At 38.3% G+C, this 144,179-nt stretch overlaps 1 protein-coding gene and 1 non-coding gene across 2 annotated transcripts; one reads left to right on the top strand and one right to left on the bottom strand.

Annotated features, from left to right (window-relative positions):
• Positions 1–61,609: 61,609 nt before the first annotated feature.
• LOC137719943 (uncharacterized) lies at positions 61,610–124,341 on the bottom strand. The gene is made up of 6 exons (XM_068458920.1): positions 124,174–124,341; positions 123,583–123,657; positions 108,662–109,159; positions 73,986–74,339; positions 62,759–62,852; positions 61,610–62,638 (listed from the first exon to the last, which is right to left on the bottom strand). The coding sequence occupies exons 1-6, from the start codon at positions 124,339–124,341 to the stop codon at positions 61,629–61,631; spliced, it is 2,199 nt and encodes a 732-aa protein (XP_068315021.1). The 3' UTR covers positions 61,610–61,628.
• Positions 75,291–75,401, top strand: LOC137721596 (small nucleolar RNA R71). Its single transcript, XR_011066667.1, has one exon. It is a non-coding gene; the product is annotated as a small nucleolar RNA R71 (small nucleolar RNA).
• Positions 124,342–144,179: the final 19,838 nt, after the last annotated feature.

Genomic DNA, 144,179 nt, shown 5'->3' with positions numbered 1-144,179 from the left:
GAGGGCGAATTAGTGTGTATGATGGACAGAAAATGGAGCCAAATAGAGTGTGTGTGATCCCCCAACATTCAGATTGGATCTACTATTTGTTTAACTCAGATGGCAGTGCATAAGTGATGGAAATGATTGTGTTTCTGAGATGGTAGACTCATGGCCTGGACATGATCTGCAATAACACATGCTCTTGCTGCCACAAGTGAGTGGAACCTGCAAAGGTGACTTGGACCACCAGAAAATGCTTTGTAAAAATCTAATCTGACTTCAATGCTTGTTTTATTTAGAATCACTCAATTTGGCCGAATTTCACCACATTCCTTCATTTGCCTTCCAATTGATCTTATTACACACTTGGCTGCACACTAACACCAAACAAAGTAAAATGCAACTAGTTTAATCCAAAAACAATACAAAAACGCCAAATAAGAAAGCTATACATGCATGCAAAATGTGACTATCAAATACCCCCAAACCTGGTTTTTGCTAGTCCTCGAGCAAACTTAAAACTAAAACACACAAAACTCAAACATCTAACTAAACCACTTTCGCTGGCTAAACGATTGCACTGAGCATGTGCAACAAGCCTTTGAACCCCTAGGTGTCCCTAGTTGGAGGAGTTGTGTCTCCTGAGGGTTTACAGTGATGACACCCACAAACATTTACAAAATCTGCAAACAACTTGGTTAAAACATGCTTTAAACAAACTAATAAGAACCAATGAAGATTTTGTCATTCATTAAACGCAAAAGATTTCCACTTCAAAGAATCGTATCAATTGTAATGTATAAAGATATTTCTCAATGTCTTACAACTTCAAGGTCACCATACCCAAATGCTTAAGAAGGAATTCGCCTCAACTCTACTCCTCACAGAATCCACTCAAGTTTTCACTCAGATCTTATGGTTTAGTCCCTCAACAACATATATGAGTGAAATTATGTCAATGAAATCAAAATTCTCACATATGAAATCTGAAATGGAAGCACAGTTTCTGAGTAGATCTCATGAAATGAATCAAATGCTAAGAATATAGATAACACACACACTTACCATCACCCATGAATACATCCTCAATGATCAGCTAGGTCTTTCTCAAGATTGTAATGTAAGGCTTAGGTTATAGGTTACGAGAGAAGTGATATGAAATACTAGAGCTTGGGGCTTACCAAAGTGTTCTTGAGGATCATGCTCTTCACATGCATTTGTTTTCTTTCTTCTTTGTTTTTGGCATCCAGGCCCTATGTCTTATAATGAGGAGATTTGGAACTTGTATCCATTTTAATTCTCTTCTTTTCTTTTTTTTTTTTTATAACCCCCTTTTTTTTTTAGAAACATCTTCAACATAGGCTCTCGGTACATGCCACAATCTTGTTCTAAGCTCAATTTACTTTTAGTCTTCATCACCTTGGTATTCCCCAAACTATAAGGTATGGCTTGTAATGGGCTAGAATGTGGTGTGGGTGATGAAAGACTTGGGCTAAAGTGTTTGGCTGCAACGAGGGTGAATGGAACACACAAATGGGTAGGATTTAAGCCTTTTAGTAGTTAAACATGCATAGCCTAACATCATCTCATTGAGTTCATTCACGAATGATACTAAACACATGGTATTAGCAAAGAGAGTAATTCTTAGCATCCAATCAAAATAGAAGTAATGAGATCATTTAAAGTGAAATTGAAAGAAAAGAGATAGGAGTAGAAACACTTTAAACCCTCTCAAAGAAGCAAATAGGCTCAAAATAACTCACTAGGGTAGTCTCCACTATTCTTCTTCCAGAATTTGAGTATGGTACCTCTATCATCATAATTTCAAGAGTTATAGCTTTATAAATGACAACAAGATGCAACTCTTTTCCATAGCAACCTAATCGTTTGTTTTCAAACATAGTCCTCATATACATTCGTATTAGCATGCAAAAACACTCTTAACCGAAACTAACACATAAAACAAACACAAAACACAAACCTTCCAACCCACACCCCCAAACCAAATCCTTATCATTGTGTTGGAAGGTACCAAAAGACACAAACACACAAAAACGACTCAAAACACTCTTTTTAGGCTTTTCAAAACATATTTTTCAAATTTTTATATGATTTTCGGATTTATAATAACAAAACATAATAAAACACTCTAAAACATCTTAAAAACACCTTAAAACAGCAAGGAACAACATTTAAAGTTATGGGTGATAAAATCCCACGAATTTGCATTAACATCATTAGTTACCCCCCCACACTTAAATCAAACATTGTCCTCAATGTTTTAAGCATAGATTCACACAAAACATAAGTAAACACACAAAAAGCTACTAAACATACTAAACATGGCAGAATGTAATTAAACAAAGAGAAGAGTTTAGAGACGCAAATCTGGTTATGGAGTGTACATTCCATCTTCTCCTTGGTAATTGCATTGAGGCTTTGATCTTTGTGGTTCCACAGGCTTACTCTTGAACTGCACTGCTCCCATCGTTGATTTTCCTTTGTGCTACTCTTGAACTGGGCAGCAGGCTTCATTTGGTCTCCCCCGAAGGTCTGAGCTTACTCCTTTGGTCTGTTTCTTTGTTCAATCTTTCCAATTCGTATTGAAAAGGGTTGGAGAATAACTCAGCCTACGTTTGTCTCCACATGCTTCAATGTATCATTTTCCTTGCCTTGCTTGCTCCCCTTGCAGAAGTGGTCGAGAGCAACGCTAGGTAAGCAATCAGGAATGGATTCCAGGCAGTCGGTTCCAGAACAGAAGACTGACTCCAAGTGCCTTTGATTGCTTTTGTTTTACTTTGCCATGCGAGTAATAACAAGGACAAAGGAAAGGACAGGGAAAGAGCATGATATGAGATACTTTTGCTTTAGACCTTGATGATATGAGATACCTTTGCTTTTGAAGAAGCGGTGAATGAATCAGCACACTTCAATCCAGTGTTTCCTCCTGGGTCATCTGTACTCCAGGCATCTGGTATCATCTTTGGGGAAGAAGAAGAATTAGAGTATTTCGAAAGGCTTTGTTGGGAGTGCGCCCTCAGAGGTGAGGGAGAGTTGGGCATTTTCTTCAGGTTTTCCTTGCCATAAAAGACGAAGGTCAACATATATAGAGATAATATCAAGTGGTGGTACTCTTCTTTTACCCTTGTCGACAAACGTTTTGATCCCGCAAATCCGGCTTTTTGAAATAGTGGCACCTCCTCGATCTTTGAAGACGTCTCTTCGATTTCTGAGCAGGCGCCCCTTCGATTTCTGAACGACGCCCCCTCTTTTTCTGAATGACACGTGGTAGTGCAGATGCGGCTCCTTTTGACAAAAATGCACGCGTTTTCTGAAAAGCAGAGAAAGCGTCGCCGAACTTTGCGCTTGTCGGTAAAAGTGTAGCTGCGATGATGACCTCCACGTGAACTTTTGACAAAGCTGAACGCGCCTTATGAAAAGCCGAGAAAGCTTTGCTTAAATTACGCCGGAAATTCCGGCTTCTTGAATCGGTGGACGCGTCGCCTTGGCTTTTTATAGGGCTATCGATCTCCGCCAACAAACACACTCTGAAGATTTCCCATTCTTTGAAAATCGACTCCGGCCCTTTGAAATTTAACTCCATCCCTTCTCTTTGAACACTTAAAAAAAATGGCAAACCCATCGAACCTTAGCTTGGAATTGAGCCTTAGCAGTGATACGGGCGCGCCGCGTCAAGGTAACGTATGGCGCCCTTCTTTCTTATCTTCTAACGGTCTTCTTACAGGTGAAGACTCCGTGATGCAGGATGCCACAACAGCTACAATAGTAGCTAGGAACCTCCTCACACCAAAAGATAGCAGGCTGCTGTCAGGACGGTCCGATGAGTTGGCTGTTCAAGAGTCCCTCGCACTTAGTGTTCAGTGTGCGAGTTCTGTGTCCAACATGGGCCAACGCCTGCTTGCCCGCTCCCGTCAGGTGGAATCATTGATGGCAGAGGTGGAAAGTCTCAAGCAGGAAATCAAACTTCTTAAGTACGAGAATAGAAGTTTGCATGTGCTTGCAAACAACTATTCGACGGGCATGAAGAGGAAGCTTGATGAGCTGCAAGAATCCAATGGTCGTATGCAAAGTGACCGTCAAAGTGACCGTCAAAGGCTTGCGGCTTACTTCCAGAGGCATATTTTTCCTGGGTCATCCAGCGCTTGGCCAAGTATTGAGGCCTGGAATGCTCTAGCTCCGATGGCTTCCGCTCCGATGGTTTCCGCTCCGATGCCTCCCACTTCTATGCCTCCCGCTTCTATGCCTCCTGCTTCTAAGCCTTCCGCTCCGACGCCTCGTAGTGGGGCTTCACGTAAACAACCTTTGTGAAGCTCCACTTTTCTCCATGTTTAGTATTTTATTTAATAAATGAATTTTTTTTTTTTTTTTTCAGTGCATTGGGTTGCCTCCCAAGTAGCGCTTTCTTTTATGTCTTGCAGCCGGACGAAGAACCCAATCACTCCAGGATATGTTCACGAATCGGATGAGAACTCCGAGTCATAAACTAGTACCTAGAACAAAAAAACAAAACACAAATCAGAAACTAAAACTAAAATACATAATAAAAACGAACAATCCAAGGAATTAGCAAATTTTCTAATCCCCGGCAACGGCGCCAAAATTTGTTGCGAGAATTATACGCGCATAAATTAAACCCTCTTTTCGTCAAATTGTAGTATATATGTAAGTAGGGATCGTTCTGGACCGGGGATTAGGAGGGATTGTTAATCACTTGGATTCGACTCAAAAACGTAAAAACAAAGTTAAAAAATGTTCACAAAGACTCAAAGGACTCAAATCAAGTTCAAAAGACTCAAAACTGCCTAAAAACACTAACTAAGCAGTTTTTGACCTTAAATCCAATGTTGGACGAATTTAAGATTATGGCTTGATTCAAATGTAAAAACACAATATAAAACACTTAACTAGACTCAAGGAATGCAAAACTAAACACTTAAAACACTAAAACAAACCAAAAGACTCAAACATCACCCAAAACACTCAAAACTGCCTTAAAATCACTTTCTGGGCAGTTTTGAGCACTTTGGTGAATTTGGACGAAATTGGGAAATGAAATGAATCAAAACACTTGAAAGCACAAACTAAAATGATTTCTAACTAAATTGGACATTAAAGTAAAGGGGGATTTATGTTTTGATTAAACTAAATGACAGATTGTAAATTAAAGCATAAGGAAAAGAAGTAAACACAAAATGAATGAATCAACAACTAATGAAATGAAATAACACAAATAGAGATGTAGCTAGAGATTCGATTTCACCATTGCTAAACCAAGTCCATGCTTGTTAAGTCAGATTATACTCATCCCTCTACTTATTTCTTGAGTTTGTTTCACTTAGATATGATCAGCCATATGATGTGTGGATTTGATCAAATGTCCCTAATCATGAACCTAATTGTGATGTGCAACTTTGGTTCCTAATCAAGAATATGTAATGCATAAGAAACTTTCACAAAACCAAAGGGAACACTCGACAGGATGTTTGCAAAACATTCCCTTCATTCATTCACATATCCACCAAGATTATGCATGATGTGTGCTTTAATCTTGGCTAAACAACCTGTGGTTAATTCAAATGATGATCAAGCACTAAAATCAACACACTAAGTCACAATTAAATTGGAGAATGAAACAAGAAATAGATAGATTAAATGAGAATTCTGAATTAACTACATGGCACTCTTGCAAGGTTACATCGAAAGAGAAAGTTCCTCATGGTACAAACAAAAAGAATCAAAGAAACACCTAAACATTCCAACAACTCAAACTTGAATTGTATGAACGTTTAGGCCCTCTTATCTTCCATTCCTCATTCTTACAAACAAAGAGTATTGAAATTAAACCTTGAAATCAAAGAAACACTTAAACATTCCAACAACTCAAACTTGAATTGTATGAACGTTTAGGCACTCTTCTCTTCCTCTTCGTTGTAGCACAAGGTCTAGGGATAGTTTGATGGTGTGAATGGTTTGGGAAGTGGTGGAGGAATGGAAGGATGGTGTTTGGATTTTAAGGGAGAGCACGGCACAAGGGAAGTTTATGGTCTACATTTCTGCAATGGATGAAGTGTATGAATGGAATGGATGGACTTGTGAAAGGCACGGCCCCAAGGGACCAATTTCTGTTGTGGAATGAATTGTGTTGAAATGAGATGAATGAATGAGTATTTATAGGTGAAATGGGGGGGTTATGGGAGTGTAATGGACTGTTTCTGTGAAAGGAAAAGAATGTAGAATGCAATGCAATGGAGAGGGCGAATTAGTGTGTATGATGGACAGAAAATGGAGCCAAATAGAGTGTGTGTGATCCCCCAACATTCAGATTGGATCTACTATTTGTTTAACTCAGATGGCAGTGCATAAGTGATGGAAATGATTGTGTTTCTGAGATGGTAGACTCATGGCCTGGACATGATCTGCAATAACACATGCTCTTGCTGCCACAAGTGAGTGGAACCTGCAAAGGTGACTTGGACCACCAGAAAATGCTTTGTAAAAATCTAATCTGACTTCTGATAGGAGCATATTTATGCGACTTAAATGGCTTGTTCTTGTACATTTACGTTATGTTTCTTTAGTTATTTTAGTACTTTAAGCTATTTTCGTGTGTTTGTAGGTCCAAAGGGCTAAAGGAGCAAAAAGATGCATTTTGGGGACTTTTGGAGCACTTTTGGGCTAAGGACGGATAGCTTATGCTTGAAGCCAAAGTGTTGGACGAAATTGAAGACCTAATTGGAGCCAAAGTGTTGGAACCTTGTTCTCTTTAGTTTTAGGACATTTAAACCTTTCCTAATCCCAATCATGCCATGCATAACACACATCCATTCTAACACATTGTCATTGCACATGCATTTCCTTCATTAGTTAACCCACATGCACTTATCACTTATCATCACCACATATCATATCACTTAATCACTTATCACTTATCATCACCACTTAACCACTTATCATATCATAACCACATATCATATCACTTATCACTTATCACTTAAAATATCATCCACCTATTTCACCTACAACATCCACCTACTTCACCTACAACATCCACTTACTTCACCTACAACATCCACTTCACCTACAACATCCACCTACTTCACCTACAACATCCACTTCACCTACAACATCCACCTACTTCACCTACAACATCCACCTACTTCACCTACAAATGACATAGCCATATGTTCCCTCCACTACTCCTATAAATACCCTTGCATTCATTCATTCATGGACATCTCATTTCATACACAACACACCACAAACACTTCCATTCCTTCTCTTTGCCGTGAGTTCCCTTGTAATCCAAACACCATTTTTCCATTTCCCTATTAATCCAAACACCACTCCCCAAACCATTCACATCATCAAACTATCCTTAGACCTTGTGCTACAACAACGAGGAAGAGAAGAGTGCCTAAACGTTCATACAATTCAAGTTTGAGTTGTTGGAATGTTTAGGTGTTTCTTTGATTTCAATGTTTAAATTCAATTCTCTTTGTTTGTACGTATGAGGAATGGAAGAGAAGAGTGCCTAAACGTTCATACAATTCAAGTTTGAGTTGTTGGAATGTTTAGGTATTTCTTTGATTTCAAAGTTATAATAAACTAAACCCCCTTTAGCTAGGGGGTGATTCGAAATATATGTTTATGCTTGCATTTTGATTTGATTAATTCTAATTGCGTTTCATAAGTTGTGGTTCAATTTGTTTAACCGTTTGATTGATAACTTATTTATGAATGTTTATTAAGAATGCGTGCTTAATTTTCATGCATCAATATGACGCTAGAATATAAGTGAGTTTCACCTAATAGTTACGAACTTATATTCACAAGTAGTGGAGGTTGCTTATAAACAATCGCGTTAAATAAATTCTTGGCATAAGTTTCATGCGTAGTCCATAGTAACGAATGCCTCGTCAACACTTAAAGTTTTCATGATGCTTAATGATCTTTGATTGTATCTTTATTGTGCTTTTCACGTAAAGGACTTTTGGAGAATGTTGTGAATTGCGTTGCGCTAACCCATCCAATTCATTAACTTAAGGAAAACTTGACGGTTAATTTAAGCGGACCTAATTGACCCGGGGTGATGAGATTCATAATTTATTGAAATGTAATTGGAAATCGTTTTATTATGCAAGTATAACATATGTGGAGATGAACCCCGTAGCTAACTTTCCATCCATTTGTTCTTTCTTTTCTTGTTTCTGTTTTCATGTTTAATTTAACTTGTTATTCAATTATGTTAAACATGTGAAACTAATTTCTTTTTAGTTAGAGGCGAATTTGAAGCCATGGACATATGTTGGTCATGATTTGATTTACTCCAGTTATGAATTCATGAACTTTAGATGTGGGTTACTTTTCTGTTTTGATTAAGAACTTGTTTATGTATGTGGGTTGAGGGTCGACACTTAATTTGCATGCCTAAGACTTGATGCTAGGATATAAGGGAATTTCACCTAATCGTTATGAACTTATATTCATGAGTAGTAAAAATCGCTAGTCACGATTGTGTTTAGTAAACCCTAGGCTGGATTAACATGCGTATTCCATAGTTATGAATGCCTAGTCAATGTTTATGATTTCCGTTGAACTTAATGATCTTTGTTGAATGTCTCTATCATGCGTATTCCATGTGAGAGACTTTGATTAGGAATAATTTGGTTGTAATGCGTATCCCATTCAATCCAATGAATCTAGGGAAATCTGAAGGTTAATTTAAGCGGACCTAATTAACTTGGAGCATTGTCATTCATCGTTTGTTGAAGTCATAACTGGGAGTCAAATTATATGCTTATGTTCATGTGTGGATAAGGAACCCTCTAACTAGTTTTTCTTCATTCTATTCCATCAATTTCGTTTGTACAATCTGTTTTGTTTTCAAGTTTCTATTTTAGTTTAATTTCGTCCAAAACCAATCCCCCATTTATTTTAAAGTGTTAGATTAGTTAGAAATACATTTATTTTGTGTTTTTACGTTTTTTTTGAGTCAAATCCAAGTGATTAACAATCCCTCCTAATCCCCGGTCCAGAACGATCCCTACTTATACATATACTACAATTTGACGAAAAGAGGGTTTAATTTGTGTGCGTATAAATCTCGCATCAAAATTTTGGCGCCGTTGCCGGGGATTAGAAAATTTGCTAATCCCTTGGATTGTTTGTTTCTGTATTGTCTTTTAGATTTAGTTTTTATTTGTGTTTTGTTTGTTAAGAACAACATGGCACTTGATAACGCTTCTCTTTTGTCACAGCTCATGGAAAGGTCCCAAATGCAAAGAGTTGATATATCTAATCTTCAATCAAGGAATAACGTGTTTTCCAATACTTACAATTCGGATTGGAGTGATCATTCAAACTCTATGTGGTGGGAACCTCAAAATGCTCAACAAGGAGGATATTGGCAGCCACCACAACCTCATATTCAATATGCCCAACCAAACTCAAGTTCGTCAATAGATTATAATCAAAAGCTTAATGAATTAATTTGTTTGGTGCAGGGCTCACAAAATCAAGACAATGAGGCTCAACAAGAAGGATATTGGCAGCCATATGAGGAGTTCTATTCAACGCCTATGCAGCCACCACAAAGGTTGGACCACTTGGATAAGCAAATTGGGCAGATCGCGGAGTTCGTAGGACAGTTTCGAGACCAAGGCGAACTCCCTAGTTCAACCATTGCAAATCAGAAGGGAGAATTTGAAAACACCAATGCTATCATGTTGAGAAGTGACAAGGAGGTTGGAACGGACCCTCAACCATCAAAATCAAATCACAAGGAAGAGGAATACACCCAACCCACGGAAAGGGTGGAAACACCTTTACCGGAGGCACCTATTGCTCCTATGCCATCTAATACAGGTATGGTTGTTCCAAATTTCATTATTTTTAACCCCGTTCCAACAAGTATCCCTATTCCTTGCAGATTCATGACTTTCAAGGAAGAAGAAGGTGAAAAAGACATCTTGGAAGCCCTTTCAAAGGTGACAAGTAGGGAATGTCATGAATTCATCAAAGAGGACGTTCTTGAAACCACAAAATCCAAAGAAGTTAAATTTGATGACATTGGACAAGTCATAACCATCACTTGCAATCTGGCCAAGTCCAATATCCCTGAAACTTTCAAAGGAGTGGTGTTTGTCATTGAGTTCTTGTCGGACAAAACAAGTAAGTTTTTTTCAAATTCCTTTACATTTTATACTAACTTGCTGTTTTTTATGAATCAGGCACCTACACTAGAATTCAAACCATTGCCGGTTCACTTCAAGTATCACCTTCCATTCAAGGACCAATTCCATGCCGTTTGATTTTATTTATGTTAATAAAAAAAAAAATAATAAAAAAAAAAAAAAAAAAAAAAAGAGAGATAGAAAGATACTAAACATGGAAAAAGGTGGAGCTTCACAAAGGTTGTTTGCGTGAAGCCCCACTACGAGGCGCAGAAGCGGGAGGCATAGAAGCGGGAGGCATCGGAGCGGAAGCCATCGGAGCGGAAGGCATCGGAGCTAGAGCATTCCAGGCCTCAATACTTGGCCAAGCGCTGGATGACCCAGGAAAAAGGTGCCTCTGGAGATAAGACGCAAGCCTTTGACGGTCACTGTGAATTCGACCCTCAGATTCTTGCAGCTCATCAAGCTTCCTCTTCATCCCCGACGAATAGTTATTTGCAAGCACATGCAAACTTCTATTCTCGTACTTAAGCTGCTGGATCTCTTGCTTAAGTCTTTCCACCTCTGCCATCAACGATTCCACTTGGCGGGACCGTGCAAGCAGGCGTTGGCCCATGTTGGACACAGAACTCGCACACTGAACACTAAGTGCGAGGGACTCTTGAACGGCCAACTCATCGGACCGTCCTGACAGCAGCCTACTATCTTTTGGAGTGAGGAGGTTTTTAGCTACTATTGTAGCTGTTGTGGCGTCCTGCATCACAGAGTCTTCACCTGAAAGAGGACCGTTAGAAGATAAAAAAGAAGGGCGCCATACATTACCTTGACGGGGCGCAACTGGATCGCTGCTGAGACTCAAATCTAAGCTAAGGTTCGATGAGTTCGCCATTTTTTTTCAACGATGTTCAAAGAGAAGGGGTGGATGGAGTTAAAATTTCACAAAGGGCTGGAGTCGAGTTTCAGGAATGGGAAATCTTCAGAGTGTGTGTGTAGGGGTGATTGATAGCTCTATAAAAAGCCAAGACGACGCGTCCACCGATTCAAAGAGCCGGATTTTCCGGCGTAATTTAGGCGACGCTCCCTCGGCTTTTCAGAAAACGCGTTCAACTTTGTCAAAAGATTTCTGACAAAGCTGAAAACACGTGGAGGCCATCATCGCATCTACACATCTTTAGCCGACAAGCGCAAAGTTCGGCGACGCTTTCTCTGCTTTTCAGAAGACGCGTGCAGCTTTGTCAAAAGGAGCCGCATCTGCACTACCACGTGTCGTTCAGAAAGCGAAGGGGCGTCGTTCAGAAATCGAAGGGGCGCCTGCTCAGAAATCGAAGAGGCGTATTCAAAGATCGAAGAGGCGCCACTATTTCAAAGAGCCGGATTTGCGGGATCAAAACGTTTGTCGACAAGGGTAAAAAGTACCACCACTTGATATTATCTCTATATATGTCGACCTTCGTCTTTTATGGCAGGGCAAACCTGAAGAAAATGCCCAACTCTCCCTCACCTCTGAGGGCGCACTCCCAGCAAAGCCTTTCAAAATACTCAATTCTTTCTTCTTCCCCAAAGATGATACCAGATGCCTGGAGTACATATGACCCAGGAGGAAACGGCGGATTGAAGCATGTGCTGATTCATTCACCGCTTCTTCAAAGCAAAGGTATCTCATATCATCAAGGTCAAAAGCAAAAGTATCTCATATCATGCTCTTTCCCTGTCTTTTTCTTTGTCCTTGTTCTTACTTGCATGGCAAAGTAAAAGAAGCAATCAGCCGGCACTTGGAGTCAGTCTTCCGATCTGGAGCCAACTGCCTGGAATCTATTCCTGATTGCTTACCTAGCGTTGCTCTCGAGTAGTCATCTTCAACGGTTGTTACACTTCCAGAGAAGGGACCACTCCTCCAAAGATTGAACAAAGAAACAGATAACAGGAGGAAGCTCAGACCTTCGGGGGAAACCAAAAGAACCATCCTGCTGTCCAGTTCAAGAAGTAGCACAAAGGAAAATCAACGATGGGCAGAAACCAGTTCAAGAGTAAGCCTGTGGAATCACAAAGATCAAAGCCTCAATGTAATCACCAAGGAGAAGAGGGAATTTACACTCCATAACCAGATTTGCGTCCCTAAACTCTTCTCTTTGTTAATTACATTATGCCATGTTTAATATGTTTAGTTGCTTTTTGTGTGTTTACTTATGTTTTGTGTGAATCTATGCTTAAAACATTGAGGACAATGTTTGATTTAAGTGTGGGGGGGTAACTAAAGTGTTTTGATGCAAATTCGTAGGGTTTTATCCACCATAACTTCTAATGTTGTTCCTTGCTATTTTAAGGTGTTTTTAAGTTGTTTTAGAGTGTTTTAGTGTGTTTTGTTTTATAATTCGAAAATCCCATAAAAATTTGAAAAATTGTTTTGAAAAACCCAAAAAGAGTTGTTTTAAAGTTGTTTTTGTGTGTGTGTTTGTGTCTTAGGGTACCTTCCAACACAATGATAAGGATTTGGTTTATAATTGCATGACGGTTAGAAAGAGTTATAAACATAGAGAAAAGTTTGATTTACTCTTGGTATATGCTTGGTTATGGTTATAATGTATGACTTCACATGCAATCATAAAAGAAAAAAAAATTCGTTTTTGTAACATGCTTGAAGGAAGGAACTCAAACAAACGCTACAACCCTGAGAGACTTGAGCCTATAACGTTCTTTGGAGAGTATAATCTGTGATTTCTTGTTTTCTAAAGTCGTTGCATGATCTCATTATTCTTTGCTTGGTTACTACTTAGAAGGCGTTTTATCATATAGTTCCAAATGCTAGAACTCATGCCCATTTCATTCAAAGCATGTTATTGATTTGCATAACACATATTCAAGAAGAAGTTATGTAGTGACCACCACCATAGCCAAATAGCCTTACTTCCCATACTTCGTATATGTTGTAAGTTTTAACCCCGTTGAGCCTTGTTTAGCCTTTATTCTTTGTTTACCCACATTTTCCTCACCTAGCCTAGTTTAGGACAATCCCCACCCTTGTTCTTAAAAGATAGTGAGCATGACTTAATTGAATTCCTTTTGAGTTACATTATGAAAGAAAATAAGTGTGGGGGAGAGAATGTTTAAGTGTTGATGTTTTGAGATTCAAAAGAAAAGAAAGAAAAAAGAGAAAAGAAAGAAAGAAAGAAAAAAAAAAAAGAGCTTGAAAAAAAAAAAAAATGAAAGAATAAGTGATTGAAGAAAGGTTCCAAAACACCAATTCTGGGCGTAAATTGTCTAAATCCTCCCTTTTTGTTCAAAAGTTGAGTTTTCATTCAAAAGTGAATTCTAAGTTGATTCAAATGCTTTGCTCACTATTTCTTTAAAAACCTTTGTTTTCCATATCCCTTCTTTGTTATCCACATACCCCAAGCCCCGTTACAACCCTTGACTTCTATCTTAAGTGTTGTGTATTTCAATTTGTGGAGTTTGAACTTGGTATGAGCATATGGTATCACTGGTTCTCGCGTCTAAGTAGTAGCATTCCATTCATGAGATCATATCTAAACATGCTTATTAACTCCAGAAATTGCTTCCTTTGAAATACATATATGTGAGTGTTCGTTTTTATGATTACATCAATCTTCTCACATATAACTAGTTTAGGGTGTGTAGTCAGAAAATCTGTGTGAAAAACGAGAGCATATCTTGTAAGGAATTGAGCAAATTCTCTAAGGCATGTTACTACATTCAAAATATAGTTTTAAATGCTTAATTGTGAATTAGTATGTGGTGACTATGATTAAGAATGTACTTAAGTGTCAAGATGGCTAAAATCTGTGGGAATAATGATTTTTAACTTGTCTTGTGCATTGGAAATCCGTGAGACGATTGTTGGAAGGTGTAGGTTGTGTTTTGTTCTTTTTGTTTTGTTTTTCTGTTTTGCTCGAGGACTAGCAAAAGATAAGTGTGGGGGTATTTGATAGGAGCATATTTATGCGACTTAAATGGCTTGTTCTTGTACATTTACGTTATGTTTCTTTAGTTATTTTAGTACTTTAAGCTATTTTCGTGTGTTTGTAGGTCCAAAGGGCTAAAGGAGCAAAAAGATGCATTTTGGGGACTTTTGGAGCACTTTTGGGCTAAGGACGGATAGCTTATGCTTGAAGCCAAAGTGTTGGACGAAATTGAAGACCTAATTGGAGCCAAAGTGTTGGAACCTTGTTCTCTTTAGTTTTAGGACATTTAAACCTTTCCTAATCCCAATCATGCCATGCATAACACACATCCATTCTAACACATTGTCATTGCACATGCATTTCCTTCATTAGTTAACCCACATGCACTTATCACTTATCATCACCACATATCATATCACTTAATCACTTATCACTTATCATCACCACTTAACCACTTATCATATCATAACCACATATCATATCACTTATCACTTATCACTTAAAATATCATCCACCTATTTCACCTACAACATCCACCTACTTCACCTACAACATCCACTTACTTCACCTACAACATCCACTTCACCTACAACATCCACCTACTTCACCTACAACATCCACTTCACCTACAACATCCACCTACTTCACCTACAACATCCACCTACTTCACCTACAAATGACATAGCCATATGTTCCCTCCACTACTCCTATAAATACCCTTGCATTCATTCATTCATGGACATCTCATTTCATACACAACACACCACAAACACTTCCATTCCTTCTCTTTGCCGTGAGTTCCCTTGTAATCCAAACACCATTTTTCCATTTCCCTATTAATCCAAACACCACTCCCCAAACCATTCACATCATCAAACTATCCTTAGACCTTGTGCTACAACAACGAGGAAGAGAAGAGTGCCTAAACGTTCATACAATTCAAGTTTGAGTTGTTGGAATGTTTAGGTGTTTCTTTGATTTCAATGTTTAAATTCAATTCTCTTTGTTTGTACGTATGAGGAATGGAAGAGAAGAGTGCCTAAACGTTCATACAATTCAAGTTTGAGTTGTTGGAATGTTTAGGTATTTCTTTGATTTCAAAGTTATAATAAACTAAACCCCCTTTAGCTAGGGGGTGATTCGAAATATATGTTTATGCTTGCATTTTGATTTGATTAATTCTAATTGCGTTTCATAAGTTGTGGTTCAATTTGTTTAACCGTTTGATTGATAACTTATTTATGAATGTTTATTAAGAATGCGTGCTTAATTTTCATGCATCAATATGACGCTAGAATATAAGTGAGTTTCACCTAATAGTTACGAACTTATATTCACAAGTAGTGGAGGTTGCTTATAAACAATCGCGTTAAATAAATTCTTGGCATAAGTTTCATGCGTAGTCCATAGTAACGAATGCCTCGTCAACACTTAAAGTTTTCATGATGCTTAATGATCTTTGATTGTATCTTTATTGTGCTTTTCACGTAAAGGACTTTTGGAGAATGTTGTGAATTGCGTTGCGCTAACCCATCCAATTCATTAACTTAAGGAAAACTTGACGGTTAATTTAAGCGGACCTAATTGACCCGGGGCGTTGAGAATTAATGATTTGTTGAAATGCAATTGGAAATCGTTTTATTATGCAAGTATAACATATGTGGAGATGAACCCCGTAGCTAACTTTCCATCCATTTGTTCTTTCTTTTCTTGTTTCTGTTTTCATGTTTAATTTAACTTGTTATTCAATTATGTTAAACATGTGAAACTAATTTCTTTTTAGTTAGAGGCGAATTTGAAGCCATGGACATATGTTGGTCATGATTTGATTTACTCCAGTTATGAATTCATGAACTTTAGATGTGGGTTACTTTTCTGTTTTGATTAAGAACTTGTTTATGTATGTGGGTTGAGGGTCGACACTTAATTTGCATGCCTAAGACTTGATGCTAGGATATAAGGGAATTTCACCTAATCGTTATGAACTTATATTCATGAGTAGTAAAAATCGCTAGTCACGATTGTGTTTAGTAAACCCTAGGCTGGATTAACATGCGTATTCCATAGTTATGAATGCCTAGTCAATGTTTATGATTTCCGTTGAACTTAATGATCTTTGTTGAATGTCTCTATCATGCGTATTCCATGTGAGAGACTTTGATTAGGAATAATTTGGTTGTAATGCGTATCCCATTCAATCCAATGAATCTAGGGAAATCTGAAGGTTAATTTAAGCGGACCTAATTAACTTGGAGCATTGTCATTCATCGTTTGTTGAAGTCATAACTGGGAGTCAAATTATATGCTTATGTTCATGTGTGGATAAGGAACCCTCTAACTAGTTTTTCTTCATTCTATTCCATCAATTTCGTTTGTACAATCTGTTTTGTTTTCAAGTTTCTATTTTAGTTTAATTTCGTCCAAAACCAATCCCCCATTTATTTTAAAGTGTTAGATTAGTTAGAAATACATTTATTTTGTGTTTTTACGTTTTTTTTGAGTCAAATCCAAGTGATTAACAATCCCTCCTAATCCCCGGTCCAGAACGATCCCTACTTATACATATACTACAATTTGACGAAAAGAGGGTTTAATTTGTGTGCGTATAAATCTCGCATCAACTTCAATGCTTGTTTTATTTAGAATCACTCAATTTGGCCGAATTTCACCACATTCCTTCATTTGCCTTCCAATTGATCTTATTACACACTTGGCTGCACACTAACACCAAACAAAGTAAAATGCAACTAGTTTAATCCAAAAACAATACAAAAACGCCAAATAAGAAAGCTATACATGCATGCAAAATGTGACTATCACAATGCGCTAATTCCATTGAAATCAATGACCTAAGGGAAATCTAAGAGTTAATTTAAGCGTACCTAATTAACTTGTTGTGTTGAGGTTCATGATTCATTGAATAAGCAACTGGAGATTGTTTTGTATGCAAGTATGCCATGTGTTGAGAAAGACCTCTTAGCTAAACCATCATCAACTTAATTCCATCAAATTCGTCCAAATCTGCCTAGTTTAAAGTCTTGTTTTGTTTATTTTATTTTCGTCCAAAACCAATCCCCATTTATTCTAGAGTGTCTAAATAGTTAGAATATGTTTTAGATTGTGTTTTCAAGTGTTTTGATGCGAAAATAGTTAAGCACACAAATTAACCCTCTTGTTGTCAAATTGTAGTAAGGATGCAAGTAGGGATCGTTCAAGACCGGGGATTAGGAGGGCTTGCTAAAACCTCTAAACTGACTTAAAAACATAAAAACAAAGTTAAAAACTTCACAAAGACTCAAAGGACTCAAAACAGGTTCAAAAGACTCAAAACTGCCTAAAAACACTAACTAGGCAGTTTCTGACCTTAAACACAATTTTGGACGAATTTAAGATTATGGTTTGACTCAAAACACTTTAAAACACAAACTAAACAGATTCTCAACAATATAGAACAAGAAAATAAAGGGGGGTTTTGATTTGACGAAAATTGAAATAACAAAACAACTTATAAAACTAGGCAGATTGTAAAACGATTTTGTGAAATAAGATGATGGATGGATTAGTTAGAGGTCCATTCTCCACACATGACATATTTGTATATGAATCGATTTTCCAATTGCTTTTCACTAACTATGATGCTCAACACCCCAAGTTAACCGTGATGCACTAATTAACCTTCATATTTCCTTATGTCATTGAATTGGATGATGCATGCGACAATTCAAATTATTCTCCAACGGTCCTCAACATGAATGCATAGAAGAGATACAGTGAGAGATCATTATGCTCTATGAAAATCATAAGTGTTGACGAGGCAATTGTAACTATGAATGCATGATACTCTTGCCAAGAATTCAATTAACGCGGTTGTGACTAGCAACCTTCACTACTCATGTTTATAAACTTGTGACGATTAGGTGAAACTCGTTTATAAACTAGCATCGAGTTCATGCATGAAAACTAAGTATGCATCCTTAATCAACATACAAGAACAAGTTTTTAATAAACAGATAATTGAATTGCAATCACAACTTAACAAATCACAATTGGAAGAAATCAATTCATATTTCAAACATGTTCATGGCTTCAAACTTTCCCCTAACTAATTAGGGGTTTAGCCACTCATGATTACAGCAAACTTAGAAAGTAATAGCAAAGTAAACATTGAAAACAAGAACAAAGTACACCTAAAACACTCCAATCTGCAAGCATGAAACGTTTTAGGCCTCCTTCCTCTCCTAGTTGCTGCGGCACAAGGGATTATGGTGAGCTTTGGGGATTATGGATGATGTAGAATGATGTGTTTAGGATAGGGATGGATGTAGGGGACGGCAAGGGTTGTTTTTGGGCAGAAAGTATGAAGAATGGTGAAGTATGGATGTGTTAGAGGGAAGGGATGAATTTCTGGCGTGAATGGTGAATGAATCCATCTTTTGTGGCTGCAACAAGGAGGTTTATTAATAGGATTTCAGGAATTAAAACCCTAGGTTATTTAGGTAATCAGAAATTAAGTCAAAGACTCTAGAAATAGGAAAGAATCCTCCCCCTTGCACGGCAAGGAAGAGGAAGGGTCAAAGGAAGTGCACGGCAAGGCTTGCATGAAATAAGTAAGTGTTTAATTCCCTAAATCAATTCTAAGAATCAGGAATTAAGTTAAATCCCTTTAGAATAGGTAATTGAAATCAGGAATTAGGGGAAAAAGGCTAAGTCTTGCGGCACAAGGGAGGAAAAGAAGGGGAAAGTGCCAAACTTGCAGATTTTGGGAGAAAAGGAATGTATAGGTTCGGCTAAGGCTTTTAAGAAAGGGATTGTGACATAATCTTGCAGATTTTGGGAGAGAAGTGATGCGAAATATATTAAGCACACAAATTAAACCCTCTTCTGACAATTGTAGCAAAGTATGTAAGTAGGGATCGTTCAAAACCGGGGATTAGGAGGGATTGCTAAACTCTTGAAAACTGACCTAAGAACTCCAAAACAAAGTTAAAAACACTAATTTGGACTCAAAGAATGAAAAACCAAAGTTAAAACACTAAAACAAAACAAAAACTCAAAACAGCAACTAGAAGACTCAAAACTGCCTAAAAACCACTTTCTGGGCAGTTTTGAGCACCTACACTAATTTGGACGAAATTGGTTGAAAACTTGACTCAAAACACTTAAAAACATGAACCAAAACAATTTCTAACTAAATTGAGACTTCAAAGTAAAGGGGGATTTGATTTGGACGAAATTAAAGTTGAGAAAACAGATTGCAAAGTAAAACTGATCTTGAAACGTTTTTGGGGTTTTTAATGGATGATGGACTAGTTAGGGGTTCTTTCTCCACACATGACAAGTATGCAAATGACTCGATTTCCAGTTATTCCTTCATAGAATTATGAATGACAATGCCCCAAATTAACCGTGACATCACTAGTTAATTCTCAAGTTTTCCTTGTGTTATTGAATTGGATGACATCATACGACAACCCAAAGCATTCTTCAAAAGTTCCTTACATGACATCATAATAAAGATACAATCAAAGATCATTACGTTCAATGAAAACTATAAGCATTCACAAAGCACTTGTGACTATGACATCATGACACTTATGCTAGGAATTGAACTTAACGCGATTGTGACTAGCAATCTTCACTACTTGTGAATATAAGTGTGTGACAATTATGTGAAACAAACTTATATTCTAGCATCATATTCATGCAAGCCAATTAAGTGTCGACCCCTAATTAACAAACACAAATACATTATTACTCGCACAGTTAAGCCAATTGCATTCACGATTCAAGAACTCATAACTGGAATTTATCAAATCAACTTGTACACATAGTTATGGCTTCGAAATCACCCCTAACCAATAGGGGTTTAGCCACTCATGTTCATAGCAAAATGAAAGGAAAATAAATTAAACATTGAAATCATAAAACGAATTACACCTAGAATGCACCAACGACGAAGCTTGAGCATCCAAGAGTCCTTCCTTCTTTCTCCTTGCTACGGCACAAAGGTGGATGGGATGGTTAGGATGTGTTTTAGGATCAGGGATTATGGAATTGGATGGAGGATAGATGAATGGACGAAAATTGAATGAATGAGTGATCCCCTTAGTGCCTTGCTGCAAAGCCTTATTTATAGGGCTAGGAAAGGTTTAGAACTTAGTTGAAACCAAACGGTTTTGTACCAGAAATTCTATACATGAAACACTTAAAGGATATATGTGTGTAGCTTGGACAAGGTAGGAGACAAGATAGGACGGCTAGGAGACAAGGTAGCGCTAGGAGACAAGGTAGGACGGCTAGTGACAAGCTAGGACGGCTAGTGACAAGCTAGGAGACAAGGTAGGACAGACAAGGTAGGACGGCTAGTGACAAGCTAGGACGGCTAGTGACAAGCTAGGAGACAAGGTAGGACGGCTAGGAGACAAGCTAGGATGGCTAGGAGACAAGGTAGGACGGCTAGTGACAAGCTAGGACGGCTAGTGACAAGCTAGGACGGCTAGGAGACAAGCTAGGACGGCTAGTGACAAGCTAGGACGGCTAGGAGACAAGCTAGGACGGCTAGGAGACAAGCTAGGACAGCTAGGAGACAAGCTAGAAATTAGGCACCATGTGTGAATAGATAAAGCCTTCTAGAAATAAGGTTTTTTAGGCCCCCTTGCAGCTCCCTAACTGAATTCAAGCCTTCAAATTCGTCCATCCTCATGCCTCCATGCTTGCACTATCCAATCTTGGCCCAAAAATGCTCTAGAATGCTCCAAATTGCTTCTTTTTGCATACTTTGACACTAAAACCTGAAATTGCACGAAAATGACTTTAAACACTTAAACTAACTAAGGAAAAACAACATAAATGCATGAGAACAAGCCAATTAAGTCGCATAAAAATGCTCCTATCAAATTCCCCCACACTTAGCTTTTGCTAGTCCTCGAGCAAAACAAAGAAATAAAACAAGACAAAACAAACAAACATAATCTAAACCTTCCAACGTTTTCCTCAGGGATTTCCAATGGACATGACATGTTAAAGATTATCATTCCCACAGATTTGAGTCAATTTAACACTTAAGCACATGCTTAATCATAGTCACTACTTACTAGTTCACAATTAACCAATTAAAACAATGTTTTGAATGTAGTAACATGCCTTAGAGAATTCCTTCTATCCTTAATAGATTTGCACTCTATTTTCACTCAGATTTTCTAACTACACACCCTATACTAGTTATATGTGAGAGAATTGATGTAGATATAAAAACGAATGCTCACATATATGTATCACAAAGAACGCAATTTCCGGAGTTAATAGGCATGTTTAGATATGATCTCATGAATGGAATGCTACTACTTAGATGCGAGAACCAGTGACACCATATGCTCATACCAAATTCAAACTCAACAAATTGAAACACATAACACTCAAGATAGAAGTTTAAGGGTTGCAACGGGGCTTGGGGTATTGGTTAACAAAGAAAGTATAGGGAAAACAAACGTTACTTCAAGCATTAGTAAGCAAAGTAATGAAATTAAGACTTAGAATTCACTTAGTTTGCAGAAATTAACTTAAAAACACAAGGGGAAGACTTTAAACAACTTCTTGGGGCCGAATTCAACTTTTTGGACCCTTTCTTCAACAAACAACACCTTGGAACTCTTTTTCTCATGTTGTTCAACTCTTTTCATACCTTTTTTTTTTTTTTTTTACGAATTTTTCTTTTCTTTTCTTTCTACTTCCCCCACACTTGGTTTCTGCCATAAAGGAATTCCATTTGAATCATGCTTACTATACTTTAAGAACGAGGGTATGGATAGTCCTAATCTAGGCTAGGTGAGGGTAATGTGGGTTAACAAAGAAAAGGCTAAACAAGGCTCAATGGGGTTAACACCTAAACATATAATGGAGTAGGGCACACGGCTTTTTGGCTAAAGTGGTGGTCACTACACAACTTCATCTTGAATATGTGTTATGCTAATCAATACCATGCTTTGAATGAAATGGGCATGACTTCTAGTGTTTGGAACTAAATGATGAAACGCCTTCTAAGTAGCAACCAAGCAAAGAATAATGAGATCATGCAACGATTTTAGAAAACAAAGAATGCACAGATTTTAACTCTCCAAATAAACGTTTAGGTTCAAGTCTCACAAGGTTGTAGCGTTAATTTGAGTTCCTTCCTTCAAGCATGTTACAAAAACTGATTTTTTTCTTTTATGATTGCATGTGAATTCATAAGTTATAACCACAACCAAGCATAAACATAGAGTAAATCAAACTTTCATCCATGTTAATCACTCTCTTAAACAGCCATGTATTTAAAAACCAAATCCTCATCATTGTGTTGGAAGGTACCCTAAGACACAAACAAACACACAAAAACAACTCTTTTTTGGGTTTTTTAAAACAAATTTTTCAAATTTTTCTTTGATTTTCGGATTTTTACTTCAAAACATACTAAAACACACCAAAACTGCTTAAAAACACTTAAAAACAGCAAGGAACAAGTTTTGAAATAATGGGTGATAAAATCCCACGAATTTGCATGAAAAACACTTAGTTACCCCCCCACACTTAAATCAAACATTGTCCTCAATGTTTTAAGCATAGAATCACACAAAGAAACACACAAACACCAAGTAAAACAACTAAATAGGCAGATTAGAAAGAATCAACAAAGAGAAGGGTTTAGGAACGCAAATCTGGAATTGGAGTGCTTTCTAGGTCTTCCTTTGTTGAATGGCATGGGTTGCCTCCCAAGTAGCGCTTTCTTTAACGTCTTGCAGCCGGACGAAGAACACGTTCAGGCACCATTGGTGCCCACGGCATGGAGTGAGATCTCCGCCACAACCTGCCCCACGGCATTCTCATAGTATGGCTTCAATCTATGTCCGTTGACCTTGAATTCCACCCCATTCCTTAAGCTTTGGACTTGAACTGCACCATGTGGAAAAACATTAGTAACAACAAAAGGTCCAATCCATTTAGAACGTAACTTTCCGGGAAATAAACGTAGACGAGAATTAAAAAGTAAAACTTTCTGCCCAATTGTGAAGGTTTTGCCGCTAATCATCTTGTCATGAAACACCTTCGTCTTTTCCTTGTAAATGCAGGCATTCTCGTAGGCTTCATTCCTTAGTTCCTCAAGCTCATTCAATTGGAGCTTCCGATGCATTCCAGCAGCATCTAAGTCCAAATTGAACGTTTTGATGGCCCAATGTGCCTTATGCTCTAGCTCCACAGGTAAGTGACAAGGTTTTCCATAAACTAGCCGAAATGGAGACATCCCTAGGGGTGTTTTGTAGGCAGTGCGATATGCCCATAGTGCATCGTCTAAACGCATGCTCCAATCCTTCCGGTTAGGTCCCACGGTCTTGTTGAAGTATTATTCCTTTCTAATGCTAGAATATGTTTAATATAATGGCACAAGTAAGGGTGTCGAATCCACAGGGACTAATTGGACCTTTGTAACTACTTGTTTGCAAGAAATCTAAGAAATGAATCAAACTAGTCTAAATAGGCAGATTTGAATCAAACTAATCAAACTATGCAGATTTTGTTGTTTTAACTTGAAAGCATAAGAGAATGAAGTAAACACAAATCAATGAATCAACAACCAATATAATAGGATAGTATCAATGGAAATGAAACTAGGGATTCGATTTCACCATTGCTCAATTAAATCCATGTTTGTCAAGTTAGTTTATACTCATTCATCTACCTATTTCTTGAGTTTGTTTCACTTAGATATGATCAGCCATATGATGTGTGGATTTGATCAAATGTCTCTAATCGTGAACCTAATTGTGATGTGCAACTTTGGTTCATGATTAGAGATTATGTAATGTACAAGAAACTTTCATAAAACCAAAGGGAGTAACTCGGCAGGATGTGTGCTAAACACTCCCTTCATTCATTCACATATCTACCAAGGTTATGCATGATGTGTGCTTTAATCTTGGCTACACAACTTAGTGATTAATTCAAATGATGATCAAACATTAAAATCAATACATTAAGTTACCATTAAAACAGAAAATGAAACAAGAAATAGATGGACAAACTGAGCATTCTAACTTGATTACATGGCAAACTTTGCAAGGCTACATCGAATCCCTATAGATAGATTAGTTACAATTCATGTTTACTGAATGTTTAACATAAAGGTACACAACATGAATGAACATAGAATGAAGTAGAAGGAACCCTTGAAGCAAAACTGATGTTGAATTCCTTGAAGAGTGCCTTCGGTGTTGGAGCTCCCAAATCTGTTTGTAAATGAGGGTGGAGAAACTAATGTCGAATGGTTTCTGTGAGTGGTGCATAAATGGAGAGAAATGGACAGTTTTTGTGAAAGGGAGAGAGTGTCGAATGAAAATGGAATGGAGAGGGAGAATGAGAGTGAATGGTGGGCAGAAAATGGAGCAAAATGGTGTATGTAATTGAATGGATCCGAGAGAGAGATTAGTGAGTGTTATGGACAGAAAATGGAGTGTAATAGGCTGTGTGTGATCCCCCCTGATCTGAGTCCGAAAATCCCTAAGTCTTGGTGCATTTCTGAATGAGTCTAATGATGGAGAGACAATCAGATTGGATCTACCATTGGTTTAACTCAGATGGCAGAGCATATTTCAGTTGGAATGATGGATTTCTGGCATGATACCTGCAAAGCATGGACATAATCTGCAAAGGTGTGGTTTATTTAATCAAGATGCATGTGCAATGTCTGCAAAGAGAAGTGAATAACCAGAAATTGGTTATAAAATTCTGGGAATGGCAGAAAGCTCACGGCATGGGCAAGAAAGGGGATGGAAATGCAAAGGTGATGTGTTTCGGTGGTGGAAGTGCATCAAGGAGCAGGACAAGGTCTGCAAGTATGTGGATATTTAATCCAAGAAACATGTGCAAAGTCTGCCACAAAGGGGGTGGACAATCTGAAACTTGGTTAGAATAATTTGGATATGGGAATGGAAGTGCACGGGTCAGGTTGTGGACATGCATGTGAATGCATGTTTTGATGTTTTAGAAGTGCATAATCTGACTTGCAATCACATGGGAGTGCACGGAATGGACTGATTGAGTTGGAAATGCAAAGGGAGCTCGGCAAAGTGTTTGAACATGCATGTGAATGCATGTTTTGGTGTTAGAACCTCCCAATCTGAATTCAATCTTTTTGCCTTGTTTAGCTTCACTCAAAGTGACTCCAATGCACCACTTCCTGTTTAGAACCATCTAATGTGGTCGAATTACACCCTGGGCTGCACACTAACACAAAACAATGTAAAACGCAACTAGTTTAATCCAAAACAATCACAAAGATGCCAAATAAGGAAGATATAAATGTATGCAAAATGTGACTTAACAAATACCCCCAAACCTGGTTTTTGCTAGTCCTCGAGCAAACTTAAAACTAAAACACACAAAATACAAACATCTAACTAAACCACTTTCGCTGGCCAAACGATTGCACTGAGCATGTGCAACAAGCCTTTGAACCCCTAGGTGTCCCTAGTTGGAGGAGTTGTGTCTCCTGAGGGTTTACAGTGATGACACCCACAAACATTTACCAAAACTGCAAATAACTTGGTTAAAACATGCTTTAAACAAACTAATAAGAACCAATGAAGATTTTGTCATTCATTCAACTCAAAAGTTTGCCACTTCAAAGAATCGCATCAATTGTAACGTATAAAGATATTTCTCCATGTCTTACAACTTCAAGGTCACCATACCCAAATGCTTAAGATAGAATTCGCCTCAACTCTACTCCTCACAGAATCCACTCAAGTTCTTACTCAGACCCTAAGGTTTTAGTCTCACCACAAGCATATATGAGCGAAATTATGTAAAGGGAGTCAAAAGTCTCACATATGAATTTCGAAATGAAAGCACAATTTCTGAGTAGATCTCATGAAATGAATCAAATGCTAAGAATATAGAAATACACACACTTACCATCACCCATGAATACATCCTCAATGATCAGCTAGGTCTTTCTCAAGATTGTAATGTAAGGCTTAGGTTATAGGTTACGAAAGAAGTGATATGAAGTACTAGAGCTTGGGGCATACCAAAGTGTTCTTGAGGATCATGCTCTTGACTTGCATTTGATTTCTTTCTTCTTTGTTTTTGGCAACCAGGCCCTATGTCTTATAATGAGGAGATTTGGAACTTGTATCCATTTTACTTCTCTTCTCTCTTTTTTTTTTTTTTTTTTTTTTTTTTATAACCCTTTTTTTTTTTTAGAAGCATCTTCAACATAGGTGCCCTCGGTACATGCCACAATCTTGTTCTAAGCTCAATTTACCTTTAGCCTTCATCACATTGGTATTCCCCAAACTATAAGGTATGGCTTGGTATGGGCTAGAATGGTAGATTATGGTGTAGGTGATGAAAGAATTAGGCTAAAGTGTTTGGCTGCAACGAGGGTGAATGGAGCACACAAATGGGTAGGATTTAAGCCTTTTAGTAGTTAAACATGCATAGCCTAACATCATCTCATTGAGTTCATTCACGAATGATACTAAACACATGGTATCTGCAAAGAAGAATGATTCTTAGCATCCAAACGAAATAGAAGTAATGAGATCATTTAAAGTGAAAATGAAAGAAAACGATAGGAGTAGAAACAATTTAAACCCTCTCAAAGAAGCAATTAGGCTCAAAATAACTCACTAGGGTAGTCTCCACTATTCTTCTTCCAGAATTTGAGTATGGTACCTCTATCATCATAATTTCAAGAGTTATAGCTTTATAAATGACAACAAGATGCAACTCTTTTCCATAGCAACCTAATAGTTTGTTTTCAAACATAGTCCTCATATACATTCGTATTAGCATGCAAAAACACTCTTAACCGAAACTAACACACAAAACACACTAAAACACTCTAAAACAACTTAAAAACACCTTAAAACAGCAAGGAACAACATTTAAAGTTATGGGTGATAAAATCCCACGAATTTGCATTAACATCATTAGTTACCCCCCCACACTTAAATCAAACATTGTCCTCAATGTTTTAAGCATAGATTCACACAAAACATAAGTAAACACACAAAAAGCAATTAAACATACTAAACATGGCAGAATATAATTAAACAAAGAGAAGAGTTTAGAGACGCAAATCTGATTATAGAGTGTAAATTCCATCTTTCTCCTTGGTAATTGCATTGAGGCTTTGATCTTTGTGATTCCACAGGTTACTGTTGAACTGCGCTGCTCCCATCGTTGATTTTCCTTTGTGCTACTCTTGAACTGGGCAGCAGGCTTCATTTGGTCTCCCCCGAAGGTCTGAGCTTACTCCTTTGGTCTGTTTCTTTGTTCAATCTTTCCAATTCGTATTGAAAAGGGTTGGAGAATAACTCAGCCTACGTTTGTCTCCACATGCTTCAATGTATCATTTTCACTTGCCTTGCTTGCAACCCTTGCAGAAGTGGTCCCTTCTCCGGAAGTGTGTCAACCGTTGAAGATGACTACTCGAGAGCAACTCTAGGTAAGCAATCAGGAATGGATTCCAGGCAGTCGGTTCCAGAACAGAAGACTGACTCCAAGTGCCTCTGATTGCTTTTGTTTACTTTGCCATGCGAGTAATAACAAGGACAAAGAAAAGGACAGGGAAAGAGCATGATATGAGATACTTTTGCTTTAGACCTTGATGATATGAGATACCTTTGCTTTTGAAGAAATGGCGAATGAAGCAGCACATGTATTTGTTGTGGTTGTCTCCACATGCTTCGATCGACCGTTTCCTTCTGCCTCATTTGTACTCCAGGTTTCTGGTATCTTCTTTGGGGGAGAAAAAATTGAGTATTTCAAGAGGCTTCGCTGGGAGTGCGCCCTCAGAGGTGAGGAAAAGTTGGGCATTTTCTTCAGGTTTGCCTTGCCATAAAAGACGAAGGTCGACATATATAGAGATAATATCAAGTGGTGGTGCTCTTCTTTTACCCTTGTCGACAAACGTTTTGATCCCGCAAATCCGGCTTTTTGAAATAGTGGCGCCTCCTCGATCTTTGAAGACGTCTCTTCGATTTCAGAGCAGGCGCCCCTTCGATTTCTGAACGACGCTCTTTTTCTTTCTGAACGACACGTAGTAGTGCGGATGCGGCTCCTTTTGACAAAGCTGCACGCGTTTTCTGAAAAGCAGAGAAAGCGTCGCCGGACTTTGCGCTTGTCGGCAAAAGCGTAGCTGCGATGATGACCTCCACGTGAACTTTTGACAAAGTTGAACGCGCCTTCTGAAAAGCCGAGAAAGCGTCGCCTAAATTACGCCGGAAATTCCGGCTTCTTGAATCGGTGGACGCGTCGCTTTGGCTTCTTATAGATGTATCGATCACCGCAACAAACACACTCTGAAGATTTCCCATTCTTTGAAAATCGACTCCGCCCCTTTGAGAATTAACTCCATCCACCCCATCTCTTTGAACACTTTTGAAAAATGGCAAACCCATCGAACCTTAGCTTAGATTTGAGTCTCAGTAGCGATCCAGTTGCGCCCCGTCAAGGTAATGTATGGCGTCCTTCTTTTTTATCTTCTAACGGTCTTCTTACAGGTGAAGACTCCGTGATGCAGGACGCCACAACAGCTACAATAGTAGCTAGAAACCTCCTTACTCCAAAAGATAGTAGGCTGCTGTCAGGACGGTCCGATGAGTTGGCCGTTCAAGAGTCCCTCGCACTTAGTGTTCAGTGTGCGAGTTCTGTGTCCAACATGGGCCAACGCCTGCTTGCCCGCTCCCGTCAGGTGGAATCATTGATGGCGGAGGTGGAAAGTCTTAAGCAAGAGGTCAAACTGCTTAAGTACGAGAATAGAAGTTTGCATGTGCTTGCAAACAACTATTCGACGGGCATGAAGAGGAAGCTTGATGAGCTGCAAGAATCCAATGGTCGTATGCAAAGTGACCGTCAAAGTGACCGTCAAAGGCTTGCAGCTTACTTCCAGAGGCATATTTTTCCTGGGTCATCCAGCGCTTGGCCAAGTATTGAGGCCTGGAATGCTCTGGCTCCGATGCCTCCCGCTCCGATGCCTTCCACTCCGATGCCTTCCACTCCGATGCCTTCCGCTCCGATGCCTTCCGCTCCAAAGCCTTCCGCTTCGACGCCTCGTAGTGGGGCTTCACGTAAACAACCTTTGTGAAGCTCCACCTTTCTCCATGTTTAGTATCTTTTTTTTTTTTTTTTTTTTTTTTTTTTTTTTGACAAACTGTGTTTATTCAGTGCATTGGGTTGCCTCCCAAGTAGCGCTTTCTTTTACGTCTTGCAGCCGGACGAAGAACCCAATCACTCCAGGATATGTTCACGAATCGGATGAAAACTCCGAGTCATAAACTAGTACCTAAAACAAGAAACAAAACAAGATTAAGAATCTGGAATAAAAAGAACAAACGAAAATAAAACAATTCAAAAACTCTCAAGTTCATCTTGCTTCTGTGGGCAGCAAGATGCATAAAGGTGAATTTGGTATGATTGGTTGAGCAAAGTCCTCCAAAGCTCTAAGTTCATCTTGGTTGCCCGCCATCTCTTCCTCTCTTTCCCAATCAAATTGCTCAGATCCTTTACTTGTTGAACTAGGTGAAGTCCTTTCCTCTTCCTCACGGATTAGGGATGAACTTGATGGCACAAAGTTGTCCAACGTGTGGCCCTTCAACCGTTCAATTCTTTGGCCTAACTCAACAAGTCTATTTGACATAAACTACCTTAAATAAAATAACACAAGTGTGAATGAAAATCTACTAGCAAACAACAATGAAATGAACAAAAATAAACTTAAAAAAAAAACGTTTGAAAGGACTCAAGGGATGTGGAACTAAACGCTTAGAACACTTAAACAATCCTAAAACCCAAAACAGCAACTAGAATACTCAAAATTGCCTAAAAAACACTTTCTGGGCAGTTTTGAGCACCTACACTAATTTGGACGAAATTGGATGGAAACTTGAATCAAAACACTTATAAACACAAATCAAAACACTTTCTAACTAATGTGGACAAAACAAAGACTCAAAGGACTCAAAACAGATTCACAAGACTCAAAACAAGCTAAAAACGCTCAAAACTGCCTAAAAACACAAATTGGGCAGTTTTGACACTAAACTCAATTTTGGACGAAAATTAGGTTTGAGCTTGACTCAAAATGCTTCAAAACACAAGATAAGACAGATTCTAAGCCTAAAACCTAACAAAATATGGGGGAAATTGTATTTGGACGAAATGCATTTAAATGGACAGATTATAACGAAATCAGATTGTAACTCAAATTGATGTAAACCAATGGATAATGGAATGGCTAATGGATTCTTTTCCACACATGAAATGTATGCAACTTAAATCAACTTCCCGTTATCAATTTGACAAGTTATGAACCTTGACACTAATCAAAATAGCAAATAAGCAAACAAGCAATTACAAGGGACTGAAATCAGTCCCCGGCAACGGCGCCATTTTTGTTGAAGTATTATTCCTTTCTAATGCTAGAATATGTTTAATATAATGGCACAAGTAAGGGTGTCGAATCCACAGGGACTAATTGGACCTTTGTAACTACTTGTTTGCAAGAAATCTAAGAAATGAATCAAACTAGTCTAAATAGGCAGATTTGAATCAAACTAATCAAACTATGCAGATTTTGTTGTTTTAACTTGAAAGCATAAGAGAATGAAGTAAACACAAATCAATGAATCAACAACCAATATAATAGGATAGTATCAATGGAAATGAAACTAGGGATTCGATTTCACCATTGCTCAATTAAATCCATGTTTGTCAAGTTAGTTTATACTCATTCATCTACCTATTTCTTGAGTTTGTTTCACTTAGATATGATCAGCCATATGATGTGTGGATTTGATCAAATGTCTCTAATCGTGAACCTAATTGTGATGTGCAACTTTGGTTCATGATTAGAGATTATGTAATGTACAAGAAACTTTCATAAAACCAAAGGGAGTAACTCGGCAGGATGTGTGCTAAACACTCCCTTCATTCATTCACATATCTACCAAGGTTATGCATGATGTGTGCTTTAATCTTGGCTACACAACTTAGTGATTAATTCAAATGATGATCAAACATTAAAATCAATACATTAAGTTACCATTAAAACAGAAAATGAAACAAGAAATAGATGGACAAACTGAGCATTCTAACTTGATTACATGGCAAACTTTGCAAGGCTACATCGAATCCCTATAGATAGATTAGTTACAATTCATGTTTACTGAATGTTTAACATAAAGGTACACAACATGAATGAACATAGAATGAAGTAGAAGGAACCCTTGAAGCAAAACTGATGTTGAATTCCTTGAAGAGTGCCTTCGGTGTTGGAGCTCCCAAATCTGTTTGTAAATGAGGGTGGAGAAACTAATGTCGAATGGTTTCTGTGAGTGGTGCATAAATGGAGAGAAATGGACAGTTTTTGTGAAAGGGAGAGAGTGTCGAATGAAAATGGAATGGAGAGGGAGAATGAGAGTGAATGGTGGGCAGAAAATGGAGCAAAATGGTGTATGTAATTGAATGGATCCGAGAGAGAGATTAGTGAGTGTTATGGACAGAAAATGGAGTGTAATAGGCTGTGTGTGATCCCCCCTGATCTGAGTCCGAAAATCCCTAAGTCTTGGTGCATTTCTGAATGAGTCTAATGATGGAGAGACAATCAGATTGGATCTACCATTTGTTTAACTCAGATGGCAGAGCATATTTCAGTTGGAATGATGGATTTCTGGCATGATACCTGCAAAGCATGGACATAATCTGCAAAGGTGTGGTTTATTTAATCAAGATGCATGTGCAATGTCTGCAAAGAGAAGTGAATAACCAGAAATTGGTTATAAAATTCTGGGAATGGCAGAAAGCTCACGGCATGGGCAAGAAAGGGGATGGAAATGCAAAGGTGATGTGTTTCGGTGGTGGAAGTGCATCAAGGAGCAGGACAAGGTCTGCAAGTATGTGGATATTTAATCCAAGAAACATGTGCAAAGTCTGCCACAAAGGGGGTGGACAATCTGAAACTTGGTTAGAATAATTTGGATATGGAAATGGAAGTGCACGGGTCAGGTTGTGGACATGCATGTGAATGCATGTTTTGATGTTTTAGAAGTGCATAATCTGACTTGCAATCACATGGGAGTGCACGGAATGGACTGATTGAGTTGGAAATGCAAAGGGAGCTCGGCAAAGTGTTTGAACATGCATGTGAATGCATGTTTTGGTGTTAGAACCTCCCAATCTGAATTCAATCTTTTTGCCTTGTTTAGCTTCACTCAAAGTGACTCCAATGCACCACTTCCTGTTTAGAACCATCTAATGTGGTCGAATTACACCCTGGGCTGCACACTAACACAAAACAATGTAAAACGCAACTAGTTTAATCCAAAACAATCACAAAGATGCCAAATAAGGAAGATATAAATGTATGCAAAATGTGACTTAACAGGTCTTCTCCAAGATTTGCTTGACCTCTCTATTTGATACTTCGGCTTGGCCACTTGTTTGTGGGTGATAAGGTGTTGAAACCTTATGCTTGACATTGTACTTCTTGAAGAGTGCCTCAATGGTCCTATTGCAGAAATGTGAACCTCCATCACTTATAAATACCCGCGGCATCCCAAATCTAGAGAAAATGTTAGTCTTGATGAAATCTGAAACCACTCTAGAATCGTTAGTACGGGTAGCTTTTGCTTCTACCCATTTAGAAACATAATCAACCGCAAGCAAAATATAAGTGAAACCAAATGAAGAAGGAAAAGGACCCATGAAATCAATACCCCAAACATCAAAGATTTCAACATTGAAGATGGGTGTTTGCGGCATTTGGTCTTTTGCACCAATAGAACCTGTTCTTTGACATCTATCACATGTTAAGCAAAACATTCTAGCATCTTTGAACAATGTAGGCCAATAAAAACCAGATTCTAACACTTTACGAGCTGTCCTTTGGGTACCAAAATGGCCTCCACATGCATAAGAATGACAAAATGCTAGAAGTGAGTTAAAATCAGAAGTTGGCACACATCTTCTAATAATCTGATCTGGGCAATATTTCCATAGATATGGATCATCCCACACATAAAATCTTGCATCATGTATCAATTTATCACGTTGGACCTTGCTTAGGGTGTTAGGAACTTGCTTAGTCGCCAAGAAATTGACCAAATCGGCATACCAAGGGGTACTTACCTCAATGGACAGAAGTTGTTCATCCGGAAACGTCTCAGAAATGGGGAGGGATTCTTCTTCACGCACCAATCTACTCAAGTGGTCAGCCACCACGTTTTCACAACCTTTCTTGTCCCTAATTTCAATATCGAACTCTTGAAGTAGGAGCATCCAACGAATGAGCCTTGGTTTGGCCTCCTTTTTGGTGAAAAGATACTTCAAGGCTGCATGGTCAGTGAAAACAATTACTTTAGTGCCAATAAGATATGATCTAAACTTATCTAAAGCAAATACAACCGCCAAGAGTTCTTTTTCGGTTGTAGAATAATTCAATTGAGCATCATTTAAAGTGCGGGAAGCATAATAAATAACATGTGACTGTTTATTTTTCCTTTGACCCAAAACAGCCCCAAGTGCATAATCCGAGGCATCACACATCAATTCAAATGGAATGGACCAATCCGGGGGAGTTATGATGGGTGCCGTGGTTAGGAGCTCTTTGAGATGCTTGAATGACTTCTCGCATGCCTCGTTGAACTCAAAAGACACATCTTTTTGGAGGAGGCGGCATAGGGGTTGTGCAATCTTGGAAAAGTCCTTGATAAATCGTCTATAGAATCCTGCATGACCAAGAAAAGAACGAACCTCTCTAACCGAAGTAGGAGAGGGTAAGTAGCGTACAAGATCTACTTTAGACTTATCAACTTCAATTCATTTTTCAGAGATTATATGACCCAAAACAATACCTTGTTTAACCATAAAATGACATTTTTCCCAATTTAAAACAAGGTTTGTTTCAACACAACGTTTCAAGATTAAAGTGAGATTATCCAAGCATTTATCAAAAGAATCACCAAAAACACTAAAGTCATCCATGAATATCTCAATAATCCTTTCAACATAATCAGAAAATATGCTTACCATACACCTTTGAAACGTGGCAGGGGCATTGCACAAACCAAATGGCATGCGTCGATATGCAAATGTTCCAAAGGGACAAGTAAAAGTGGTATTTTCTTGATCATCCGGGGCAATGACAATTTGATTATAACCTGAATATCCATCAAGAAAGCAATAAAAAGAATGACCCGCTAACCTTTCCAACATTTGATCTAGGAACGGCAATGGGAAGTGGTCCTTCCTTGTGGTGGCATTTATCTTCCTATAATCGATGCATACACGCCAACCGGTTTGGATTCTCATGGGTACAAGCTCATTCTCGGCATTCTCCACAACCGTCACTCCGGATTTCTTAGGCACGCATTGGATAGGTGAAACCCAACGACTATCGGAGATAGGATAAATGACTCCACAATCAAGAAGTTTGATTATCTCCTTTTTCACAACTTCCATCATTGGAGGGTTAAGACGGCGTTGAGCCTCTCTAGTTGGTTTGGTCCCCTCCTCAAGAAATATGTGATGCATACAAGTTGTGGGGCTTATACCTTTGATATCGGCCAATGTCCATCCTAGGGCAGATTTGTACTCCTTCAACACATGCATGAGTTTTTCCTCCTCTTGTGCCGTGAGGGATGATGATATGATGGCAGGCAGTTGATGCGAGATTTATACGCACACAAATTAAACCCTCTTTTTGTCAAATTGTAGTATATGTATAAGTAGGGATCGTTCTGGACCGGGGATTAGGAGGGATTGTTAATCACTTGGATTTGACTCAAAAACGTAAAAACAAAGTTAAAAACGTTCACAAAGACTCAAAGGACTCAAAACAAGTTCAAAAGACTCAAAACTGCCTAAAAACACTAACTAGGCAGTTTCTGACCTTAAACCCAATGTTGGACGAATTTAAGATTATAGTTTGATTCAAACGTAAAAACACAATATAAAACACTATACTAGACTCAAAGAATGCAAAACTAAACTTTAAAACACTAAAACAAACCAAAAGACTCAAACAGCACCCAAAACACTCAAAACTGCCTTAAAATCACTTTCTGGGCAGATTTGAGCACTTTGGTTACTTTGGACGAAATTAAGTAATAAATTGACTCAAGACTCTTAAAAACACAAACTAAATTGATTTCTAACTAATTTGACATTAAAGTAAAGGGGGATTTAGGTTTTGAACGAATTGAAATAAATGCACAGATTCTAAACAAAACAGAATGTAAAAATGAAATTGATGAAATGGAATGAATGGATGCTAGCCAAGGGGTTCATCTCCATACATGTTACACTTGCATAATAAAATGATTTCCAATTGCATTTCAATAAACCATGAATTCTCAACACCCCAAGTTAACCGTGATGCACTAATTAACCTTCAAATCTTCCTAACGTTATTGAATTGGATGATGCATGCGACAATTCAAAACATTCCCCACAAGTCCTCAACATGAATGCATAGAAGAGATACAAGCAAGAATCATTACGCTCTATGAAAATTATAAGTGTTGACGAGGCATTCGTTACTATGGATTGCATGAAACTTATGCCAAGAATTCGTTTAACGCGATTGTTTATAAGCAACCTCCACTACTTGTGAATATAAGTTCGTAACTATTAGGTGAAACTCACTTATATTCTAGCGTCATATTCATGCATGAAAATTAAGCGCGCATTCTCAATAAACATACATAAATAAGTTATCAATCAAACGGTTAAACAAATTGAATCCACAACTTATGAAACGCAATTAGAAGTAATCAAATCAAAATGCAAGCATAAACATATATTTTGAATCGCCCCCTAGCTAAAGGGGGGTTTAGTTCCTCATGGTACAAAACAAAGAGTATTGAAATTAAACATTGAAATCAAAGAAACACCTAAACATTCCAACAACTCAAACTTGAATTGTATGAACGTTTAGGCCCTCTTATCTTCCTCTTCGTTGTAGCACAAGGTCTAAGGATAATTTGATGGTGTGAATGGTTTGGGGAGTGGTTGGAGTGGCTGCAATGGAGGAGAAAAGTGTTTTGGTGGCTGCTGCAAGGGTGTGGAGAGGTTTTGACGAATTTCTGGAATATGGAAGAGTGAATGAGAATGAATATGTGTTGTGTGAAGTGTGTATGGTTTTTATAGGGAGATGAATGGATGGGAGAGGGAACATGACAGCTAGGTTAAGTGAATGCATGTGCAAAACAGCTAGGATGGCTGAAATTGTAAGGGGAATGCATGTGCAATGTTGGAAATCTGATGGGAGAAAGGTGGATGCATGTGTTGGCTGATTTAAAGAATGTGAGGGAATGATGAAAGGGGAAACATGACAGCTAGGTTGTGATGATGAGTGCATGTGGCTGATTTATGAAGAGTGAATGCATGTGGCTGCAAGGTGTGAATGATTATGGGTGCATGTGGCTGCAATGGATTAGGAATCCTTCAATTTCGTCCATTCCTTTTGCACCAAACATAAGCTATCCATTCCAAGTCCAATTTTGCTCCAAAATGCTCCAAAATGCAACTTTTTGCTTCCTTAGCCATATGAACCTAAAAACACACGAAAATAGCTTAAAGTACTAAAATAACTAAAGAAACATAACGTAAATGCACGAGAACAAGCCATTTAAGTCGCATGAATATGCTCCTATCAAATACCCCCACACTTATCTTTTGCTAGTCCTCGAGCAAAACAAAACAACAAAAGAACACGAAACTAGACAAAACGAACAAAACACCACCTACACCTTCCAACAATCGTCTTACGGATTTCCAATGCACATGACAAGTTAAAAATCATTATTCCCACAGATTTTAGCCATCTTTACACTTAAATACATTCTTAATCATCGTCACCACATACTAGTTCACAATTAAGCATTTAAAACCATGATTTGAATGTAGTAACATGCTTTAGAGAATTTCCTCAATTCCTTACTAGAATGCACTCTATTTTCACACAGATTTTCTGACTACACACCCTACACTAGTTATATGTGAGAGATTGATGTGAACATGAAAGACTAGTATCTCACATATGTTATAACAAAGAAAGCATTTTCTGGATTTACGATAATGACATGAATATGATCTCATGAATGGAATGCTACTACTTAGAATGAGAACCAGTGATTCCATAAGCTCATACCAAATTCAAACTCCACAAATTGAACACATAACATCAAGATAGAAGTTGAGGGTTGTAACGGGGCTAAGGGTAATGGTTTAACAAAGAAAGGTAAAGTAAAACAAAGGTTCTTAAAGCAATAGTGAGCAAAGTATTGAATTAGGCACTTAGAATTCCCTTTAGAACGCAGAAGTCAACTTTGAACACCCAAGGGGAAGTCACACAAAACTTAGGGCCATATTCAAACTTTTTGGGCCCTTTCTTCAACAATCACACTTGTGAGTCCATTCTCACTTATTTTCACTCTTTTTCTTTCTTTTCTTCTTCTTTTTCTCACATTTTTTTTTTCTTTTTCCCGTGCCTCCTTTAAGACTTAGGCACATACATACACACAAAAATCCATTCCCCCACACTTATTTTCTGCAACATATTAATCAAAAGGAATTCATTTAAGTCATGCTCACTATACTTCAAGAACAAGGGTATAGGAAAGTCCTACTCTAGGCTAGGTAAGGGGTGATGTGGTTAACAAAGAAAATAGGCTGAAAAGGCTCAAAAGGGTTAAAACTTACAACAAATAAGAAATATGAAAAGGGATAGGCTTTTTTGGCTTTGGCTTGACTAACAACTTCATCTTATTGTATGTTATGCAAACAATATCATGCTTTGAATGAAACGGATATAAGTTCTAGCATTTAGTTCTATTATGATACAATTGCATTCTAAGTAGCAACCAAGCAAGGAATAATGAGATCATGCAACAACTTTAGGTATCACAGAAAATAACACTCCAAAGAAGGTAATAGCTCGAGTCTCACAGGGTTGTAACGTTTGTTTGAGTTCCTTCCTTCAAGCATGTTACAAAAACGAATTTTTCTTTTATGATTGCATGTGAAGTCATACATTATAACCATAACCAAGCATATACCAAGAGTAAATCAAACTTTTCTCCATGTTTATAACTCTTTTTAACAGTCATGCAATTACAAACCAAATCCTTATCACTGTGTTGGAAGGTACCCTAAGACACAAACACACAAAAACGACTCAAAACACTCTTTTTAGGCTTTTCAAAACATGTTTTTCAAATTTTTATGTGATTTTCGGAGTTATAAAAACAAAACATAATAAAACACTCTAAAACAACTTAAAAACACCTTAAAACAGCAAGGAACAACATTTGAAGTTATGGGTGATAAAATCCCACGAATTTGCATTAACAACATTAGTTACCCCCCCACACTTAAATCAAACATTGTCCTCAATGTTTTAAGCATAGATTCACACAAAGCATAAGTAAACACACAAAAAGCACTTAAACATATTAAACATGGCAGAATGTAATTAACAAAGAGAAGAGTTTAGGGACGCAAATCTGGTTATGGAGTGTAAATTCCCTCTTCTCCTTGGTGATTGCATTGAGGCTTTGATCTTTGTGATTCCACAGGCTCATTCTTGAACTGGTTTCCTCCCATCGTTGATTTTCCTTTGTGCTACTCTTGAACTGGGCAGCAGGATTCTTTTGGTCTCCCCCGGAGGTCTGAGCTTTCCCCTTTTATCTGTTTCTTTGTTCAATCTTTGCAGGAGTGGTCCCTTCTCTGGAAGTGTATCAACCGTTGAAGCTGACTACTCGAGAGCAACGCTAGGTAAGCAATCAGGAATAAATTCCAGGCAGTCGGATCCAGATCGGAAGACTGACTCCAAGTGCCGGCTGATTGCTTCTTTCACTTTGCCATGCGAGTAAGAACAAGGACAAAGAAAAAGAAAGGGAAAGAGCATGATATGAGATACTTTTTCTTTTGACCTTGATGATATGAGATACCTTTGCTTTTGAAGAAGCGGTGAACGAATCAGCACACTTCAATCCGCCATTTCCTCCTGGGTCATCTGTACTCCAGGCATCTGGTATCATCTTTGGGGAAGAAGAAAGAATTGAGTATTTCGAAAGGCTTTGCTGGGAGTGCACCCTCAGAGGTGAGGGAGAGTTGGGCATTTTCTTCAGGTTTGCCTTGCCATAAAAGACGAAGGTCGACATATATAGAGATAATATCAAGTGGTGGTATTGTTCTTTTACCCGTGTCGACAAACGTCTCTTCGATTTCTGCACGACGCCCCTTCGATTTCTGAACGACTCGTAGTAGTGCGTACGCGGCTCTGTCTGAGCTCTTTTGACAAAGTCGCACGCGTTTTCTGAAAAGCAGAGAAAGCGTCGCCGAAATTTACGCTTGTCGGCAAAAGTGTAGCTGCGATGATGACCTCCACGTGAACTTTTGACAAAGTTGCACACGTCTTCTGAAAAGCCGAGAAAGCGTCGCCAAAATTACGCCGGAAATTCCGGCTTTTTGAATCGGTGGACGCGTCGCCTTGGCTTTTTTATTGAGCTATCGATCACCACAACATACACACTCTGAAGATTTTCCATTCTTGAACATCGTCTCCGGCCCTTTGAAATTAACTCCATCCACCCCTTCTCTTTGAACACTTTTGAAAAATGGCAAACCCATCGAACCTTAGCTTAGAATTGAGTCTCAGCAGTGATACGGGCGCGCCCCGTCAAGGTAATGTATGGCGTCCTTCTTTTTTATCTTCTAACGGTCCTCTCACAGGTGAAGACTCCGTGATGCAGGACGCCACAACAGCTACAATAGTAGCTAGAAACCTCCTTACTCCAAAAGATAGTAGGCTGCTGTCAGGACGGTCCGATGAGTTGGCCGTTCAAGAGTCCCTCGCACTTAGTGTTCAGTGTGCGAGTTCTGTGTCCAACATGGGCCAACGCCTGCTTGCCCGCTCCCGTCAGGTGGAATCATTGATGGCGGAGGTGGAAAGTCTTAAGCAAGAAATCAAACTGCTTAAGTACGAGAATAGAAGTTTGCATGTGCTGGCAAACAACTATTCGACGGGCATGAAGAGGAAGCTTGATGAGCTGCAAGAATCCAATGGTCGTATGCAAAGTGACCGTCAAAGTGACCGTCAAAGGCTTGCGGCTTACTTCCAGAGGCATATTTTTCCTGGGTCATCCAGCGCTTGGCCAAGTATTGAGGCCTGGAATGCTCTAGCTCCGATGCCTTCCGCTCCGATGGCTTCCGCTCCGATGCCTCCCGCTTCGATGCCTTCTGCTTCTATGCCTTCCGCTTCAAGAGTATTGCCACGTAGTGGGGCTTCAAACAAACAACCTCTGTGAAGGCTACATCTGCTTTATTTTTTTTTTCTTTTTCTTTTTCTTTTTTTTTTTTTTTTTTTTTTTTTTTTTTTTTTTTTTTTTCTTTTTCAATCGGCATGGAATTTATCTTTGAATGGGCGGTGATACTTGAAATGATCCGGTAATGGTTTAAATTCAAGATTGGATGCCTGAATCATTAACAACATGTTAGTATAAAAGAAAATTGAAATTGGAGGAGGTGGCTTACTTATGTGCTCCGACATGAACTCAAGGATAAACACATCTTCTTTGAACATTTCAGGAACTTTGCCCTTGGACAGATTTGATGTGAGGATTGGTCCTTGTCTTGTGTCATAAAATTCAACTTCTTTGGGGTTGTTTGCCTCAAGACCGTCCTCTTTGATGAATTCATGATATTCCCTACTTTGCACCTTTGGAAGTGCTTCCAAGATGTCTTTTTCACTTTCTTCTTCCTTGGAATTCATGAACCTGCAAGGAATAGGGATATTAGGTGGAATGGGGTTAGAACTAATTAAATTTGGAACAACCTTACTTGAATTAGATGGCGTAGGAGCAATAGGTGCCTCCGACAAAGGTGTTTCCGCCCTTTCCGTGGGGGTGTATTCCTCTTCCTTGTGATTTGATTTTGATGGTTGAGGGTCCGTTCCAACCTCCTTTTCACTTCTCAACATGAAAGCATTGGTGGTTTCAAATTCTCCCTTCGGATTTGCAATGGTTGAACTAGGAAGTTCGCCTTGGTCGCAAATTTGTTCTACAAACTCCGCTATCTGCCCAATTTGATTTTCCAAGTAGTCCAACCTTTTGTCTTGATTTTCCCTCTCTTTGTTTTGAAGTTGGACTCCCTGCGTCAAAGTAGTAAGTAATTGAAAAATCTTATCATTATCACTTGAATTACCTACATCGCTTTGGGCAGGTTGTGGTGGCTGCATAGGCGTTGAATAGAACTCCTCATATGGCGGCCAATATCCTCCTTGTTGAGCCTCATTGTCTTGATTTTGTGAGCCCTGCACCAAACAAATTAATTCATTAAGCTTTTGATTATAATCTATTGACGAACTTGAGTTTGGTTGGGCATATTGAATATGAGGTTGTGGTGGCTGCATAGGTCTTGAATAGAACTCCTCATATGGCTGCCAATATCCTTCTTGTTGAACATGTTGAGGTTCCCACCACATAGAGTTTGAATGATCACTCCAATCCGAATTGTAAGTATTGGAAAACCCATCATTCCTTGAAAATGTACCAACGCTTTGCATTTGGGACTTTTCCATGAGCTGTGACAAAAGAGAAGCATTATCTAGTGCCATGTTGTGCTTCTCTAGTACTTAAAATCGACAAACAAAATACAAATCAAAAACTAAAACTGAAATACATAACAGAAACTAAAACTAAAACTAATAAGAAAACGAAAATAACAATCCAAAGGATTAGCAAAGTTGCTAATCCCCGGCAACGGCGCCAAAATTTGATGCGAGATTTATACGCACACAAATTAAACCCTCTTTTTGTCAAATTGTAGTATATGTATAAGTAGGGATCGTTCTGGACCGGGGATTAGGAGGGATTGTTAATCACTTGGATTTGACTCAAAAACGTAAAAACAAAGTTAAAAACGTTCACAAAGACTCAAAGGACTCAAAACAAGTTCAAAAGACTCAAAACTGCCTAAAAACACTAACTAGGCAGTTTCTGACCTTAAACCCAATGTTGGACGAATTTAAGATTATAGTTTGATTCAAACGTAAAAACACAATATAAAACACTATACTAGACTCAAAGAATGCAAAACTAAACTTTAAAACACTAAAACAAACCAAAAGACTCAAACAGCACCCAAAACACTCAAAACTGCCTTAAAATCACTTTCTGGGCAGATTTGAGCACTTTGGTTACTTTGGACGAAATTAAGTAATAAATTGACTCAAGACTCTTAAAAACACAAACTAAATTGATTTCTAACTAATTTGACATTAAAGTAAAGGGGGATTTAGGTTTTGAACGAATTGAAATAAATGCACAGATTCTAAACAAAACAGAATGTAAAAATGAAATTGATGAAATGGAATGAATGGATGCTAGCCAAGGGGTTCATCTCCATACATGTTACACTTGCATAATAAAATGATTTCCAATTGCATTTCAATAAACCATGAATTCTCAACACCCCAAGTTAACCGTGATGCACTAATTAACCTTCAAATCTTCCTAACGTTATTGAATTGGATGATGCATGCGACAATTCAAAACATTCCCCACAAGTCCTCAACATGAATGCATAGAAGAGATACAAGCAAGAATCATTACGCTCTATGAAAATTATAAGTGTTGACGAGGCATTCGTTACTATGGATTGCATGAAACTTATGCCAAGAATTCGTTTAACGCGATTGTTTATAAGCAACCTCCACTACTTGTGAATATAAGTTCGTAACTATTAGGTGAAACTCACTTATATTCTAGCGTCATATTCATGCATGAAAATTAAGCGCGCATTCTCAATAAACATACATAAATAAGTTATCAATCAAACGGTTAAACAAATTGAATCCACAACTTATGAAACGCAATTAGAAGTAATCAAATCAAAATGCAAGCATAAACATATATTTTGAATCGCCCCCTAGCTAAAGGGGGGTTTAGTTCCTCATGGTACAAAACAAAGAGTATTGAAATTAAACATTGAAATCAAAGAAACACCTAAACATTCCAACAACTCAAACTTGAATTGTATGAACGTTTAGGCCCTCTTATCTTCCTCTTCGTTGTAGCACAAGGTCTAAGGATAATTTGATGGTGTGAATGGTTTGGGGAGTGGTTGGAGTGGCTGCAATGGAGGAGAAAAGTGTTTTGGTGGCTGCTGCAAGGGTGTGGAGAGGTTTTGACGAATTTCTGGAATATGGAAGAGTGAATGAGAATGAATATGTGTTGTGTGAAGTGTGTATGGTTTTTATAGGGAGATGAATGGATGGGAGAGGGAACATGACAGCTAGGTTAAGTGAATGCATGTGCAAAACAGCTAGGATGGCTGAAATTGTAAGGGGAATGCATGTGCAATGTTGGAAATCTGATGGGAGAAAGGTGGATGCATGTGTTGGCTGATTTAAAGAATGTGAGGGAATGATGAAAGGGGAAACATGACAGCTAGGTTATGATGATGAGTGCATGTGGCTGATTTATGAAGAGTGAATGCATGTGGCTGCAAGGTGTGAATGATTATGGGTGCATGTGGCTGCAATGGATTAGGAATCCTTCAATTTCGTCCATTCCTTTTGCACCAAACATAAGCTATCCATTCCAAGTCCAATTTTGCTCCAAAATGCTCCAAAATGCAACTTTTTGCTTCCTTAGCCATATGAACCTAAAAACACACGAAAATAGCTTAAAGTACTAAAATAACTAAAGAAACATAACGTAAATGCACGAGAACAAGCCATTTAAGTCGCATGAATATGCTCCTATCAGCAGTGTCTCATTTTTTCCCAAGAAAATGTACTTCAAATGGCTTGGCAAAGGTTTGAGTTCAAGGATAGGTGCCTGAATTATGGATGGAAGCAACTTGTTAGTCGAAATGGGAATGGACTCTTTGTTAGGAAACTTACCATCATGTATTGGTGATGACTCAAGGGCAGCAACTACTTCAAGAAAATCCTCACTAGGAGGCACGGCATAGGATAGTGTATTTGTGCCGTGGGGTTGCATGGATGTTGCTCCCTTGGTTTTGACTTCTACACCACTTGTAATGACTTTTTCAAGCATATCATCATTCAAATCTTCAAGGTATCCCTGCGCCAAAGAGTCAACAGTATCAATAGAGAAACATGAATGATCTTCACTAGGATACTTAATAGAATCGGAAAGATTGAAATTAACAACTTCCCCATCAAATTCCATGGACAAAGTTCCATTAAACACGTCAATCTTAGTCCGGGCCGTTTTCATGAATGGCCTTCCAAGTAGAATGGGCAGCGAGGGTGCATGATCCGATTCATCCATCTCAAGGACATAGAAATCCGCCGGAAAGATCAAATGATTAACCTGCACCAAAACATCTTCCAAAACTCCCTTTGGATAGGCATTAGATCTATCGGCCAATTGTATGATAACACCATCCTTTTTCAATGCTCCTAGGTTCATAGATGCATATATGGAATATGGCATAACATTTATAGAAGCACCTAAGTCAAGCATGGCAGATTCAAATCTAGTGTTACCTATGACACAAGGAATGGTGAAACTACCCGGATCTTTGCATTTGGGAGGTAGTTTGCGTTGCAAGATGGCGGACACATTCTCACCTACTTTTACCACTTCCTTGGTCGACATCCTCTTCCTAGTGGTGCACAACTCCTTCAAAAACTTGGCGTATCTAGGGACTTGCTTGATTGCATCCAATAAGGGTATGTTCACTTGAACTTTCCTAAATGTCTCAAGGATGTCCTTTTCAGCTTCTTCCTTCTTTGTTTGCATAAACCTACTAGGAAAAGGAGCATTCGAAGGAAAAGCATTAGTAGAAACCGAATTTGACACATTCTTACCCTTTTTGGCCGAATTAGACAGTTTTGGGGCACTAGGAACTTGCGGCAAAGACTCTCCCACCTTTGCCGTGGGTTTGCTTGATTCTTCCTCTTCAATTTGCAAGTTTTCATCACCTTTGGGACCTGATTGTGATGGTGTAGGATCTGCCCCAATCTCTTCTCCACTTCTCAAGGTTATGGCCTTTGCACTTTCGAAGCTTCCCTTTGGATTTGGAACGGTGGAACTAGGGAGCTTTCCTTGTTCACGAAACTGCCCCATAAACTCGGCAATTTGCCCCATTTGTTTCTCCAATTGATCCACCCTTTTGTCTTGGTTTTGCATAGCCTTAGCTTGATCGTCCTGCCCATTAGACAACTTAGTTAGTATCTTAAGAAGTGCATCATTGTCAAGAGACGTACCTGAGGCACTTGGGCCGGATTGGGCTTGATTTTGGGGTGGGCCGTAGGTTTTGGGAAAGAACCCAGGGGATTGTTGCCTAAAGCCTCCTTGGTTTTGAGATTGTTGGGGCTCCCTCCATTTGAAATTTGGGTGGTCTCTCCAACCGGGATTATATGTGTTGGAATAAGGATCGTTCCTTGGTTGGTTTTGGCCTTGAAACCCAATTGCATTGGCGCTTTCCCATCCACCATTTTCAATCAACTGTGGACATTTTTCAGAGGCATGTCCATGCATAGAACATACGCCACATACAATTGGTCCTTGCATCTTCATGCCCTCGGCCAACTGAGACACAATAGAAGTAAGATTAGCCAATTGTGAATTAATGTCGGAAGTAGAACTTACCTCATGAACATGTTGCCGTGGGGGTCCTCTTTGGCCTACTCCTTCGTATTGTTGATCGTTCAACGCTCGATTAGAAATCAAGGTCTTGGCAGCCATAGGTGTTTTGTCCACTAATGCTCCACCTGCCGAGGCATCGAGCATTTGACGTTCTAATGGTAGGAGGCCCTCGTAGAAGTATTGCAAAAGTAGCTCCTCCTTCATCTGATGCTGTGGACAAGAAGCAACAAGTGATTTAAAACGTTCATAGTATGCAGGAAAAGACTCACCTTCATCTTGTTGAATTCCACTTATTTTTTTACGAAGAAGAATGATGCGAGAAGTTGGGAAAAACTTCTCCAAAAACGCTCTTTTCATACTCTCCCATGAAGTGACAGTGCCAGGAGCCAACTCGTATAACCAATCCTTAGCTTTATCCATTAAAGAGAACGGAAAAGCTTTCATCTTCAAAATACTTCCGTCAACATTGACGGGAGTCATGCTTGAACAAACTACTTCAAACTCTTTAAGATGCTTGTTTGGATCTTCCATGGGAAGCCCATGGTATTTAGGAATGTGGTGCAACAAGCTTGACTTCAACTCGAATTCATCGGTCTTGCCTTGGGCAGCCGCGGGGTATTGAATGCATAATGGTGCGGCATTGGCCAACCCTGAGGCCGAAAGCTCTTTAATGGTCCGATTGTCCGCTGCCATAACTTCGGGATGCCTCCTCTTTCTTCTCAAATCACGTTCAAAATCGTCGTTAAAGTCTAAGATATGTGCATGCACAGTTTGAGAACTCCGCGTCATGCACTAGTACCTAAAACAAACAAGAAACAAAAATAGGTCAGAAACTACAACAAAATCAGAAACAAAGTGAAATAAATGAAACAAAAACAATCCAAGGGATTTAGCAAAGTTGCTAATCCCCGGCAACGGCGCCAAAAATTTGATGCGAAATATATTAAGCACACAAATTAAACCCTCTTCTGACAATTGTAGCAAAGTATGTAAGTAGGGATCGTTCAAAACCGGGGATTAGGAGGGACTGCTAAACTCTTGAAAACTGACCTAAGAACTCCAAAACAAAGTTAAAAACACTAATTTGGACTCAAAGAATGAAAAACCAAAGTTAAAACACTAAAACAAAACAAAAACTCAAAACAGCAACTAGAAGACTCAAAACTGCCTAAAAACCACTTTCTGGGCAGTTTTGAGCACCTACACTAATTTGGACGAAATTGGTTGAAAACTTGACTCAAAACACTTAAAAACATGAACCAAAACAATTTCTAACTAAATTGAGACTTCAAAGTAAAGGGGGATTTGATTTGGACGAAATTAAAGTTGAGAAAACAGATTGCAAAGTAAAACTGATCTTGAAACGTTTTTGGGGTTTTTAATGGATGATGGACTAGTTAGGGGTTCTTTCTCCACACATGACAAGTATGCAAATGACTCGATTTCCAGTTATTCCTTCATAGAATTATGAATGACAATGCCCCAAATTAACCGTGACATCACTAGTTAATTCTCAAGTTTTCCTTGTGTTATTGAATTGGATGACATCATACGACAACCCAAAGCATTCTTCAAAAGTTCCTTACATGACATCATAATAAAGATACAATCAAAGATCATTACGTTCAATGAAAACTATAAGCATTCACAAAGCACTTGTGACTATGACATCATGACACTTATGCTAGGAATTGAACTTAACGCGATTGTGACTAGCAATCTTCACTACTTGTGAATATAAGTGTGTGACAATTATGTGAAACAAACTTATATTCTAGCATCATATTCATGCAAGCCAATTAAGTGTCGACCCCTAATTAACAAACACAAATACGTTATTACTCGCACAGTTAAGCCAATTGCATTCACGATTCAAGAACTCATAACTGGAATTTATCAAATCAACTTGCACACATAGTTATGGCTTCGAAATCACCCCTAACCAATAGGGGTTTAGCCACTCATGTTCATAGCAAAATGAAAGGAAAATAAATTAAACATTGAAATCATAAAACGAATTACACCTAGAATGCACCAACGACGAAGCTTGAGCATCCAAGAGTCCTTCCTTCTTTCTCCTTGCTACGGCACAAAGGTGGATGGGATGGTTAGGATGTGTTTTAGGATCAGGGATTATGGAATTGGATGGAGGATAGATGAATGGACGAAAATTGAATGAATGAGTGATCCCCTTAGTGCCTTGCTGCAAAGCCTTATTTATAGGGCTAGGAAAGGTTTAGAACTTAGTTGAAACCAAAAGGTTTTGTACCAGAAATTCTATACATGAAACACTTAAAGGATATATGTGTGTAGCTTGGACAAGGTAGGAGACAAGATAGGACGGCTAGGAGACAAGGTAGCGCTAGGAGACAAGCTAGGACGGCTAGGAGACAAGGTAGGACGGCTAGTGACAAGCTAGGACGGCTAGTGACAAGCTAGGAGACAAGGTAGGACGGCTAGTGACAAGCTAGGACGGCTAGTGACAAGCTAGGAGACAAGGTAGGACGGCTAGGAGACAAGCTAGGATGGCTAGGAGACAAGGTAGGACGGCTAGTGACAAGCTAGGACGGCTAGTGACAAGCTAGGACGGCTAGTGACAAGCTAGGACGGCTAGGAGACAAGCTAGGACGGCTAGTGACAAGCAAGGCCGGCTAGGAGACAAGCTAGGTGATGCGAGAATTATAGGCGCATAAATTAAACCCTCTTTTTGTCAATTGTAGTATAAGTATAAGTAGGGATCGTTCTGGACCGGGGATTAGGAGGGATTGTTAATCACTTGGATTTGACTCAAAAACGTAAAAACAAAGTTAAAAACGTTCACAAAGACTCAAAGGACTCAAAACAAGTTCAAAAGACTCAAAACTGCCTAAAAACACTAACTAGGCAGTTTCTGACCTTAAACCCAATGTTGGACGAATTTAAGATTATGGTTTGATTCAAACGTAAAAACACAATATAAAACACTATACTAGACTCAAAGAATGCAAAACTAAACTTTAAAACACTAAAACAAACCAAAAGACTCAAACATCACCCAAAACACTCAAAACTGCCTTAAAATCACTTTCTGGGCAGTTTTGAGCACTTTGGTGAATTTGGACGAATTTGTGTAACAAATTGAATCAAAACTCTTATAAACACAAACTAAGACACTTTCTAACTAAATTAGACAATAAAGTAAAGGGGGATTGAGTTTTGGACGAAATTAAATTAAATGTACAGATTCAAATTAAAACAGATAGTAAAGATGAATTTGATGGAATTGAATGGATGGGAAGCTAGCTAAGGGGTTCATCTCCACACATGTTATACTTGCATAATAAAATGATTTCCAATTGCGTTTCAATAAACCATGAATTCTCAACACCCCAAGTTAGCCGTGATGCACTAATTAACCTTCAAATCTTCCTAACGTTATTGAATTGGATGATGCATGCGACAATTCAAAACATTCCCCACAAGTCCTCAACATGAATGCATAGAAGAGATACAAGCAAGAATCATTAAGCTCTATGAAAATTATAAGTGTTGACGAGGCATTCGTTACTATGGATTGCATGAAACTTATGCCAAGAATTCGTTTAACGCGATTGTTTATAAGCAACCTCCACTACTTGTGAATATAAGTTCGTAACTATTAGGTGAAACTCACTTATATTCTAGCGTTATATTCATGCATGAAAATTAAGCGTGCACTCTCAATTAAACATACATAAATAAGTTATCAATCAAACAGTTAAACAAATTGAAACCACAACTTATGAAACGCAATTAGAAGTAATCAAATCAAAATGCAAGCATAAATATATATTTCGAATCACCCCCTAACAAAGGGGGGTTTAGTTCCTCATAACTTTGAAATCAAAGAAACACCTAAACATTCCAACAACTCAAACTTGAATTGTATGAACGTTTAGGCACTCTTCTCCTCCATTCCTCATACGTACAAAACAAAGAGAATTGAATTTAAACATTGAAATCAAAGAAACACCTAAACATTCCAACAACTCAAACTTGAATTGTATGAACGTTTAGGCACTCTTCTCTTCCTCGTTGTTGTAGCACAAGGTCTAAGATGAGGTTTGGTGGTGTGAATGGTTTGGGGAATGGTGTTTGGATTAATAGGGAAGAGAAAAGTGTTTTGGTGGCTGCTGCAAGGGTGTGGAGAGGTTTTGACGAATTTCTGGAATATGGAAGAGTGAATGAGAATGAATGAATGTTGTGTGAAGTGTGTATGGTTTTTATAGGGAGATGAATGGATGGGAGAGGGAACATGACAGCTAGGTTAAGTGAATGCATGTGCAAAACAGCTAGGATGGCTGAAATTGTAAGGGGAATGCATGTGCAATGTTGGAAATCTGATGGGAGAAAGGTGGATGCATGTGTTGGCTGATTTAAAGAATGTGAGGGAATGATGAAAGGGGAAACATGACAGCTAGGTTATGATGATGAGTGCATGTGGCTGATTTATGAAGAGTGAATGCATGTGGCTGCAAGGTGTGAATGATTATGGGTGCATGTGGCTGCAATGGATTAGGAATCCTTCAATTTCGTCCATTCCTTTTGCACCAAACATAAGCTATCCATTCCAAGTCCAATTTTGCTCCAAAATGCTCCAAAATGCATCTTTTTGCTTCCTTAGCCATATGAACCTAAAAACACACGAAAATAGCTTAAAGTACTAAAATAACTAAAGAAACATAACGTAAATGCACGAGAACAAGCCATTTAAGTCGCATGAATATGCTCCTATCACTAGGACGGCTAGGAGACAAGCTAGGACAGCTAAGAGACAAGCTAGAAATTAGGCACCATGTGTGAATAGATAAAGCCTTCTAGAAATAAGGTTTTTTAGGCCCCCTTGCAGCTCCCTAACTGAATTCAAGCCTTCAAATTCGTCCATCCTCATGCCTCCATGCTTGCACTATCCAATCTTGGCCCAAAAATGCTCTAGAATGCTCCAAATTGCTTCTTTTTGCATACTTTGACACTAAAACCTGAAATTGCACGAAAATGACTTTAAACACTTAAACTAACTAAGGAAAAACAACATAAATGCATGAGAACAAGCCAATTAAGTCGCATAAAAATGCTCCTATCAAGAAGAGGAAGGTAAGGTGCGGCACATGTCTAGGGCTTCTAGAACATGTGATTTAGGCAACCACATTATTTGGAAACTTGCATAATTGGAAACTAGTTTCCAATTCTTGATTCCTCCTTCTTCCTTCGATTCTAGGCTCACTTGATCTTCAATTTCGTCCAACACTTTGGCTCCAAGCTTAAGCTATCCATCCTTAGTCCAAAAGTGCTCCAAAAGGCTCCAAAATGCACTTCTTTGCTCCTTTAGCCCTTAGAGCCTGAAAACACACAAAAGAAGCATAAAGGACTAAAATAACTAAGGAAACACAACGTAAATGCACGAGAACAAGCCAATTAAGTCGCATAAATATGCTCCTATCAAATTCCCCCACACTTAGCTTTTGCTAGTCCTCGAGCAAAACAAACAAACTAAACAAAATGAAACGAAACAAAACGAACAAAAGACAATCTAAACCTTCCAACGTTGCCTCAGGGATTTCCAATGCACATGACATGTTAAAATTCATTGTCCCCACAGATTTTGGTCCTCTTTACACTTGAGCACATTCTTAATCATAGTCACCACATACTAGTTCACAATTAAGCATTTAAAACCATGTTTTGAGTGTAGTAACATGCCTTAGAGAATTTGCTCAATTCCTCACAAGATATGCGCTGAATTTTCACTCAAATTTTCTAACTACACACCCTAATCTAGTTATATGTGAGAAGATTGATGTAAACATGAAAATGAACACTCACGTATATGTATCACAAAGAAAGCAATTTCTGGAGTTAATAAGCATGTCTAGATATGATCTCATGAATGGAATGCTACTACTTAGATGCGAGAACCAGTGACACCATATGCTCATACCAAGTTCAAACTCCACAAATTGAAACACATAACACTCAAGATTGAAGTCACGGGTTGTAATGGGGCTTGGGGTGTTTGGCTAACAAAGAAGTGATATGGAAAACAAAGGTTCTTAAAGAAATAGTGAGCAAAGCATTTGAATCAGCTTAGAATTCACTTTTGAAAGCAAACTCAACTTTTGAACAAAAGGGAAGAATGTAGACAATTTAGGGCCAGATTTGGTGTTTTGGACCCTTTCTTCAACATTCAACACTTAATCACTCATTCTTTCATCTTTTCAAGCTCTTTTTCCTTTCTTTCTTTCTTTTCTTTTCTGTTTTTCTTTTTCATACGTTTTTCACAACTTTTCCTTTTCTTTTGAATCTCAAAACATACATATATACTTAAGAACACACATTCTCTCCCCCACACATTCTCAAAAGGAATTTATTTAAGTCATGCTCACTATCTTTTAAGAACAAGGGTGTAGACTGTCCTAAGCTAGGCTAGGTGAGGATAATGTGGGTTAACAAAGAATAAAGGCTAAACAAGGCTCAACGGGGTTAACTTAAACATACAATGAAGTAGGATACACGGCAATTTGGCTTTGGTGGTGGTCACTACACAACTTCTTCTTGAATATGTGTTATGTAAATCAATAACTTGCTTCGAATGAAATGGGCATGAGTTCTAGCATTTGGAACTATATGATGAAACGCCTTCTAAGCAGTAACCAAGCAAAGAATAATGAGATCATGCAACGACTCTAGAAAACGATAATGCACAGATTTTAACTCTCCAAATAACGTTTAGGCTCAAGTCTCACAAGGTTGTAGCGTTTGTTTGAGTTCCTTCCTTCAAGCATGTTACAAAAACGAATTTTCCTTTTATGATTGCATGTGAAGTCATACATTATAACCATAACCAAGCATATACCAAGAGTAAATCAAACTTTTCTCCATGTTTATAACTCTTTTTAACAGTCATGCAATTACAAACCAAATCCTCATCATTGTGTTGGAAGGTACCCTAAGACACAAACACACAAAAACGACTCAAAACACTCTTTTTAGATTTTTCAAAACATGTTTTTCAAATTTTTATGTGATTTTCGGAGTTATAAAACAAAACGCAGTAAAACACTCCAAAACAGCTTAAAAACACTTTAAAACAGCAAGGAACAACACTTGAAGTTATGGGTGATAAAATCCCACGAATTTGCATCAAATATACTTAGTTACCCCCCCACACTTAAATCAAACATTGTCCTCAATGTTTTAAACATAAATTTACACAAAACACAAGTAAATATGCAAACAGCAACTAAACAACATAACATGGCAGATTAGAAACAACAACAAAGAGAAGGGTTTTAGGAACGCAAATCTGGAATTTGGGGGATTCCTAGGGCTTCCTTTGTTGAATGGATGGGTTGCCTCCCATATAGCGCTTGCTTTAACGTCGTGCAGTGATGCGCGATTTATACGCGCATAAATTAAACCCTCTTTTTGACAATTGTAGTATAAGTATAAGTAGGGATCGTTCTGGACCGGGGATTAGGAGGGATTGTTAATCCCTTGGATTTGACTCAAAAACGTAAAAACACAATATAAAACACTATACTAGACTCAAAGAATGCAAAACTAAACTTTAAAACATTAAAACAAACCAAAAGACTCAAACATCACCCAAAACACTCAAAACTGCCTTAAAATCACTTTCTGGGCAGATTTGAGCACTTTGGTTACTTTGGACGAAATTGGGTAATAAATTGACTCAAGACTCTTAAAAACACAAACTAAATTGATTTCTAACTAATTTGACATTAAAGTAAAGGGGGATTTAGGTTTTGAACGAATTGAAATAAATGCACAGATTCTAAACAAAACAGAATGTAAAAATGAAATTGATGAAATGGAATGAATGGATGCTAGCCAAGGGGTTCATCTCCATACATGTTACACTTGCATAATAAAATGATTTCCAATTGCATTTCAATAAACCATGAATGCTCAACACCCCAAGTTAACCGTGATGCACTAATTAACCTTCAAATCTTCCTAACGTTATTGAATTGGATGGGTTAGCGCATACGACAATTCAAAACATTCCCCACAAGTCCTCAACATGAATGCATAGAAGAGATACAAGCAAGAATCATTACGCTCTATGAAAATTATAAGTGTTGAAGAGGCATTCGTTACTATGGATTGCATGAAACTTATGCCAAGAATTCGTTTAACGCGATTGTTTATAAGCAACCTCCACTACTTGTGAATATAAGTTCGTAACTATTAGGTGAAACTCACTTATATTCTAGCGTCATATTCATGCATGAAAATTAAGCGCGCATTGATAGGAGCATATTCATGCGACTTAAATGGCTTGTTCTCGTGCATTTACGTTATGTTTCTTTAGTTATTTTAGTACTTTAAGCTATTTTCGTGTGTTTGTAGGTCAAAGGGCTAAAGGAGCAAAAAGATGCATTTTGGAGACTTTTGGAGCACTTTTGGGCTAAGGATGGATAGCCTGTGCTTGGAGCCAAAGTGTTGGACGAAATTGAAGACCTAATTGAAGACCAAAGTGTTGGAACCTTGTTCTCTTTAGTTCTAGGACATTTAAACCTTTTCTTTATCCATTGCACATGCATCTCCATAAACTATACATTTTCATCCTTAAATCTGCCCAAAAGCCGTGCATCACACATGCATTTCCAGCTCCCCCTCTTGCATTCCCATCACATTGCACATGCACTTCCACCTTTCCTCCACCATTCATACACTTTCCAGCCATCTTCCACACTCTTTAATCATTCAAACATACACCCATTCACCACCAGAAATCCTCTCAAAACCGTGCATTTCATGTTCATTCCAACTTTTAATCCACATGCACCCCCTTTAAATAATCAACCTACATGCACATTCAACATTCCAGAAAACACCACAAACAAGTCACATGCATTCATCAACATATCTAGCTGTCATTCACATGCATTTCATTCATCATTTCCACCCCCACATGTCCCTTTGATCCACATTGATAGGAGCATATTCATGCGACTTAAATGGCTTGTTCTCGTGCATTTACGTTATGTTTCTTTAGTTATTTTAGTACTTTAAGCTATTTTCGTGTGTTTTTAGGTTCATATGGCTAAGGAAGCAAAAAGATGCATTTTGGAGCATTTTGGAGCAAAATTGGACTTGGAATGGATAGCTTATGTTTGGTGCAAAAGGAATGGACGAAATTGAAGGATTCCTAATCCATTGCAGCCACATGCACCCATAATCATTCACACCTTGCAGCCACATGCATTCACTCTTCATAAATCAGCCACATGCACTCATCATCATAACCTAGCTGTCATGTTTCCCCTTTCATCATTCCCTCACATTCTTTAAATCAGCCAACACATGCATCCACCTTTCTCCCATCAGATTTCCAACATTGCACATGCATTCCCCTTACAATTTCAGCCATCCTAGCTGTTTTGCACATGCATTCACTTAACCTAGCTGTCATGTTCCCTCTCCCATCCATTCATCTCCCTATAAAAACCATACACACTTCACACAACAGTCAATTCATTCTCATTCACTCTTCCATATTCCAGAAATTCGTCAAAACCTCTCCACACCCTTGCAGCAGCCACCAAAACACTTTTCTCCTCCATTGCAGCCACTCCAACCACTCCCCAAACCATTCACACCATCAAACTATCCTTAGACCTTGTGCCACAACGAAGAGAAAGAGAAGAGTGCCTAAACGTTCATACAATTCAAGTTTGAGTTGTTGGAATGTTTAGGTGTTTCTTTGATTTCAATGTTTAAATTCAATTCTCTTTGTTTTGTAATCATGAGGAACTAAACCCCCTTTACCTAGGGGGTGATTCGAAATATATATTTATGCTTGCATTTTGATTTGATTACTTCTAATTGCGTTTCATAAGTTGTGGATTCAATTTGTTTAACTGTTTGATTGATAACTTATTTATGTATGTTTATTGAGAGTGCACACTTAATTTTCATGCATGAATATGACGCTAGAATATAAGTGAGTTTCACCTAATAGTTACGAACTTATATTCACAAGTAGTGGAGGTTGCTTATAAACAATCGCGTTAAATGAATTCTTGGCATAAGTTTCATGCAATCCATAGTAACGAATGCCTCGTCAACACTTATAATTTTCATAGAGCTTAATGATTCTTGCTTGTATCTCTTCTATGCATTCATGTTGAGGACTTGCGGGGAATGTTTTGAATTGTCGCATGCATCATCCAATTCAATAACGTTAGGAAGATTTGAAGGTTAATTAGTGCATCACGGTTAACTTGGGGTGTTGAGAATTCATGGTTTATTGAAATGCAATTGGAAATCATTTTATTATGCAAGTGTAACATGTATGGAGATGAACCCCTTAGCTAGGTTCCCATCCATTCAATTCCATCACATTCATCTTTACTTTCTGTTTTTATTTACAATCTGTTCATTTTATTTAATTTCGTCAAAACCAATCCCCCATTTATTTTAAAGTGTTAGATTAGTTAGAAATACATTTAGTTTATGTTTTAAAGTGTTTTGATTCAATTTATTTCACAAATTCGTCCAAATTCATCAAAGTGCTCAAAACTGCCCAGAAAGTGATTTTAAGGCAGTTTTGAGTGTTTTGGGTGATGTTTGAGTCTTTTGGTTTGTCTTAGTGTTTTAAAGTGTTAGATTAGTTAGAAATACATTTAGTTTGTGTTTTTATGTGTTTTGATTCAATTTATTTCACAAATTCGTCCAAATTCATCAAAGTGCTCAAAACTGCCCAGAAAGTGATTTAAGGCAGTTTTGAGTGTTTTGGGTGATGTTTGAGTCTTTTGGTTTGTTTTAGTGTTTTAATGTTTAGCTTTGCATTCTTTGAGTCTTGTATAGTGTTTCATATTGTTATTTTACGTTTTTGAGTCAAATCCAAGGGATTAACAATCCCTCCTAATCCCCGGTTAAGAACGATCCCTACTTACATACTTACTACAATCGATAAAAAGAGGGTTTAATTTGTGCGCGTGGAACTCTCGCATCAAATTTTGGCGCCGTTGCCGGGGATTAGCAACTTTGCTAATCCTTTGGATTGTTATTTTCGTTTTCTTATTAGTTTTAGTTTTCGTCTCTGTTATATATATTTTAGTTTTAGTTTGTGAATTGTGTTTTGTTTATTGAATTCAAGTACTAGAAAAGCATAACATGGCACTTGATAATGCTTCTCTTTTGTCACAGCTCATGGAAAGGTCCCAAATGCAAAGCGTTTGTGCATTTGATCTTCAATCAAGGAATAACATGTTTTCCAATACTTACAATTCAGATTGGAGTGATCATTCAAACTCTATGTGGTGGGAACCTCAAAATGTTCAAGAAGAAGGATATTGGCAGCCATATGATGAATTCTATTCAACGCCTATGCAGCCACCACAACCTGCCCAAAGCAATGTAGGTAATTCAAGTGATAATGATAAGATTGTTCAATTACTTACTACTTTGACGCAGGGACTCCAACTTCAAAACAAAGAGAGGGAAAATCAAGACAAAAGGTTGGACTACTTGGAAAAGCAAATTGGGCAGATAGCGGAGTTTGTAGAACAAATTTGCGACCAAGGCGAACTCCCTAGTTCAACCATTGCAAATCCGAAGGAAGAATTTGAAACTGCCAAGGAAATCATGTTGAGATTTGACAAGGAGGTTGGAACGGACCCTCAACCATCAAAATCAAATTACAAGGAAGAGGAATACACCCAACCCACGGCAAGGGTGGAAACACCTTTACCGGAGGCACCTATTGCTCCTATGCCATCTAATTCAGGTATGGTTGTTCCAAATTTCATTATTTTTAACCCCGTTCCAACAAGTATCCCTATTCCTTGCAGATTCATGACTTCCAAGGAAGAAGAAGGTGAAAAAGACCTTCCAAAGGTGAAAAGTAGGGAATGTCATGAATTCATCAAAGAGGACGTTCTTGAAACCACAAAACCCAAAGAAGTTGAATTTGATGACATTGGACAAGTCATAACCATCACATGCAATCTGGCCAAGTCCAATATCCCTGAAACTTTCAAAGGAGTGGTGTTTGTCATTGAGTTCTTGTCGGACAAAACAAGTAAGTCATCTTTTCCAAATTCCATTACATTTTATACTAACTTGCTGTTGTTTATGAATCAGGCACCTACACTAGAATTCAAACCAATGCCGGTTCACTTCAATTATCACCTTCCATTCAAGGACCAATTCCATGCCGTTTGATTCGTTTTTTAAAAAAAAAAAAAAAAAAAAAAAAAAAAGATACTAAACATGGAGAAAGGTAGAGCTTCACAAAGGTTGTTTACGTGAAGCCCCACTACGAGGCATCGGAGCGGAAGGCATCGGAGCGGAAGGCATCGGAGCGGAAGGCATCGGAGCAGAAGGCATCGGAGCGGGAGGCTGTTGATGTATATTTCCTTCCTAATGCAAGAATATATTTAGTATAATGGCATAAGCAAGGGTGTCGAATCCACAGGGACTAATTGGACCTATGTAACTACTTGTTTGCAAGAAATCTAAGAAATGAATCAAACTAGTCTAAATAGGCAGATTTGAATCAAACTAATCAAACTATGCATATTTGTTGTTTTAACTTGAAAGCCTAAGAGAATGAAGTAAACACAAATCAATGAATCAACAACCAATATAATGAGATAGTATCAATGGAAATGAAACTAGGGATTCGATTTCACCATTGCTCAATTAAATCCATGTTTGTTAAGTTGGTTTATACTCATTCATCTACAAATTTCTTGGGTTTGTTTCACTTGGATATGATCAACCATATGATGTGTGGATTTGATCAAATGTCTATAATCTTGAACCTAATTGTGATGTGCAACTTTGGTTCATAATCTAGAGTATGTAATGCACAAGAAACATTCAATAAACCAAAGGGAGCACTTGGCAGGATGTTTGCCAAGCTTTCCCTTCATTCATTCACAAATCCACCAATATTAGACATGATGTATGTTTTAATCTTGGCTAAATAACTTGTGGTTAACTCAAATGGAGATCAAGCATACAAATCAACCCACAAATTCACAATTATAACAGAGAATGAATCAAGAACTAGGTAGACAAACTGAGCATTCTAACTTAATTACATAGCAAACTTTGCAAGGTTACATCGAATCCCTAGAGGAAGCTTAGTTACAATTCATGTTTACAAAAGATTTGACATAAAAGTATAAAACATGAATGAACATAGAATTGATAAGAATGAACCCTTGAAGCAAAACTGATGTTGAAGTCCTTGAAGAGTTCCTTGGTGTTGCTTCTCCAAATGTGGTGCGGATGAAGTAGATTGGTTTGGTTTGGATGGTTTCTGCCCTTAGGACAGAAATGGACAGAGAATGGAGTGAAATGGGAGAGGTTTTAGAGTGTGTAATGGACTGAAATGAAGAGGAAAACTTGCGGATGGGAGAGGGAGAGAATAATGGACAGTTTCTGTGAAAGGAAAAGAATGTAGAGTGCTATGCAATGGAGAGGGCGAATTGGAGTGAATGATGGACAGAAAATGGAGTCAAATAGGGTGTGTGTGATCCCCCAACATTCAGATTGGATCTAGCCTTTGTTTACTCAGATGGCAGAGCATAATTCAGATGGAATGATGGGTTTCTGAGTGTAGTGGACGCATGGCTTGGACAATTCTGCAAGTATGTGTTTTGTTTAATCAAAATGCATGTGTAAAGTCTGCCACAAGGGAGTGGAACCTGCAAAGGTCAATTGGAGCACCAGAAAATGTTTATACAAGTCTGAAAATGGGAAGAACACATGGCATGGACAAAGGAATGGGTTGGATTTCTGAAATGATGGCATGAAATGGAATTTCTGGAATAAAGGATGCAAGGAATGGACATAATCTGCAGGTATGTGGATATTTAATCCAAGAAACATGTGCAAAGTGTTTGAACATGCATGTGAATGCATGTTTTGGTGTTGAAACCACCTAATCTGACTTCAATGCTTGTTTTATTTAGAATCACTCAATTTGGCCGAATTTCACCACATTCCTTCATTTGCCTTCCAATTGATCTTATTACACACTTGGCTGCACACTAACACCAAACAAAGTAAAATGCAACTAGTTTAATCCAAAAACAATACAAAAACGCCAAATAAGAAAGCTATACATGCATGCAAAATGTGACTATCAAATACCCCCAAACCTGGTTTTTGCTAGTCCTCGAGCAAACTTAAAACTAAAACACACAAAACTTAAACATCTAACTAAACCACTTTCGCTGGCTAAACGATTGCACTGAGCATGTGCAACAAGCCTTTGAACCCCTAGGTGTCCCTAGTTGGAGGAGTTGTGTCTCCTGAGGGTTTACAGTGATGACACCCACAAACATTTACAAAATCTGCAAACAACTTGGTTAAAACATGCTTTAAACAAACTAATAAGAACCAATGAAGATTCTGTCATTCATTCAACTCAAAAGATTGCCACTTCAAAGAATCGTATCAATTGTAACGTATAAAGATATTTCTCCATGTCTTACGACTTCAAGGTCACCATACCCAAATGCTTCAGATAGAATTCGCCTCAACTCTACTCCTCACAGAATCCACTCAAGTTTTCACTCAGATCTTAAGGTTTAGTCTCTCAACAACATATATGAGTGAAATTATGTAAAGGAAATCAAAATTCTCACATATGAAATCTGAAATGGAAGCACAGTTTCTGAGTAGATCTCATGAAATGAATCAGATGCTAAGAATATAGATAACACACACACTTACCATCACCCATGAATACATCCTCAATGATCAGCTAGGTCTTTCTCAAGGTTGTAATGCAAGGCTTAGGGTATAGGTTATGAAAGACTTGATATGAAATACTAGAGCTTGGGGCATACCAAAGTGTTCTTGAGGATCATGCTCTTCACTTGCATTTGTTTTCTTTCTTCTTTGTTTTTGGCATCCAGGCCCTATGTCTTATAATGAGGAGATTTGGAACTTGTATCCATTTTAATTCTCTTCTTTTTTTTTTTATAACCCCCTTTTTTTTTTTTAGAAGCATCTTCAACATAGGCGCCCTCGGTACATGCCACAATCTTGTTCTAAGCTCAATTTACCTTTAGTCTTCATCACCTTGGTATTCCCCAAACTATAAGGTATGGCTTGTAATGGGCTAGAATGGGTAGATTATGGTGTGGGTGATGAAAGAATTGGGCTAAAGTGTTTGGCTGCAACGAGGGTGAATGGAGCACACAAATGGGTAGGATTTAAGCCTTTTAGTAGTTAAACATGCATAGCCTAACATCATCTCATTGAGTTCATTCATGAATGATACTAAATACATGGTATCTGCAAAGGAAAATGATTCTTAGCATCCAAACGAAATAGAAATAATGAGATCATTTAAAGTGAAAATGAAAGAAAAAGATAGGAGTAGAAACACTTTAAACCCTCTCAAATAAGCAATTAGGCTCAAAATAACTCACTAGGGTAGTCTCCACTATTCTTCTTCCAGAATTTGAGTATGGTACCTCTATCATCATAATTTCAAGAGTTATAGCTTTATAAATGACAACAAGATGCAACTCTTTTCCATAGCAACCCAATTGTTTGTTTTCAAACATAGTCCTCATATACATTCGTATTAGCATGCAAAAACACTTTTAACCAAAACTAACACCTCAAATAGGCACAAACACAAAACAACAAACACAAAACAAAACTTCCAAACCACCCCCAAACCTAATCTAAACATTGTCCTCGATGTTTAAACTTGTATGCAATGTAAGTAGGCAAAGAAAATAGAATGGTAACAAAATAAACACAACATAAAGAAAGAACACAAACCACACTAGGTTGCCTCCTAGCAAGCGCTTTATTTAATGTCTAGGCAAGACATGGTAGCTTGTTCATGGTGTTGAAAATTCAAGAACATCCACGACTTGATACACTTGCTCTTCATCCACTTTATCCAAGTATGGTTTCAATCGCTGCCCGTTGACTTTAAAAGAAGTGCCATTCTTCATGTTCTCTATCTCCACAGCTCCATGGGGAAATGTTTGCAAGACTTTGAATGGTCCCACCCACCTAGACTTCAGTTTTCCTGGAAAAAGTCTCAAACGTGAGTCATACAAAAGTACTTTCATACCTTGGTGAAACTCCTTCCTTAGGATGGCCTTGTCATGATAGAGCTTAGTCCGTTCCTTGTAGATTTTGGCATTCTCATATGCCTCATTTCTAAGCTCTTCCAACTCATTAAGTTGGAGCTTCCTTGCTACTCCAGCATCCTTGTAATCAAAGTTGAACTTCTTGATGGCCCAATATGCACGGTGTTCAAGCTCCATTGGCAAATGACAAGCTTTCCCAAACACAAGGCGATAAGGACTCATGCCAATGGGGGTCTTGTATGCTGTTCTATATGCCCATAGTGCATCATTTAACCTCAATGACCAATCCTTCCTTGTAGGGCTCACAGTCTTCATCAAAATGTTCTTGATCTCCCTATTGCTAATCTCCACTTGCCCTGAAGTTTGAGGATGGTACGGGGTTGCCACTTTGTGATTGATGTTGTACTTCTTCATCAAGGATTCAAAAGGTTTGTTGCAGAAATGGCTGCCACCATCACTAATAATAGCTCTTGGGGTTCCAAACCTACAAAAAATCACATCTTTAAGAAAATTCAACACAACCTTATGATCATTAGTTCTTGTAGCAATGGCTTCAACCCATTTGGATACGTAATCCACTGCCACCAATATGTATAAGTAGCCAAAAGAGGATGGAAATGGTCCCATGAAATCGATTCCCCAAACATCAAAGAGTTCCACCACCAAAATGTTGTTCAATGGCATTTCATTTCTTCGACTAATGTTCCCCATCTTCTGGCACCTATCACACTTAGAGCAAAAATCAAACGCATCTTTGAATAAAGTAGGCCAAAAGAAACCAGATTGTAAAACCTTTAGAGATGTCTTTTTGGCACCAAAATGGCCTCCACATGCCAATGTGTGGCTAAATGTTAGGATGCTTTGTTGCTCACTCTCTGGGACACATCTCCTAATGATTTGATCAGGGCAATATTTAAACAAATATGGTTCGTCCCAAACGTAGTGCTTTACCATGGCAAGGAACTTCTTTCTTTTCTGAAAAGAAAGGTCATTTCTCATTATATCACAAGCAAGATAATTAACAAAATCTGCATACCATGGTTCTTTTTCTTGAACAACAAAGAGTTGCTCATCTGGAAATGATTCATTTAGGGGCAAGGGTTGTCCCACTCCATGGTTTTCATTAAGCCTTGACAAATGGTCAGCCACAACATTATCACTGCCCTTCTTATCTCGAATTTCCAAGTCAAACTCTTGTAGTAAGAGTATCCATCTAATCAAGCGTGGTTTAGCATCTTTCTTTGTCATCAAATACCTAATGGCTGCATGATCAGAAAACACAATAACTTTAGATCCCACAAGATATGACCTAAACTTTTCTAAGGCAAAAACAACAGCAAGCAACTCCTTTTCAGTTGTGGAATAGTTAAGTTGAGCATCATGCAGAGTCCGGCTTGCATAGTAGATCACATGTGGAAGCTTGTTCACCCTTTGCCCTAAAACTGCACCAATAGCATAGTCAGAGGCATCACACATCAATTCAAAAGGTAAAGACCAATCTGGTGCCATAATAATAGGAGCCGAGGTTAGTTCATTTTTCAAAGTATTGAATGCATCCATACAAGCCTTATCAAAATGAAATGCAACATCTTTAGCTAACAGATTGCATAATGGACGAGTGATCATTGAAAAGTTCTTAATGAAACGACGATAAAAACCCGCATGGCCCAAAAAACTTCTTACTCCCTTCACAGTGGTGGGGGCTACCATATTGGTGATGACGTCAATTTTGGCTTTGTCCACCTCCATTCCTTTGCTAGAGATTACATGGCCCAACACAATTCCTTGTTTCACCATAAATTGGCACTTTTCCCAATTGAGAACCAAATTTGTTTCCTGACATCTTTGAAGTACTAACGATAGATGGTTAAGACATTCATCAAAAGAGGAACCAAACACTGAGAAGTCATCCATAAATACCTCAATGAACCTTTCTACCATGTCAGAGAAGATGGCCAACATACATCTTTGGAATGTTGCTGGAGCATTGCAAAGTCCAAAAGGCATTCTCCTGTATGCAAATGTGCCAAAGGGGCAAGTAAAGGTTGTTTTCTCTTGATCCTCCGGAGCGATTGCAATTTGATTGTAACCTGAGTAACCATCAAGAAAACAATAGTGTGAGTAACCCGCCAATCTCTCAAGCATTTGATCTATGAAAGGCATAGGAAAGTAATCTTTTCTAGTGCTAGAATTCAACTTCCTGTAATCGGTGCAAACACGCCAACTGGCCGTGGGCTTGGTGATAGGAGCATATTTATGCGACTTAAATGGTTTGTTCTCGTACATTTACGTTATGTTTCTTTAGTTATTTTAGTACTTTAAGCTATTTTCGTGTGTTTGTAGGTCCAAAGGGCTAAAGGAGCAAAAAGATGCATTTTGGAGACTTTTGGAGCACTTTTGGGCTAAGGACGGATAGCTTATGCTTGAAGCCAAAGTGTTGGACGAAATTGAAGACCTAATTGGAGCCAAAGTGTTGGAACCTTGTTCTCTTTAGTTTTAGGACATTTAAACCTTTCCTAATCCCAATCATGCCATGCATAACACACATCCATTCTAACACATTGTCATTGCACATGCATTTCCTTCATTAGTTAACCCACATGCACTTATCACTTATCATCACCACATATCATATCACTTAATCACTTATCACTTATCATCACCACTTAACCACTTATCATATCATAACCACATATCATATCACTTATCACTTATCACTTAACATAACATCCACCTACTTCACCTACAACATCCACTTCACCTACAACATCCACCTACTTCACCTACAACATCCACCCACTTCACCTACAACATCCACCTACTTCACCTACAACATCCACCTACTTCACCTACAACATCCACCTACTTCACCTACAAATGACATAGCCATATGTTCCCTCCACTACTCCTATAAATACCCTTGCATTCATTCATTCAAAAACATCTCATTTCATACACAACACACCATTTTTCCATTTCCCTTGTAATCCAAACACCATTTTTCCATTTCCCTATTAATCCAAACACCACTCCCCAAACCATTCACACCATCAAACTATCCTTAGACCTTGTGCTACAACAACGAGGAAGAGAAGAGTGCCTAAACGTTCATACAATTCAAGTTTGAGTTGTTGGAATGTTTAGGTGTTTCTTTGATTTCAATGTTTAAATTCAATTCTCTTTGTTTGTACGTATGAGGAATGGAAGAGAAGAGTGCCTAAACGTTCATACAATTCAAGTTTGAGTTGTTGGAATGTTTAGGTATTTCTTTGATTTCAAAGTTATAATAAACTAAACCCCCTTTAGCTAGGGGGTGATTCGAAATATATGTTTATGCTTGCATTTTGATTTGATTACTTCTAATTGCATTTCATAAGTTGTTGATTCAATTTGTTTAACCGTTTGATTGATAACTTATTTATGTATGTTTATTAAGAATGCGCGCTTAATTTTCATGCATGAATATGACGCTAGAATATAAGTGATTTTCACCTAATCGTTATGAACTTATATTCACAAGTAGTGGAGGTTGCTTATAAACAATCGCGTTAAATGAAATATTGGCACGAGTTTCATGCTCATCATAGTAACGAATGCCTCGTCAACACTTATAGTTTTCATAATGCTTAATGATCTTTGATTGTATCTTTATTGTGCTGTTCACGTAAAGGACTTTTGGAGAATGTTGTGAATTGCGTTGCGCTAACCCATCCAATTCATTAACTTAAGGAAAACTTGACGGTTAATTTAAGCGGACCTAATTAACCCGGGGTGATGAGTTTCATAATTTATTGAAATGTAATTGGAAATCTTTTTATTATGCAAGTGTAACATATGTGGAGATGACCCCCTTAGCTAGCATTCATCCATTCTATTTCATCAATTTCATATTTACATTCTGTCTAGTTTATTAACTTGTTTCGTTATTTCAAATTTCGTAAAACCTCAATCCCCCTTTTGCTTTAATGTTCATTTTAGTTAGAATTCAATTTAGTTTGTGTTTTTAAAGCATTTTGAGTTTTTGGTTTGTCTTAGTGTTTTAAACTTTAATTTTGTATTCTTTGAGTCTAGTTTAGTGTTTTAAACTGTGTTTTTACGTTTTTGAGTCAGTTTCCAAGAGATTTGCAATCCCTCCTAATCCCCGGTCCAGAACGATCCCTACTTGCATACTTACTACAATTTGACAAAAAGAGGGTTTAATTTGTGTGCGTATAATTCTCGCATCAAATTTTGGCGCCGTTGCCGGGGATTAGAAAATTTGCTAATCCCTTGGATTGTTTGTTTCTGTATTGTCTTTTAGATTTAGTTTTTATTTGTGTTTTGTTTGTTAAGAACAACATGGCACTTGATAACGCTTCTCTTTTGTCACAGCTTATGGAAAGGTCCCAAATGCAAAGAGTTGATATATCTAATCTTCAATCAAGGAATAACGTGTTTTCCAATACTTACAATTCGGATTGGAGTGATCATTCAAACTCTATGTGGTGGGAACCTCAAAATGCTCAACAAGGAGGATATTGGCAGCCACCACAACCTCATATTCAATATGCCCAACCAAACTCAAGTTCGTCAATAGATTATAATCAAAAGCTTAATGAATTAATTTGTTTGGTGCAGGGCTCACAAAATCAAGACAATGAGGCTCAACAAGAAGGATATTGGCAGCCATATGAGGAGTTCTATTCAACGCCTATGCAGCCACCACAAAGGTTGGACCACTTGGATAAGCAAATTGGGCAGATCGCGGAGTTCGTAGGACAGTTTCGAGACCAAGGCGAACTCCCTAGTTCAACCATTGCAAATCAGAAGGGAGAATTTGAAAACACCAATGCTATCATGTTGAGAAGTGACAAGGAGGTTGGAACGGACCCTCAACCATCAAAATCAAATCACAAGGAAGAGGAATACACCCAACCCACGGAAAGGGTGGAAACACCTTTACCGGAGGCACCTATTGCTCCTATGCCATCTAATACAGGTATGGTTGTTCCAAATTTCATTATTTTTAACCCCGTTCCAACAAGTATCCCTATTCCTTGCAGATTCATGACTTCCAAGGAAGAAGAAGGTGAAAAAGACATCTTGGAAGCCCTTTCAAAGGTGACAAGTAGGGAATGTCATGAATTCATCAAAGAGGACGTTCTTGAAACCACAAAATCCAAAGAAGTTAAATTTGATGACATTGGACAAGTCATAACCATCACTTGCAATCTGGCCAAGTCCAATATCCCTGAAACTTTCAAAGGAGTGGTGTTTGTCATTGAGTTCTTGTTGGACAAAACAAGTAAGTTTTTTTCAAATTCCTTTACATTTTATACTAACTTGATGTTTTTTATGAATCAGGCACCTACACTAGAATTCAAACCATTGCCGGTTCACTTCAAGTATCACCTTCCATTCAAGGACCAATTCCATGCCGTTTGATTTTATTTATGTTAATAAAAAAAAAAAAAAAAAAAAAAAAAAAAAGAGAGAAAGAAAGATACTAAACATGGAGAAAGGTGGAGCTTCACAAAGGTTGTTTGCGTGAAGCCCCACTACGAGGCGCAGAAGTGGAAGGCATAGAAGCGGGAGGCATAGAAGCGGGAGGCATCGGAGCGGGAGGCATCGGAGCTAGAGCATTCCAGGCCTCAATACTTGGCCAAGCGCTGGATGACCCAGGAAAAAGGTGCCTTTGGAGGAAAGACGAAAACCTTTGACGGTCACTTTGAATCCGACCTTCAGACTCTTGCAGTTCATCAAGCTTCCTCTTCATGCCCGTCAAATAGTTGTTGGCAAGCACGTGCAAACTTCTATTCTCATGCTTAAGCAGTTTGATCTCCTGCTTAAGACTTTCCACCTCTGCCATCAATGATTCCACCTGACGGGAGCGGGCAAGCAGGCGTTGGCCCATGTTGGACACAGAACTCGCACACTGAACACTAAGTGCGAGGGACTCTTGAACGGCCAACTCATCGGACCGTCCTGACAGCAGCCTACTATCTTTTGGAGTGAGGAGGTTTTTAGCTACTATTGTAGCTGTTGTGGCGTCCTGCATCACAGAGTCTTCACCTGAAAGAGGACCGTTAGAAGATAAAAAAGAAGGGCGCCATACATTACCTTGACGGGGCGCAACCGGATCGCTGCTGAGACTCAAATCTAAGCTAAGGTTCGATGAGTTTGCCATTTTTTTCAAAAGTGTTCAAAGAGAAGGGGTGGATGGAGTTAAAATTTCACAAAGGGCCGGAGTCGAGTTTCAGGAATGGGAAATCTTCAGAGTGTGTGTGTTGGGGTGATTGATAGCTCTATAAAAAGCCAAGACGACGCGTCCACCGATTCAAAGAGCCGGATTTTCTAGCGTAATTTAGGCGACGCTCCCTCGGCTTTTCAGAAAACGCGTTCAACTTTGTCAAAAGATTTCTGACAAAGCTGAAAACACGTGGAGGCCATCATCGCATCTACACATCTTTAGCCGACAAGCGCAAAGTTCGGCGACGCTTTCTCTGCTTTTCAGAAGACGCGTGCAGCTTTGTCAAAAGGAGCCGCATCTGCACTACCACGTGTCGTTCAGAAAGCGAAGGGGCGTCGTTCAGAAATCGAAGGGGCGTCTGCTCAGAAATCGAAGAGGCGTATTCAAAGATCGAAGAGGCGCCACTATTTCAAAGAGCCGGATTTGCGGGATCAAAACGTTTGTCGACAAGGGTAAAAAGTACCACCACTTGATATTATCTCTATATATGTCGACCTTCGTCTTTTATGGCAGGGCAAACCTGAAGAAAATGCCCAACTCTCCCTCACCTCTGAGGGCGCACTCCCAGCAAAGCCTTTCAAAATACTCAATTCTTTCTTCTTCCCCAAAGATGATACCAGATGCCTGGAGTACATATGACCCAGGAGGAAACGGCGGATTGAAGCATGTGCTGATTCATTCACCGCTTCTTCAAAGCAAAGGTATCTCATATCATCAAGGTCAAAAGCAAAAGTATCTCATATCATGCTCTTTCCCTGTCTTTTTCTTTGTCCTTGTTCTTACTTGCATGGCAAAGTAAAAGAAGCAATCAGCCGGCACTTGGAGTCAGTCTTCCGATCTGGAGCCAACTGCCTGGAATCTATTCGTGATTGCTTACCTAGCGTTGCTCTCGAGTAGTCATCTTCAACGGTTGTTACACTTCCAGAGAAGGGACCACTCCTGCAAAGATTGAACAAAGAAACAGATAACAGGAGGAAGCTCAGACCTTCGGGGGAAACCAAAAGAACCATCCTGCTGCCCAGATCAAGAGTAGCACAAAGGAAAATCAATGATGGGCGGAAACCAGTTCAAGAGTAAGCCTGTGGAGTCACTATGATCAAAGCCTCAATGCAATTACCAAGGAGAAGATGGAATTTACACTCCATAACCAGATTTGCGTCCCTAAACTCTTCTCTTTGTTAATTACATTCTGCCATGTTTAGTATGTTTAAATTGCTTTTTGTGTGTTTACTTATGTTTTGTGTGAACCATATGCTTAAAACATTGAGGACAATGTTTGATTTAAGTGTGGGGGGGTAACTAAGTTTATTTAATGCAAATTCGTGGGATTTTTTCACCCATAACTTCAAATGTTGTTCCTTGCTGTTTTAAGGTGTTTTTAAGTTGTTTTAGAGTGTTTTAGTGTGTTTTGTTTTATAACTCCGAAAATCACATAAAAATTTGAAAAACTTGTTTTAAAAACCCTAAAAAGAGTGTTTTGAGTCGTTTTTGTGTGTTTGTGTCTTAGGGTACCTTCCAACACAATGATAAGGATTTGGTTTATAATTGCATGACGGTTAGAAAGAGTTATAAACATAGAGAAAAGTTTGATTTACTCTTGGTATATGCTTGGTTATGGTTATAATGTATGACTTCACATGCAATCATAAAAGAAAAATTCGTTTTTGTAACATGCTTGAAGGAAGGAACTCAAACAAACGCTACAACCCTGAGAGACTTGAGCCTATAACGTTCGTTGGAGAGTATAATCTGTGATTTCTTGTTTTCTAAAGTCGTTGCATGATCTCATTATTCTTTGCTTGGTTACTACTTAGAAGGCGTTTTATCATATAGTTCCAAATGCTAGAACTCATGCCCATTTCATTCAAAGCATGTTATTGATTTGCATAACACATATTCAAGAAGAAGTTGTGTAGTGACCACCACCATAGCCAAATAGCCTTACTTCCCATACTTCGTATATGTTGTAAGTTTTAACCCCGTTGAGCCTTGTTTAGCCTTTATTCTTTGTTTACCCACATTTTCCTCACCTAGCCTAGTTTAGGACAATCCCCACCCTTGTTCTTAAAAGATAGTGAGCATGACTTAATTGAATTCCTTTTGAGTTACATTATGAAAGAAAATAAGTGTGGGGGAGAGAATGTTTAAGTGTTGATGTTTTGAGATTCAAAAGAAAAGAAAAAAAAAAAAAAAAAAAAAAAAAAAAGAGAAAAGAAAAAAATGAAAGAATAAGTGATTGAAGAAAGGGTCCAAAAAGTTGAATATGGCCCTAAGTTTTGTGTGATTTTCCCTTGGGTGTTCAAAGTTGACTTCTGCGTTCTTAAGGGAATTCTAAGTGCCTAATTCAATACTTTGCTCACTATTGCTTTAAGAATGTTTGTTTATCCTTCACCTTTCATTGTTAGCCAATACCCTAGCCCCGTTACTACCCTTTGACTTCTATATTGAGTGTTATGTATTTCAATTGTGGAGTTTGAACTTGGTATGAGCTTATGGTGTCACTGGTTCTCGCGTCTAAGTAGTAGCATTCCATTCATGAGATCATATCTAAACATGCTTATTAACTCCAGAAAATGCTTTCCTTATTATAACATATGTGAGTGTTCGTCTACATGTTTACATCAATCTTCTCACATATACCTAGTGTAGGGTGTGTAGTCAGAAAATCTGTGTGAAAAACGAGAGTACATCTAGTAAGAAATTGAGGGAATTCTCTAAAGGCATGTTACTACATTTGAAATGTGTTTTAATTGCTTAATTGTGAACTAGTATGTGGTGACTATGATTAAGAATGTACTTAAGTGTAAAGATGGCTCAAATCTGTGAGAATAATGATTTTTAACTTGTCATGTGCATTGGAAGTCCCTGATACGATTGTTGGAAGGTGTAGGTTGTGTTTTGTTCTTTTTGTTTTGTTTTTCTGTTTTGCTCGAGGACTAGCAAAAGCTAAGTGTGGGGGTATTTGATAGGAGCATATTTATGCGACTTAAATGGTTTGTTCTCGTACATTTACGTTATGTTTCTTTAGTTATTTTAGTACTTTAAGCTATTTTCGTGTGTTTGTAGGTCCAAAGGGCTAAAGGAGCAAAAAGATGCATTTTGGAGACTTTTGGAGCACTTTTGGGCTAAGGACGGATAGCTTATGCTTGAAGCCAAAGTGTTGGACGAAATTGAAGACCTAATTGGAGCCAAAGTGTTGGAACCTTGTTCTCTTTAGTTTTAGGACATTTAAACCTTTCCTAATCCCAATCATGCCATGCATAACACACATCCATTCTAACACATTGTCATTGCACATGCATTTCCTTCATTAGTTAACCCACATGCACTTATCACTTATCATCACCACATATCATATCACTTAATCACTTATCACTTATCATCACCACTTAACCACTTATCATATCATAACCACATATCATATCACTTATCACTTATCACTTAACATAACATCCACCTACTTCACCTACAACATCCACTTCACCTACAACATCCACCTACTTCACCTACAACATCCACCCACTTCACCTACAACATCCACCTACTTCACCTACAACATCCACCTACTTCACCTACAACATCCACCTACTTCACCTACAAATGACATAGCCATATGTTCCCTCCACTACTCCTATAAATACCCTTGCATTCATTCATTCAAAAACATCTCATTTCATACACAACACACCATTTTTCCATTTCCCTTGTAATCCAAACACCATTTTTCCATTTCCCTATTAATCCAAACACCACTCCCCAAACCATTCACACCATCAAACTATCCTTAGACCTTGTGCTACAACAACGAGGAAGAGAAGAGTGCCTAAACGTTCATACAATTCAAGTTTGAGTTGTTGGAATGTTTAGGTGTTTCTTTGATTTCAATGTTTAAATTCAATTCTCTTTGTTTGTACGTATGAGGAATGGAAGAGAAGAGTGCCTAAACGTTCATACAATTCAAGTTTGAGTTGTTGGAATGTTTAGGTATTTCTTTGATTTCAAAGTTATAATAAACTAAACCCCCTTTAGCTAGGGGGTGATTCGAAATATATGTTTATGCTTGCATTTTGATTTGATTACTTCTAATTGCATTTCATAAGTTGTTGATTCAATTTGTTTAACCGTTTGATTGATAACTTATTTATGTATGTTTATTAAGAATGCGCGCTTAATTTTCATGCATGAATATGACGCTAGAATATAAGTGATTTTCACCTAATCGTTATGAACTTATATTCACAAGTAGTGGAGGTTGCTTATAAACAATCGCGTTAAATGAAATATTGGCACGAGTTTCATGCTCATCATAGTAACGAATGCCTCGTCAACACTTATAGTTTTCATAATGCTTAATGATCTTTGATTGTATCTTTATTGTGCTGTTCACGTAAAGGACTTTTGGAGAATGTTGTGAATTGCGTTGCGCTAACCCATCCAATTCATTAACTTAAGGAAAACTTGACGGTTAATTTAAGCGGACCTAATTAACCCGGGGTGATGAGTTTCATAATTTATTGAAATGTAATTGGAAATCTTTTTATTATGCAAGTGTAACATATGTGGAGATGACCCCCTTAGCTAGCATTCATCCATTCTATTTCATCAATTTCATATTTACATTCTGTCTAGTTTATTAACTTGTTTCGTTATTTCAAATTTCGTAAAACCTCAATCCCCCTTTTGCTTTAATGTTCATTTTAGTTAGAATTCAATTTAGTTTGTGTTTTTAAAGCATTTTGAGTTTTTGGTTTGTCTTAGTGTTTTAAACTTTAATTTTGTATTCTTTGAGTCTAGTTTAGTGTTTTAAACTGTGTTTTTACGTTTTTGAGTCAGTTTCCAAGAGATTTGCAATCCCTCCTAATCCCCGGTCCAGAACGATCCCTACTTGCATACTTACTACAATTTGACAAAAAGAGGGTTTAATTTGTGTGCGTATAATTCTCGCATCACTTGGTGGTCACAAGCTCATTGTTTTCATTCCTCATCACAGTGATTCCCACCTTCTTAGGCACCACCTGAATAGCACTCACCCATTTGCTATCAGAAATGGGATATATGATCCCCACATCTAACAATTTTAACACCTCATTCCTAACAACTTCCTTCATGTGTGGATTGAGCCTTCTTTGTGGCTCACGGCTTGTTTTTGCTCCTTCCTCCAAAAGGATCCTATGCATGCACATGGTAGGGCTTATTCCCTTGATATCTGCAATAGACCAACCAAAAACAGATTTGAACTCTTTTAACACCCTAATTAGTTTATCTTCTTCATTTGGGGTGAGATCAGAAGCTATGATAATTGGAAGAGTTTCAAATTCTGCTAGATATGCATATTTTAGATGTGGTGGAAGTGGCTTAAGTTCAAGTTTTGGTGCCTTAACAGTGGAAGGAGTTAGATGTGATATTGATGATTCTAAAGGCTCAAAACGAGGTGAAACATTCAAAGGATACAATGCCAATGCTTCCAAGGCAGCTACTTCTTCCATGAGTGCATCTTCTTCATCAAACTCATCTTGAGATTGACTCAAAACAGTTTGCAATGGTTCATCCGATTGTGCCTGCAAGAACTTAGAGAAAACAATTGAATCAAGCACATCAATGGCATAACAATCAAGAGATGAAGAAGGATGAGTAAGAGATTCAAACACTTTGAATTAAACTGTCTCTCCTAACACTGTCATAGTGAGGAGTCCATTTTGCACATCGATGATGGTCTTGGCTGTGGCCATGAAGGGTCTCCCAAGCAATATTGGCAACTCACGATCATGTATAGGAGCTTCTTCCATGTCCAACACTACAAAATCTGCAGGCAAGATTAGTTTATCAACTTGAACTAGAATATCTTCTACTATACCTCTTGGATATTTAACTGATCTGTCTGCAAGTTGTAATGAAATGGTGGTGGCTTTCAAATCTCCCAAACCTAGTTGAAGGTACACTGAATAAGGCATTAAGTTGATGCTAGCACCCAAATCAAGCATTGCCTTCTCTACTTTCTTGTCCCCTATGGTGATGTTGATAGAGAAACTGCCTGGATCTTTGAGCTTTGGTGGAAGTTTTCTTTGCAAAACTGCACTCACATTCTCAGACACCACAACCTTCTCATGTGGTCCATACTTCCTTTTGTAGCTGTTTAACTCCTTGAAGAACTTCCCATATGCCGGCATGTTCCTAATGACATCAAGCAAAGGTAAGTTAACATTCACTTTGCTCAGTATATCAAAAATTTCTTTGAATGACTTATCCTGCTTGCTCTTGGCAAGTCTTCCAGGGAATGGTATTGGTGGAGTGTATGGTTTCTCGGCCTTGTGAAGATTTGGTGCTTCCAGGGAGGAAGTGGCATGGCTTGGTTCCTCAATTGATTTCTCATTGTCTCCTTGAGTGACACCTGCATTCACATGATCATATTCATTAGTAACTTCATTGCCAACTCTATTATCAATAACCTTACCACTTCTAAGTGTAGTGATTGCTTTGGCTTGCTCTTGGTTCCTTTGGAGTATCACAGGTTGGCTTGGAAACTTCCCAACCTCTCTTTGGTTCAAGGCATCTGCAATCTGCCCCAATTGTGTCTCCATTTTGGTTAGGGCTGCTGAATGTTGTTGGAGAGCGCTATTTGTGGAATGTTGGAATTGCAAAGTGTTTTGGGCTAACAATTTAACCGTGTCCTCAAGGCTAGTGGCAGGTTTTGGTTGGAAATTTTGGATTGGATTGTTGTTCTTCCATGAAAAATTGGGATGATCTCTCCAACTCGGGTTATATGTATTGGAATACATATCATTCCTTGGCCTTTGGTTGTAAGAATTCATGAGGTTCACTTGTTCTTGAACATACTCGGGGTAAGCTTCCCTAGATGGACATTGGTGAGTAGGATGGCTTGGTATGTTGCAAATGGCACACACTTCATTTGCTTTTGGCACCATGTTGAGCACGGATTCAAGCTTCCTTTCTAGGTTAGCTACCTGCAACAAAAGCTCATGATTAGCACTTGTTTCATAGACTCCAACTTTCTTACCCCTTAAATCTTTGTGTTGAGCATTAGACCCCAACATCTCATAAATGTTATATGACTCTTGAGCATTCTTTTTCTTCAATGCTCCACCTGCTGCATTATCAACAGTTGATTGACAATTTTGGGTTAGTCCATCATAGAAAATTTGCATTTGTGAAAAGGTAACCCATGGTGTGGACATTGTATCAAGAGGCCTTTAAAACGCTCCCAACACTCATTGAAAGGTTCACCATCATCTTGTTTGAAGTTGAAGATTTGTCCCCTTAATGTGGCTGTCTTTTGAGTGGAAAAGAACTTCTCCAAGAACTTCTTAGCCACGGCATCCCATGTGGTGAGGGAACCTGGTGTTAGAGTCATCAACCAACTCTTGGCCCTATCTTTCAAGGTGTAAGGAAACACTCTCAACCTCAAATTTGCTTCACTTACTCCCTGCAAAGGTAAACCACTCACAACATTGTAAAACTCTTTAATATGAGCTAAAGGGTCTTCATTAGGTAAGCCATAAAATGAAGGAAACATATGAAAATGTGAAGATTTGAGATCATAGTTTCTAGCTTCTGTGGGCAGCAAGATGCATGAAGGTGAATTTGGTATGATTGGTTGAGCAAAGTCCTCCAAAGCTCTAAGCTCATCTAGGTTGCCCGCCATCTCTTCTTCTCTTTCCCAATCAAATTGCTCAGATCCTTTACTTGTTGAACTAGGTGAAGTCCTTTCCTCTTCCTCACGGATTAGGGATGAACTTGATGGCACAAAGTTGTCCAAAGTGTGGCCCTTCAACCGTTCAATTCTTTGGCCTAACTCAACAAGTCTATTTGACATATACTACCTGAAACAAAGTAACACAAGTGTGAATGAAAATCAAGAAGCAAACAACAATGAAAAGAACAAAAATAAACTTAAAAAAACGTTTGAAGAGACTCAAGGGATGTGGAACTAAACACTTAGAACACTAAAACAATCCTAAAACCCAAAACAGCAACTAGAAGACTCAAAATTGCCTAAAAAACACTTTCTGGGCAGTTTTGAGCACCTACACTAATTTGGACGAAATTGGATGGAAACTTGAATCAAAACACTTATAAACACAATTCAAAACACTTTCTAACAAATTTGGACAAAACAAAGTCTCAAAGGACTCAAAACAGATTCACAAGACTCAAAACTGCCTAAAAACACAAACTGTGCAGTTTTGACACTAACTCAATTTTGGACGAAAATTAGGTTTGAGCTTGACTCAAAATGCTTCAAAACACAAGATAAGACAGATTCTAAGCCTAAAACTTAACAAAATAAGGGGAGAAATTGTATTTGGACGAAATGCATTTAAATGGACAGATTATAACAAAAGCAGATTATAACTCAAATTGATGTAAACCAATGGATAATGGAATGGCTAATGGATTCTTTTCCACACATGAAATGTATGCAACTTAAATCAACTTCCAGTTATCAATTTGACAAGTTATGAACCTTGACACTAATCAAAATAGCAAATAAGCAAACAAGCAATTACAAGGGACTGAAATCAGTCCCCGGCAACGGCGCCATTTTTGTTGATGTATATTTCCTTCCTAATGCAAGAATATATTTAGTATAATGGCATAAGCAAGGGTGTCGAATCCACAGGGACTAATTGGACCTATGTAACTACTTGTTTGCAAGAAATCTAAGAAATGAATCAAACTAGTCTAAATAGGCAGATTTGAATCAAACTAATCAAACTATGCATATTTGTTGTTTTAACTTGAAAGCCTAAGAGAATGAAGTAAACACAAATCAATGAATCAACAACCAATATAATGAGATAGTATCAATGGAAATGAAACTAGGGATTCGATTTCACCATTGCTCAATTAAATCCATGTTTGTTAAGTTGGTTTATACTCATTCATCTACAAATTTCTTGGGTTTGTTTCACTTGGATATGATCAACCATATGATGTGTGGATTTGATCAAATGTCTATAATCTTGAACCTAATTGTGATGTGCAACTTTGGTTCATAATCTAGAGTATGTAATGCACAAGAAACATTCAATAAACCAAAGGGAGCACTTGGCAGGATGTTTGCCAAGCTTTCCCTTCATTCATTCACAAATCCACCAATATTAGACATGATGTATGTTTTAATCTTGGCTAAATAACTTGTGGTTAACTCAAATGGAGATCAAGCATACAAATCAACCCACAAATTCACAATTATAACAGAGAATGAATCAAGAACTAGGTAGACAAACTGAGCATTCTAACTTAATTACATAGCAAACTTTGCAAGGTTACATCGAATCCCTAGAGGAAGCTTAGTTACAATTCATGTTTACAAAAGATTTGACATAAAAGTATAAAACATGAATGAACATAGAATTGATAAGAATGAACCCTTGAAGCAAAACTGATGTTGAAGTCCTTGAAGAGTTCCTTGGTGTTGCTTCTCCAAATGTGGTGCGGATGAAGTAGATTGGTTTGGTTTGGATGGTTTCTGCCCTTAGGACAGAAATGGACAGAGAATGGAGTGAAATGGGAGAGGTTTTAGAGTGTGTAATGGACTGAAATGAAGAGGAAAACTTGCGGATGGGAGAGGGAGAGAATAATGGACAGTTTCTGTGAAAGGAAAAGAATGTAGAGTGCTATGCAATGGAGAGGGCGAATTGGAGTGAATGATGGACAGAAAATGGAGTCAAATAGGGTGTGTGTGATCCCCCAACATTCAGATTGGATCTAGCCTTTGTTTACTCAGATGGCAGAGCATAATTCAGATGGAATGATGGGTTTCTGAGTGTAGTGGACGCATGGCTTGGACAATTCTGCAAGTATGTGTTTTGTTTAATCAAAATGCATGTGTAAAGTCTGCCACAAGGGAGTGGAACCTGCAAAGGTCAATTGGAGCACCAGAAAATGTTTATACAAGTCTGAAAATGGGAAGAACACATGGCATGGACAAAGGAATGGGTTGGATTTCTGAAATGATGGCATGAAATGGAATTTCTGGAATAAAGGATGCAAGGAATGGACATAATCTGCAGGTATGTGGATATTTAATCCAAGAAACATGTGCAAAGTGTTTGAACATGCATGTGAATGCATGTTTTGGTGTTGAAACCACCTAATCTGACTTCAATGCTTGTTTTATTTAGAATCACTCAATTTGGCCGAATTTCACCACATTCCTTCATTTGCCTTCCAATTGATCTTATTACACACTTGGCTGCACACTAACACCAAACAAAGTAAAATGCAACTAGTTTAATCCAAAAACAATACAAAAACGCCAAATAAGAAAGCTATACATGCATGCAAAATGTGACTATCAGAGGCATCGAAGAAGAGGCCTCAATACTTGGTGGAACGCTAGATGAGCCAGGAAAAATATGCCTCTGGAAGAAAGCCGCAAGCCTTTGACGGTCACTTTGCATTCGACCATTGGATTCTTGCAGCTCATCAAGCTTCCTCTTCATGCCCGATGAATAGTTATTTGCAAGCACATGCAAACTTCTATTCTCGTACTTAAGCAGTTTGATCTCTTGCTTAAGACTTTCCACCTCCGCCATCAATGATTTCACCTGACGGGAGCGGGCAAGCAGGCGTTGGCCCATGTTGGACACAGAACTCGCACACTGAACACTAAGTGCGAGGGACTCTTGAACGGCCAACTCATCGGACCGTCCTGACAGCAGCCTACTATCTTTTGGAGTGAGGAGGTTCCTAGCTACTATTGTAGCTGTTGTGGCGTCCTGCATCACAGAGTCTTCACCTGTAAGAGGACCGTTAGAAGATAAGAAAGAAGGGCGCCATACGTTACCTTGACGCGGCGCGCCCGTATCACTGCTGAGACTCAATTCTAAGCTAAGGTTCGATGGGTTTGCCATTTTTTTCAAAAGTGTTCAAAAGAGAAGGGATGGATGGAGTTAAAATTTCAAAGGGCCGGAGACGATGTTCAAGAATGGGAAATCTTCAGAGTGTGTTTGTTGGCGATGATCGATACCTCTATAAGAAGCCAAGGCGACGCATCCACCGATTCAAAACGCCGGAATTTCCGGCGGAAGTTCGGCGACGCTTTCTCTGCTTTTCAGAAAACGCGTTCAACTTTGTCAAAAGTTCACGTGGAGGTCATCATCGCAGCTACACTTTTGCCGACAAGCGTAAATTTCGGTGACGCTTTCTCTGCTTTTCAGAAAACGCGTGCGACTTTGTCAAAGCCGCATCTGCACTACCACGTGTCGTTCAGAAAGCGAAGGGGCGCCTGTGCAGAAATCGAAGGGGCGTCCGTTCAGAGATCGAAGAGCCGTTTGCTCAGAAATTGAAGAGACGTTTGTCGACAAGGGTAAAAGAACAGTACCACCACTTGATATTATCTCTATATATGTCGACCTTCGTCTTTTATGGCAAGGCAAACCTGAAGAAAATGTCCAACTCTTCCGCACCTCTGAGGGCGCTCTCCCAGCAACGCCTTTTGAAATACTCAATTTTTTCTCCCCCAAAGAAGATACCAGAAACCTGGAGTACAAATAAGGCAGAAGGAAACGGTCGATCGAAGCATGTGGAGACAACCACAACAAATACATGTGCTGCTTCATTCGCCGTTTCTTCAAAAGCAAAGGTATCTCATATCATCAAGGTCTAAAGCAAAAGTATCTCATATCATGCTCTTTCCCTGTCCTTTCCTTTGTCCTTGTTATTACTCGCATGGCAAAGTAAACGAAAGCAATCAGAGGCACTTGGAGTCAGTCTTCTGTTCTGGAACCAACTGCCTGGAATCCATTCCTGATTGCTTACCTAGCGTTGCTCTCGAGTAGTCATCTTCAACGGTTGACACACTTCCAGAGAAGGGACCACTTCTGCAAGGGGAGCAAGCAAGGCAAAGGAAAATGATACATTGAAGCATGTGGAGACAAACATAGGCTGAGTTATCCTCCAACCCTTTTCAATACGAATTGGAAAGATTGAACAAAGAAACAGACCAAAGGAGTAAGCTCAGACCTTCGGGGGAGACCAAAAGAATCCTGCTGCCCAGTTCAAGAGTAGCACAAAGGAAAATCAACGATGGGAGGTGATAGGAGCATATTTACGCACCTTAGTTTAGCTTGTTCTTGTGCATTTATAGTGTTTTTCCTTAGTAAAGTAGTCTTTTAAGCTAGTTTTATGTATTTTCAGGTTTTAAGGGCAAAGTATGCAAAAGGATGCATTTTGGAGCCTTTTGGAGCAAATTAGAGCTTGGAATGGACATCATATGCTTGGAGCCAAGAGGATGGACGAAATTGAAGACTTGAAGATGATGATTCCTACTTGAGCAAGGGTTCCTAGTTGAAGTAGGAAAGTCCCTAATGGAAGATGGTTTCCTAGTTGAATTAGGATTCCTAGTTAAAATGGGTTTCCTAGTTGAATTAGGATTCCTAGAAGAACAAAGTTGCCTACTCAAACAAGGTTTCCTACTTGAAGTAGGAAAGGCAAAGTCCAAATGGTCTCAAGTGAAGCAACAAAGAAGTTTTCCAAGTCCAAGAAGGAAAAGGAGTCCAAGATGAAGAAGGAATGATGAAGACAAGGTTTCCTAATCCTAATAGGCAAAGTTTCCAAGTGCAATGAGGAGTCCTTATCCATTTAGGACACCTTATCCTAATCCTATAGGGATGCCATGCACTTTACCTTATCTTGGAGGGTTTCTAGAAGCCTTAGATGCCCTATCCTATCTTTGCCGTGGGTTTTATCCAAATCCCCTTAGTTTTTAGGCTTTCTAGAAGCCCTAACATTATCCCTACAAAGGTGCCGCACCCTTATCTCTTTTTCCCTACAAATTTGGCCCTTTAAACATGATTCTAGGAACCTTATCTTATCTCCTACAAAAGTGGCGCCCCAAATCCTTCTAGAAGTGCCAATTTCTGCCACAAAACACTTTGTTTCTAGAACCCTAAAAATCTGGCGCCTCTATTCCTTTTCCTTTGGGGTTTCCTACCTTCTAGATGGCCTATTTCCTTGTGGATTTGGGTTATTCAAGTCCATATCTGATTACCCTAGGGTTTTAAGTGCCTATATATACTCATATTAACCCCTAGATCAGATCACCACCTCTCATACACATTCATTAATTCCAGAAATTCGTCCAACCTTCTCCACACCCTTGCCGCAGCCACCAAACACCTTTCTCCTTAGTTTTAAGCTTTGCCGCACCATCCCCTTCCCCTAAACACTACTACATCCCTCCATGACCATGCATCCATACACCTAAGGCCCTAAATTTGTCCCTAGACCTTTGCTGCACCAAGGAGGAGGAGAAGGAAGCTCGGGAGTTCATGCAATTCGAGTTCGCGTCGCTGGAATTTCTAGGTGTTTCTTTTCCTTTGAATTCAATGTTTAATTTCAATTCTCTTTGTTTTGTGCATATGAGGAACTAAACCCCCCCCCTTGGCTAGGGGGGGATTCGAAATACATGTTTATGCTTGCTATATGATTTGATTACCTCTAATTGCGTTTCATAAGTTGTGAATTCAATTTACTTATCTACTTGAATTAAACTGAATTGTGTGTGTTGGTTGAGAGTGCACGCTTAATTATCATGCATAAATCTAATGCTAGGATATAAGGAAGTTTCACCTAATCGTTATGGAATTATATTCACAAGTAGTAAAAGTTGATGATCTCAATTGCGTTAAGTAAATTCTTGGCATAAGTTTCATGCAATTCATAGTAACGAGTGCTTCGTCAATGCTTATGGTTTTCAAAGAACTTAATGATTCTTGCTTGTATCTCTATCATGCAATTCATGCAGGGAACTTGTGGGGAATGCTTTGGGTTGTCGTATGCAATCATCCAATTCAATAACGTTAGGAAAATCTGAGGGTTAATTAGTGCAATTCACGGTTAATCTGGGGCGTTGAGAATTCATGGGTTATTGAAAAGCAATTGGAAATCGTTTTATATGCAAGTATAACATGTGTGGAGATGAACCCCTTAGCTAGCTTCCCATCCATTCAATTCCATCAAATTCGTTTTTACAATCTGTTCTAATTTAAAAAGTTTGTTTTGTTTTTAATTTCGTCCAAAACCAATCCCCCTTTACTTTGTTGAGTCATAATAGTTAGAAATCACTTTAGTTTGTGTTTTTAAGTGTCTTAGGTCAAGTTAAAACCAATTTTCGTCCAAGTTGTGTCTAGTGCTCAAAACTGCCCAGATTGTGTTTTTAAGGCAGTTTTGAGTGTTTTGGTGCTGTTTTGAGTCTTTTGGTTTGTTTTGGTGTTTTAAAGTTTAGTTTTGCATTCTTTGAGTCTAGTATAGTGTTTTATTTTGTGTTTTTACGTTTTTAAGTCAAATCCAAGTGATTAACAATCCCTCCTAATCCCCGGTCCAGAACGATCCCTACTTACATTCTTCACTACAATTGATAAAAAGAGGGTTTAATTTGTGTGCGTATAATTCTCGCATCAGGAGGAACCCCTGTGGAATCAACAACATCAAGCCTCAATGCAATCACCAAGGAGAAGATGGAATTTACATTCCACAACCAGATTTGCGTCTCTAAACTCTTCTCTTTGTTAATTACATTCTGCCATGTTTAGTATGTTTAAGTGCTTTTTGTGTGTTTACTTATGCTTTGTATGAATCTATGCTTAAAACATTGAGGACAATGTTTGATTTAAGTGTGGGGGGGTAACTAATGTTGTTAATGCAAATTCGTGGGATTTTATCACCCATAACTTCAAATGTTGTTCCTTGCTGTTTTAAGGTGTTTTTAAGTTGTTTTAGAGTGTTTTAGTATGTTTTGTTTTTATAACTCCGAAAATGACATAAAAATTTGAAAAATATGTTTTGAAAAGCCTAAAAAGAGTGTTTTGAGTCATTTTTGTGTGTTTGTATCTTAGGGTACCTTCCAACACAATGATAAGGATTTGGTTTGTAATTGCATGACTGTTAAAAAGAGTTATAAACATAGAGAAAAGATTGATTTACTCTTGGTATATGCTTGGTTATGGTTATAATATATGACTTCACATGCAATCATAAAAGAAAAATTCGTTTTTGTAACATGCTTGAAGGAAGGAACTCAAACAAACGCTACAACCCTGTGAGACTCGAGCCATTACTTTCTTTGGAGAGTTATTCTCTGTGATTTCTTGTTTTCTAAAGTCGTTGCATGATATCATCATTCTTTGCTTGGTTGCTACTTGGAATGCATTTCATTATAGTTCCAAATACTAGAACTCATGCCCAATTCATTCAAAGCATGATATTGTTTGCATAACATACAATAAGATGAAGTTGTTAGTCAAGCCAAAGCCAAAAAGCCTATCCCTTTTCATATTTCTTATTTGTTGTAAGTTTTAACCCTTTTGAGCCTTTTCTTTGTTAACCCCTTGTTCTTAAAGGATAGTGAAGCATGACTTAGAATGAACTCCTTTTGATCAATATACTGCAGAAAATAAGTGTGGGGGAAGATAATAGGGCACGGCCAAAGAATGAAATAAAGAAAAAAATTGTTGAAAAGAAAGAAAAAAGAGTTGAAAAATATGTGAGAATGATCTCACAAGCATTGGTTATTGAAGGAAGGGTCCAAAAGAGTGAATTTGACCCTAGTTGTTGCATGAATCTTCCCTTGTGTTTAAAAGTTGATTTCTGCCATTAAAAATGAGTTTAAGTGTCAATTTCATTACTTCGCTTCCTATTACTTTAAGAACCTTTGTTTTACTTTACCTTTCTTTGTTAAACCATTACCCTTAGCCCCGTTACAACCCTCAACTTCTATCTTGATGTTATGTGTTCAATTTGTGGAGTTTGAATTTGGTATGAGCATATGGAATCACTGGTTCTCATTCTAAGTAGTAGCATTCCATTCATGAGATCATATTCATGTCATTATCGTAAATCCAGAAAATGCTTTCTTTGTTATAACATATGTGAGATACTAGTCTTTCATGTTCACATCAATCTCTCACATATAACTAGTGTAGGGTGTGTAGTCAGAAAATCTGTGTGAAAATAGAGTGCATTCTAGTAAGGAATTGAGGAAATTCTCTAAGGCATGTTACTACATTCAAATCATGGTTTTAAATGCTTAATTGTGAACTAGTATGTGGTGACTATGATTAAGAATGTATAAAAGTGTAAAGATGGCTAAAATCTGTGGGAATAATGATTTTTAACTTGTCATGTGCATTGGAAATCCGTAAGACGATTGTTGGAAGGTGTAGGTGGTGTTTTGTTCGTTTTGTCTAGTTTCGTGTTCTTTTGTTGTTTTGTTTTGCTCGAGGACTAGCAAAAGATAAGTGTGGGGGTATTTGATAGGAGCATATTCATGCGACTTAAATGGCTTGTTCTCGTGCATTTACGTTATGTTTCTTTAGTTATTTTAGTACTTTAAGCTATTTTCGTGTGTTTTTAGGTTCATATGGCTAAGGAAGCAAAAAGATGCATTTTGGAGCATTTTGGAGCAAAATTGGACTTGGAATGGATAGCTTATGTTTGGTGCAAAAGGAATGGACGAAATTGAAGGATTCCTAATCCATTGCAGCCACATGCACCCATAATCATTCACACCTTGCAGCCACATGCATTCACTCTTCATAAATCAGCCACATGCACTCATCATCATAACCTAGCTGTCATGTTTCCCCTTTCATCATTCCCTCACATTCTTTAAATCAGCCAACACATGCATCCACCTTTCTCCCATCAGATTTCCAACATTGCACATGCATTCCCCTTACAATTTCAGCCATCCTAGCTGTTTTGCACATGCATTCACTTAACCTAGCTGTCATGTTCCCTCTCCCATCCATTCATCTCCCTATAAAAACCATACACACTTCACACAACAGTCAATTCATTCTCATTCACTCTTCCATATTCCAGAAATTCGTCAAAACCTCTCCACACCCTTGCAGCAGCCACCAAAACACTTTTCTCCTCCATTGCAGCCACTCCAACCACTCCCCAAACCATTCACACCATCAAACTATCCTTAGACCTTGTGCCACAACGAAGAGAAAGAGAAGAGTGCCTAAACGTTCATACAATTCAAGTTTGAGTTGTTGGAATGTTTAGGTGTTTCTTTGATTTCAATGTTTAAATTCAATTCTCTTTGTTTTGTAATCATGAGGAACTAAACCCCCTTTACCTAGGGGGTGATTCGAAATATATATTTATGCTTGCATTTTGATTTGATTACTTCTAATTGCGTTTCATAAGTTGTGGATTCAATTTGTTTAACTGTTTGATTGATAACTTATTTATGTATGTTTATTGAGAGTGCACACTTAATTTTCATGCATGAATATGACGCTAGAATATAAGTGAGTTTCACCTAATAGTTACGAACTTATATTCACAAGTAGTGGAGGTTGCTTATAAACAATCGCGTTAAACGAATTCTTGGCATAAGTTTCATGCAATCCATAGTAACGAATGCCTCGTCAACACTTATAATTTTCATAGAGCTTAATGATTCTTGCTTGTATCTCTTCTATGCATTCATGTTGAGGACTTGCGGGGAATGTTTTGAATTGTCGCATGCATCATCCAATTCAATAACGTTAGGAAGATTTGAAGGTTAATTAGTGCATCACGGTTAACTTGGGGTGTTGAGAATTCATGGTTTATTGAAATGCAATTGGAAATCATTTTATTATGCAAGTGTAACATGTATGGAGATGAACCCCTTAGCTAGGTTCCCATCCATTCAATTCCATCACATTCATCTTTACTTTCTGTTTTTATTTACAATCTGTTCATTTTATTTAATTTCGTCAAAACCAATCCCCCATTTATTTTAAAGTGTTAGATTAGTTAGAAATACATTTAGTTTATGTTTTAAAGTGTTTTGATTCAATTTATTTCACAAATTCGTCCAAATTCATCAAAGTGCTCAAAACTGCCCAGAAAGTGATTTTAAGGCAGTTTTGAGTGTTTTGGGTGATGTTTGAGTCTTTTGGTTTGTCTTAGTGTTTTAAAGTGTTAGATTAGTTAGAAATACATTTAGTTTGTGCTTTTATGTGTTTTGATTCAATTTATTTCACAAATTCGTCCAAATTCATCAAAGTGCTCAAAACTGCCCAGAAAGTGATTTTAAGGCAGTTTTGAGTGTTTTGGGTGATGTTTGAGTCTTTTGGTTTGTTTTAGTGTTTTAATGTTTAGTTTTGCATTCTTTGAGTCTTGTATAGTGTTTCATATTGTTATTTTACGTTTTTGAGTCAAATCCAAGGGATTAACAATCCCTCCTAATCCCCGGTTAAGAACGATCCCTACTTACATACTTACTACAATCGATAAAAAGAGGGTTTAATTTGTGCGCGTGGAACTCTCGCATCACACATGCATTTCCACCTAGCTTTCCACCTCACAACCACCAGAAATCAACCAAAACCGTGCATATCATTCCCCTCACTCTTTGTTTATTTCAGCCACATATCCAACTCACATGCAATCCCTTTAATTAATCCCACCTAGCTTTAATTCACATGCATTTTGGCAGATTTCACATGCACACACATGCATTTTCAGCACCAACAACACTCATTGCCATGCAAATTCACTCACCATACCATTCCAACATTTGCACATGCAACCTAGCTGTCATGTTCCCCCCATTCCTCCTATAAAAACCCTTGCATTCTCATTCATTCATACACATTCATTTCACAACAGAAATTGGTCCCTTGGGGCCGTGCCCTTCACAAAGTTCATCCATTCCATTCAATCACTCATCCATTTGCAGAAATGTAGACCATAAACCACCCTTGCCGTGGCTCTCCCTTACAATCCAAACTCCATCCTTCCATTTCCATCACTCCTCATCCATTTCCATAATTCCCCAATCCATTCAACACGCCAACAACATCCCTTAGACCTTGTGCTACAACAACGAGGAAGAGAAGAGTGCCTAAACGTTCATACAATTCAAGTTTGAGTTGTTGGAATGTTTAGATGTTTCTTTGATTTCAGAGTTTAAATTCAATTCTCTTTGTTTGTACGTATGAGGGATGGAAGAGAAGAGTGCCTAAACGTTCATACAATTCAAGTTTGAGTTGTTGGAATGTTTAGGTGTTTCTTTGATTTCAGAATAGGGTCCCTTATTAATTCTATGTTCATTCATGTTTTATATTAGCCTTGCAAAGTTTGTCATGTAATCAAGTTAGAATGCTCATTTAATCTATCTATTTCCTGTTTCATTCTCCAATTTAATTGTGACTTAGTGTGTTGATTTTAGTGCTTGATCATCATTTGAATTAACCACAGGTTGTTTAGCCAAGATTAAAGCACACATCATGCATAATCTTGGTGGATATGTGAATGAATGAAGGGAATGTTTTGCAAACATCCTGCCGAGTGTTCCCTTTGGTTTTGTGAAAGTTTCTTATGCATTACATATTCTTGATTAGGAACCAAAGTTGCACATCACAATTAGGTTCATGATTAGGGACATTTGATCAAGTCCACACATCATATGGCTGATCATATCTAAGTGAAACAAACTCAAGAAATAAGTAGAGGGATGAGTATAAACTAACTTGACAAACATGGATTTAATTGAGCAATGGTGAAATCGAATCCCTAGTTTCATGTCCATTGATACTATCCTATTACATTAATTGTTGATTCATTCATCTTGTGTTTACTTTATTTCCTTATGCTTTAATTTACAATCTGTCATTTTAGTTAATTTCGTCCAAAACTAAATCCCCCTTTACTTTATTGTCCAATTTAGTTAGAAAGTGTCTTAGTTTATGTTTCTAAGTGTTTTAATTCATTTTGTTACACAAATTCGTCCAAATTTGTGTTTGTGCTCAAATCTGCCCAGAAAGTGGTTTTTAGGCAGATTTGAGTGTGTTTGTGTTGTTTTGAGTCTTTTGGTTTGGTTTAGTGTTTTAAAGTTTAGTTTTGCATTCTTCGAGTCTAGTATAGTGTTTCATATTGTGTTTTTACGTTTGAATCAAGCCATTCGTCCAACATTGAGTTTAAGGTCAGAAACTGCCTAGTTTGTGTTTTTAGGCAGTTTTGAGTCTATTGAACTTGTTTTGAGTCCTTTGAGTCTTTGTGAACGTTTTTAACTTTGTTTTTACGTTGTTGAGTCAAATCCAAGTGATTAACAATCCCTCCTAATCCCCGGTCCAGAACGATCCCTACTTATACATATACTACAATTTGACGAAAAGAGGGTTTAATTTGTGTGCGTATAGAACTCGCACCAAATTTTGGCGCCGTTGCCGGGGATTAGAAAATTTTCTAATCCCTTGGATTGTTTTATTTTCGTTTGTTTTTATTTTATTCCAGATTCTTAATCTTGTTTTGTTTTTTGTTTTAGGTACTAGTTCATGACTCGGAGTTCTCATCCGATTCGTGAACATATCCTGGGGTGATTGGGTTCGTCGTCCGGCTGCAAGACGTAAAAGAAAGCGCTACTTGGGAGGTAACCCAATGCACTGAATAAAAACAAAGCATGTTCAGTAAAAAAAAAAAAAAAAAAAAAAAAAAAAAAAAAAAAAAAAAAAAAAAAAAAAAAAAGAAAAAAGAGTTTATACTAAACATGGAGAAAGATGGAGCCTTCACAGAGGTTGTTTGCTTGAAGCCCCACTACTGGGCAAAACTCTAGAAGCGGAAGGCATAGATGCGGGAGGCATAGAAGCGGGAGGCATCGGAGCAGGAGGCATCGGAGCTAGAGCATTCCAGGCCTCAATACTTGGCCAAACGCTGGACGAGCCAGGAAAAATGTGCCTCTGGAAGTAAGCCGCAAGCCTTTGACGGTCACTTTCACGGTCACTTTGCATCCGACCATTGGATTCTTGCAGCTCATCAAGCTTCCTCTTCATACCCGTCGAATAGTTGTTGGCAAGCACGAGCAAACTTCTATTCTCGTGCTTAAGAAGTTTGATTTCCTGCTTGAGACTTTCCACCTCTGCCATCAATGATTCCACCTGACGGGAGCGGGCAAGCAGGCGTTGGCCCATGTTGGACACAGAACTCGCACACTGAACACTAAGTGCGAGGGACTCTTGAACGGCCAACTCATCGGACCGTCCTGACAGCAGCCTACTATCTTTTGGAGTGAGGAGGTTCCTAGCTACTATTGTAGCTGTTGTGGCGTCCTGCATCACGGAGTCTTCACCTGTAAGAAGGCCGTTAGAAGATAAGAAAGAAGGGCGCCATACGTTACCTTGACGCGGCGCGCCCGTATCACTGCTAAGGCTCAATTCCAAGCTAAGGTTCGATGAGTTTGCCATTTTTCAAAGTGTTCAAAGAGAAGGGATGGAGTTAAATTTCAAAGGGCCGGAGTCGATTTTCAAGAATGGGAAATCTTCAGAGTATGTTTGTTGTGGTGATCGATAGCTCTATAAAAAGCCAAAGCGACGCGTCCACCGATTCAAGAAGCCGGAATTTCCGGCGTAATTTAGGCGACGCTTTCTCGGCTTTTCAGAAGGCGCGTTCAACTTTGTCAAAAGTTCACGTGGAGGTCATCATCGCAGCTACACTTTTGCCGACAAGCGTAAATTTCGGCGACGCTTTCTCTGCTTTTCAGAAAACGCGTGCGACTTTGTCAAAAGAGCTCTGACAGAGCCACATCCGCACTACCACGTGTCGTTCAGAAAGCGAAAGGGCGCCTGTGCAGAAATCGAAGGGGCGTCCGTTCAGAAATCGAAGAGCCATTTTGCTCAGAAATTGAAGAGACGTTTGTCGACACGGGTAAAAGAACAATACCACCACTTGATATTATCTCTATATATGTCGACCTTCGTTTCTTATGGCAAGGCAAACCTGAAGAAAATGTCCAACTCTTCCGCACCTCTGAGGGCGCACTCCCAGCAACGCCTTTTGAAATACTCAATTTTTTCTCCCCCAAAGAAGATACCAGAAACCTGGAGTACAAATAAGGCAGAAGGAAACGGTCGATCGAAGCATGTGGAGACAACCACAACAAATACATGTGCTGCTTCATTCACCGTTTCTTCAAAAGCAAAGGTATCTCATATCATCAAGGTCTAAAGCAAAAGTATCTCATATCATGCTCTTTCCCTGTCCTTTCCTTTGTCCTTGTTATTACTCGCATGGCAAAGTAAAACGAAAGCAATCAGAAGCACTTGGAGTCAGTCTTCTGTTCTGGAACCGACTGCCTGGAATCCATTCCTGATTGCTTACCTAGCGTTGCTCTCGACCACTTCTGCAAGGGGAGCAAGCAAGGCAAGGAAAATGATACATTGAAGCATGTGGAGACAAACATAGGCTGAGTTATCCTCCAACCCTTTTCAATACGAATTGGAAAGATTGAACAAAGAAACAGACCAAAGGAGTAAGCTCAGACCTTCGGGGGAGACCAAAAGAATCCTGCTGCCCAGTTCAAGAGTAGCACAAAGGAAAATCAACGACGGGAGGAACCCCTGTGGAATCACCAACATCAAGCCTCAATGCAATCAACAAGGAGAAGATGGAATTTACATTCCACAACCAGATTTGCGTCTCTAACCTCTTCTCCTTGTTAATTACATTTTGCCATGTTTAGTATGTTTAAGTGCTTTTTGTGTGTTTACTTATGTTTTGTGTGAATCTATGCTTAAAACATTGAGGACAATGTTTGATTTAAGTATGGGGGGGTAACTAATGTTGTTAATGCAAATTCGTGGGATTTTATCACCCATAACTTCAAATGTTGTTCCTTGCTGTTTTAAGGTGTTTTTAAATTGTTTTAGAGTGTTTTAGTGTGTTTTGTTTTATAACTCCGAAAATCACATAAAAATTTGAAGAAAATGTTTTGAAAAGCCTAAAAAGAGTGTTTTGAGTCGTTTTTGTGTGTTTGTGTCTTAGGGTACCTTCCAACACAATGATAAGGATTTGGTTTGTAAAGTGCATGACTGTTAAAAAGAGTTATAAACATAGAGAAAAGTTTGATTTACTCTTGGTATATGATTGGTTATGGTTATAATGTATGACTTCACATGCAATCATAAAAGAAAAATTCGTTTTTGTAACATGCTTGAAGGAAGGAACTTAGAATAACATTACAACCCTGAGAGACTTGAGCTTTAAACATTCTTTGGAGAGTATTAATCTGTGATTCTTGTTTTCAAACTCGTTGCATGATCTCATTATTCTTGCTTGGTTGCTAATTAGAAGGCGTTTCATCACTTAGTTCCAAATGCTAGAACTTGCATCCATTCCATTCAAAGCATGATATTGTGTGCATAATATATATCAAGATGAAGTGTGTAGTGAAGCCATCAACCAAACAGCCAACCCATGCACTATATATTGTACGTCATAACCCCCATTGAGCCATTGTTAGCCTTTGTTATTTGTTTATCCATATCATCCCTACCTAGATTAGGACCACCCATACCCTTGTTCTTGAAGCATAGTAAGCATGATTTAGAGGGAATCCTTTCGATTATGCAAAACAACAAGTGTGGGGGAATTTGTGTGTGTGTGTTGATATGCCATAAAAAAAAAAGAAATAAGGCATGAGTGAGAATAAAAAGAAACAAAAAATTTCGTGGAAAAAGAAAAAGAAAAGAAAAAGTTGTGAAAAGAAAGAAAAAGAGTATGAAATAAGTGAAAATAAGCTCACATGTTTGTGGTAGTTGAAGAAAGGGTCCAAAACGTTGAATATGGCCCTAAGAGTTGTGTGAATTTTCCCCTTGTGTGTCTAAGTGAGTTTCTGCAATCAAGAGTGATTCTAAGTGTCAAATTTCATTACTTTGCTTGTTATTGCCTAAAGAACGTTTGTTATCCTTACCTTTTATTGTTAGCCAATCACCCTTAACCCGTTACAACCCTTATGCTTCTATCTTGATCATTATGTTTTCAATAATGTGGAGTTTGGAATTGATGTAAGCATATGGTGTCCCTGGTTCTCGCATCTAATTAGTAGCATTCCTTTCATGAGATCATATTCGTATACATTCCAGAAAAGTGCTTTCCTTGTTATAAATATATGTGAGTGTTTAGTTTCATATTTACATCAATCTTCTCACATATACTTAGTGTAGGGTGTGTAATCAGAAATTCTGTGTGAAAATAAGAGAGTATCTGGTAAGGAATTAAGTGAATTCTCTAAGGCATGTTACTACATTCAAAGGTTGTTTTAAATTGATTAAATGAGAACTAGTATGTGGTAACTATGAGTAAGAATGTACGTAAGTGTAAAGATGGCTAAAATCTGTGGGACTAATGATTTTTAACTTGTCATGTGCATTGGAAATCCGTGAGACGATTGTTGGAAGGTGTAGGTTGTGTTTTGTTCGTTTTGTCTAGTTTCGTGTTCTTTTGTTGTTTTGTTTTGCTCGAGGACTAGCAAAAGATAAGTGTGGGGGTATTTGATAGGAGCATATTCATGCGACTTAAATGGCTTGTTCTCGTGCATTTACGTTATGTTTCTTTAGTTATTTTAGTACTTTAAGCTATTTTCGTGTGTTTGTAGGTCCAAAGGGCTAAAGGAGCAAAAAGATGCATTTTGGAGACTTTTGGAGCACTTTTGGGCTAAGGATGGATAGCCTGTGCTTGGAGCCAAAGTGTTGGACGAAATTGAAGACCTAATTGAAGACCAAAGTGTTGGAACCTTGTTCTCTTTAGTTCTAGGACATTTAAACCTTTTCTTTATCCATTGCACATGCATCTCCATAAACTATACATTTTCATCCTTAAATCTGCCCAAAAGCCGTGCATCACACATGCATTTCCAGCTCCCCCTCTTGCATTCCCATCACATTGCACATGCACTTCCACCTTTCCTCCACCATTCATACACTTTCCAGCCATCTTCCACACTCTTTAATCATTCAAACATACACCCATTCACCACCAGAAATCCTCTCAAAACCGTGCATTTCATGTTCATTCCAACTTTTAATCCACATGCACCCCCTTTAAATAATCAACCTACATGCACATTCAACATTCCAGAAAACACCACAAACAAGTGATGCGAGATTTATACGCACACAAATTAAACCCTCTTTTTGTCAATTGTAGTATAAGTATAAGTAGGGATCGTTCTGGACCGGGGATTAGGAGGGATTGTTAATCACTTGGATTTGACTCAAAAACGTAAAAACAAAGTTAAAAACGTTCACAAAGACTCAAAGGACTCAAAACAAGTTCAAAAGACTCAAAACTGCCTAAAAACACTAACTAGGCAGTTTCTGACCTTAAATCCAATGTTGGACGAATTTAAGATTATGGCTTGATTCAAATGTAAAAACACAATATAAAACACTAAACTAGACTCAAAGAATGTAAAACTAAACACTTAAAACACTAAAACAAACCAAAAGACTCAAAACAGCACCAAAACACTCAAAACTGCCTTAAAAACACAATCTGGGCAGTTTTGAGCATTTTGACTACTTTGGACGAATTTGGGAAATAAAATGAATCAAAACACTTAGAAACATAAACTAAGACACTTTCTAACTAAATTGGACAATAAAGTAAAGGGGGATTTAGGTTTATACGAAAATTAAATTAAATGAACAAATTGCAACTAAAACAGAATGTAAATATGAAATTGATGGAATTGAATGGATGGGAACCTAGTTAAGGGGTTCATCTCCATACATGTTATACTTGCATAATAAAATGATTTCCAATTGTATTTCAATAAACCATGAATTCTCAACACCCCAAGTTAACCGTGATGCACTAATTAACCTTCAAATCTTCCTAACATTATTGAATTGGATGATGCATGCGACAATTCAAAACATTCCCCACAAGTCCTCAACATGAATGCATAGAAGAGGTACAAGCAAGAATCATTACGCTCTATGAAAATTATAAGTGTTGACGAGGCATTCGTTACTATGGATTGCATGAAACTTATGCCAAGAATTCGTTTAATGCGATTGTTTATAAGCAACCTCCACTACTTGTGAATATAAGTTCGTAACTATTAGGTGAAACTCACTTATATTCTAGCGTCATATTCATGCATGAAAATTAAGCGTGCACTCTCAATAAACATACATAAATAAGTTATCAATCAAACGGTTAAACAAATTGAAATCACAACTTATGAAACGCAATTAGAAGTAATCAAATCAAAATGCAAGCATAAACATATATTTCGAATCACCCCCTAACCAAGGGGGGTTTATTTCCTCATAACTTTGAAATCAAAGAAACACCTAAACATTCCAACAACTCAAACTTGAATTGTATGAACGTTTAGGCACTCTTCTCTTCCATTCCTCATACGTACAAAACAAAGAGAATTGAATTTAAACTTTGAAATCAAAGAAACACCTAAACATTCCAACAACTCAAACTTGAATTGTATGAACGTTTAGGCACTCTTCTCTTCCTCGTTGTTGTAGCACAAGGTCTAAGGTGAGGTTTGGTGGTGTGAATGGTTTGGGGAGTGGTGTTTGGATTAATAGGGAAGCTCACGGCACAAAGGGGGAAGTGTTGGTGGTATGTACAATGGAATGGAAGTGTTTGTGGACTGGGTGAATTTCTGGCACAAAGGCCTTATTTCTGTGGTGAATGGATGTGAATGAGAATGAATGCAATGGATGCTTATTTATAGGTGAAATGGGGGGAACATGACAGCTAGGTTATGATGATGAATGCATGTGCAAAGTTGGTTGAATGATTATGAGTGCATGTGGCTGAAATAGCATGTGGACTGGCTGGAAATGCAAGGAGAATGCATGTGCACGGTTTTGGGAGAGAATGGGAGTGCAAGTGGCTGAAATGTTAGAGGAACAAGTGCATGTGGCTGCATTGTGGTGCAATGATGGAGGAACAATCTGAAAATGCAAGGTATGGCTGGAATGATTGTGTTTGTTTGAATGTGCATGTGATTAAATTAAAGGATGCAAAGTAAATAAATAATGAATGCATGTGTTGAATTATGAAGATGCATGTGCAATGAAGTGGAATGACAATCTGAAATGGGATAGGTACCCACGGCAATGATGATTTCTGGTGGTGTTTGGGTGTATGTTTGAATGGTGCATGTGGGTGAAGGTGTGGCTGCATGTTTGAATGATTAAAGGGACATGTGGGGGTGGAAATGATGAATGAAATGCATGTGAATGACAGCTAGATATGTTGATGAATGCATGTGACTTGTTTGTGGTGAGTGAAAATGCAATCTGAAATGGGAGAGCATGTGGATTAAAGGGGGAATGGTGGCTGCAAAGTGAATGAATAATGAAATGGGAAAGCATGTGCAAGGTTTTGGTGTGAATGATTGAATGTGCATGTGGCTGCAATGGATTAGGAATCCTTCAATTTCGTCCATCCTCTTGGCTCCAAGCATATGATATCCATTCCAATCTCTAATTTGCTCCAAAAGGCTCCAAAAGGCATCCTTTTGCATACTTTGCCCTTAGAACCTACAAACACACGAAAATAGCTTAAAGTACTAAAATAACTAAAGAAACATATCGTAAATGCACGAGAACAAGCCATTTAAGTCGCATGAATATGCTCCTATCAAATACCCCCACACTTATCTTTTGCTAGTCCTCGAGCAAAACAAAACAAAAGAAACCAAAAACAAAACAAAACACAATCTAAACCTTCCAACATGAATCTCAGGAATTTCAAATGAACATGACACAATATAGAACATCATTCCCACAACATTTAGCTTTCTTTACACTTCAACAAACACTTAATCATAGTCACCATTCACAAGTTCGCATTTAATCAATTAAAACACATTTGGATTGTAGTAACATGCCTTAGAGAATTTCCTCAATTCCTCACTAGAATGCACTCTATTTTCACACAGATTCTCTAACTTCACACCCTACACTAGGTATATGTGAGAAGATTGATGTAAATATGAATTCTAACACTCACATATGTTATATCAAAGAAAGCATTTTCTGGATTTACGACAATGACATGAATATGATCTCATGAATGGAAAGCTACTACTTAGAACGAGAACCAGTGATTCCATAAGCTCATACCAAATTCAAACTCTACATATTGAATACATAACATCAAGATAGAAGTTGAGGGTTGTAACGGGGCTAAGGGTAATGGTTTAACAAAGAAAGGTAAAGTAAAACAAAGGTTCTTAAAGTAATAGGAAGCGAAGTGATGAAATTGACACTTAAACTCACTTTTAATGGCAGAAATCAACTTTTAAACACAAGGGAAGATTCATGCAACAACTAGGGTCAAATTCACTCTTTTGGACCCTTCCTTCAATAACCAATGCTTGTGAGATCATTCTCACTTATTTTTTTCAACTCTTTTTTTCTTTCTTTTCAACAATTTTTTCTTTATTTCATTCTTTGGCCGTGCCCTATTATCTTCCCCCACACTTATTTTCTGCAGTATATTGATCAAAAGGAGTTCATTCTAAGTCATGCTTCACTATCCTTTAAGAACAAGGGGTTAACAAAGAAAATAAGCTTGAAAAGGCTCAAAAGGGTTAAAACTTACAACAAATAAGAAATATGAAAAGGGATAGGCTTTTTGGCTTTGGCTTGACTAACAACTTCATCTTATTGTATGTTATGCAAACAATATCATGCTTTGAATGAATTGGGCATGAGTTCTAGTATTTGGAACTATAATGAAATGCATTCCAAGTAGCAACCAAGCAAAGAATGATGAGATCATGCAACGACTTTAGAAAACAGGAAATCACAGATTTATACTCTCCAAAGAACGTTATAGGCTCAAGTCTCACAAGGATGTAGCTTTTGTTTGAGTTCCTTCCTTCAAGCATGTTACAAAAACAGATTTTCTCTTTGTAATTACATGCGAATTCATAAGCTATAACCATAACCAAGCATAAACCAAAGCATAAATCATCTTCCAGTCATGTTTACAACATTCTATAATAGTCATGTAATTTAAAACTAAATCCTCATCATTGTGTTGGAAGGTACCCTAAGACACAAACACACAAAAACGACTCAAAACACTCTTTTTAGGCTTTTCAAAACATATTTTTCAAATTTTTATGTGATTTTCGGAGTTATAAAAACAAAACATAATAAAACACTCTAAAACAACTTAAAAACACCTTAAAACAGTAAGGAACAACATTTGAAGTTATGGGTGATTAAATCTCATGAATTTGTATCAACAACATTAGTTACCCCCCCACACTTAAATCAAACATTGTCCTCAATGTTTTAAGCATAGATTCACACAAAACATAAGTAAACACACAAAAAGCATTTAAACATACTAAACATGGCAGAATGTAATTAACAAAGAGAAGAGTTTAGAGACGCAAATCTGGTTGTGGAATGTAAATTCCATCTTCTCCTTGTTGATTGTATTGAGGCTTTGATCATGGTGATTCCACAGGCTTACTCTTGAACTGCACTGCTCCCATCGTTGATTTTCCTTTGTGCTACTCTTGAACTGGGCAGCAGGCTTCTTTTGGTCTCCCCCGAAGGTCTGAGCTTACTCCTTTGGTCTGTTTCTTTGTTCAATCTTTCCAATTCGTATTGAAAAGGGTTGGAGGATAACTCAGCCTACGTTTGTCTCCACATGCTTCAATGTATCATTTTCACTTGCCTTGCTTGCTCCCCTTGCAGAAGTGGTCCCTTCTCCGGAAGTGTGTCAACCGTTGAAGATGACTACTCGAGAGCAACTCTAGGTAAGCAATCAGGAATGGATTCCAGGCAGTCGGTTCCAGAACAGAAGACTGGCTCCAAGTGCCTGTGATTGCTTTTGTTTACTTTGCCATGCGAGTAATAACAAGGACAAAGAAAAGGACAGGGAAAGAGCATGATATGAGATACTTTTGCTTTAGACCTTGATGATATGAGATACCTTTGCTTTTGAAGAAACGGCGAATGAAGCAGCACATGTATTTGTTGTGGTTGTCTCCACATGCTTCGATCGACCGTTTCCTTCTGCCTCATTTGTACTCCAGGTTTCTGGTATCTTCTTTGGGGGAGAAAAAATTGAGTATTTCAAATGGCTTCGCTGGGAGTGCGCCCTCAGAGGTGAGGAAGAGTTGGGCATTTTCTTCAGGTTTGCCTTGCCATAAAAGACGAAGGTCGACATATATAGAGATAATATCAAGTGGTGGTATTGTTCTTTTACCCGTGTCGACAAACGTCTCTTCGATTTCTGAACGGACGCCTCTTCGATTTCTGCACGACGCGCCTTCGATTTCTGAATGACACGTAGTAGTGCGTACGCGGCTCTGTCAGAGCTCTTTTGACAAAGTCGCACGCGTTTTCTGAAAAGCAGAGAAAGCGTCGCCGAAATTTACGCTTGTCGGCAAAAGTGTAGCTGCGATGATGACATCCACGTGAACTTTTGACAAAGTTGAACACGTTTCTGAAAAGCCGAGAACGCGTCGCTTAACTTACGCCGGAAATTCCGGCTTTTTGAATCGGTGGACGCGTCGCCTTGGCTTCTTATAGATGCATTGATCACCGCAACAAACACTCTGAAGAATTCCCATTCTTTGAAAATCGACTCCGGCCCTTTGAGAATTCTCTCCATCCACCCCATCTCTTTGAACACTTTTGAAAAATGGCAAACCCATCGATACTTAGCTTAGATTTGAGTCTCAGCAGCGATCCAGTTGCGCCCCGTCAAGGTAATGTATGGCGTCCTTCTTTTTTATCTTCTAACGGTCTTCTTACAGGTGAAGACTCCGTGATGCAGGACGCCACAACAGCTACAATAGTAGCTAGAAACCTCCTTACTCCAAAAGATAGTAGGCTGCTGTCAGGACGGTCTGATGCAAGAATTATACGCACACAAATTAAACCCTCTTTTTGTCAAATTGTAGTATAAGTATAAGTAGGGATCGTTCTTAACCGGGGATTAGGAGGGATTGCAAATCACTTGGAAACTGACTCAAAAACGTAAAATAAAGTTTAAAACACTAAACTAAACTCAAAGAATGTAAAACTAAACACTTAAAACACTAAAACAAACCAAAAGACTCAAAACAGCACCAAAACACTCAAAACTGCCTTAAAAACACAATCTGGGCAGTTTTGAGCACTTTGACTACTTTGGACGAAATTGGGTAATAAATTGATTCAAAACACTTATAAACATAAACTAAGACACTTTCTAACTAAATTGGACAATAAAGTAAAGGGGGATTGAGTTTTGGACGAAATTAAGCTAAATGCACAGATTGCAATTTAAAACATAATGTAAATATGAAATTGATGGAATTTAATGGATGGGAACCTAGCTAAGGGGTTCATCTCCATACATGTTATACTTGCATAATAAAATGATTTCCAATTGCATTTCAATAAACTATGATGCTCAACACCCCAAGTTAACCGTGATGCACTAATTAACCTTCAAATCTTCCTAACGTTATTGAATTGGATGATGCATGCGACAATTCAAAACATTCCCCACAAGTCCTCAACATGAATGCATAGAAGAGGTACAAGCAAGAATCATTACGCTCTATGAAAATTATAAGTGTTGACGAGGCATTCGTTACTATGATTGCATGAAACTTATGCCAAGAATTCGTTTAACGCGATTGTTTATAAGCAACCTCCACTACTTGTGAATATAAGTTCGTAACTATTAGGTGAAACTCACTTATATTCTAGCGTCATATTCATGCATGAAAATTAAGCGTGCACTCTCAATAAACATACATAAATAAGTTATCAATCAAACGGTTAAACAAATTGAATCCACAACTTATGAAACGCAATTAGAAGTAATCAAATCAAAATGCAAGCATAAACATATATTTCGAATCACCCCCTAACCAAGGGGGGTTTAGTTCCTCATAACTTTGAAATCAAAGAAACACCTAAACATTCCAACAACTCAAACTTGAATTGTATGAACGTTTAGGCACTCTTCTCTTCCATTCCTCATACGTACAAAACAAAGAGAATTGAATTTAAACATTGAAATCAAAGAAACACCTAAACATTCCAACAACTCAAACTTGAATTGTATGAACGTTTAGGCACTCTTCTCTTCCTCGTTGTTGTAGCACAAGGTCTAAGGTGAGGTTTGGTGGTGTGAATGGTTTGGGGAGTGGTTGGAGTGGTGTTTGGATTAGTAGGGATACACACGGCACAAGGGGATGATTTCTGGTGGTGTTTTGGATGATTTTCTGAATATGGACGAATTGAATGAATTGAGGTGTAATGCATGCTTATTTATAGGTGAAATGGGGGGAACATGACAGCTAGGAGGGAATGTGGCTGCATGTTTGAATGATTAAAGGATGCATGTGGGTTGGAAATGCATGTGTAAGCATGTGTTGGCTGAATTAAAGAATGTGATGGAATGATGAAAGGGGAAACATGACAGCTAGGTTGGTTGAATGATTATGAGTGCATGTGGCTGATTTATGAAGGGAATGCATGTGATTTAAAGGGTGGGAGTGCATGTGATTTGGTTGGAATGATTGGAATGCAATCTGAAATGGGAGATGGAATGGCTGAATGTGGTGCAATGATAATGTCTTGTGGCTGAATGGATTAAAGAATGGGAGTGCATGTGGGTGGAAATGCATGTGGGTTAAAGAGTGAATGCATGTGCAATGACAGCTAGGTTGAATTAATTAAAGGGATTGCATGTGCAAGGTTTTGGTGTGAATGATTGAATGTGCATGTGGCTGATTTATGAAGAGTGAATGCATGTGGCTGCAAGGTGTGAATGATTATGGGTGCATGTGGCTGCAATGGATTAGGAATCCTTCAATTTCGTCCATTCATTTTGCTCCAAACATAAGCTATCCATTCCAAGTCCAATTTTGCTCCAAAATGCTCCAAAATGCATCTTTTTGCTTCCTTAGCCATATGAACCTAAAAACACACGAAAATGGCTTAAACTACTAAAACAACTATGAATTAACAATATAAATGCACGAAAACAAGCTAAGTAAGTCGCCTAAATATGCTCCTATCACGGTCCGATGAGTTGGCCGTTCAAGAGTCCCTCGCACTTAGTGTTCAGTGTGCGAGTTCTGTGTCCAACATGGGCCAACGCCTGCTTGCCCGCTCCCGTCAGGTGGAATCATTGATGGCAGAGGTGGAAAGTCTTAAGCAAGAGATCAAACTGCTTAAGTACGAGAATAGAAGTTTGCATGTGCTTGCAAACAACTATTCGACGGGCATGAAGAGGAAGCTGGATGAGCTGCAAGAATCCAATGGTCGTATGCAAAGTGACCGTCAAAGTGACCGTCAAAGGCTTGCGGCTTACTTCCAGAGGCACATTTTTCCTGGCTCGTCCAGCGCTTGGCCAAGTATTGAGGCCTGGAATGCTCTAGCTCCGATGTCTTCCGCTCCGATGGCTTCCGCTCCGATGCCTCCCGCTTCTATGCCTCCCGCTTCTTTGCCTTCCGCTCCGACGCCTCGTAGTGGGGCTTCACGTAAACAACCTTTGTGAAGCTCCATCTTTCTCCATGTTTAATATTTTTTTATTTTTTTTTATTTTTTATTTTTTATTTTTTTTTTATATGAACATGCTTTGTTTTATTTAGTGCATTGGGTTGCCTCCCAAGTAGCGCTTTCTTTTACGTCTTGCAGCCGGACGAAGAACCCAATCACTCCAGGATATGTTCACGAATCGGACGAGAACTCCGAGTCATAAACTAGTACCTAGAACAAGAAACAAAACACAGATCAGAAACTAAAACTAAAATACATAATAAAAACGAACAATCCAAGGAATTAGCAAATTTTCTAATCCCCGGCAACGGCGCCAAAATTTGATGCGAGATTTATACGCACACAAATTAAACCCTCTTTTTGTCAATTGTAGTATAAGTATAAGTAGGGATCGTTCTGGACCGGGGATTAGGAGGGATTGTTAATCACTTGGATTTGACTCAAAAACGTAAAAACAAAGTTAAAAACGTTCACAAAGACTCAAAGGACTCAAAACAAGTTCAAAAGACTCAAAACTGCCTAAAAACACTAACTAGGCAGTTTCTGACCTTAAATCCAATGTTGGACGAATTTAAGATTATGGCTTGATTCAAATGTAAAAACACAATATAAAACACTAAACTAGACTCAAAGAATGTAAAACTAAACACTTAAAACACTAAAACAAACCAAAAGACTCAAAACAGCACCAAAACACTCAAAACTGCCTTAAAAACACAATCTGGGCAGTTTTGAGCATTTTGACTACTTTGGACGAATTTGGGAAATAAAATGAATCAAAACACTTAGAAACATAAACTAAGACACTTTCTAACTAAATTGGACAATAAAGTAAAGGGGGATTTAGGTTTATACGAAAATTAAATTAAATGAACAAATTGCAACTAAAACAGAATGTAAATATGAAATTGATGGAATTGAATGGATGGGAACCTAGTTAAGGGGTTCATCTCCATACATGTTATACTTGCATAATAAAATGATTTCCAATTGTATTTCAATAAACCATGAATTCTCAACACCCCAAGTTAACCGTGATGCACTAATTAACCTTCAAATCTTCCTAACATTATTGAATTGGATGATGCATGCGACAATTCAAAACATTCCCCACAAGTCCTCAACATGAATGCATAGAAGAGGTACAAGCAAGAATCATTACGCTCTATGAAAATTATAAGTGTTGACGAGGCATTCGTTACTATGGATTGCATGAAACTTATGCCAAGAATTCGTTTAATGCGATTGTTTATAAGCAACCTCCACTACTTGTGAATATAAGTTCGTAACTATTAGGTGAAACTCACTTATATTCTAGCGTCATATTCATGCATGAAAATTAAGCGTGCACTCTCAATAAACATACATAAATAAGTTATCAATCAAACGGTTAAACAAATTGAAATCACAACTTATGAAACGCAATTAGAAGTAATCAAATCAAAATGCAAGCATAAACATATATTTCGAATCACCCCCTAACCAAGGGGGGTTTATTTCCTCATAACTTTGAAATCAAAGAAACACCTAAACATTCCAACAACTCAAACTTGAATTGTATGAACGTTTAGGCACTCTTCTCTTCCATTCCTCATACGTACAAAACAAAGAGAATTGAATTTAAACTTTGAAATCAAAGAAACACCTAAACATTCCAACAACTCAAACTTGAATTGTATGAACGTTTAGGCACTCTTCTCTTCCTCGTTGTTGTAGCACAAGGTCTAAGGTGAGGTTTGGTGGTGTGAATGGTTTGGGGAGTGGTGTTTGGATTAATAGGGAAGCTCACGGCACAAAGGGGGAAGTGTTGGTGGTATGTACAATGGAATGGAAGTGTTTGTGGACTGGGTGAATTTCTGGCACAAAGGCCTTATTTCTGTGGTGAATGGATGTGAATGAGAATGAATGCAATGGATGCTTATTTATAGGTGAAATGGGGGGAACATGACAGCTAGGTTATGATGATGAATGCATGTGCAAAGTTGGTTGAATGATTATGAGTGCATGTGGCTGAAATAGCATGTGGACTGGCTGGAAATGCAAGGAGAATGCATGTGCACGGTTTTGGGAGAGAATGGGAGTGCAAGTGGCTGAAATGTTAGAGGAACAAGTGCATGTGGCTGCATTGTGGTGCAATGATGGAGGAACAATCTGAAAATGCAAGGTATGGCTGGAATGATTGTGTTTGTTTGAATGTGCATGTGATTAAATTAAAGGATGCAAAGTAAATAAATAATGAATGCATGTGTTGAATTATGAAGATGCATGTGCAATGAAGTGGAATGACAATCTGAAATGGGATAGGTACCCACGGCAATGATGATTTCTGGTGGTGTTTGGGTGTATGTTTGAATGGTGCATGTGGGTGAAGGTGTGGCTGCATGTTTGAATGATTAAAGGGACATGTGGGGGTGGAAATGATGAATGAAATGCATGTGAATGACAGCTAGATATGTTGATGAATGCATGTGACTTGTTTGTGGTGAGTGAAAATGCAATCTGAAATGGGAGAGCATGTGGATTAAAGGGGGAATGGTGGCTGCAAAGTGAATGAATAATGAAATGGGAAAGCATGTGCAAGGTTTTGGTGTGAATGATTGAATGTGCATGTGGCTGCAATGGATTAGGAATCCTTCAATTTCGTCCATCCTCTTGGCTCCAAGCATATGATATCCATTCCAATCTCTAATTTGCTCCAAAAGGCTCCAAAAGGCATCCTTTTGCATACTTTGCCCTTAGAACCTACAAACACACGAAAATAGCTTAAAGTACTAAAATAACTAAAGAAACATATCGTAAATGCACGAGAACAAGCCATTTAAGTCGCATGAATATGCTCCTATCAACAAGTCACATGCATTCATCAACATATCTAGCTGTCATTCACATGCATTTCATTCATCATTTCCACCCCCACATGTCCCTTTGATCCACATGCATTTCCACCTAGCTTTCCACCTCACAACCACCAGAAATCAACCAAAACCGTGCATATCATTCCCCTCACTCTTTGTTTATTTCAGCCACATATCCAACTCACATGCAATCCCTTTAATTAATCCAACCTAGCTTTAATTCACATGCATTTTGGCAGATTTCACATGCACACACATGCATTTTCAGCACCAACAACACTCATTGCCATGCAAATTCACTCACCATACCATTCCAACATTTGCACATGCAACCTAGCTGTCATGTTCCCCCCATTCCTCCTATAAAAACCCTTGCATTCTCATTCATTCATACACATTCATTTCACAACAGAAATTGGTCCCTTGGGGCCGTGCCCTTCACAAAGTTCATCCATTCCATTCAATCACTCATCCATTTGCAGAAATGTAGACCATAAACCACCCTTGCCGTGGCTCTCCCTTACAATCCAAACTCCATCCTTCCATTTCCATCACTCCTCATCCATTTCCATAATTCCCCAATCCATTCAACACGCCAACAACATCCCTTAGACCTTGTGCTACAACAACGAGGAAGAGAAGAGTGCCTAAACGTTCATACAATTCAAGTTTGAGTTGTTGGAATGTTTAGATGTTTCTTTGATTTCAGAGTTTAAATTCAATTCTCTTTGTTTGTACGTATGAGGGATGGAAGAGAAGAGTGCCTAAACGTTCATACAATTCAAGTTTGAGTTGTTGGAATGTTTAGGTGTTTCTTTGATTTCAGAATAGGGTCCCTTATTAATTCTATGTTCATTCATGTTTTATATTAGCCTTGCAAAGTTTGTCATGTAATCAAGTTAGAATGCTCATTTAATCTATCTATTTCCTGTTTCATTCTCCAATTTAATTGTGACTTAGTGTGTTGATTTTAGTGCTTGATCATCATTTGAATTAACCACAGGTTGTTTAGCCAAGATTAAAGCACACATCATGCATAATCTTGGTGGATATGTGAATGAATGAAGGGAATGTTTTGCAAACATCCTGCCGAGTGTTCCCTTTGGTTTTGTGAAAGTTTCTTATGCATTACATATTCTTGATTAGGAACCAAAGTTGCACATCACAATTAGGTTCATGATTAGGGACATTTGATCAAGTCCACACATCATATGGCTGATCATATCTAAGTGAAACAAACTCAAGAAATAAGTAGAGGGATGAGTATAAACTAACTTGACAAACATGGATTTAATTGAGCAATGGTGAAATCGAATCCCTAGTTTCATTTCCATTGATACTATCCTATTACATTAATTGTTGATTCATTCATCTTGTGTTTACTTTATTTCCTTATGCTTTAATTTACAATCTGTCATTTTAGTTAATTTCGTCCAAAACTAAATCCCCCTTTACTTTATTGTCCAATTTAGTTAGAAAGTGTCTTAGTTTATGTTTCTAAGTGTTTTAATTCATTTTGTTACACAAATTCGTCCAAATTTGTGTTTGTGCTCAAATCTGCCCAGAAAGTGGTTTTTAGGCAGATTTGAGTGTGTTTGTGTTGTTTTGAGTCTTTTGGTTTGGTTTAGTGTTTTAAAGTTTAGTTTTGCATTCTTCGAGTCTAGTATAGTGTTTCATATTGTGTTTTTACGTTTGAATCAAGCCATTCGTCCAACATTGAGTTTAAGGTCAGAAACTGCCTAGTTTGTGTTTTTAGGCAGTTTTGAGTCTATTGAACTTGTTTTGAGTCCTTTGAGTCTTTGTGAACGTTTTTAACTTTGTTTTTACGTTGTTGAGTCAAATCCAAGTGATTAACAATCCCTCCTAATCCCCGGTCCAGAACGATCCCTACTTATACATATACTACAATTTGACGAAAAGAGGGTTTAATTTGTGTGCGTATAGAACTCGCACCACGCATTCTCAATAAACATACATAAATAAGTTATCAATCAAACGGTTAAACAAATTGAATCCACAACTTATGAAACGCAATTAGAAGTAATCAAGTCAAAATGCAAGCATAAACATATATTTCGAATCACCCCCTAGCTAAAGGGGGGTTTAGTTCCTCATGGTACAAAACAAAGAGAATTGAAATTAAACATTGAAATCAAAGAAACACCTAAACATTCCAACAACTCAAAATTGAATTGTATGAACGTTTAGGCACTCTTATCTTCCTCTTCGTTGTAGCACAAGGTCTAAGGATAGTTTGATGGTGTGAATGGTTTGGGGAGTGATGAAAATGGAGGGATGGTGGTGTTTGGATTGTAAGGGAAACTCACGGCCAAGGATTGGTGTTTTTGGTGAATTTCTGAATATGGAGGAATGAATTAGAATGAATGAATGTTGTGTGAAGTGTGTATGGTTTTTATAGGGAGATGAATGGATGGGAGAGGGAACATGACAGCTAGGTTAAATGAATGCATGTGCAAAACAGCTAGGATGGCTGAAATTGTAAGGGGAATGCATGTGCAATGTTGGAAATCTGATGGGAGAAAGGTGGATGCATGTGTTGGCTGATTTAAAGAATGTGAGAGAATGATGAAAGGGGAAACATGACAGCTAGGTTATGATGATGAGTGCATGTGCAATGTTTTAAAGGATGGAATGCATGTGAATATGCTAGAAATCTGATGGGAACTCATGGCAAGGTTATGTGATGGTGTGATTTGATTTATGGAAGATGCATGTAGATTAAAGGTGAGTGAATGCATGTGAAATGAATGAAATGCAATCTGATGGCATGTGCATGGCAATGAGTGGTGGATGGGAGTGCATGTGGATTAAAGCTAGGTTGAATTAATATGTGAGTTGGATATGTGGCTGTAATAAACAAAGAGTGAGGGGAATGATATGCACGGTTTTGGGAGAAAGGTGAATGATTGTGAGTGCATGTGGGTGAATTAAAGGATGGGAATGCAAGAGGGGGGAGCTGGAAATGCATGTGTGATGCACGGCTTTTGGGCAGATTGTTGGTGAAAATGTGTTGATGGTTTATGGAGATGCATGTGCAATGGATAAAGAAAAGGTTTAAATGTCCTAGAACTAAAGGGACAAGGTTCCAACACTTTGGTCTTCAATTAGGTCTTCAATTTCGTCCAACACTTTGGCTCCAAGCATAAGCTATCCATCCTTAGCCCAAAAGTGCTCCAAAAGTCTCCAAAATGCATCTTTTTGCTCCTTTAGCCCTTTGGACCTACAAACACACGAAAATAGCTTAAAGTACTAAAATAACTAAAGAAACATAACGTAAATGCACGAGAACAAGCTATTTAAGTCGCATGAATATGCTCCTATCATGCAGCCGGACGAACACCTCCATCAAGCATCAGGGGAAGCCACGACATGGAGGGGTGTTTCCTCCTTCTTCCTTTCAACACTTTCATAATATGGCTCAATGAATGGGAGGGGATAGTGATCCTCCCGAATGGTGGTGTTTTGGTTTCGAAAGTCCATGTAAATGTTCCCACCACCTTTAAATCGGTTGGGCACCTGCACCAAAGAAGGTAACAACCTATTAATTGAAATGGGAATTGAAATTGGGATTGGAGACTTACAAACATGTTGTGGTGAAGGCTCAAAATCAGCAGCCCTATCAACAATGTCACCATGGCTATTTTCGGCCATATTGGGTGGTTGTAGGGCAATCACTCCAAGTTCTTCTCCAATGATGGTTCTTGATACATCATTTGTGATAAGTGTGGATCCTCTCGGCCCTATGCCCTTATGCACATCTATGACAAAACAAGAATGACTATCGTTAGGATTCTTAATAGAGTCATAAACATTGAATTTAATTATATCACCACCAAAGTCCATTGTTAGTGCTCCCTTGGCCACATCAATCTTTGTTTGGGCTGTTTTCATGAACGGACGGCCTAGCAAGATTGGCAATGATGGAGCATGGCTCGAATCCTCCATTTCTAAGACATAAAAATCTGCAGGAAAGATGAGATGATTGACCTGCACTAAAACATCCTCAAGGACTCCCTTGGGATAAACATTAGATCTATCGGCCAATTGTATAATAACACCATCGTTTTTTAATGCTCCAAGATCCATAAATGCATAAATTGAATATGGCATGACGTTTATTGATGCACCTAAATCTAACATGGCAGATTCAAAACGAGTGTTACCAATGACACATGGAATTGTAAAACTACCCGGATCCTTGCATTTAGGGGGCAGTTTTCTTTGCAAGATGGCTGAGACGTTTTCACCCACTTTTACAACCTCCTTGGTCGAAATCTTCTTCTTATTAGTGCAAAGTTCCTTCAATAACTTGGCGTACCTCAGGACTTGCTTAATTGCATCCAAAAGAGGGATATTGACTTGAACTTTCCGAAACGTCTCGAGAATGTCCTTTTCTGCTTCCTCTTTCTTTGTTTGCATGAACCTGCTAGGGAAAGGCACATTCGGAGGAAAAACATTAGTGGGAACTGAACTTGACACGTTTTTACCTTTAATGGACCGATTTGAGGTCTTAGAACCATTCAAGGCCGGCGGCAAAGGTGTTTCCACCTTTTCCGTGGGTAGGCTTTGTTCCTCTTCTTCGATTCTCAACTCTTCCTCCTCATTGGAACGTGGTTTGGATGGTCCGTGGTCAGATCCAACTTGCTTCCCACTTCGCAAACTTATGGCTTTTACAGATTCGAATCCACCTTTCGGATTCACCTGCGTTGAACTTGGTAACCTACCTTGTTCTCTACTAAATTGCCCCATGAATTCAGCCATTTGTCCCACTTGTCTCTTCAAATCCGTCACTTCTCGAGCTTGATTTTGTACCTCATTGGCGTAATTTTGCATGTCCTTGGCTTGTTTTTCTTGCCCCTGCGCCAATGTAGTTAGTAATTGAATAACTTGAGAATTATCAAAAGACGAACCTGAGTTGTTTTGGGACGATGGTGGTTGGTTAGATTGGTATGGCCGTGGGAACCCAGGGGGGTTTTGTTGAAATCCCCTTTGTGGTGCAGATTGTTGGGGCTCTCTCCACTTGAAATTATGGTGATCTCTCCATCCGGGGTTGTAGGTGTTGGAGTATGGATCATGTTTGGGTTGGTTTTGGCCTTGAAAACCAATGGAATTGGCAGATTCCCATCCTCCATTCTCTATCAACTGAGGGCATGTCTCGGATGGATGCCCTTGCATTGAACACACGCCACACACTTGGTTTTCTTGTGGTTTTGACCCCTTGACAACCTGAGACACAAGAGAAGTAAGATTAGCCAATTGTGATTGAATGTCGGAAATTGCACTTACCTCATTTACACTTTGTTGCCGTGGCCCTTTTCTTTGTCCAACACCTTCATATTGTTGAGCGTTGTGTGCTCGGTTGACAATTAGAGCTTTGGCATCCAACAGAGTCTTGTCCACTAATGCACCACCCGCCGAGGCATCTAGCATTTGACGTTCCATGGGAAGGAGTCCCTCGTAGAAATATTGAATGAGCAGCTCCTCCTTCATTTGATGTTGTGGACATGAAGCAACAAGTGATTTAAAACGTTCATAATAAGATGGAAACGACTCACCTTGATTTTGTTGGATGCCACTAATTCGTTTCCTTAAGAGAATGATCTTGGCAGTGGGAAAGAATTTCTCTAAGAATGCACGTTTCATACTTTCCCAAGAATTTACAGTTCCAGGGGACAATTCAAACAACCAATCTTTGGCCTTGTCCACAAGGGAGAATGGAAAAGCCTTCATCTTCATAATACTCCCATCCACGTTGATGGGTGTCATACTTGAGCAAACTACTTCAAATTCCTTAAGATGTTTGTTAGGATCTTCCATGGACAGCCCATGGAATTTAGGAATATGATGTAATAAACTAGACTTAAGTTCAAATTCGTCCGTCTTACCTTGAGCGGCCGTGGGGTATTGTATGCATAAAGGAACGACATTATCCATACCTGAGGCAGAGAGCTCTTTAATGGTTCGATTGTCCATGGCCATGGTTTGTACTTCCTCCACAAACTGTGCCGTGGCCTCTCCTTCCTCACCTCCTTCGTCAAACTCGTATGTAGAGCTAGAAGATGGTGGGTTAGGGTTTTGTTGATTCTTTTGCTTCCTCAAGGTCCGCTCAAAATCGTCGTCAAAGTCCAAAATATTCTTATGAACAGGTTGGGAACTTCGAGTCATACACTAGTACCAGAAAACAACGAAACAAAAAAAATCAGTAACTAAAATAGAAAACAAACGAAAAATAAATAAAAAGAAATAACGAGGGATTAGCAAAGTTGCTAATCCCCGGCAACGGCGCCAAAATTTGATGCGAAAATAGTTAAGCACACAAATTAACCCTCTTGTTGTCAAATTGTAGTAAGGATGCAAGTAGGGATCGTTCTAGACCGGAGATTAGGAGGGCTTGCTAAAACCCCTAAACTGACTTAAAAACATAAAAACAAAGTTAAAAACTTCACAAAGACTCAAAGGACTCAAAACAGGTTCAAAAGACTCAAAACTGCCTAAAAACACTAACTAGGCAGTTTCTGACCTTAAACACAATTTTGGACGAATTTAAGATTATGGTTTGACTCAAAACACTTTAAAACACAAACTAAACAGATTCTAAACAATATAGAACAAGAAAATAAAGGGGGGTTTCGATTTGACGAAAATTGAAATAACAAAACAACTTATAAAACTAGGCAGATTGTAAAACGATTTTGTGAAATAAGATGATTGATGCGAGATTTATACGCGCACAAATTAAACCCTCTTTTTGTCGATTTGTAGTATAAGTATAAGTAGGGATCGTTCTGGACCGGGGATTAGGAGGGATTGCAAATCTCTTGGAAACTGACTCAAAAACGTAAAATAAAGTTTAAAACACTAAACTAGACTCAAAGAATGCAAAATTAAAGTTTAAAACACTAAGACAAACCAAAAAACAAAAAAATACTTTAAAAACACAAACTAAATTGAATTCTAACTAAAATGAACATTAAAGCAAAAGGGGGATTGAGGTTTTTACGAAAATTGAAATAACGAAACAAGTTAATAAACTAGACAGAATGTAAATATGAAATTTATGGATGAATGCTAGCTAAGGGGTTCATCTCCATACATGTTACACTTGCATAATAAAATGATTTCTAATTGTATTTCAATAAACCATGAATTCTCAACACCCCGGGTTAATTAGGTCCGCTTAAATTAACCGTCAAGTTTTCCTTAAGTTAATGAATTGGATGATTGCATACGACAACCCAAAGCATTCCTCACAAGTTCCCTACATGAATTGCATAATAGAGATACAAGCAAGAATCATTAAGCATCATGAAAACTATAAGTGTTGACGAGGCATTCGTTACTATGATTGCATGAAACTTATGCCAAGAATTTGTTTAACGCGATTGTTTATAAGCAACCTCCACTACTTGTGAATATAAGTTCATAACTATTACGTGAAACTCACTTATATTCTAGCGTCAAATTCATGCATGAAAATTAAGCGTTCATTCTTAATAAACATACATAAATAGGTTATCAATCAAACAGTTAAACAAATTGAATTCACAATTTATGAAACGTAATTAAAAGTAATCAAATCATATTACAAACATAAACATAATTTCGAATCACCCCCAAGCTAAAGGGGGGTTTAGTTCCTCATACAAAACAAAGAGAATTGAAATTAAACATTGAAATCAAAGAAACGCCTAAACATTCCAACAACTCAAACTTGAATTGTATGAACGTTTAGGCCCTCTTCTCTTCCTCTTTATTGTAGCATAAGGTCTAGGGATAATTGGTTTGGGGGATGGAAGTGTGGAATGGAAAAATGGTGTTTGGATTATAAGGGGAGAGATGGGAAGCTCACGGCTAGGGAAGGGAGAATGTGTTTGTAATGTGTTGTGTATGAAAATGAGATGTCCATGAATGAATGAATGCAAGGGTATTTATAGGAGTAGTGGAGGGAACATATGGCTATGTCATTTGTAGGTGAAGTAGGTGGATGTTGTAGGTGAAGTAGGTGGATGTTGTAGGTGAAGTGGATGTTGTAGGTGAAGTAGGTGGATGTTGTAGGTGAAGTAGGTGGATGTTGTAGGTGAAGTGGATGTTGTAGGTGAAGTAGGTGGATGTTGTAGGTGAAGTGGGTGGATGTTGTAGGTGAAGTAGGTGGATGTTGTATTAAGTGATAAGTGATAAGTGATATGATATGTGGTTATGATATGATAAGTGGTTAAGTGGTGATGATAAGTGATAAGTGATTAAGTGATATGATATGTGGTGATGATAAGTGATAAGTGCATGTGGGTTAACTAATGAAAGAAATGCATGTGCAATGACAATGTGTTAGAATGGATGTGTGTTATGCATGGCATGATTGGGATTAGGAAAGGTTTAAATGTCCTAAAACTAAAGAGAACAAGGTTCCAACACTTTGGCTCCAATTAGGTCTTCAATTTCGTCCAACACTTTGGCTTCAAGCATAAGCTATCCGTCCTTAGCCCAAAAGTGCTCCAAAAATCTCCAAAATGCATCTTTTTGCTCCTTTAGCCCTTTGGACCTACAAACACACGAAAATAGCTTAAAGTACTAAAATAACTAAAGAAACATAACGTAAATGTACGAGAACAAGCCATTTAAGTCGCATAAATATGCTCCTATCAATGATGGATGGATTAGTTAGAGGTCCATTCTCCACACATGACATATTTGTATATGAATCGATTTTCCAATTGCTTTTCACTAACTATGATGCTCAACACCCCAAGTTAACCGTGATGCACTAATTAACCTTCAGATTTCCTTATGTCATTGAATTGGATGATGCATGCGACAATCTGCAAGCATGAAACATTTTAAGCCTCCTTCCTCTCCTATTTGCTGCGGCACAAGGGATTATGGTGAGTTTTGGGGATTATGGATGATGTAGAATGATGTGTTTAGGATAGGGATGGATGTAGGGGACGACAAGGGTTGTTTTTGGGCAGAAAGTATGAAGAATGGTGAAGTATGGATGTGTTAGAGGGAGGGGATGAATTTCTGGCGTGAATGGTGAAGGAATCCATTTTTGTGGCTGCACCAAGGAGGTTTATTAATAGGATTTCAGGAATTAAAACCCTAGGTTATTTAGGTAATCAGAAATTAAGTCAAAGACTCTAGAAATAGGAAAGAATCCTCCCCCTTGCACGGCAAGGAAGAGGAAGGGTCAAAGGAAGTGCACGGCAAGGCTTGCATGAAATAAGTAAGTGTTTAATTCCCTAAATCAATTCTAAGAATCAGGAATTAAGTTAAATCCCTTTAGAATAGGTAATTGAAATCAGGAATTAGGGGAAAAAGGCTAAGTCTTGCGGCACAAGGGAGGAAAAGAAGGGGAAAGTGCCAAACTTGCAGATTTTGGGAGAAAAGGAATGTATAGGTTCGGCTAAGGCTTTTAAGAAAGGGATTGTGACATAATTGATAGGAGCATATTCATGCGACTTAAATGGCTTGTTCTCGTGCATTTACGTTATGTTTCTTTAGTTATTTTAGTACTTTAAGCTATTTTCGTGTGTTTGTAGGTCCAAAGGGCTAAAGGAGCAAAAAGATGCATTTTGGAGACTTTTGGAGCACTTTTGGGCTAAGGATGGATAGCTTATGCTTGGAGTCAAAGTGTTGGACGAAATTGAAGACCTAATTGAAAACCAAAGTGTTGAAACCTTGTTCCCTTTAGTTTTAGGACATTTAAAACCATTCATATTCTCCCATAGCCGTGACTTCCCCTTCTTTCCAACATAGTTCACATGCATTTCAGATTGCATTCCCATTCTTTAATTCAACCAACACAACCATGCACTCCACATGCATTTCCACCCTTACAAGACCCTAATCATTCATCCACACAATCTGCCATCATTCACACAAACACCATCATTGCCATGCATTCTCATACACACTTCCATTTCAGAAATTCATCCATTGCAGAAATGTAGACATCAAACTCCCTTGTGCCGTGCTCTCCCTTACAATCCAAACACCATCCTTCCATTTCCACCACTCCCCAAACCATTCACACCATCAAACTATCCCTAGACCTTGTGCTACAACGAAGAGGAAGAGAAGAGTGCCTAAACGTTCATACAATTCAAGTTTGAGTTGTTGGAATGTTTAGGTGTTTCTTTGATTTCAAGGTTTAATGTCAATACTCTTTGTTTTGTACGAATGAGGAATGGAAGATAAGAGGGCCTAAACGTTCATACAATTCAAGTTTGAGTTGTTGGAATGTTTAGGTGTTTCTTTGATTCTCTTTGTTTTGTACCATGAGGAACTAAACCCCCCTTGGTTAGGGGGGAATTCGAAATATATGTTTATGCTTGCATTTTGATTTGATTACTTCTAATTGCGTTTCATAAGTTGTGGATTCAATTCGTTTAACTGTTTGATTGATAACTTATTTATGTATGTTCATTGAGAGTGCACACTTAATTTTCATGCATGAATATGACGCTAGAATATAAGTGAGTTTCACCTAATTGTTATGAACTTATATTCACAAGTAGTGGAGGTTGCTTATAAACAATCGCGTTAAATGAATTCTTGGCATAAGTTTCATGCAAATCCATAGTAACGAATGCCTCGTCAACACTTATAATTTTCATAGAGCGTAATGATTCTTGCTTGTATCTCTTCTATGCATTCATGTTGAGGACTTGTGGGGAATGTTTTGAATTGTTGTATGTGCTAACCCATCCAATTCAATAACGTTAGGAAGATTTGAAGGTTAATTAGTGCATCACGGTTAACCCGGGGTGTTGAGTTTCATGGTTTATTGAAATGCAATTAAAAATCATTTTATTATGCAAGTATAACATGTATGGAGATGAACGCCTTAGCCATTATGTCATCCATTCATTCCATTCCATCAAATTCGTTTTACAATCTGTTTAGTTTATTAACTTGTTTTGTTATTTCAATTTTCGTATAAATCTAAATCCGCCTTTACTTTAATGTCCAATTTAGTTAGAAATCAATTTAGTTTGTGCTTTTAAGTGTTTTGATTCATTTTATTTCCCAATTTCGTCCAAATTCACCAAAGTGCTCAAAACTGCCCAGAAAGTGATTTTAAGGCAGTTTTGAGTGTTTTGGGTGATGTTTGAGTCTTTTGGTTTGTTTTAATGTTTTAAAGTTTAGTTTTGCATTCTTTGAGTCTAGTATAGTGTTTCATATTGTTATTTTACGTTTTTGAGTCAAATCCAAGTGATTAACAATCCCTCCTAATCCCCGGTCCAGAACGATCCCTACTTATACTTATACTACAATTGACAAAAAGAGGGTTTAATTTGTGTGCGTATAAATCACGCATCAATAATCTTGCAGATTTTGGGAGAGAAGAGGAAGGTAAGGTGCGGCACATGTCTAGGGCTTCTAGAACATGTGATTTAGGCAACCACATTATTTGGAAACTTGCATAATTGGAAACCTTTCAAGAATAGAAACTCCCCATAATGGAAACTAGTTTCCAATTCTTGATTCCTCCTTCTTCCTTCGATTCTAGGCTCACTTGATCTTCAATTTCGTCCAACACTTTGGCTCCAAGCTTAAGCTATCCATCCTTAGTCCAAAAGTGCTCCAAAAGGCTCCAAAATGCACTTCTTTGCTCCTTTAGCCCTTAGAGCTTGAAAACACACAAAAGAAGCATAAAGGGCTAAAATAACTAAGGAAACACAACGTAAATGCACGAGAACAAGCCAATTAAGTCGCATAAATATGCTCCTATCATGTTTCGAGTCAAGTTAGAACCAATTTTCGTCCTGTTTTGTGTTTAGAGTCAAATCTGCCCAGTTTGTGTTTTTTAGGCAGTTTTGAGTGTTTTCAGCTCATTGTGAGTCTTGTGAACTTGTTTTGCGTCTGTGAAGTTGAGTTAAGTGTTTAGCAATCCCTCCTAATCCCCAGTTTAAGAACGATCCCTACTTACTTATATGCTACAATTGTCAAAAGAGGGTTAATTTGTGTGTTAAGTTAATTTTCACATGAAATATTGGCGCCGTTGCGGGGGATTAGCAAATTTGCTAATCCCTTGTTATTTCTTTTTGGTTATTTTCGTGTGTTATTGGTTTTAGTTTCTGACCTTTGATGCGAAAATAGTTAAGCACACAAATTAACCCTCTTGTTGTCAAATTGTAGTAAAGATGCAAGTAGGGATCGTTCAGGACCGGGGATTAGGAGGGCTTGCTAAAACCTCTAAACTGACTTAAAAACACAAAAACAAAGTTAAAAACGTTCACGAAGACTCAAAGGACTCAAAACAAGTTCAAAAGACTCAAAACTGCCTAAAAACACTAACTAGGCAGTTTCTGACCTTAAACACAATTTTGGACGAATTTAAGGTTATGGTTTGACTCAAAACACTTTAAAACACAAACTAAACAGATTCTAAACACTCTAGAACAAGAAAGTAAAGGGGGGTTTTGATTTGACGAAAATTGAAATAACAAAACAAGTTATAAAACTAAGCAGATTGTAAAACGAATTTTGAAAACAAGATGATGGATGAATTAGTTAGAGGTCCATTCTCCACACATGACATATTTGTATATGAATCGACTTTCCAATTGCTTTTCATTAACTATGATGCTCAACACCCCAAGTTAACCGTGATGCACTAATTAACCTTCAGATTTCCTTATGTCATTGAATTGGATGATGCATGCGACAATTCAAATTATTCTCCAACGGTCCTCAACATGAATGCGTAGAAGAGATACAGTGAGAGATCATTATGCTCTATGAAAATCATAAGTGTTGACGAGGCAATTGTAACTATGAATGCATGATACTCTTGCCAAGAATTTAATTAACGCGGTTGTGACTAGCAACCTTCACTACTCATGTTTATAAACTTGTGACGATTAGGTAAAACTCGTTTATAAACTAGCATCAAGTTCATGCATGAAAACTAAGTATGCATCCTTAATCAACATACAAAAACAAGTTTTTAATAAACAGATAATTGAATTGCAATCACAACTTAACAAATCACAATTGGAAGAAATCAATTCATATTTCAAACATGTTCATGGCTTCAAACTTTCCCCTAACTAATTAGGGGTTTAGCCACTCATGATTACAGCAAACTCAGAGATTAATAACAAAATAAACATTGAAAACAAGAACGAAGTACACCTAAGAACGCTCCAATTTGCGAGCATGAAACGTTCAAGGCCTCCTTCCTCTCCTAATTGCTGCGGCACAAGTGTTTTTGGTGAGTTTTGGGGGTTATGGATGATGTAGAATGATGGATTTAGGTTTGGGATGGATGTCGGGGACGGCAAGGGTTGGTTTTGGGCAGAAAATATGGAGAATGGTGAAGTATGGATGTGTTAGAGGGAAGGGATGAATTTCTGGCGTGAATGGTGAATGAATGAATCCTTTGTGGCTGCAACAAGGAGGTTTATTAATAGGATTAAAGGAATTAAAACCCTAGGTTATTTAGGTAATCAGAAATTAAGTCAAAAGCTTTTAGAAATAGGAAATCAAATCATAAAAGTGAAGGAAACTACCTAAAAGTTGCAGCAAAGGAATTAAACACAAGAGGAATGTGTTTAGATGCAATGAAATAAGAAAGAATCATCTCCCTTGCACGGCAAGGAAGAGGAAGGGTTAATGGAGGTGCACGGCAAGGCTTTTAAGAAATAGGTAAGTGTTTAATTCCCTAAATCAATTCTAAGAATCAGGAATTAAGTTAAATCCCTTTAGAATAGGTAATTGAAATCAGGAATTAGGGGAAAAAGGCTAAGTCTTGCGGCACAAGGGAGGAGAAGAAAGGGAAAGTGCAAAACTTGCAGATTTTGAGAGAGAAAAGGAAGGTGAGGTGCGACACAATTTAGGACATGTCTAGGGCTTCTAGAACATGTGATTTAGGCAACCAATATTATTTGGAAACTTGCACAATTGGAAACCTTTCAAGAATAGAAACTCCCCATAATGGAAACTGGTTTCCAATTCTTGATTCCTCCTTCTTCCTTCGATTCTAGGCTCACTTGATCTTCAATTTCGTCCAACACTTTGGCTCCAAGCATAAGCTATCCATCCTTAGCCCAAAAGTGCTCCAAAAGGCTCCAAAATGCACTTCTTTGCTCCTTTAACCCTTAGAACCTGAAAACACACAAAAGAAGCATAAAGGACTAAAATAACTAAGGAAACACAACGTAAATGCACGAGAACAAGCCAATTAAGTCGCATAAATATGCTCCTATCAAATTCCCCCACACTTAGCTTTTGCTAGTCCTCGAGCAAAACAAACAAACTAAACACAACGAAACGAAGCAAAACAAACAAACGACAATCTAAACCTTCCAACGTTGCCTCAGGGATTTCCAATGCACATGACATGTTAAAATTCATTATCCCCACAGATTTTGGTCCTCTTTACACTTGAGCACATTCTTAAACATAGTCACCACATACTAGTTCACAATTAAGCATTTAAAACCATGTTTTGAATGTAGTAACATGCCTTAGAGAATTTGCTCAATTCCTTACAAGATATGCACTCAATTTTCACTCAGATTTTCTAACTACACACCCTAATCTAGTTATATGTGAGAAGATTGATGTAAACATGAAAACGAACACTCACATATATGTATCACAAAGAAAGCAATTTCTGGAGTTAATAAGCATGTTTAGATATGATCTCATGAATGGAATGCTACTACTTAGATGCGAGAACCAATGACACCATATGCTCATACCAAGTTCAAACTCCACAAATTGAAACACATAACACTCAAGATTGAAGCCAAGGGTTGTAATGGGGCTTGGGGTGTTTGGCTAACAAAGAAGGGATATGGAAAACAAAGGTTCTTAAAGAAATAGTGAGCAAAGCATTTGAATCAACTTAGAATTCACTTTTGAATGAAAACTCAATGTTTGAACAAAAAGGGAGAATTTAGACAATTTAGGGCCAGATTTGGTGTTTTGGACCCTTTCTTCAACATTCAACACTTAATCACTCATTCTTTCATCTTTTCAAGCTCTTTTTCCTTTCTTTCTTTCTTTTCTTTTCTGTTTTTCTTTTTCATACGTTTTTCACAACTTTTTCTTGTCTTTTGAATCTCAAAACATACATATAACTTTAAGAACAAACATTCCCTCCCCCACACTCATTTTCTTGCATAATGTAACTCAAAAGGAATTCATTTAAGTCATGCTCACTATCTTTTAAGAACAAAGGTGTGGACTGTCCTAAACTAGGCTAGGTGAGGATAATGTGGGTTAACAAAGAATAAAGGCTAAACAAGGCTCAACGGGGTTAACTTAAACAGAAAATGAGATCGGATACACGGCAATCTGGCTTTGGTGGTGGTCACTACACAACTTCTTCTTGAATATGTGTTATGCACATCAATAACATGCTTTGAATGAAATGGGCATGAGTTCTAGCATTTGGAACTATATGATGAAACGCCTTCTAAGTAGTAACCAAGCAAAGAATAATGAGATCATGCAACGACTCTAGAAAACGATAATGCACAGATTTTAACTCTCCAAATAACGTTTAGGCTCAAGTCTCATAAGGTTGTAGCGTTTGTTTGAGTTCCTTCCTTCAAGCATGTTACAAAAACGAATTTTTCTTTTATGATTGCATGTGAAGTCATATATTATAACCATAACCAAGCATATACCAAGAGTAAATCAAACTTTTCTCCATGTTTATAACTCTTTTTAACAGTCATGCAATTACAAACCAAATCCTCATCATTGTGTTGGAAGGTACCCTAAGACACAAACACACAAAAACGACTCAAAACACTCTTTTTAGGCTTTTCAAAACATGTTTTTCAAATTTTTTTTTGTGATTTTCGGAGTTATAAAACAAAACACACTAAAACACTCCAAAACAGCTTAAAAACACTTTAAAACAGCAAGGAACAATACTTGAAGTTATGGGTGATAAAATCCCACGAATTTGCATCCAATAAACTTAGTTACCCCCCCACACTTAAATCAAACATGGTCCTCAATTTTTTAAACATAAATTCACACAAAACACAAGTAAACACACAAACAGCAACTAAACAACATAACATGGCAGATTAGACACAACAACAAAGAGAAGGGTTTTAGGAACGCAAATCTGGAATTTGGGGGATTCCTAGGGCTTCCTTTGTTGAATGGATGGGTTGCCTCCCACATAGCGCTTGCTTTAACGTCGTACAGCCGGACGAACACCTCCATCAAGCATCAGGGGAAGCCACGACATGGAGGGGTGTTTCCTCCACGACATGCTCCTCAAATAGAGTGTAGTAAGGCTTCAATCTATGCCCATTTACCTTGAACTCGTGGCCACTTTTTAAGCTTTAGACTTGGACTGCACCATGAGGAAAAACATTAGTAACAACAAGAGGTCCAATCCATTTGGAACGTAACTTACCGGGGAATAACCGAAGTCTTGAATCAAAAAGCAACACTTTCTGCCCCTTGGAGAACGTTTTGGTACGAAGCATCTTATCATGATAAGCCTTCGTCTTGTCTTTGTAGATGCGAGCATTCTCGTAAGCCTCGTTCCTAATCTCCTCAAGTTCATTTAATTGGAGCTTCCTATGAACTCCAGCAGCGTCTAAGTCCATATTGAAGGTTTTCACAGCCCAATGTGCCTTGTGCTCTAACTCAACGGGCAAATGACATGGCTTACCATAGATAAGCCGAAAAGGTGACATGCCAAGGGGAGTTTTGTAAGCCGTACGATAGGCCCACAATGCATCGTCCAAGCGCAAACTCCAATCTCTTCTTGAAGGTCCCACGGTTTTCTCTAGGACTTGTTTGATCTCCCTATTTGAAACCTCCGTTTGCCCATTAGTTTGAGGGTGATAAGGTGTTGAAACCTTATGCGTAACGTTGTACTTCTTGAGCAATGCTTCAATGGTGCGGTTACAAAAGTGAGAACCCCCATCACTGATTAAGACTCGGGGCATCCCAAACCTAGCAAAAATATTAGATTTCACAACATCTGCAACAACCTTAGAATCGTTAGTACGGGTGGCTTTGGCTTCCACCCATTTGGAAACATAATCGACAGCTAGCAAGATGTAAGTGAAACCAAAAGATGGAGGAAAGGGGCCCATGAAATCGATACCCCAAACATCAAAAATTTCCACAAAGGAAAGAGATTGCTGCGGCATTTGGTCCTTAGGCCCTATGTTACCTGTTCTTTGACACTTATCACAAGCTAAACAAAAGGTTCTTGCATCTTTAAACAAAGTAGGCCAATAAAAACCACACTCAAGAACTTTTAAAGCTGTCCTTTGGGTGCCAAAATGACCCCCACTAGCATATGTGTGACAAAAACTTAAAATTGAATGAAAATCTGATTCATGCACACATCTCCTTATAATCTGATCTGGGCAATGTTTCCACAAGTATGGGTCATCCCAAACATAAAATCTAGCATCCTTTTTGAGTTTATCACGTTGGAATTTGTTTAGGGTGCTAGGAACTTGTCTAGATACCAAATAATTGACCAAATCGGCATACCAAGGGGTACTAACCTGAATGGACAGAAGTTGCTCATCCGGAAATGTTTCTAAAATGGGGATAGGCTCTTCCTCACGCACCATTCTACTTAGGTGGTTAGCCACCACGTTTTCACACCCTTTCTTGTCTCGAATTTCAAGATCGAACTCTTGAAGTAGGAGCATCCAACGAATGAGTCTTGGCTTGGCCTCCTTTTTGGTGAGAAGATACTTCAAGGCTACATGGTCAGTGAAAACAATTACTTTAGTGCCAATTAGATATGATCTAAACTTATCTAATGCAAATACAACCGCCAAAAGTTCTTTTTCAGCTGTAGAATAATTCAATTGAGCATCATTTAAAGTGCGTGAAGCATAATAAATAACATGTGGCTGCTTGTTTTTCCTTTGGCCCAAAACAGCGCCAAGTGCATAATCCGATGCATCACACATTAGTTCGAAGGGAATGGACCAATCTGGTGGAGTTATAATTGGTGCCGTGGTGAGGAGTTCTTTGAGATGGTTGAATGCTTTCTCACACGCCTCGTTGAACTCGAAAGGCACTTCCTTTTGGAGGAGACGGCATAGGGGCTGTGCAATCTTGGAAAAGTCCTTGATAAATCGTCGATAGAATCCTGCATGACCAAGAAAAGAACGAACCTCTCTCACCGAAGTAGGAGAGGGTAAGTAGCGTACAAGATCTATTTTAGACTTATCAACTTCAATTCCTTTTTCAGAGATTATATGACCCAAAACAATACCTTGTTTAACCATAAAATGGCATTTCTCCCAATTTAACACAAGGTTTGTTTCAACGCAACGTTTCAAGATTAAAGTGAGATTATCCAAGCAATTATCAAATGAACCACCAAATACACTAAAATCATCCATGAATATTTCAATAATCCTTTCAACATAATCAGAAAAGATGCTAACCATACACCTTTGAAACGTTGCTGGAGCATTGCACAAACCGAATGGCATGCGCCGATATGCAAACGTTCCAAAGGGACAAGTAAAAGTAGTCTTTTCTTGATCATCCGGGGCAATAACAATTTGATTATAACCAGAGTATCCATCAAGAAAACAATAAAAGGAATAACCGGCTAACCTTTCAAGCATTTGGTCCAAGAACGGCAAAGGGAAGTGATCCTTCCTTGTGGTGGCATTTATCTTCCTATAATCAATGCATACTCTCCAACCGGTTTGAATGCGAGTAGGTACAAGCTCATTCTCGGCATTTTCCACAACCGTCACACAGGATTTCTTAGGCACACATTGGATAGGTGAAACCCACTTACTATCCGAGATTGGATAGATGACTCCACAATCTAGAAGTTTGATTATCTCCTTTTTCACAACTTCCATCATCGGAGGGTTAAGACGGCGTTGAGCCTCTCTAGTTGGTTTGGCCCCCTCCACAAGAAATATGTGATGCATGCACGTTGTAGGACTTATACCTTTGATATCGGCCAATGTCCATCCTACGGCAGATTTGTATTCTTTCAACACGTGGACTAGCTTCTCCTCCTCTTGGGCCGTGAGGGATGAGGAGATAATGGCAGGTAGGGTCTCATTTTCTCCCAAGAAAATGTACTTCAAATGGCTAGGTAATGGTTTTAGTTTGAGGACGGGTGCCTGAATGATGGACGGAAGCAACTTGTTAGTCGAAATAGGAATTGACTCACGATTAGGAAACTTACCATCATGCTTGGGCAACAACTCAAGGGCAGCAACCATCTCCCTAACTTCCTCACTAGGGGGCACGGCATAGTGTAATCTAGGTGTGACGTGGGTTAACCTAGGTGTTACCTCCTCGTTGTTGCGTTCCATGCCTCTTGTAATGGCTTTTTCAAGCGCATCGTCATTCAAATCGTCAAGATATCCCTGCACCAAAGAATCAATTATATCAATAGAGAAACATGAATGGTCCTCACTAGGGTACTTAATAGAATCAGAAAGATTGAAATTAATAACTTCCCCATCAAATTCCATGGACAAAGTTCCGTTAAACACGTCAATCTTGGTCCGGGCCGTTTTCATGAATGGCCTTCCAAGGAGGATGGGTAATGAAGTGGCATGATCCGATTCATCCATTTCAAGAACATAGAAATCCACCGGGAAGATTAAATGATTAACCTGCACTAAAACATCTTCCAAAACTCCCTTTGGATAGGCGTTAGATCTATCGGCCAATTGTATGATTACACCATCATTTTTTAACGCTCCTAAATTCATAGATGCATAAATTGAATATGGCATAACATTTATAGAGGTACCTAAGTCTAGCATGGCAGATTCAAAGCGAATATTACCAATGACACAAGGAATTGTAAAACTACATGGATCTTTGCATTTTGGGGGTAGTTTTCGTTGCAAGATGGCGGAGACATTTTCACTTACCTTGACAACCTCCTTGGTCGAAATCCTCTTCCTAGTGGTGCACAACTCCTTCAAAAACTTGGCATAGCGTGGAACTTGCTTGATTGCATCCAAAAGGGGTATGTTAACTTGGACTTTCCTAAATGTCTCAAGAATGTCTTTTTCAGCTTCCTCCTTCTTCGTTTGCATAAACCTACTAGGAAAAGGAACATTCGAAGGGAAAACATTAGTAGAAACTGAATTTGACACATTCTTACCTTTATTGGACAGATTGGATGGTTTAGGGTCACTAGAAAGTGGCGGCAAAGGGAGTTCCACCCTTGCCGTGGGTTTGGTTGCTTCCCCCTCTTCGAAGTGCAGTTTTTCATCCTCTTTGTGACCTGTTTTTTATGAAGAATCTGCCCCAACTTCTTTTCCACTTCTCAACACTATGGCTTTTGCACTTTTGAACCCTCCTTTTGGATTTGGAATGGTAGAACTAGGGAGTTGGCCTTGGTCTCGAAATTTCCCTACAAAATCTGCAATCTGCCCAATTTGCTTCTCCAAATGATCCACCCTTTTGTCATTGTTTTGCATTGCCTTGGCTTGATTTTCTTGTCCCTGAGACAAGTTAGTTAGTAATTTAAGAAGTGTATCATTGTCTAAAGTGTTACCTGAACTTGTTTGGGCAAATTGTGAAGGTGCTTGTGTGGGTGCGTATGGCTTGTTGTAGAAGCCCGGAGGTTGTTGCCTAAAGCCTCCTTGTGATTGGGGTTGTTGTGGCTCCCTCCACTTGAAGTTGGGGTGATCTCTCCAACCGGGATTGTAGGTGTTGGAATATGGATCGTTCCTTGGTTGATTTTGGCTTTGAAATCCAATTGCATTCGCGGCCTCCCATCCACCATTCTCAATAAGTTGAGGACACTTGTCAGAAACATGTCCTTGAATAGAACATACTCCACACACCATTGGTCCTTGGATTCTCATACCTTCGGCCATCTGAGAAACAATGGAAGTAAGATTAGCTAATTGAGATTGAATATCGGATGAAGAACTTACCTAATTGAGATTGAATATTGTTGTGCATTCATGATAGGAGCATATTCATGCGACTTAATTAGCTTGTTCTCGTGCATTTATGTTGTGTTTACTTAGTTATTTTAGTGTTTAAGGCCACTTTTGTGTATTTTCAGATTATAAGGCCAAAGTGTGCAAGAAGATGCAAATTGGAGTCTTTTGGAGCGAAAGAGGAATGAATGAGTTGAAGACTTGAATAAACGACGAATTCCTACTCCAACGATGAATTCCTACCAAAACGAGGAATCCTACTTAAACAAGGTTTCCTATTTGAAGTAGGAAAGTTAACCCTAGGTTTCCCGTTTTGGTAACCTTTCCTAAACTTAAACGTCCATATTTTCTAGCCACTTTGAAGGTCTTGTGGGCACTTTAGGACACAAAACAAGGCCCTAGCCCAATTACACAACCTTGCCGTGGGCTTATCTCTTCTCCCCTTCCCTTGCCGTGCAAGGGAGGGCATTTTGGGCTAATTTTATGCACTTAAACCCTAGCCCTTTTTCCTTGCAGCCACTCTCCCTTTTATTTCTGAAACTTAAACTTATTTCCCTCTCAAATCAACCCTAGCCGCACCTTTTAGTGAACTTCCTTTTAAATTTCTGATTTAATTTCAGAATTTTGTGAGCCTTTGATTTAATAAGCTAGGGTTTTATTTTTTATAACCCTATACAAAAACCATCTCAGCCGCACCTTTTTCCTAACCCTAAGCTACGAGCCGTCACTTCTCCTCTCATTGATATTATTCTCTCATTGCATATTCATTGAGCCACCACCCTAATTCCCTCTTGATAGGAGCATATTTATACGACTTAGTTAGCTTGTTTTCTTGCATTTAATTAGCTAAACTATGTTAATTATAGTATTTAAAGTTATTTTCGTGCAATTTCAGGTTTTATTGTCAAAGTATGCATAAAGAAGCAATTTGGAGCATTCTAGAGCATTTTTGGGCCAAGATTGGATAGTGCAAGCATGGAGGCATGAGGATGGACGAATTTGAAAGGCTTGAATTCAGTTAGGGAGCTGCAAAGGGGGCCTAAAAACCTGATTTCTAGAAGGCTACATTGCAGCCACATGCACTCCCATCCTTTAATCCATTGCAGCCACATGCACTCCCATTCTTTAATCCAATTCAGCCACATGCACTTCCCCCTTTACCATTGCAGCCACATGCACTTCCCCCTTTACCATTGCAGCCACATGCACTTCCCATTCTTTAATCCATTTCAGCCACATGCACTTCCCCCTTTACCATTGCAGCCACATGCACTTCCCCCTTTACCATTGCAGCCACATGCACTCCCATTAATTAATTCAAGTCCATATCTGATTACCCTAGGGTTTTAAGTGCCTATATATACTCATATTAACCCCTAGATCAGATCACCATCTCTCATACACATTCATTCACGCCAGAAATTCATTCCCTCTCTCTAACACTGCCATACTTCACCATTCTTCATATTTTCTGCCCAAAAACACTCCTTGCCTTCCCCTACATCCATCCCTACCCTAAACACATCATTCTACATCATCCATAACCCCCAAAACTCACCAAAACCCCTTGTGCTGCAGCAACTAGAGGAGAAGAGGCCTAAACGTTCATACAATTCAAGATTGAGTTGTTGGAATTTTTAGGTGTTCTTCGTTCTTGTTTTCAATGTTTACTTTGTTATTACTCTCTAAGTTTGTTGTAATCATGAGTGGCTAAACCCCTAATTAGTTAGGGGAAAGTTTGAAGCCATGAACATGTTTGAAATATGAATTGATTTCTTCCAATTGTGATTTGTTAAGTTGTGATTGCAATTCAATTATCATGTTTATTAAAAACTTGTTTTTGTATGTTGATTAGGGATGCATACTTAGTCTTCATGCATAAACTCGATGCTAGTTTATAAACAGGTTTCACCTAATCGTCACAAGTTTATAAACATGAGTAGTGAAGGTTGTTAGTCACAACCGCGTTAATTGAATTCTTGGCAAGAGTATCATGCATTCATAGTTACAATTGCCTCGTCAACACTTATAATTTTCATAGAGCATAATGATCTCTCATTGTATCTCTTCTATGCATTCATGTTGAGAACCATTGGAGAATGATTTGAATTGTAGCATGCATCATCCAATTCAATAACATAAGGAAAATTTGAGAGTTAATTAGTGCTTCACGGTTAACTTGGGGTGTTGAGCATCATAGTTAATGAAAAGCAATTGGAGAATCGATTCATATATAAATGTGTCATGTGTGGAGAATGGACCTCTAACTAATCCATCCATTATCTTGTTTTCAAGGAATTCGTTTTACAATCTGCCTAGTTTATTAACTTGTTTTGTTATTTCAATTTTCGTCAAAATCTCAATCCCCCTTTACTTTAGTTTCCAATTTAGTTAGAAAGTGTCTTAGTTTGTGTTTATAAGTGTTTTGATTCAATTTGTTACACAAATTCACCAAAGTGCTCAAAACTGCCCAGAAAGTGTTTTTAAGGCAGTTTTGAGTGTTTTGGGTGCTGTTTGAGTCTTTTGGTTTGTTTTAGTGTTTTAAGTGTTTAGTTTTGCATTCTTTGAGTCTAGTTTAGTGTTTTAAACTTTATTTTACGTTTTTGAGTCAGTTTCCAAGTGATTTTGCAATCCCTCCTAATCCCCGGTTAAGAACGATCCCTACTTATATCTATACTACAATTGTCAAAAAGAGGGTTTAATTTGTGTGCGTATAATTCTCGCATCAAATTTTGGCGCCGTTGCCGGGGATTAGCAACTTTGCTAATCCTTTGGATTGTTATTTTCGTTTTCTTATTAGATCAGATTCTTATGTTATTTTGTTTCTTGTTTTAGGTACTAGTTTATGACTCGGAATTCTCATCCGATTCGTGAACATATCTTGGACTTTGACGACGATTTCGAGCGAGAGTTGAGACGAAAGAGAAAGAACCCAGAACCTAGCGAATCAAGTGAAAGTTCCGAGTCCGTTTCTGAATTTGAAGAAGAAGAACCCACGGCAAGAGTGGGTGAAGAAGACATGGCAGAGGACAACCGAACAATCAAGGAGCTTTCCGCTTCGGGATTGGCCAATGCCGCACCCTTGTGCATCCAATACCCAAGGGCGGCCCTTGGCAAGACCGATGAGTTCGAATTGAAGTCAAGCTTGCTGCATCATATTCCCAAGTACCATGGGCTGTCCATGGAAGATCCAAACAAGCATTTGAAGGAGTTTGAAGTTGTATGCTCAAGCATGACACCCATTAACGTTGATGGGAATATTATGAAGATGAAAGCTTTTCCATTCTCTCTTGTGGAAAAGGCTAAGGATTGGCTTTATGAATTGGCACCCGGGACCGTTACTTCTTGGGAGAGCATGAAGAGAGCGTTCTTGGAGAAGTTCTTCCCTACTTCAAGAGTCATTCTCTTGAGGAAGAAAATTAGCGGAATCCAACAAAGTCAAGGAGAATCTTTTCCGGCATACTACGAGCGTTTTAAAGCCCTTGTTGCATCATGTCCTCAACATCAAATGAAGGAGGAGCTTCTCTTTCAATATTTCTATGAGGGCCTTCTTCCCATTGAAAGGCAAATGCTCGATGCTTCGGCGGGAGGTGCATTGGTGGACAAAACTCCTATGGCAGCCAAGACCCTAATTGCAAACCGTGCTCTAAATGCACAACAATATGAAGGACTTGGGCAAAGGGACCCCCACGGCAACAAGTGAATGAGGTAAGTTCTCAATCCGACCTTCAAACTCAATTAGCTAATCTTACTTCTCTTGTGTCTCAGATGGCCGAAGGAATGAAGATCCATAGTCCAATTGTATGTGGCGTATGTTCTATTCAAGGTCATCCTTCGGAAAAGTGCCCTCAATTGATTGAGAATGGTGGGTGGGAGAGTGCAAACGCCATTGGATTTCCAAGCCAAAATCAACCAAGGAATGATCCATATTCCAATACATACAATCCAGGTTGGAGAGACCATCCAAACTTCAAGTGGAGGGAGCCTCAACAACCTTACCAACAAGGAGGCTTTAGGCAGCAACCCCCGGGGTTTTACACCAAAACCCACGGCCAAGACCAAACCCAATCCCAATCCGCCCAAAACCATCAAGGTACGTCTTTAGATAATGCTACTATTCTTAAGTTGCTTACTAGTTTGTCTCAGGGGCAAGAAAATCAAAACAAAGCATTGCAAAACCAAGACAAAAGGGTGGACCACTTAGAGAAGCAAATAGGGCAGATTGCGGAGTTTGTGGGACAATTCCGAGACAAAGGCAAGCTCCCAAGTTCAACCATTGTCAATCCAAAGGGAGGGTTCGAATCTGCCAAAGCAATTACTTTGAGGAGTGGAAAAGAAGTTGGCACTACATCCACACCATCCAAAACAAGTCCTAACGAAGAAGAAACATTGCAACATGAAGAAAAGGCTGAAGAGAAGCCCACGGCAAGGACACAACTTCCATTGCCGCAAGCCCAAAAGGACCAAAACTCATCCATGCCATACCATTCGGCCACCAAAGGTAAGTTGGGTTCAAATTTGATTAATTCTAACCCCGTTCCACCCAATGTTCCTTTTCCTCACAGATTTTTGCAAACAAAGAAGGAGGAGCATGAGAAGGACATTCTTGAGACGTTTAGGAAAGTTCAAGTCAATATCCCGCTCCTAGATGCCATAAAGCAAGTGCCCAAATACGCTAAGTTCTTGAAGGAATTGTGCACTACAAGGAAGAGGGCGTCACATAAAGAGGTAGTAAGGGTAAGTGAGAACGTTTCCGCTGTTTTACAAAGAAAGTTACCACCAAAGTGCAAAGATCCAGGTAGCTTTACAATCCCTTGTATTATTGGTCAAACTAAGTTCGAACATGCTATGTTAGACTTAGGAGCTTCAATTAACGTCATGCCATACTCTATTTATGCTTCAATGAACCTTGGTGAATTGAAAAATGATGGTGTGATTATTCAGTTGGCCGATAGATCTAATGCCTATCCAAAGGGCGTATTGGAAGATGTCTTAATGCAGGTGAATGATTTGATCTTCCCGGCGGATTTCTATGTCCTTGAAATGGAGGAAACCACCCATGCTCTATCCTTGCCGATTCTTCTTGGGAGGCCATTCATGAAGACGGCCCGAACTAAGATAGACGTGTTTAAAGGCACTTTAACAATGGAATTCGATGGGGAAGTGATTGATTTTAATATTTCTGAAACTATGAGATTTCCTAATGATGATCACTCATGTTTCTCTATTGATATTCTTGATTCTTTGGCGCAGGCACACTTTGATCAATTACATGGCGATGCACTTGAAACGGTCATTACAAATGGCATAGAAATGAAGGATCACATGGATGTCACCATAACAAACCACGGCACACAATTGAACACCCATGCCGTGGCCTTTGATGAAGATGTAATTGAGACCGTGGCAGCCCTAGAGTCATTGCCACGACTCCAAGGTAAGTCCCCTAGTCCAATTTCAATTCCAATTTCAACTAATAAGTTGCTTCCTTCTATAGAACAACCACCTACACTTGAGCTCAAACCGTTGCCAAATCACTTGAAGTATGTGTTTTTGGGCGAGCAAGACACATTGCCCGTCATTATAGCTTCATCACTCACGGCACAAGAGGAGGAGAAGTTGGTGAGGGTTCTCAAAGAGCACAAGACGGCCATAGGGTGGACTTTGGCCGACATCAAGGGTATAAGTCCTACCACGTGCATGCATCGAATTCTCATGGAAGAAGGCGCCAAACCATCAAGGGAAGCCCAACGTCGACTCAACCCACCAATGATGGAAGTAGTGAAGAAGGAAATCATCAAATTGCTTGATTGTGGCGTCATCTATCCCATCTCGGATAGTTGTTGGGTTTCACCGGTCCAAGTGGTTCCCAAGAAGTCCGGAGTCACGGTGGTGAAAAATGAAGAAGATGAACTTGTGCCTACACGCATTCAAACCGGTTGGAGGGTGTGCATTGACTATAGGAAGCTAAATGCGGCAACAAGGAAAGATCACTTCCCTTTGCCATTCATCGATCAAATGCTTGAAAGGTTAGCCGGTCATTCTTTTTATTGCTTTCTTGATGGTTATTCGGGATATAATCAAATTGTCATAGCGCCGGATGATCAAGAAAAGACCACCTTTACTTGTCCATTTGGTACTTTTGCATATCGTCGTATGCCGTTTGGTTGATGCAACGCACCGGCCACTTTCCAACGATGCATGGTAAGTATATTCTCCGATTATGTTGAAAAGATAATTGAAGTATTTATGGACGATTTTAGTGTTTTTGGGGACTCATTTGATGATTGCTTGCATAATCTTACTTTAATCTTGAAAAGATGCATGGAAACTAGCCTTGTTTTGAATTGGGAAAAATGTCATTTTATGGTTAAACAAGGCATAGTTTTAGGTCATATAGTCTCTGAAAACGGTATTGAGGTTGATAAGTCGAAAATAGATCTTGTACGTCACTTACCCTCTCCAACTTCGGTTAGAGAGGTTCGTTCTTTTCTTGGCCATGCAGGATTCTATCGTAGGTTTATCAAGGATTTCTCGAAGGTTGCACAACCTCTTTGCCGTCTCCTACAAAAAGATGTGAAGTTTGAATTCACCAAGGAGTGCATGGCATCATTCAACCTACTTAAGGAGTTGTTGACCACGGCACCCATCATTGTTCCGCCGGATTGGAGCCTACCTTTCGAGCTCATGTGTGATGCGTCCGACTATGCTTTAGGAGCAGTTGTAGGACAAAGAAAGGACAAGAGGCCGCATGTCATCTACTACGCCTCACGGACGTTGAATGATGCTCAACTTAATTATTCCACAACCGAAAAAGAACTCTTGGCTATTGTATTTGCATTAGATAAGTTTAGATCATATCTTCTTGGTACTAAAGTAATTGTTTTCACTGACCATGCAGCCTTGAAGTATCTTCTCACCAAAAAGGAGGCTAAGCCAAGACTCATTCGTTGGATGCTCCTACTTCAAGAGTTCGATCTTGAAATCCGAGACAAGAAAGGGTGTGAAAACGTGGTGGCTGACCACCTAAGTAGAATGGTGCGTGAGGAAGAGTCCACCCCCATTTTAGAAACGTTTCCGGATGAGCAACTTCTGTCCGTTGAGGTAAGAACCCCTTGGTATGCCGATTTGGTCAATTTCTTGGTGTCTAAGCAAGTTCCTAGTACCCTAAACAAGTTCCAACGTGATAAACTTGTTCATGATGCACGTTTTTATGTTTGGGATGATCCATATTTATGGAAATTCTGCCCAGATCAGATTGTGCGTAGATGTGTGCCCGAATCTGAATTTAATTCCATTCTTACATTTGATGCGAGAATTATACGCACACAAATTAAACCCTCTTTTCGTCAAATTGTAGTATATGTATAAGTAGGGATCGTTCTGGACCGGGGATTAGGAGGGATTGTTAATCACTTGGATTTGACTCAAAAACGTAAAAACAAAGTTAAAAACGTTCACAAAGACTCAAAGGACTCAAAACAAGTTCAATAAACTCAAAACTGCCTAAAAACACAAACTAGGCAGTTTCTGACCTTAAACTCAATGTTGGACGAATGGCTTGATTCAAACGTAAAAACACAATATGAAACACTATACTAGACTCAAAGAATGCAAAACTAAACTTTAAAACACTAAACCAAACCAAAAGACTCAAAACAACACAAACACACTCAAATCTGCCTAAAAACCACTTTCTGGGCAGATTTGAGCACAAACACAAATTTGGACGAATTTGTGTAACAAAATGAATCAAAACACTTAGAAACATAAACTAAGACACTTTCTAACTAAATTGGACAATAAAGTAAAGGGGAATTTAGTTTTGGACGAAATTAACTAAAATGACAGATTGTAAATTAAAGCATAAGGAAATAAAGTAAACACAAGATGAATGAATCAACAACTAATGAAATGAGATAGCACAAATAGAGATGTAGCTAGAGATTCGATTTCACCATTGCTAAGCCAAGTCCATGCTTGTTAAGTCAGTTTATACTCATCCCTCTACTTATTTCTTGGGTTTGTTTCACTTAGATATGATCAGCCATATGATGTGTGGATTTGATCAAATGTCCCTAATCATGAACCTAATTGTGATGTGCAACTTTGGTTCCTAATCAAGAATATGTAGTGCATAAGAAACTTTCACAAAACCAAAGGGAACACTCGGCAGGATGTTTGCAAAACATTCCCTTCATTCATTCACATATCTACCAAGATTATGCATGATGTGTGCTTTAATCTTGGCTAAACAACCTGTGGTTAATTCAAATGATGATCAAGCATTAAAATCAACACACTAAGTCACAATTAAATCGGAGAATGAAGCAAGAAATAGATAGATTAAATGAGAATTCCGAATTAACTACATGGCAAACTTTGCAAAGCTACATCGAATTCCTAGAGGAGGATTAGTTACAATTCATGTTTGCAAAGGATTTAACATAAAAATATAAAACATGAATGAACATAGAATTACTAAGAAGAAAGAACCCTTGAAGCAAAACTGATGTAGAATCAAAGAAACACCTAAACATTCCAACAACTCAAACTTGAATTGTATGAACGTTTAGGTCCTCTTATCTTCCTCTTCGTCGTAGCACAAGGTCTAAGGGATGTTGTTGGTGTGTTGAATGGATTGGGGAATTATGGAAATGGATGGATGGTGTTTGGATTATAAGGGAGAGTCACGGCACAAAGGGGGGTTTATGGTCTACATTTCTGCAATGGATGAAGTGTATGAATGGAATGGATGGACTTTTGTGAAGGGCATGGCCCCAAGGGACCAATTTCTGTTGTGAAATGAATTGTGTTTGAATGAGAATGAATGAATGAGTATTTATAGGTGAAATGGGGGGAACATGACAGCTAGGTTGCATGTGCTAATGTTTGTGTGTGCATGTGAAATCTGGAATTGCATGTGTGTTGAATGTGAAAGCATGTGCAATGAATGTGTGGTGCAATGATGAAGGAATAATCTGAAAATTAAGGTGAATGTGCATGAGTGCATGTGAAATCTGCCAAGATGCATGTGTTATGAAGTGGATTTTCTGATTGCATGTGGAATGAATGATTTCTTGGTGAGGGGATGCATGTGTTGATTAAAGGGGAAATGACAATCTGAAATGGGATAGCATGTGGGTGGAAATGCATGTGGGTGAATGTTTAAAGTGCATGTGCAATGCTTTAAAGGATGGAATGATGGAGGAACAAGTGCATGTGAATGCATGGTGATAGCATGTGCACGGTTTTGGTTGTAATGATGGCAGATTGTGAAAACATGTGAATGCATGTGTTTGATGAATGATAAGTGATATGATATGTGATGAATGATAAGTGATATGATATGTGATGAATGATAAGTGATATGATATGTGAGAGAGGTGGAGATGCACGGCATAAGGGAATTGGAAAGGTTTAAATGTCCTAAAACTAAAGGGAACAAAGTTCCAACACTTTGGTCTTCAATTTCGTCCAACATTTTGGCGCCAAGCATAAGCTATCCATCCTTAGCCCAAAAGTGCTCCAAAAGTCTCCAAAATGCATCTTTTTGCTCCTTTAGCCCTTTGGACCTACAAACACACGAAAATAGCTTAAAGGACTAAAATAACTAAAGAAACATAACGTAAATGCACGAGAACAAGCCATTTAAGTCGCATGAATATGCTCCTATCAACATTCTGCCATACTTATGCATGTGGGGGACATTTTGGCACCCAAAGGACAGCCCTAAAGGTGTTACAATCTGGATTTTATTGGCCTAATCTCTTTAAAGATGCTAAAATGTTTTGTTTAACATGCGATAAGTGTCAAAGAACAGGTAACATAGGGCCTAAGGACCAAATGCCGCAACAATCTCTCTCCTTTGTGGAAATTTTTGATGTTTGGGGTATTGATTTCATGGGCCCCTTCCCTCCATCTTTTGGTTTCACTTATATCTTGCTAGCTGTCGATTATGTTTCCGAATGGGTGGAAGCCAAAGCCACCCGTACTAACGATTCTAAGGTTGTTGCAGATTTTGTGAAATCTAATATTTTTGCTAGGTTTGGGATGCCACGAGTTTTAATTAGTGATGGGGGTTCTCACTTTCGTAACCGCACCATTGAAGCTTTGCTCAAGAAGTACAACGTTACTCATAAGGTTTCCACACCTTATCACCCTCAAACCAATGGGCAAGCGGAGGTTTCAAATAGGGAGATCAAACAAGTCCTAGAGAAAACCGTGGGACCCTCAAGAAGAGATTGGAGTTTGCGCTTGGACGATGCATTGTGGGCCTATCGTACGGCTTACAAAACTCCCCTTGGCATGTCACCTTTTCGGCTTATATATGGTAAGCCATGTCATTTGCCCGTTGAGTTAGAGCACAAGGCACATTGGGCTGTGAAAACCTTCAATTTGGACATCGACGCTGCTGGAGTTCATAGGAAGCTCCAATTAGATGAACTTGAGGAGATTAGGAACGAGGCTTACGAGAATGCGCGCATCTACAAGGACAAGACGAAGGCTTATCATGATAAGATGCTTCGTACCAAAACGTTCTCCAAGGGGCAGAAAGTGTTGCTTTTTGATTCAAGACTTCGGTTATTCCCTGGTAAGTTACGTTCTAAATGGATTGGACCTCTTGTTGTTACTAATGTTTTTCCTCATGGTGCAGTCCAAGTCCAAAGCTTAAAAAGTGGCCACGAGTTCAAGGTGAACGGACATAGATTGAAGCCATACTATGAGAACTTTGTGGAGCATGTTGTGGAAGAGCTTCCCTTGGGTGCCGTGGGCTCCAATCTGGAGTGATTGGGTTCTTCGTCCGGCTGTACGACGTTAAAGCAAGCGCTACTTGGGAGGCAACCCATGCATTCGACAAAGGAAGACCTAGAAAGCACTCCAATTCCAGATTTGCGTTCCTAAACTCTTTTCTTTGTTGCTATTTCGTTTCTGCCATGTTAGGTTGTTTAGTTGTTGTTTTGTTTGTTTGTTTGTTAATTATGTGAGTCTATGCTTGAAACATTGAGGACAATGTTTGATTTAAGTGTGGGGGGGTAACTAAAGTGTTTTGATGCAAATTCGTAGGGTTTTATCCACCATAACTTCTAATGTTGTTTCTTGCTGTTTTTAAAGTGTTTTTAAACTGTTTTAGTGTGTTTTGACTTAAAAATTCGAAAATCCCATAAAAATTTGAAAAAATTGTTTCAAAAAAAAAAACCCAAAAAGAGTTGTTTTTGTGTCTTAGGGTACCTTCCAACACAATGATGAGGATTTGGTTTTAATTGCATGACTATTATAGAATGTTGTAAACATGGCGGAAAGTTGATTTGTGCTTTGGTTTATGCTTGGTTATGGTTATAGCTTATGAATTCACATGTAATCACAAAAAGAGAAAATCAGTTTTTGTAACATGCTTTAAGGAAGAAACTCAAACTAAAGCTACATCCTTGTGAGACTTGAGCCTATAACGTTCTTTGGAGAGTATAAATCTGTGATTTCTTGTTTTCTAAAGTCGTTGCATGATCTCATCATTCTTTGCTTGGTTGCTACTTGGAATGCATTTCATTATAGTTCCAAATACTAGAACTCATGCCCATTTCATTCAAAGCATGATATTGATTGCATAACATACAATAAGATGAAGTTGTTAGTCAAGCCAAAGCCAAAAAGCCTATCCCTTTTCACATGTATTGTAGGATTACCCCTTTTTGAGCCTTTTCAAGCTTATTTTCTTTGTTAGCCACATTATCCTTACCTAGCCTAGATTAGGACTTCCCATACCCTTGTTCTTAAAGGATAGTGAAGCATGATTTAGAATGAACTCCTTTTGATCAATATATTGCAGAAAATGAGTGTGGGGGAAGATAATAGGGCACAGCCAAAAATGAAATAAAAAAAAAAAAAATTCGTGGAAAAATAAAAAGAAAATAGAAAAGTGTTGAAAAGAAAGAAAAAGAGTTGAAAAATAAGTGAGAATGATCTCACAAGCATTGGTTATTGAAGGAAGGGTCCAAAAGAGTGAATTTGACCCTAATTGTGCATGAATCTTCCCTTGTGTTTAAAAGTTGATTTCTGCCATTAAAAGTGAGTTTAAGTGTCAATTTCATTACTTTGCTTCCTATTGCTTTAAGAACCTTTGTTTGTCCTTTGCTTTTCCTTGTTAGCTATTACCCTTAGCCCCGTTACAACCCTCAACTTCTATCTTGATGTTATGTATTCAATATGTGGAGTTTGAATTTGGTATGAGCATATGGAATCACTGGTTCTCGTTCTAAGTAGTAGCATTCCATTCATGAGATCATATTCATGTCATTGTCGTAAATCCAGAAAATGCTTTCTTTGATATAACATATGTGAGTGTTAGAATTCATATTTACATCAATCTTCTCACATATACCTAGTGTAGGGTGTAAAGTTAGAAAATCTGTGTGAAAATAGAATGCATTCTAGTGAGGAATTGAGGAAATTCTCTAAGGCATGTTACTACATTCCAAATGTGTTTTAATTGATTAAATGCGAACTAGTGAATGGTAACTATGATTAAGTGTTTGTTGAAGTATAAAGAAAGCTAAAGGTTGTGGGAATGATGTTCTATATTATGTCATGTTCGTTTGAAATCCCTGAGATACATGTTGGAAGGTTTAGATTGTGTTTTGTTTTGTTTTGCTCGAGGACTAGCAAAAGCTAAGTGTGGGGGAAATTGATAGGAGCATATTTATACGACTTAGTTAGCTTGTTTTCTTGCATTTAATTAGCTAAACTATGTTAATTATAGTATTTAAAGTTATTTTCGTGCAATTTCAGGTTTTATTGTCAAAGTATGCATAAAGAAGCAATTTGGAGCATTCTAGAGCATTTTTGGGCCAAGATTGGATAGTGCAAGCATGGAGGCATGAGGATGGACGAATTTGAAAGGCTTGAATTCAGTTAGGGAGCTGCAAAGGGGGCCTAAAAACCTGATTTCTAGAAGGCTACATTGCAGCCACATGCACTCCCTGATGCGAGAATTATACGCGCATAAATTAAACCCTCTTTTTGACAATTGTAGTATAGGTGCAAGTAGGGATCGTTCTGGACCGGGGATTAGGAGGGATTGTTAATCACTTGGATTTGACTCAAAAACGTAAAAACAAAGTTAAAAACGTTCACAAAGACTCAAAGGACTCAAAACAAGTTCAATAGACTCAAAACTGCCTAAAAACACAAACTAGGCAGTTTCTGACCTTAAACTCAATGTTGGACGAATGGCTTGATTCAAACGTAAAAACACAATATGAAACACTATACTAGACTCAAAGAATGCAAAACTAAACTTTAAAACACTAAACCAAACCAAATGACTCAAAACAACACAAACACACTCAAATCTGCCAAAAAACCACTTTCTGGGCAGATTTGAGCACAAACACAAATTCGGACGAATTTGTGTAACAAAATGAATCAAAACACTTAGAAACATAAACTAAGACACTTTCTAACTAAATTGGACAATAAAGTAAAGGGGGATTTAGTTTTGGACGAAATTAACTAAAATGACAGATTGTAAATTAAAGCATAAGGAAATAAAGTAAACACAAGATGAATGAATCAACAATTAATAAAATAAGATAGTACTAATGAAGATGAAGCTAGAGATTCGATTTCACCATTGCTAAGCCAAGTCCATGCTTGTTAAGTCAGATTATACTCATCCCTCTACTTATTTCTTGGGTTTGTTTCACTTAGATATGATCAGCCATATGATGTGTGGATTTGATCAAATGTCTCTAATTATGAGCCTAATTGTGATGTGCAACTTTGGTTCCTAATCAAGACTATGTAGTGTACAAGAAACTTTCACAAAACCAAAGGGAACACTCGGCAGGATGTTTGCAAAACATCCCCTTCATTCATTCACATATCTACCAAGATTATGCATGATGTGTGCTTTAATCTTGGCTAAACAACCTGTGGTTAATTCAAATGATGATCAAGCATTAAAATCAACACACTAAGTCACAATTAAATCGGAGAATGAAGCAAGAAATAGATAGATTAAATGAGAATTCCGAATTAACTACATGGCAAACTTTGCAAGGCTACATCTAATCCCTAGAGGAGGATTAGTTACAATTCATGTTTGCAAAGGATTTAACATAAAAATATAAAACATGAATGAACATAGAATTAATAAGAAGAAAGAACCCTTGAAGCAAAACTGATGTAGAATCAAAGAAACACCTAAACATTCCAACAACTCAAACTTGAATTGTATGAACGTTTAGGTCCTCTTATCTTCCTCTTCGTCGTAGCACAAGGTCTAAGGGATGTTGTTGGTGTGTTGAATGGATTGGGGAATTATGGAAATGGAAGGATGATGTTTGGATTGTAAGGGAGAGTCACGGCACAAAGGGGGGTTTATGGTCTACATTTCTGCAATGGATGAAGTGTATGAATGGAATGGATGGACTTTTGTGAAGGGCATGGCCCCAAGGGACCAATTTCTGTTGTGAAATGAATTGTGAATGAATGAGAATGAATGAATGAGTATTTATAGGTGAAATGGGGGGAACATGACAGCTAGGTTGCATGTGCTAATGCTTGTGTGTGCTGAAAATGCATGTGATGAAATAATTAGAGAGTGAGGGGATTGATATGCACGGTTTTGGGAGATTTCTGGTGGTTGTGAGATGGAAAGCTAGGTGGAAATGCATGTGGATTAAAGCTATGTGAATGATTAGGGTGAATGTGCATGTGAAATCTGCCAAGATGCATGTGAAAGGAATGCTTTGAAATCTGGAGGAGGAGCCACGGCACAAAGGGGAAATATGAATGCATGTGACTTGTTTGTTGAAGATGCATGTGCAATGAAGTGGATTTTCTGCAAATGCAAGGTGAATGTGCATGTGATGGAATGATTATGTTTGTTTGAATGCATGTGACTTGTTTGTGGTGAGTGAATGCATGTGTTGATTAAAGGGGGAATGCAAAGGAAAAGCTGGAAATGGGATGGGACTCACGGCATTGAGTGATGTTTGTTTGAATGTTTGCAATGATGAAATGGATGTGAGTGGTTTGATGAATGAGTGGATGGAATGATGAAAGAATAAAAGGGTGCATGTGGGTGAAGGTGTTTGCATGTGCACGGTTTTAGGAAGAGAGGTGGATGAATGTGCATGTGAATTAGGTTGTGAAAACATGTGAATGCATGTGTTTGATGAATGATAAGTGGTGAATGATATGATAAGTGATAAGTGGTGAATGATAAGTGATATGATATGTGGTTAATGATATGATAAGTGATAAGTGGTGAATGATAAGTGATATGATATGTGGTTATGATAAGTGATAAGTGGTGAATGATAAGTAATGGGAGCATGTGAGGGAATGAATAATGAATGCATGTGTATGGTTTTGGGAGAAAGGTGGAGATGCACGGCATAAGGGAATTGGAAAGGTTTAAATGTCCTAAAACTAAAGGGAACAAAGTTCCAACACTTTGGTCTTCAATTTCGTCCAACATTTTGGCGCCAAGCATAAGCTATCCATCCTTAGCCCAAAAGTGCTCCAAAAGTCTCCAAAATGCATCTTTTTGCTCCTTTAGCCCTTTGGACCTACAAACACACGAAAATAGCTTAAAGGACTAAAATAACTAAAGAAACATAACGTAAATGCACGAGAACAAGCCATTTAAGTCGCATGAATATGCTCCTATCACTCCCATCCTTTAATCCATTGCAGCCACATGCACTCCCATTCTTTAATCCATTGCAGCCACATGCACTCCCATCCTTTAATCCATTGCAGCCACATGCACTCCCATTCTTTAATCCATTGCAGCCACATGCACTCCCACCCTTTAATCATTCACCCTAGCTGTCACTCCCATGCTCTCCCATTAATTAATTCAAGTCCATATCTGAGTACCCTAGGGTTTTAAGTGCCTATATATACTCATATTAACCCCTAGATCAGATCACCATCTCTCATACACATTCATTCACGCCAGAAATTCATTCCCTCTCTCTAACACTGCCATACTTCACCATTCTTCATATTTTCTGCCCAAAAACACTCCTTGCCTTCCCCTACATCCATCCCTACCCTAAACACATCATTCTACATCATCCATAACCCCCAAAACTCACCAAAACCCCTTGTGCTGCAGCAACTAGAGGAGAAGAGGCCTAAACGTTCATACAATTCAAGATTGAGTTGTTGGAATTTTTAGGTGTTCTTCGTTCTTGTTTTCAATGTTTACTTTGTTATTACTCTCTAAGTTTGTTGTAATCATGAGTGGCTAAACCCCTAATTAGTTAGGGGAAAGTTTGAAGCCATGAACATGTTTGAAATATGAATTGATTTCTTCCAATTGTGATTTGTTAAGTTGTGATTGCAATTCAATTATCATGTTTATTAAAAACTTGTTTTTGTATGTTGATTAGGGATGCATACTTTGTCTTCATGCATAAGCTCGATGCTAGTTTATAAACAGGTTTCACCTAATCGTCACAAGTTTATAAACATGAGTAGTGAAGGTTGTTAGTCACAACCGCGTTAATTGAATTCTTGGCAAGAGTATCATGCATTCATAGTTACAATTGCCTCGTCAACACTTATAATTTTCATAGAGCATAATGATCTCTCATTGTATCTCTTCTATGCATTCATGTTGAGAACCATTGGAGAATGATTTGAATTGTAGCATGCATCATCCAATTCAATAACATAAGGAAAATTTGAGAGTTAATTAGTGCATCACGGTTAACTTGCGGTGTTGAGCATCATAGTTAATGAAAAGCAATTGGAGAATCGATTCATATATAAATGTGTCATGTGTGGAGAATGGACCTCTAACTAATCCATCCATTATCTTGTTTTCAAGGAATTCGTTTTACAATCTGCCTAGTTTATTAACTTGTTTTGTTATTTCAATTTTCGTCAAAATCTCAATCCCCCTTTACTTTAGTTTCCAATTTAGTTAGAAAGTGTCTTAGTTTGTGTTTATAAGTGTTTTGATTCAATTTGTTACACAAATTCGTCCAAATTCACCAAAGTGCTCAAAACTGCCCAGAAAGTGTTTTTAAGGCAGTTTTGAGTGTTTTGGGTGCTGTTTGAGTCTTTTGGTTTGTTTTAGTGTTTTAAGTGTTTAGTTTTGCATTCTTTGAGTCTAGTTTAGTGTTTTAAACTTTATTTTACGTTTTTGAGTCAGTTTCCAAGTGATTTTGCAATCCCTCCTAATCCCCGGTTAAGAACGATCCCTACTTATATCTATACTACAATTGTCAAAAAGAGGGTTTAATTTGTGTGCGTATAATTCTTGCATCACCTCTCAGCCGCAAGAACTCACCCATTCATCTTCTCCCTTCTCTGCCGTGCCTTCCCCCTTCATTCCAGCCATCTTCCACACCTTTCCCACCATTGCCGCAGCCATGTCCACCCTTCCAGCCACCTTCCACACCTCCACACACCTTTGCACCACCTTGCCGCACCACCATATCACCATAACACCATCCCCAAATCAGAAAATCATCCAAAAACCACCCACAACCTCTCTGCCGCAGCAAGGAGAAGAAGAAAGAGGGACTTAGACGCGCAGAAATTCAAGTGGATTCGTTGGGCGTTCTAGGTGTAATCAATCTTTTAATCTTTATGTTTAAATTCAATTTTACTTCTTTTTCTGTGAACATGAGAGGCTAAACCCCTATTTAGCTAGGGGGTGATTCGAAACCATGTTTATGCTTGCAATATGATTTGATTACCTTTGGTTGGAATTTCATGTATTGTGGATTCAATTTGTTTAACTGCTTGATCGATAACTTATTTGTGTATGTTTATTGAGAGTGCACGCTTAATTTTCATGCATGAATTTGATGCTAGAATATAAGTGAATTTCACCTAATAGTTATGAACATATTCACAAGTAGTGGAGGTTGCTTATAAACAATCGCGTTAAATGAATTCTTGGCACTAGTTTCATGCTCATCATAGTAACGAATGCCTCGTCAACACTTATGATTTCCAAAGAACGTAATGATTCTAACTTGTATCTTTATCATGCTGTTCATATAGAGAACTTGTTAGGAATAATTTGTTTGCGATGCATATTCATCCAATTCAATGATTCTAGGGAAATCTGAAGGTTAATTTAAGCGGACCTAATTAACCCGGAGTGTTGAGTTTCATAATTCATCGAAAGACCAACTGAAAATCATCTTGTATGCAAGTGTGACATGTGTGGAGAAGAACCTTCTAGCTAGTATTCCATCCATATTTTCATTAAATTCATCTTTACAATCTGTTTTAATTCAAATCTGTGCATTTTATTTAATTTCGTCAAAATCTCAATCCCCCTTTACTTTAGTGTCTAATTTAGTTAGAAAGTGTCTTAGTTTGTGTTTTTAAGTGTTTTGAATCAATTTATTTCCCAAATTCGTCCAAAGTAGTCAAAGTGCTCAAAACTGCCCAGAAAGTGTTTTTAAGGCAGTTTTGAGTGTTTTGGTGCTGTTTTGAGTCTTTTGATTTGTTTTAGTGTTTTAAGTGTTTGGTTTTGCATTCTTTGAGTCTAGTTGAGTGTTTTAACGTTTGTTTTAAGTTTTTGAGTCAATTTCCAAGTGATTTAGTAATCCCTCCTAATCCCCGGTTTAGAACGATCCCTACTTATACATATACTACAATTGTCACGAGAGGGTTTTAATTTGTGTGCTTATTTAGTTCGCATCAAATTTTTGGCGCCGTTGCCGGGGATTAGCAACTTTGCTAATCCCTTGGATTGTTTACTTTCTGTTTATTTGGTTATTTGTTAAAGATTCTGACCTTGTTTTGTTTTTCTTGTTTTAGGTACTAGTGCATGACTCGGAGTTCTCAATCGATTCGTGAGCATATCTTAGACTTTGACAACGATTTTGAGAGGACTTTGAGACGAAAGAGGAAGCAATACGAATCAAATCCACCAAGCCCGGAACCTGACCTCGAAGAACAAGTTCTAGAAGAGGAGGAGGAACCCACGGCAAGGATAT

The sequence above is a fragment of the Pyrus communis genome, chromosome 16 (genome assembly GCF_963583255.1).
Source record: "Pyrus communis chromosome 16, drPyrComm1.1, whole genome shotgun sequence".
In the NCBI taxonomy this organism is placed as follows: Eukaryota; Viridiplantae; Streptophyta; class Magnoliopsida; order Rosales; family Rosaceae; genus Pyrus; species Pyrus communis.
Note: the sequence above shows the minus strand (reverse complement) of the source record. Positions and strands in the feature narration are given on the sequence as shown.

Coding starts and splice junctions, on each gene's coding strand:
- LOC137719943 (XM_068458920.1), bottom strand. CDS start 124,341: ATGCAAACGAAGAAGGAGGAAGCTGAAAAAGACATTCTTGAGACATTT. Junction 109,160..123,582: donor TGGAACGCAACAACGAGGAG/GTAACACCTAGG, acceptor ACATTGGCGCAG/GGGCAAGAAAAACAAGCCAA. Junction 74,340..108,661: donor AGACGTTTCGGAAAGTTCAA/GTCAATATCCCT, acceptor TTCAAAGAAATT/TTTGATATACTGAGCAAAGT.